Source organism: Dermacentor albipictus, chromosome 1 (assembly GCF_038994185.2).
Source record: "Dermacentor albipictus isolate Rhodes 1998 colony chromosome 1, USDA_Dalb.pri_finalv2, whole genome shotgun sequence".
NCBI classification, from domain to species: Eukaryota; Metazoa; Arthropoda; class Arachnida; order Ixodida; family Ixodidae; genus Dermacentor; species Dermacentor albipictus.
Window position 1 is genome coordinate 486,153,939 of NC_091821.1, and position 143,160 is coordinate 486,297,098.

The 143,160-nt window shown below is 46.0% G+C and overlaps 2 protein-coding genes and 1 long non-coding RNA gene across 3 annotated transcripts; all 3 read left to right on the top strand.

The window, feature by feature from the left end:
• Window positions 1–6,259: 6,259 nt before the first annotated feature.
• Window positions 6,260–65,126, top strand: LOC135911880 (uncharacterized). Its single transcript, XM_070531737.1, has 9 exons — window positions 6,260–6,291; window positions 6,873–7,037; window positions 8,265–8,557; window positions 26,084–26,233; window positions 29,904–29,964; window positions 30,545–30,709; window positions 31,752–32,055; window positions 63,459–63,538; window positions 64,774–65,126. The coding sequence occupies exons 1-9, from the start codon at window positions 6,280–6,282 to the stop codon at window positions 65,077–65,079; spliced, it is 1,536 nt and encodes a 511-aa protein (XP_070387838.1). The 5' UTR covers window positions 6,260–6,279; the 3' UTR covers window positions 65,080–65,126.
• LOC135912114 (uncharacterized) lies at window positions 38,875–42,262 on the top strand. Its single transcript, XR_010567564.1, has 2 exons — window positions 38,875–38,956; window positions 41,949–42,262. It is a non-coding gene; the product is annotated as an uncharacterized lncRNA (long non-coding RNA).
• A 44,554-nt stretch (window positions 65,127–109,680) lies between the features above and the next one.
• Window positions 109,681–135,770, top strand: LOC135912120 (cuticle protein 10.9-like). Its single transcript, XM_070538141.1, has 4 exons — window positions 109,681–109,713; window positions 132,462–132,539; window positions 133,243–133,386; window positions 135,127–135,770. The coding sequence occupies exons 2-4, from the start codon at window positions 132,522–132,524 to the stop codon at window positions 135,481–135,483; spliced, it is 519 nt and encodes a 172-aa protein (XP_070394242.1). The 5' UTR covers window positions 109,681–109,713; window positions 132,462–132,521; the 3' UTR covers window positions 135,484–135,770.
• Window positions 135,771–143,160: the final 7,390 nt, after the last annotated feature.

Genomic DNA, 143,160 nt, shown 5'->3' on the forward strand with positions numbered 1-143,160 from the left:
TAAACAGAAAACAGTTTTCGGCATAGGAGCTCTCATAAAATCACGTGCATTCTTTTCAGAACACGCATTATTATCTTTATACTTTGCGTTCATTCATGGTCATATCACCTATGGTATTGCTTCATGGGGAAACACCTATAACTGCCACCTCGCGTTTATTCAACACATACAAAACAAAGCTATTCGCATAGTCACCAACAGTTCCTTTTACTTAAATGCTCTCCCGCTCCTCCCGGCGAACGTTATACTACCTGTATCAGGCTTGTTTAAGTATCACCTCAGTATTCTCTTATTTTAAATTACTTAACAAACAGCTTCTTTATGAATTTGTGGAATTTACGAATTTACTCACTAATACCAATCACACTAGGTTTGTGCATAATTACAACATTTTATTACATAAATGTAACACAAACTATGGGAAAATGGCGTCCTCGTTTTCAGCATTAAAAATATTTAATGATCTACCCCATTCAATTAAACTAACGTCATCTTTAAATATATTAAAACATGAGTTCAAATGCTTTATTTCTTTTTGTAAATACTTTCATATGCTATAATATGTTCTCTGTATAATTATGCTTTTTAATATATGTACTTTTTTGTTTATTTTCTCTTACCAATATATTGCATTCCGCGCATTCTTTTGTTTTCCTTGTACTTTTTATCTTTGCTGCCTTAACCCACGTTTTGTAGACATCTTTTTTTTTTCCTTTTTTAGAACCGAGGGTCCCGTTGCAGTCATTGACGTTGGGACCCTCGTCTGCATAATATTTGTTGTGTACTCCTTGTTTTTTGAATGACGTATAGACTGAAACTGGAACTGAAACTTAAACCTATCCTGCTCTGTGCACATTAAAGCATAGGACACATTACGCTGTCTAAACCATGATCTTCCCAGCACGCCTGCAACTACCTGCAAGCTCGCCTACTAAACATTCGTGCTGCATTGGCTAGAATGTGCATCAGCCATCTGGCCTGCTCAGCAGGATAGTATTATAAAATCCGTCGAAGTATTCCAGAATCGAGCTGCCCACTTTATCGCCCGATACTATTACAGACTACCTACTATAATAAAAATAAAGCAAGCACTTTCACTTCCCTACCTAGAATCTCGTAGGCAAGTTTCTTTAATGTGCTTACTGCACAAAACAATACACAGTCACCATCAAACTACTCTTCCTCTTCTAAGACCACATCACTCCTCGAGCCGTTTAAGCAAGAGTGCATGCTTTCAGCGGCCATTTGACAGTACGCACGCGTTGAACAATACCGCTTTACTTCGTCATGTTAAAATTGAGAACAAGCTTCCTGATTCTACTGTAAACATACGTGACCCAATGATTTTCAGAAATGAGCTAATCTCATTCGTTTCCTAATAGACTTGTCGTAATTTGAGTGTTATCAAGTGAATGAATCGAACCTTCCTTCTTTACTGAAACCATTTTTCATTGTATAAGCTTTGTTTTCTGCTTATATTTTATTTTATATGAAGTATATTTCTGAAGTGCTATTCTTTTATGTATATGCACGACCACCCCTACACGTGTACGTCCTCATGTGCCTTGCTCGATGGTTCTTTCGTCGCCTTTAATATTTATTCAGGATGAACTTTCGCATGCAAAAGTTAAGACCGTTACTATGCTTCGTACTATTTACGTGTGGTTGTTTATTGCTGAAGCCACTCTCCCGCCCTTACGAAATGTTCCAGACCCTGGAATCTATGAGCTATATGTATAGACTAGGGGCCATTCAAAGGCGAACTCAGTTGTTTGAATAAGACCCACCAGGGTCACTAAACTTCACGGCGCGCTCAGTAAAGTCTGAGTCCGGCCTCTTAAAGGACGCCCCATTAGGTTTCCATAGTAAATTTTGGTTAGACCCTGAAAGTTCGGAGGCGCCGCCCATGGAATGTCTTGTCTCAAATAGAATTCAAATTTTGTCATTAATAAATGAGACAGGAGAAACGTTTAAGGTTCTGTTGTTATTCCGCAAGCAGGCGAGCGTCGCTTCTGACAGAGAGAGTTACTCTACAAGCAACCAGGTGTAGTAGAGTTGCGCGTAGGTCCACCTCCTTGCTTAGCGAGCTACCAAACCGATACGGCGAATCTGCGCTCCGTTACTGCGGGAGGCACGCTAGCGTATTTCCAGTCGACCATTCGCGATTTTCGGGCGATTTCACAACACTTGTGAGCAGCTTTCGCACCTAAGTGCAAATAGAGCGCGTCAGGAGAGCTCACTAAATAACATAGTCCACCTCACCCCCCCCCTTCCCCCTCCGAAGAAGAAAGAAAGAAAAACACTGCTCTTCTCAGCGCCCTCCTATCGAAGAAACTGGCGCATCTCGCAAGTAAATGATGGCAACCATGTTGTTGTGATCCCTCTCGTAGTGTAACATTACTGTGACATGATCTCCTCTCCCTGCTGCTTCTTCAAGCCGCTGTATATATATTGATGTCATCATCATCATCTTCAGCCTGGTTACGCCCACTGCAGGGCAAAGGCCTCTCCCATATTTCTCCAACAACCCCAGTCATGTACTAATTGTGGCCATGCCATCCCTGCAAGTTTCTTAATCTCATCCGCCCACCTAACTTTCTGCCGTCCCCTGCTACGCTTCCCTTCCCTTGGAATCCACTCCGTAACCCTTAATGACCATCGGTTATCTTCCCTCCTCATTACATGTCCTGCCCATACCCATTTCTTTTTCTTGATTTCGACTAAGATGTCATTAACTCGCGTTTGTTCCTTCACCCAATCTGCTCTTTTCTTATCCCTTAACGTTACACCTATCATTCTTCTTTCCATAGCTCGTTGCGTCGTCCTCAATTTGAGTCGAACCCTTTTCGTAAGCCTCCAGGTTTCTGCCCCGTAGGTGAGTACTGGTAAGACACAGCTATTATACACTTTTCTCTTGAGGGATAATGGCAACCTGCTGTTCATGATCTGAGAATGCCTGCCAAACGCACCCCAGCCCATTCTTATTCTTCTGAATATTTCTGTCTCATGATCCGGATCCGCAGTCACTACCTGCCCTAAGTAGATGTATTCCCTTGCGACTTCTAATGCCTCGCTGCCTATTGTAAACTGCTGTTCTCTTCCGAGACTGTTAAACATTACTTTAGTTTTCTGCAGATTAATTTTTAGACCCACTCTTCTGCTTTGCCTCTCCAGGTAAGTGAGCACGCATTGCAGTTGGTCCCCTGAGTTACTAAGCAAGGCAATATCATCAGCGAATCGCAGGTTACTAAGGTATTCTCCAATAACTTTTATCCCCATTTCTTCCCAATCCAGGTCTCTGAATACCTCCTGTAAACACGCTGTGAATAGCATTGGAGAGATCGTATCTCCCTGCCTGACGCCTTTCTTTATTGGGATTTTGTTGCTTTCTTTATGGAGGACTACGGTGGCTGTGGAGCCGCTATAGATATTTTTCAGTATTTTTACATACGGCTCGTCTACACCCTGATTCCGTAATGCCTCCATGACTGCTGAGGTTACGACAGAATCAAATGCTTTCTCGTAATCAATGAAAGGTATATATAAGGGTTGGTTATATATTGATGTGTCCACAATAAAATATTGGTTGAAAGTCAGCGCTTCGTCTGTCTCAATCACGTACCGATGTCCATCTCTGGTGCTCTTTTTTTTCAGACATGTACCAACCAGCCCAACATATTGCAGCTTATTTCTAGTGCATTCGGCGCCGTTACAACCTGCCCTCTTTTTAGCGCCCGCCTTTTGTGTATGAACGTTTTAGCAATGCATCGGGTAAGACACGCATGTATACAATTAGATTAAAGAATTCAACATTATCGCTGGACATTCTGCGGCTCTTCGGTGGATTGACATGATCAAAAGGATCGACAGGACGCAATGACAGGATGTGTCGGATCCACCAGTTAGGCGTCAGGTAAGCTTCTACACTGACTGCCTGTACGCTGCGAGTACAGAAAAAGCATCGCTAGACTGAAGGCTTTCCATGAAGGCTTTCCACGGGGATCAACGTATTGCTTCAAAGACGGTAGAATTCCTTTTCGAGCAGTTGTTGCCTAGCCTATCAAGGAAGAAACTGCAGCACCAGTCTGGACATCAAATTGTGTTGCTAGGAAACGGGAGCATTTCCGCAGGCGTAAAAGGTGTGTTGGAAAAAGGACCACAGTTCTGCTAACCACCATAGCTAGGCCACGTCGATCTTCTCCACTTGTTAAGAAAAACTGTTGCACGTGCGTACGTAGAAGACAGAGATAGATGTGCAGAGATAGATGTGACAGAACGATGTCCCTCTCTGTACGGAATTACGCAGTTAAACAGCAAATGGCACATAAACGTCCACACTGGAACAAACATACACCATAACTAGAGAATTCCTTTACAAAAACAAATATTTACAACCCTTCTTAACAAGGATTTGGAGCACCTGTTCGCTTTCTTTCTCTCGGAGATGCGTGGGAGACATCCCACTGATGGTGCAAAGACAACTGAGTTGGTCGCGGAGGGGATTTAATGTTTGGTATCATGGTGCGAACAGGGAGAAGAGGGTGCTTCTGTCTCTTGTGCATGATAGCGCACACTTTCCTTGCTACAAAACGCCGGTCAGAAGAAAAAAACGTAGTAGATAGCTTTCAAGTAAAATAACCGCCAAAGCTTCGCGTATCTTTCATACCAACATATGAATTTCCTGCCCAAATACATTAGGAACACTCTCGTTTATCTCATGAACATCTTTCTAGCCCTATTAAAACACGACATCCAGGCAAAGGATAAACGTTCGAAGATTCGATACTATGTCCCGTTATTTCGCAAGGAGCAAAAAAGAACGTGGTGCTTAACTTGTTATTTTAAATACAGTGTCAATCGTGAAAGGGTTATTAATGTAGTGATTTTTGTGCTTTTAGTAAAAAATAAAATAAACATAGATATGAAGCGATACTTAACACAGCACCGAGAAAGAATTATGGGAGGAATTAGTGAACACAGGTTATACGTACCTCAATAGCGTGTCAATGTATATCACATTCATTTACAAAAAGAACTGTGCAGTAGAATTAATTGCTATTATCTCTGCTCAGAAGAAGCTCTCTGGAAAATATTGAGAAAGGAGTAAAGGAATTCTTTTCGCTGTCTGATTTACAAAGCTGATATAAGTTTTTCCACGTTCATGTTGTGTAAACTAAATATTCATTGAATAATTGCTTTACGAAACTTATATTATTTTCCGTATTCTTTATGTGCTAACTAAAATTTGATCTACTGATTCGCTACTGCAACACTTGAATTGCTGTTGATTTTAGGTACTCAACGCACTGAGGTACAAGTGTATTACTCAACTATACTTGTAAACAGAAGTCAAATTGCGCACCTAATATTATGTTGTACGAGTGATTTGAAATAATAGTTTTAGTGTAACCCACCCGGGTAACGGCCAGAGCGCCAGCAGTAGCTGAAATAGAGATGCGTATACAAATGGTAGCACGACTGAGGACGGTAGATAAGCAGGTGATAGAGCTTTGGTAGAAACTTTCCTGACGATATATTTTATACCTATGAAGCTTCCCCGAAAATGGCGTAAATATTCACCTCAAACCCTATTCAGATAATATTTTCACAACTACCTTCAGGTGTGTGTAACTTCCAGCGGAACAGTTTTTCTTTTTTTTACAATCAATGTAGCAGAAAGCCGAGAGGGATAGTCATAGCCTAAGAATCACATACTCATAGGTCAATGAAAAGTACCTATTGCTCATTTAGCTATTGAATTGATAGCAGAGCCTCCGCGTTCCCATCAATTCCGGCAAAGAAAGTCATGAAGTTACAAAAACCTCGAAGGAACCCCAATGATAGCTCACAAATCTCTCTAAGGTAGCTGGCAAAGCAATTGTGTGCAATTTACTTTGCCGTTTCAGGTGACCGGCCGTAAGAAAAGCACAATTTGAACGTAATGTAACATTATTCCACTTTGTCCTTGGTGCTGGCGACCAACATAAAAAAAAAGAAGCTGCAGCAGGAAGCTCAGCGCAACTCGGCGTGCATAAAGTGTGCAAAACCTGTGGCGGCTTTCATCACGACTATGTCTCCTTGCCACTTCGCTGTCCGTAGCACAATTGTGAGAGAGAAGCTCTCAAAATTTCTTTCTTTCAATGCCCGTCATGGGAGAGGAGGATCGTTACGTAGCGTCAGGCGAGGTGTATAAAACACGAGGAGCGGCATTTTCGTAGCCACACTCGCAGTGTAACTACAGTGGTGTACGGAGAAGCAAGCGATCACCCATTTGTGGATATGATGTCTAAGGTAGCGGTGGAGTGACGGTTTCTTATGCTTCTCTAAAAAGAATATAACCTCTTTGTCAAACTTTGTTTCCAAGTAGAGATAACAGCATCAGGAAGCGTGGCGTAATACGGTTATATATTACAGGTTAAAAGGATTGCTTTAATTTCCACAGTTATACTTATAATATTGAATACCATATACAAGCTTGTAGCAGTGCGTGTCTGCGTGGGAAGCCATATTGTGTTGGAAAATCTAGTTGTCTTCATTAAAGTTTTTTTTAAAAGGAACAAAAGTACTTAGCTAGAGGGTAAGCGTATACTAAGCGTCTTCGGCAGAAATGAACTTAGACACATGCTGCAACTTGCCATGTTACTGCTATAGCTTTCAGAAATCATAACACTTTGGAAGTTTTCAAACACTATATTAAGTCAAGAGACAGGCTGAAGCTTTCGTTACGCCTATTGAACACGAAAGGGGTGAATGGCAACAGGCGTTCGTATTAAAGAATAAACAACTGCAATCGTGTGGTAGTCCAACCAACAGAACGCGCGATTGGTTATTGGTGTATGCAACGATACTGATGCTAATCTTATCCAATGCAGGCCCCTGTGTTTCTCGCCTTTGTCACCCTTGTTAGAGCTGGAAACATCTTTGGCGGTGGCCAGCAGTATGGGTTCCAAGGCGCAGGTTTTCAAGCCGGCAGTTTTCGAGGACCACTGTACGCTGCGGCTGCAACTCCTGGTGTCTCCGCTGCTGGTGCCTCTTACGTACGTCATTCGACCTTTGCTAGGCAGGACTCGTTACATCACGTGGAATTGCCAATTATTTTTACTCACGCTCTAAATATCGAGCCGCTGTTATTCGACTACGAATTTGGCCGCATGTATTTCGCTTCGGAATATTCATAACTTACTGTTGTGCAGAATGAACAATATGTTAATTGAAACGAAAACAGGGCAGAATTTATGCTACCACCAGTATTTACTATATTGTATTACGGAAAACGGCGATCACAACGACTTGTTATTTAAAACTATTGCACCTTTGCTGGATATGCATTGTCTCTATGGTGCATCGAACAAGCCTAGTAATTGAAGCACCCCTTGCACAAGGGAGTGAGTGAGTGAGTGAGTGAGTGAGTGAGTGAGTGAGTGAGTGAGTGAGTGAGTGAGTGAGTGAGTGAGTGAGTGAGTGAGTGAGTGAGTGAGTGAGTGAGTGAGTGAGTGAGTGAGTGAGTGAGTGAGTGAGTGAGTGAGTGAGTGAGTGAGTGAGTGAGTGAGTGAGTGAGTGAGTGAGTGAGTGAGTGAGTGAGTGAGTGAGTGAGTGAGTGAGTGAGTGAAAATTTTTATTGAGCCTTTCAAGAGTTTCGCGGTTACGAGTTCTCTGTCGTCTTCATCTTCTTGTTCTGGCGACTTGAGGCTACTCTTCAGCAAGGGTGGGCCCCTATTCCAAGGCTCCACTGAATCGTTCTGCATCGCTCGCGTGCTGCACTAGGGCCCTTTGGGCCGTGAGCTCGCTGCTGGTGAGCCGACTCTCCCATTCCTCCGCACTCGGGTGTTCGTGTTTGTGGAATGCTTTGTTGCGTTCGCACACCCAGGTGATGTGGTAGAGTGTAGGTGTGGCACCGCACCAAGGGCAGGTGGCCCTGTATTGTGTCGGAAACATCTTATTGAGCATGTGTAAGTTGGGGAAGGAGTTTGTTTGTAGTCTGTGCCAGCTGGTCGCTTGTAACAGTTTTCTCAACTAGATGAAATACAGGTTGTCTTTTTGTCTTTGTTGGCAAATTATTTACATATTGCTCAAGGAGCTCCAGTGTTATGATAAGAAAGAATCTGGTAACAATAATAAGTAGTAATAGTTCTATGAACACTGTCATTGGCCGCAAGGAAACACAAACGCGCCTTCATATTTTCCCAGTTTGATCTCATCAGCTTCATTGTAGTATATCGTACGATTCCTGTTTTTTTAATTCGTACTTCTTTTCAATCCATCAGCCTCCCCAACCGTACAGCTTCGGGTACCACACTGCGGATGAATTTGGCACCCAGATTTTCCACAAGGAACAAGGGGACGCAAGCAACGCAAAGACTGGCTCGAACGGTTACCGCGACGCAAGCGGCCTCTTCCGCACAGTGAACTACGTGGCCGATGCGAACGGATTCCGTGCCACTGTTGACACCAATGAGCCCGGCACCGCTCCGGGTGCCAGCGCAGACGCCGTGTTCAACGCTAACCCTGTGGCGGCACCTGCCGCAGCGGGCGGTCGCTACGCTGGAGCGGGTGGTCCGTGGGCTGGCTAGACACGTCACTAGTGGTATTTACGCACATGTCCAAATACTGGAAGCGTTCTTTGTGCCCAAAAGTCATGTAAATATGTTTTCTGGAATAAATGAGCCAGCCATAAGCGCTTTTTAAGATGTAATTCGACTATTGCATAAAAAGATGGTCGCCTGCACATTTTTCAGACACATGTGATATGCCAAACTTCTTGCGGCTATATGTAGCAATTATTGCGCGCTCCGAACCATAAAGGGGTGTAACACGCGTATTGGCCATGACTATGGCCACTACGTGCCACCTGGCCAATGCCGTTGCATGTGATGCGATTTTCGTAAATTAATTTGTGTGTGCAAGATTAATGAAAGTAAAGAAGATAACATAATCCTTTCGGGGCTATTTTGTCCCATAAGCGTAATTGCTAGCTACCTTGCTTGCATTTCCTTCTTTGAAAACTCTTGCTCACTGGCTATGGCGTTGGGCTGCTAAGCAGGAGGACGCGGGATCGAAACCCGGCCACGGCACCGGCAACCCCATGCGCATGGCATTCCCATGCGCATGGGGTAGCCGTGGACGAGTTTTCGGCTTATAGGCGACAGACGGACGGACGGAGGAATCGGCTAGCCATATGCAGCTACGCTGTGAAAACAATAGCAATGTAATGAAATGGGTGCCTAGTAAATACAATTTCATTTTTCATTTCAAGAGAAACTGTTTCACTCAAAGAAGCAAAATGTCGAGCACGCATGTGTTTCACGCTTTTGACATGGTTTCGTTTTGTTTGGAAAGGGTGCTCATTTTTAATCACACTGTAACTGCGCACGCGTTCAGAGATTAAGCGTAAAACCCATTCTACATCTGGTTGCGTTATAGACCAACCTATAAATATTGCTATGTAATGTCCTTTATTTTGGCTTTATACTAATAGTAAGATGCTATTATATGGTAGTGATGGTAAAGGACACAGTAGCGAAACTGCGAAGGACGAGACTAAGTGTTATTGGGCGAACCTCTACCCACAAAAATAGGTACAGACAAAGCACAAGGATAGCGACGAACGCAGTCGGCGATCGCTGAAATCTGATCTGTGGGTCAATCGAGTGAGCCTTTATACTTGAGTCATGGAAGATTCCAGATTATACGCTAGTGGCCACGTCTCTTTCAGAAAGTGTTACACAATTCGTGTCCCGCTTACAATCAGTTTACACGAGATTTGGTGACAGCGAATAGTGCCATGGATAACCTTCAATAATCTTCCGATATATGCAGGCGCGTCCTGCACCAAGCGATAACATTTGTTAGACTGTGAAACGTGGTCACCCGATAAGGACAAACAAGTACACGTGTCAACAGCCCCCCTCTTAAAAAAACAAATGAGAACACCGTCCCGACGCTACTAACACGAAAGCGAGAACTACCCATAACAAAGAAAAAACATCAACAAAGAAATAACTGATACCCCTGACACGCGGGCACTCTAAAGTCCTTTAGGTAAAGGGACTTCTACCGGAAAGGCGTTCAAGTGCAGTGACACACGACAAATGAGTATCTCCTTCACGGCAAAGTTCCTTTTCGGGAAAGGAGATTGCTCAACTACTTTTCGAGCGGAAAAGGAGTTACACTCGCACACAGCGTGCACAACTCGTCAATAGAAGAAAACCTGCCACACAACTACGGTGCCCATAGGTATTCTTTTTACCTTGCGAAAATGTTTTAATTGTTAGCGGTAATACAATTTGTCGAATAATGCAGATTTCCTCTAGCTATACTCTCAAGCGCTCGCATAACGTCGCTAGTGCCGCCATGCTGAATTCCGGCAGTGTCGTCGTCGTTTGCTGCGCGCATGTGGTGTGTTCACGTCGCCAGATGGAGACTGCACAATCAGCGCCCGCAGGAAATACCCAGAAGAAACCACAGTTGTTGGAATAACATATTGAATAAAACGCGTTACGCCTGCGCGCACAAAGGAAGGTACGACAGAAACGTGGGCATCATCAGAATAAACAGCACGCACAGCAAAACACCGGCTGCACATAGTTGCTGGACCAAGTTAAATGGCTGCTAACAACGCAAAAACGCGAATAAAATAAACGACTATAAGCATTATTAGCCATCAACAATAAAAAAAAAATTTTTTAGGTTCTACAGTAGCTAAGGGTAATTAAATACGCAGCCTTTTAAGAATGTTTTCTCTCTTGTGGCTTTAACAGCCAGCGCTATTTTTCTTGCGGCGTTCATCCGAGGAACTACCTAAAGAAGTTCAGTGCGGTGTCGTGTGTCATCGGCGCAACTCCTTTCTGCAAAGGGTCCTTCAGGGTAGCAAAAGGGGTTTACTGGAAAGGACTTTAGTTTTGCCCGTGTGTCAGGGGTATGAGAAACTAAGTCGCTAAATTCGTCAGCGATCGCACAAAGACTTAAGAAGCACCACGTGGATTACTTCTGGTTGGTTGTGGCGCCGATATGATGGCGAAATGTCGTCTGGCACGATTTCATAGTCAGGTGCGCCAATGCGTCGGGTGGTCTTGTAGGTGTAAAGTCCTCGTTGGTCATCGCAATCCAAACCGAAACACGGTGGCCGGGCTTGTACTCGACATAGCGTAGTCGATTCTCTGCTGGTACTTGATGCACAGGCGGGCGAGCTATCGGGTTTCGGCGCGCTAGAGATAGGCATAGACGTTGACCTTTTGTTGATCGGTAATCTACGGCAGCGTAGCGTCAAGAGTCGTCGTCGAGTTCCTTCCCTAAACCAGTTTGAACAGCATGATATGTGTTCTTTCTTGCACACCCGTGTTGTAGGAAAAGGTTAGGTACGGAAGGATGGCGTACGTCCCACCTATTTTGTTCGATTTCGACATACACCCCAAGCATGTCGGCGAAGGTGAGGTTCAGCCGCTCCGTAAGACCATCCGTTTGCTTTTGGTAGCCAGTTGTCCTCCTGTGGCTTGTCTGGTTGTATTGTAGAATGGATTGGGTGAGCTCTGCAGTGAATGCCATTCCTGTATCGATGAAGGACTTCTAGGGCACCATGTGGCAGAAAGATGTTATCGACAAAAAATTTAGCGGCTCCAGCAGCACTGCCTTTAGGCATAGCTTTTGTTTTGTCGTAGTGGGTGGTGTGGTGGTAACACCACATCGTAGACAATGTGGTGCTTCCTATGTTCCCGAAGGACAAGAAGCTTGCAGCGCAGTGGGTCATTGTGGTGAGTAGAGAGAATTTCGTGCCGACGAAATCAACTGTGCTGTGCTCGGCATATTTCCGCGACAGTGATTATCCTCGGAGCTTGACAACAAAGCGGGCAATCGGTATTCCAATTCTGGTGTTCCGGTGTCCACATCGATGCACTCGAGCAATGCTAACATTTGCAGCCATGAACGTCTGCTAACAAAGTTTTAGCGTAGCTGGATAGCCTTACGACCGTAGCGGAAACGCGCTGTGGCTAACGTTGCTAGGCTTGCCTAGCGACATTCGACGTACGGTTCCAGTTACCGTAAAGTTACCGTGTTTATTACATGGCGGTGCTAAAACTGCCTTATATCTCTATGTCAACACTAGCATGCAGCACGCATACCTATTCTTGATAGAGCCACAATGGCAAAGTCGTCAAACCATAGTCTGAATATTGCACATAAATTCCCCCTGGCCATCGCGATCTGGATGTGAATGATAAGCAACTCCCATGACTGTACGTCGCAGCACTGTATGCGCGCAGTGCAACGGGGTACTTGTGTTCGCGATCGTGTATCAACACGCTAAAAACCACCGAACTTTAGACCAACAGCGACAAGGTGCTTGACATCGCGGAGTTGCCCTCGTGTTTACAAGCTAATGCGAAGTTAGTGCTTCGGCATTCTTCCAGCAGCATGTTCCCAGCGACACTTTAGCGCGTTTTTTCTCCTGTAATCGCAACGTGCAGCTACATGAAAAAACATACATACCAGCTAATATTTTCAATGCGCGAGAAGGTGCACACCCCATTCTCGCTGTTGGCGCACTCAACATCGTCGTTGCCGCCACCGTTTTCTGTATGGGCTGTCAGTTCGGACATGTAAGGCGATAATACAAGCTGTCCGAGACAGCGAGAACATTCCCTCATGCTTACAACTCATCTGTGAAGCCAGATCAGAACAGCCTGCTACGCTCTAAAAGGACGGCGCCGACCGGTGATCTCTGTGAATGACGTCACAGCGGTCCCGTCCAATCACGGGCAACAGCGGCATTCGCGCGATGTTCTGAGGCGCTGGTGCGCGTTTTCAAAAACCAGCCGCTTGCGTTTGTTTCCGCCATTTTTAAACTAGATATTCTTGTTCAATTGACTCAATACTGTAGAATGCCGCAGGGAACTCTTTTTTTTTCGAAAAGTGTTTCAGCTTCCGTTTAATCAACAGCAGTACACACAACCGCTAACAGGGCGACTGACAAGGCATTGGCATGCCAACTGATTGACTCCGCATTTTGCCAGGACCAACACCTTTAAATATTCCTTGTTTCTACGCACAATAACCGAATGGAATTACTTGCCCATATCGCTTGTTATTAACGCTGAAAGCATCGAATGTGTTCACTGCTAAACATGAGGCAGGTGAAAAATGTTGTTTCCTTCCTCTTTATCTTGTTTTGGTACAGTGTTTTTGAAATTCTAATTTTTTATTTTCTTGAAATCTTGATATCGTAATTATTTTGGTATTTGTTGTTCTGTTACTCACGTGCCCTTGCATTTCCTTGTTGTTGTTGTCTTTTCCTTTACTTCTGCACCTCCTGCAAGGGGAACTACATGACCTGCAGTATTTTCTAAACAATATAAATAAAGCATGTAACCATCGCCCGATTTCCTTAACCAGCGTTCCCGGTGAATTGCTTGAACACATCATCGTTTCGAACCTACCCAGTCATTTGGCATCTCATAATTTATTTTTTTAAAGCAAGCATGGGTTCACAAATGGATTCTCATGCGGCACACAAGAGAATTTGCTAATGATCTATTCCGTAACGCTGATGATATGCATGACGACTGCATATTCATAGATTTTTCAAAGGCATTCGACTGTGTCGGCCAATGTCACCTTATGAGAAAATCTTAAAATGGCAGAAAGCTGAACTAGTTGGTAAGGATTCATTATGCAAAAAAGATCTGAGGCGTGCTGACAGGAAACAGGAGCTGAGAAGTGGATAACACGAACGCCGACTGTCAACTGAAGGGATCACTAAGTCGAAAAAAAAGAAGACACAAAACTCCCCTGCGCAAGCTCAGGAATGGTATCACCACGTGTCAGTCGGGTACATGTGCCGGTCTACCTGAGAAATAACTGTTAAGTCACTTAATCTCTTCCTCATGTAAAGTAATCGAAAGCTGACTCACGCATGCACTTCCACCTTTAGAGATATGCCAAGCCTCTACCATAAGACGCGTATAATTATTCTTCAGCCTTTACAATATCGCGCATTCATCTAACTCTGGCGTGAAGTTAAAATGTTCGCAATGTAGGGAAAAACTAGAGCGATGCGCCGGTGAACGGCCTTTTATGTTCCATTACCCTCTGATTGATACACCATCCCATTTGCCCAACGTAGAACTGGCCACAGCTAAGGGGATATTCATATACCACCCCCATACGACAGTCAGTAAAACTGTTGTTCTTCTTGTGCTGCACTGGACAAATATCTGTTGTTTTTTGGCATACCTATAATGGTAGAAGTGCATGCGTGAGTCAGCCTTCGATTACATTAAATAAGGAAGATATTAGTAAGATATTAGTGAGGAGCAGTTGCTGGAATTAGGCCATCTTTCGAATATCTATCTACCTTTCCACTACAGTGCTGACGACTACGTGGTTCCTGCTGTCACCGTCTTGCGCAGCCTCCTTCCGCGTGCAGCTGCACTCCTGTTTGAACGTGCTGCTAACTGCGCTTCCCCCTAGAGGCCACTGCGCCTACGTTGCCTGACCTTAGGGTGACAAAGATGATCTACGGGACTCACGACTGCGGCTCTCCTGCCTGCACGTGCTGCCACATAGCGCCTCCCCCTGAGCACCACTGCGCCTGCGCTTCCTGGCTTGAAAGGGGTATAAAAGGAACCACTGAGGCACTCGGTCCACTTGTGGGCAGCAGTCGCTGGAATTAGGACATCTTTTGAATATCTATCTACCTTTCCACTGTAGGTTGTTTTTTTTACGTTATTTTTTCCCATTTTGTGCTTCTGCCTGCGGCTGCTGCTCACTAGTGTTCTTTTGTTTATTGCCTGTGCTATATAACATGCCTTCAAATGCTGAACTGGCTACAAACATTGAGCAACTTGAATCGCTCCTTAATAGCAAACTTGTTAACTCTTTCATGAACTTGCTTCTAAAATTGCAAAACAGCTTGATGACCAGGGTCTTGCTAACCTTACATCTCTGGCTGACCGTGTGCGTCACAAGAGTGACCAGTACGATAAAGTGCAGACAACTGGCAATGAATTGATAAATTCAAACAAAGACTTGAGGGCTGAAAACGAAGCGCTCGCCAGGAGGATTGCAGCAATGGAACAATACAGCCGGCTGAATAACATTAAAATCAAAGGCATTCCCTGTACACAGGGCGAAGACTGCGCTGTGATTTTGAACACAATTGCAGAAGTTGTTGAATGCCCCATTTTATCGACAAACATAGACGCAGTTCATCGTGTCGCCAGCAAGATACCAGAGAAAAGCATCATCGCTCTTTCTGTTCGCGTGACAAGAAAAACGAATTCCTTCGGAATGCTCGGATAGCATGTTTGCGTGCCTCTCTGATAGGTCTGACAGGAAGTAATGATAACGCTATTTACGGCAGTGAACACCTGCCCATTGACGACAAACGACTATTCAGCAAAGCGCTGGCCATCAAAAAAGAAATGAAATGGCGTTACCTTCGGACCGAGAATCGCCATATCAAGGCGTGCATGACAGATGACAGCAGGGTCTTCAAAACAAGTGCCGAGTCAGATCTGCGCATCTTCACGTAGATATAAATCCCAACATTTGTCATTTTCATAATCCGTTCTTGACAACATTTCTCTATGACATTGCTGTCAAAAGTAGAAACAAAATCGTAGCTCGCTGGTTCTAACTACTCTTTACTACACATCAATGCGCAAAGTTTATCCAAAAACTGAGATAGCATTACTGCCTTTATTGTTTCAGTTGGTCATTCCTTTTCATTTTTGTGCATTTCCGAAACTTGGCTTGACACTTCTGATGGTAATTTATATGGTTTTCGCTCGTTCCATTCCGAATACTGCCACCGCAGTTCGGATCGGCATGGCGATTCGGCTATCTTCATATCATTGAAAATCGAGTACGAACGTACGCTTGACCTGTGTTTGAACGTATCTAAATGTGAATCACTGTGGATCGAAACTGAGCTGTCACCTTCTAGCAACCGCAATGGTCTAATAATTGGTTGCACTTATCGCTCCTCATCTTCATATATTCCTAATTTCTTGCTCAACCTATCCACAATTCTTCATAACGTTTCAGCTCAAACTCAACGGATTTTAATAGTTGGTGACATTAACATCAATTTACTGGATACTGATAATAGTTCAGTATTATCGTATAGCGATTGTTTTGTTGGATTCGGGCTTGAGTCTTTAATTACTTCTCCTACTAGATTTTACGCTTCTCGAACTAATACTCTTCTTGATCACGCCTTCAGCAATATCACACCATCTCCAAGTGCGAGTGTGATTGACATGGCTATCACAGATCATCTTTCCATTTTCGTTACCTTTGTTACAGAAAACCTTACTATGACACTAGTTACTTTACATCCAGGTTCGACCGGGACAACTTTGTTAATACAATAAATGGTACCAACTGGTCATCAATTAGTACTCATTTCGACTGTAGGCACTCGAAATGTTCATCTCATTATTTTTTAAAGCTGCGTTCGCTAGCACTACAATTGTCATATGAAAAAAAAATTACCGACGATTACGTTACTTCCTAATGTGAAATTTGAGCGCAGCAAATAAGCTGTTTCACCTTTTCGATGGATTGAGGCAAAGAAATCGAGCAACACATGTATGCGCTATCACAGAATTTTTTTTTATTTTTCACACGTATTCCTTTAACAAAGACTCCACTAACAGTTCTTGACAGTCATGAAGGAAGCTTTGTGGTCGGAGAAATAGACTGATATATGTTCGACTTGGTACACAAATGCTTGATTCTCAAAGACGAGATCTATACAAGTGCCTCGCGAGGTTGTCACAGCTGTGGGACGCGTTACGAGCGAGAGGAACGGGATGTTCTCCCGCATAAGTGTTAGGAAATTGCTGTTTGTCTTTATGTCAACATTAAAGTCCCCCACTACTAACATCGGTGTTAGTAGTGGGGGAGCAGCAGCAGCAGCAGCAGACGGAGGACTTCCATCGGTCGTCTCGCTCATGGCTCAGAAAGAACTGGCCGATAATTTCGCAGTGGTGAACGGCAGCGGCAATTTCGGCTCGGGCGGTGCACATATACAGATCCGCCGCCACCGATCTGGCTCTCTGATTGCCACCGCACAGGGCGAACGTCAGCGGCAATTTCGGCTCGGGCGGTGCACATACACAGATCTGCCGCCACCGATCTGGCTCTGTGATTGCCACCGCACAGGGGTTGCATTGGAGGAGGAGCGAAGAAAGGAATTAAGTTCGAGCCGGCGCTTTGACAACCGGAGACTCGCAGGAAGAGGGGGGAGGGGGGCGGCGTGTACACCCAGCGGCAAACGATGGGGGCAGAAGCGCGCGCAGCAAGCGGACAACACGATAAAGGGAGGAGGGAAGAGATAGCAGCGACTGACTGATGCCGCTGACGCCGATAGTGAGTCAACCCCAGCTGCGGAGTTGGTTTCAGGGACAACGCCGCCGATGCCGACACAAACAATATGATACCCTCGCTTCCGCAGCGCTAAGAACCAGGTCTAGCCGTGGGAAGGTGGTCACGTATTCGTCGACGTGCCGGGGCCTACGTGAAATAACCGGTGCGTCGGCAACTGAAGAGCACCCTATCCGCCACACAAGAAGAGGGGGGGGCACCCTTTCCTCCTCTTTCTGCATGGCGGCGACGGTGTTCTATGCAGTCACGTTATCTTGACTCTCTAGCGGCGTCAGCGGCATCCAGCGGTATCAGTCGGTCGCTGCTAGCGCTGGGGGGATGAAAGGGGGGCGGAGCTGGTTACGAGGCCGACGACAACGCCGACGACGACGCGAAACCCAGGAACGGACGCCAAAGAGCTGCGCTCTAAAAAAAAAAACAGCCTAAATGTCCACGTAATCCCTGGATAACAAAAGGTTTGTTAACGAGCATGCGTACAAAAGATCATCTTTACAGAAAGATAAAAAATAGCCGTTGAATGTGAATCTAGCACATCGCTATAAAAATAAAGTTCCAAGTGTTTTTGAATGTGTATGCGTGTATTCTTTTGTTTCCAAGTTGTTCTTCAGCCACTGTGTCTATCTTAGTGTTGATGCTTCTGATGATGTTAATGCTGAACATGAACCCTGCACTCTGTATTGCTTTTTTGTTGTTACCGACCATTGTATATGCAATGACTGCACCCCCCCCCTTATGTAATGCCCTAAGCCAAGGGCCTTTAAGGGTAAATAAATGATGATGATGATGGTGAAGAGGCTACTCAGAAAATCAAAACGGCTTTATTATGAGAAAGAATTCTGCAAAGCTAAATATATTCAAAAAAATAATGGCAACTTTTCAACGACTTCTTGAATGCATCCCAGGCTAGTAGAACCATTGATAAAATAACTTATAAATATGACACTTGCACTGCATCGTCTTGCATAGCTAACTTATTCAGTGATTACTTCCATGAAGTGTACAGCAATAGCCCGATAGCATCTTCCTATCCATGTAGCCGTTGCAGTTATACATTCTGTCTTTTTCCCGTCACAGCCGATGAGGTCTGTTCTGCTATATAAATCTAAAGAACACTTGCCCAGGTCTAGATAATGTCTCTGCCTATCACTTAAAACTTGTTGCCCCTTGCATTGCGGAAACACTAAGCAGCATAATTAATATAATTTTTAAATGCGGTGCCTTTCCTAGTTCGGTTAAGAAGGCAAACGTAATTCCTGTCTTGAAAAAAGGTGGTAAATCTCTGTTGTTTAAATATCGCCCAATCCATGTTTTGTCCTCCATTAGTAAACATATCGAGAAATTATTTCTGGAACGTATAAACAGTTACCTAACAAAGTTTAAGTTGTTAAAATCTTGCCAATTCGGTTTCCGTCCCGGCAGTTCGACGAGCTTAGCTCTTATTGCATTAACCGATTACATAAGGTGTTCTATTGACAATAGTTAATCTGTTGGCTCACTATATTTAGATTTTTCCAAAGCTTTTGACACTGTCAATCATGCCCTTTTATTTGACAAACTAGAATCTTTAGGTATAACATGTCCAGCTTTAACTTTTCTTAAAGATTAGTTACATGAGCCTGAGCAAACACTCTGTGTAAGGGGTGCTTATTCCGAGTCGAAAGTTGTTAATCGAGGGGTACCGCAGGGCACAATGCTGGGACCCTTGTTTTGCATTTACATTAACGACTTACCCGATCTTCTTGACCTTTGTAATGCTATTTTGAATGCTGATGATACCACTATTTCCATGTCTGATAACTCTTAAGCAACTTTACTCCTTAAACTGAACAATGAACTAGAGAAAGTTGTTGAATGGTATCAGGTAAATCATTTAATTTTAAACCCTCTCAAAACGCAGTTCATGCTATTTAAAGCAAGGCTGAAGATCGTGCTGTTTCCCCCCGAGTAACTCTCGACTGTCACCTTATTCCTGCAGCGGACTGTGTTTTGTTCTTTGGCATTACATTAGATTCTCACTTGAAATTTACTAATCATATTGCGTTTGTTTACCAGAAAACAGCTTTCGGCATAGGAGCTCTCATAAAATCATGTAAATTCTTTTCAGAACGCGCATTATTATCCTTATACTTTGCGTTCATTCATGGTCATATCACCTATGGTATTGCCTCATGGGGAAACACTTATAACTGCCACTTCTCGTTTATTCAACTCATACAGAACAAGGCTATTCGCATAGTCACCAACAGTTCCTTTTACTTAAATGCTCTACCGCTACTCCCGGCGAACTTTATACTACCTGTATCAGGCTTGTTTAAGTATCACCTCAGTATTCTATTTTTTTAAGTTACTTAACAAGCAGCTTCTTTACGAATTTGTGGAATTTACGAAATTACTCACTATTATCAATCACACTAGGTTTGTGCATATTTACAACATTTTATTACATAAATGTAACACGAGCTATGGGAAAATGGCGTCCTCGTTTTCAGCATTAAAAGTATTTAATGATCTACCCCATTCAAATAAACTAACGTCATGTTTAAATATATTAAAACATGAGTTAAGATTCTTTATTTCTTTTTGTAAATACTTTCATATGCTATAATATGTTCTCTGTATAATTATGCTTTTTGATATATGTAATTTTTCTCTTTCCATTGTATTGCATTCCGCGCACTTTTTTGTTTTCCTTGTACTTTTTATCTTTGCTGCTTTAACCCACGTTTTGTAGACATCTTTTTTTTTCCTTTTTTAGAACCGAGGGTCTTGTTGCAGTCATTGACTTTGGGACCCTCGTCTGCATACTATTTGTTGTGTACTCATTGTTTTTTGAATGACGTATAGACTGAAACTGGAACTGAAACTGAAACATATCCTGCTCTGTGCACATATAAAAGCCTAGGACACATTGCGCTGTCTAAAACGTGATCTTCCCAGCACGCCTGCAACTACCTGCAAGGTCGCCTACTAAACATTCGTGCTGCCTTGGCTAGAATGTGCATCAGCCATCTGGCCTGCACAGCAGGATAGTATTATAAAATCCGTCGAAGCATTCCAGAATCGAGCTGCACACTTAATCGCCCGATACTATTACAGACTACCTACTATAATAAAAAAAAGCAAGCACTTTCACTTCCCTACCTAGAATCTCGTAGGCAAGTTTCTTTAATGTGCTTACTGCACAAAATAATACATTCACCATCAAACTACTCTTCCTCTTCTAAGACCACATCACTCCTCGAGCCGTTTAAGCAAGAGTACATGCTTTCAGCGTCCATGTCACAGTACGCACGCGTTGAACAATACCGCTTTACCTCGCCATTTTAAAATTGAGAACAAGCTTCTTGATTCTACTGTAAGCATACGTGACCCAATGATTTTCAGAAATGAACTAACCTCATTCGTTTCCTAATAGACTTGTCGTAATTTGAGTGCTATATCAAGTGAATGAATCGCACCTCTCTTCTTTAATGAAACCATTTTTCATTGTATAAGCTTCGTTTTCTGCTTATATTTTATTTTATATGAAGTATATTTCTGAAGTGCTATTCTTTTATGTATATGCACGACCACCCCTACACGTGTACGTCCTCATGTGCCTTGTTCGATGGTCCTTTCGTCGCCTTTAATATTTATTCAGGATAAGCTTTCGTATGCAAAAGTTAAGAACGTTACTATGCTTCGTACTATTTACGTGTGGTTGTTTATTGCTGAAACCACTCTCCCGCCCTTACGAAATGTTCCAGACCTTGGAACCTATGAGCTATATGTATAGACTAGGGGCCATTCAAAGGCGACCTCAGTTTTTTGAATAAGACCCACCAGAGTGACTAAACTTCATGGCGCCCTCAGTAAAGCCTGGGTCCGGCCTCTTAAAGGACGCCCCATTAGGTTTCCATAGTAAATTTTGGTTAGACCCTGAAAGTTCGGAGGCGCCGCCCATGGAATGTCCTGTCTCAAATAGAATACACATTTTGTCATTACTAAATGAGACAGGAGAAACGTTTAAGGTTGTGTTGTTATTCCGCAAGCAGGCGAGTGTTGCTTCTGACAGAGAGAGAGTTACTCTATAAGCTACCAGGTGTAGTAGAGTTGCGCGTAGGTCCACCTCCTTGCTTAGCGAGCTACCAAAGCCATGCGGCGAATCTGCGCTCCGTTACTGCAGAAGACACGCTAGCGTATTTCCAGCCGACCATTCGCGATTTTCGGGCGATTTCACAACACTTGTGAGCAGCTTTCGCACCTAACTGCAAATAGAGCGTGTCAGGAGAGCTCACTAAATAACATAGTCCACTTCACCCCCCCCCCCCTCCCAAGAAGAACGAAAGAAAAACACTGCTCTTCTCAGCGCCCTCCTGTCGAAGGAACTGGCGCATCTCGCAAGTAAATGATGGCAACCATGTAGTTGTGATCCCTCTCGTAGTGTAACATTACTGTGACATGATCTCCTCTCCCTGCTGCTTCTTTAAGCCGCTGTATATATTGATGTGTCCACAATAAAATATTGGCTGAAAGTCAGCGCTTCGTCTGTATCAATCACGTCCCGATGTCCAACTCTGGTGCTCTTTTTTTTTTCAGACATGTACCAACCAGCCCAACATATAGCAGCTTATTTCTAGTGCATTCGGCACCGTTACAACCTGCCCTCTTTTTAGCGCCCGCATTTTGTGTATGAACCTTTTAGCAGTGGGTCGTGTAAGACACGCATGTATACAATTAGATTAAAGAATTCAACATTATCGCCGGACATTCTGCGGCTCTTCGGTGGATTGACATGATTAAAAGGATCGACAGGACGCAATGACAGGATGTGTCGGATCCACCAGTATGGCGTCAGGTAAGCTTCTACACTGACTGCCTGTACGCTGCGTGTACAGAAAAAGCATCGCTAGACTGAAGGCTTTACCTGAAGGCTTTCCACAGGGATCTACGTATTGCTTGAAAGACGGTGGAATTCCTTTTGGAGCAGTTGTTGCCTAGCCTATCAAGGAAGAAGCTGCAGCACCAGTCTGGACATCAAATTGTGTTGCTAGGAAACGGGAGCATTTCCGCAGGCGTAAAAGGTGTGTTGGAAAAAGGACCACAGTTCTGCTAACCACCATAACTAGGCCACGTCGATCTTCTCCGCTTGTTAACGAAAACAGTTGCACGTGCGTACGTAGAAGACAGAGATAGATGTGCTTAATAGGGCGTCGACCACCTATTTCCTGAGAAGCAAGGAGTCCTTGCGTCTCGCCAAACCTCCGTTATCATGCGGCTACGTGCTGCGAACCTCAAGCTACTACTAGCGGATGAGGAAGGCGGCTGTTATTCCACCCACTCTGGTCTACAACGAGAAGGCTGACGCTGCCATCGCACTCAGCTTCCAAGTCGCCAACTTCAAGCCTACCAAACTTAAGGCGGCTACTGCCATACTTTGTGTGGAGGCCGGACTTGACAAGCTAGCGTCTTCGGTTCGGTCGATGAAGGGTTGAAACGTGCGAGTCTTCTTCGCGGTGAAAACTCGCAAAGCAGAGGTTCCCTTCCGCGCCATCGCTTTGGAACATGACACTTCGCAGCACCTAGTGGAAAGGTACCTACAGCTGTTCCTCTCCGTCCTGGGTGTGGAAGGCCCTTGCCTTATAAAGAAGCCAAAAGAAGTGTCCGACTCTCTTCAGTACGAGCGTCCGTCACAAGTGAGCTGCTATTGTGTCGATGTAAAGTTCTTATATTATTCATTGCCGCTGGACTAGGTCGTACTAAGGTGAGCGATCGCATAGACCGCTATGGGTGTGTCAGTTTTGAGGGCTGGTGGGAAATCAGCAATATAAACTTTTTAAAAATTACTGTTGTTTTTGCTTTCCATTTTTAATAAATCACAAAGGTAAACTTTTTATTTCAAACTACGGCGTATGCGTACGCTGCTTTCTGGCCCCTATTCTTACTGGCGTTCTTTTATATAGTTGTGACAGATGTCACAAGGAATGCCTGCAACAGACAAGCGCTGTAAAAGTGTTCAGATTTGTGGATGACTTTTTTAGTTTTTTTTTCTACAAATCTAATACCTGTGACACTCAGCTTTCTTCCGGACAAAGTTTTGACGCGTTTCGTTCCTGCATGAAGATACAAGAATCAACTACTGAATTTCCCGATAATAACAATCATAGGTTCTTTCACCTTGAAATGTTTTTATCTGACCATGTGTGCTGGCAGTATGCCCTCCGCTCCAAGAAGAGCCTCCAACCCTACAGCGCTGCGCTCCCGAATCTTCTGAAGCGCGCGATTGCCATATCTTGTTTAGGGGCTGCCTGTGTCACGGCCGTGCCTTCACACGATACGCAGCTGTTTTAATTTCCAAGTGCTCAGGCTGCGAATGGCAGGCTACCGGGACAAATTAGTGTCCACCATGTCCGAACGTCCTTTAGCATACAAAACATCCAAGGTGTGGCAAGCCCAGCAATCAAAAAGAGGAAAGTTCGAATGCAAGAACCGCTGTCATTCCCTATTTGCAGTAAGTGCCTCGTAGTTTAAAAAAGGTAGCACATAAAGAGTGCATTGGAGTTGCTTTTTCGACAACAAAGGGAATTCTCCTGTAGGTGCCAAAAAGTGCATGGAGAGGATACGGGACCCACACGTGTGATAAGAAACACACAAAAAACCAGTTGATTGCTGTCACAATGTAGTACACGATATCCTCATCTCGTGCGGCCGTTGCTAATTCGGCCAAACTAGCCGCTGTTTTGATGACCGCCTCAGAGAGAGAGAGAGAGAGAGAGAGAGAGAAACGTTTATCAAACGAAACAGTGTCCCGAGCGAGGCGGGGTATCACCCTAAGGTGGGAGGGCTCCTTAGTTCAGGAACCCTCTGGCTTCGGCTGCCCTCCTGGCCCTGGCGACGCGTTGTCGTTGATCTTCCAGGTCCCCGAGTGTTCGCTTGGCCTCCCGCGTTTCGAATAGGTCGTTTGCTTCTATTGCTCGTTTTCTGTGCGTTTCTGGCTGCATTTTGCTGCCTTCCTGCCACGGGCATTCCAGGAGCAAGTGTGCCAGAGTGTCGGGTACGTTGCAAAGTGGGCAGAGGTAGCCGTGCAGCGTCGGTTAGAGGCGATGCATTATCGTTCCGTGCGTGTATGTATTACTTTGCAGGCGTCTAAGGATTAGGCTTTCTTCTCTGTCGAGTTTAGCGTGCGGTGGAGGGTACACTCGACTCTCGAGCCTGCAATGTTGCAATATGGCCGAATAGTTGGTGGGCACGGCCTCCGCCGCTTCTGTCACGGGACCGAGAGCGCGCGGGGCAAGGGGAGCCCGGCTGACGTGCTCGCGGGCAGCGGCTTGGGCCGCTTTGTTCCCCTGCTGTCCCTCGGGTCCGGATACCAACGTTACGCAGGTGTACGGGAGTGGAGTGCTTCGTCTCTTTATTATCTTGAGTGCATCGGCCGAGATGCGGCCCCTCAAGAAGTTTCTGCAGGTGGCCTGAGAGTCGGTGCATACAACCGCTGCGTCTGGGCATGTGGTGGTGGCGAGAGCGATTGCCGCTTCTTCTGCCGTTTCCGAGTTGCGTGCCTTGATGGTTGCCGATGCTAGCTCGGAGCCTTGGGAGTCGACGACGCTCAGAGCGTACGCGTTTCGATGCGGATACTTGGTCGCGTCGGTGTAGCGGGCTTTCAAGTCATGCTTGAAACTTGGTTTGATGGCGTTGGCTCTAGCCTGTCTTCTACTCTTGTTATATATGGGAAGCGTGTTGCGCGGGACACGTGTGATGCAAATGCACTCTAAAACGTCCGGTGGTATTCGCTCTTTCTTGTCCGTGCCTGCGACATACGTCTCGCTGTAGTTTAGGGTTCGGAGTACTGATTTCCCTGTGGGCGTGAGCTTGAGTTATTCCACCTGGATGTTCTTGTGCGCTTCTTCGAGATCTTGCGACGTGTTGTGGACGCCCATCTTAAGGAGACGTGATGTGGAGGCCATGGTGGAGAGTCCCAGGGCAACTTTGATTGCCTTCCTTATCATGATATTCAGCTTTTATATTTCAGCGTTCTTTAAAGCCACATACGGCGTGCTGTATGTGATGCGGCTTGTGAGGAGCGCTTGTATTATTCTTAGAGTGTCTTGCGCCTTGAGCCCGCTTCTTTGGCTTGAGATCATCTTTACTAGGTGAGTTACTTGCGAAAGGGTGCGTTCTAGTCTCTGTAGGCTGGCAGCTCCCGATCCGACTTTGTGGATATGCAGTCTAAGTATTCGCATGGTGTCGACTTTCGGGATTGTTGTCCCGCTGAGTTTGATGCTGGGGTCGGCCTCTTCGTAGTTGGGTGGTCGGCCTCTCGTTCTTGCTTTCAGGACGAGGTGTTCAGACTTCTCTGGGGCGCAGCGGAGGCCGCAGTTTCGGAGACAGCTTTCGATGGTGTCGACGGCTTCTTGTAAGCTACTTTCTTGCCTTCCAACGTTCGTAGCACTAGTCCAGAGCGTGATGTCATCAGCATATATCTCGTGACGGAGATCTGGTATGGTCTCGAGGAGTGGGGGTAGCTTGTTATAGCTACAATAAAAAGTATTAGCATTAAAGCACCTTAAAGAGTAGCGGAGAGTAAGCTGGTGGCTCTATAAATTTTCAAGTCTTTGGCGTAGCCTTTCTTATGGATTAGGATTATGTTAGTGTCCTTCCAAGATTCCGGTGCCCTCGAGGTCATGAAGCATTGCGTATACAGGGTGGCCATTTTCTCTAGAACAACCTGCCCGGGACCAGTTACCGAAGAGGAACACAGGCCCTTGAGGCTCCCTGAACCGGTTGCCCACCTCACCAGGCTCCTTGGACCAGTTGTCCAGCAGGAACACAGGCCCTTGGCGTCCATGAACAGCATAGTGGTGGATCTTGGGTTCGTTGGACCGGGCGTCCGGCCAGAACTAGTTGACCTTGAACTCCGAGCAGCACAGACCACCAGCACGCACCACGCGCCACGCGCCACGCACCACTCGAGCTCAACACTCCATCGTCGCCCTCGCGCGGAGAACACAGGATTGTTTTCGTTATCCGCGCTCTTCGATGCATATCATGAGAGAGTTTTATTATTGCAAGCTATAATGCCTGAGGCTATACATGGCTAAATGATGAGGGCGAATAAGGATGATGATATCAATGAAAAAAAATTTGGGAATTATATAAAGTTCAGGAAGGATCGATAATGTGGTCCCTGCTGCAAAACATTGCAATGACTAGGATCGTGAAATATATTAACAAAGGTGCCCAAGGGAAGCCTCAGCGTGAATACAACGTTTCAACAAGCAAACTTCTTTGTAAGTGCCATGACGCAGACAACTACCCACGCTAAAGATTCCTTTGCTCGTCTATTGTTCACTGTTGATTCGGAACGTTAAGGCGAACTTACTTTTCTTCGAGGTTATGACAAAAATTTTTTTAGGAACCCAGTGTAATCAGGTTTGTCATCCGCTATTTGACGAGAAAGAATAATTGTGTTTAGTGATTTGCCATGTTTGTACAATGTGGAGTTAGGCGGTTGTTTGGCCTTGCCTTTTCAAGCTGTCTCTTATCTTACGGCTGAACGGCCATAGAGTGAACACATATCGACGAATTCGCGATCCAAAGTGACCGTGGTCAGATCTAGCTGCAAGGCGATCTAAACTAATAATGGACGTGGGCAGGAAACGTGGCGTGGGCGCGAAATGATGGGGCGCGGCTTGCAATGCGCCGGAGCGAAATGAGGCATGCATCGCCAACAGCATGGCGTAGATTACAAATCGGTAAACTTATTAGAAGTAAAACATTTTCAAGGTGCTAGTCTAATGACTTCGAAGTTAGTGCCACAGTGGGCTTTACTCTCGTGCAGGATGACTTCGTAAAGTTGTTTGCCCTGTGCGAACGGCACTTCCCGTGAATCTCCAGGCTGTTCACTTCTTTCGCGAAGGGAAACTCTGAAGTAACGTAGAGCTTTTAGTTCTCAACCTTCACTTACACAAAAAACGGTGCATCGAGGTTATACGTGAGGGTTTCGGCCACATGTGCACGGAGTTTATATTTAGTGGTCTTCCCACCTTCCCCATGTTGCGCTGCTCGCCACAGGTGGCGCTGAGCAGCGTGGCACCGCTGCTACTCAGTGGCACAGCCTGTTCACTGGATTGAGTCAGTGAACAGGCGTAGAGGCAATACAGGTTTGTGTGCAATTCTTCCGCTGCTATTGCTATGTCATCAAAATTACTGATCATATTACCCTGCTTATCATTCCGTGCATACATCTTGGCTAGCCCTATGCCTAGTTTTCTTCTCACTGATTTCATGCTGAGTCTATTTTTAATGCTCCCTCAGTCGTTCCTGATATAGCTTTTGTTATAGCTTAATGAATCTTTCAACAGTTCTGTAGGAAACAATTTCCAGATTACATTTCACATAGTCCGAGTACATCTTTCTTCCGAAAGCAGAAATACATATAGGTTCTAAATATTTAAAGCTGCACTATCTGGGCAACACTACACGCTGCCACCGCAGCCGCCACCGAATCGCTAGCACACATGATCCACTCATAAAAAAATTTGCCTCTATGAACCAATCTGAACTGCTCCTAACGATGTCCCTCTCTGTACGGAATTACGCAGTTAAACAGCAAATGGCACATAAACGTCCACACTGGAACAAACATACACCATAACTAGAGAATTCCTTGACAAAAACAAATATTTCCAACCCTTCTTAACAAGGATTTGGAGCACCTGTTCGCTTTCTTTCTCTCGGATATGCGGGGGATACATCCCACTGATGGTGCAAAGACAGCTGAGTTGGTCGCGGAGGGGATTTAATGTTTAGTATCATGGTGCGAACAGGGAGAAGAGGGGGCTTCTGTCTCTTGTGCATGACAGCGCACACTTTCCTTGCTACAAAACCCGGGTCAGACAAAAAAAACGTAGTAGATAGCTTTCAAGTAAAATAGCCACCAAAGCTTCGCGTATCTTTCATACCAACATATGAATTTCCTGCCCAAATACATTAGGAAGACTCTCGTTTATCTAATGAACATCTTTCTAGCCCTATTAAAACACGACATCCAGGCAAAAGGATGAATGTTCGAAGATTCGATACTATGTCCCGTTATTTCGCAAGGAGCAAAAAAGAACGTGGTGCTTAACTTGTTATTTTAAATACAGTGTGAATCGTGAAAGGTTTATTAATCTAGTGATTCTTCTGCTTTTAGTAAAAAATAAAATAAACATAGATATAAAGCGATACATAACACAGCACCGAGAAAGAATTATGGGAGGAATTAGTGAACACAAGTTTTAATTATGTCAATAGCGTGTAAATGTATATCACATTCATTTAAATAAAAAACTGTACAGTAGAATTAATTGCTATTATCTCTGCTCAGAAGAAGCTCCCTGGAAAATATTGAGAAAGGAGTAAAGGAATTCTTTTCGCCGTCTGATTTACAAAGCTGATATAATTTTTCCACGTTCATGCTGTGTAAACTAAATATTCATTGAATAATCGCTCTACAATATTGATATTATTTTCCGTATTCTTTATGTGTTAACTAAAATTTGATCTACTGATTCGCTGCTGCAACACTTGAATTGCGGTTGATTTTAGGTACTCTACGCACTGAGGTACAAGTGTATTACTCAACTATACTTGTAAACAGAAGTCAAATTGCGCACTTCATATAATGCTGTACGAGTGATTTGAAATAATAGTTTTAGTGTAACCCACCCGGATAACGGCCTGAGCGCCAGCAGTAGCTGAAATAAATATTCGTAAACAAATGGTAGCACGACTGAGGACGGTAGATAAGCAGGCGATAGAGCTTTGGTAGAAACTTGCCTGGCGATATATTTTGTACCTATGAAGCTTCCCCGAAAATGGCGTAAATATTCACGTCAAATCCTAGTCAGATAATATTTTCACAACAACCATCAGGTGTGTGTAATTTCCAGCGGAATAGTTTTTTTTTTTTTGCATTCAGTGTAGCAGAAAGCCGAGAGGGATAGTCATAGCCTAAGAATCACATACTCATAGGTCAATGAAAAGTACCTATGGTCTCATTTAGCTCTACAAACAGAGTAGCCATAAATTGATAGCAGAGCCTGCGCGTTCCCATCAATTCCGGCAAAGAAAGTCATGAAGTTACAAAAACCACGAAGGAACCCCAATGATAGCCCACAAATCTCTCTAAGGTAGCTGGCAAAACAATTGTGTGCAATTTACTTTGCCGTTTCAGGTGACGGCCGTAAGAAAAGCACAATTTGAACGTAATGTCACACTATTCCACTTTGTGCTTGGTGCTGGCGACCAACATAAAAAAAAGAAGCTGCAGCAGGAAGCTCAGCGCAACTCGGCGTGCTTACAGTGTGCAACACCTGTGGCGGCTTTCTTCACGACTATGTCTCCTTGCCACTTCGCTGTCCGTAGCACAAGTGTGAGAGAGAAGCTCTCAAAATTTATTTCTTTCAACGCCCGTCACGGGAGAGGAGGATCGTTACGTAGCGTCAGGCGAGGTGTATAAAACACGAGGAGCGGCGTTTTCGTAGCCACACTCGCAGTGTAACTACAGTGGTGTACGGAGAAGCAAGCGATCACCCATTTGTGGATATGATGTCTAAGGTAGTGGTGGAGTGACGGTTTCTTATGCTTATCTAAAAAGAACATAACCTCTTTGTCAAACTTCGTTTCCAATAGAGATAACAGCATCAGGCAGCGTGGCGTAATACGGTTATATATAACAGGTTAAAAGGATTGCTTTAATTTCCACAGTTATACTTATAATATTGAATACCATATACAAGCTGGTAGCAGTGCGTGTCTGTGTGGAAAGCCATATTGTGTTGGAAAATCTGGTTGTCTTCATTAACGTTTTTTTTTTTAAAGGAACAAAAGTACTTAGCCAGAAGGTAAGCGTATACTAAGCGTCTTCGGCAGAAATGAACTTAGACACATGCTGCAACTTGCGATGTTACTGTTATAGCTTTCAGAAATCATAACACTTTAGAAGTTTTCAAACACTATTAGGTCAAGAGACAGGCTGAAGCTTTCGTTAGGCCTATTGAACACGAAAGGGGTGAACGGCAACAGGCGTTCGCATTAAAGAATAAACAACTGCAATCGTGCGGTAGTCCAACCAGCAGAACGCGCGATTGGTTATTGGTGTATGCAACGATACTGATGCTAATCTTATCCAATGCAGGCCCCTGTGTTCCTCGCCTTTGTCACCCTTGTTAGAGCTGGAAACATCTTTGGCGGTGGCCAGCAGTATGGGTTCCAAGGCGCAGGTTTTCAAGCCGGCAGTTTTCGAGGACCACTGTACGCTGCGGCTGCTACTCCTGGTGTCTCCGCTGCTGGTGCCTCTTACGTACGTCATTCGACCTTTGCTAGGCGGGACTCGTTACATCACTTGGAATTGCGAATTATTTTTACTCACGCTTGAAATATCGAGCCGCTGTTATTCGACTACGAATTTGGCCGCATGTATTTCGTTTCGGAATATTCATAACTTACTGCTGTGCAGAATGAACAATATGTTAATTGAAACGAAAACAGGGCAGAATTTATGCTACCGCCAGTATTTACTATATCGTATTACGGAAAACGGCGATCACAACGACTTGTTATTTAAAACTATTGCACCTTTGCTGGATATGCATTGTCTCTGTGGTGCATCGACCAAGCCTAGTAATTGAGGCACCCCTTGCACAAGGAAGTGAGTGAGTGAGTGAGTGAGTGAGTGAGTGAGTGAGTGAGTGAGTGAAAACTTTTATTGAGCGTTTTAAGAGTTTCGCGGTTACGAGGTCTCTGTCGTCTTCATCTTCTTGTTCTGGCGACTTGAGGCTCCTCTTCAGCAAGGGTGGGCCCCTATTCTAAGGCTCCACTGAATCTTTCTGCATCGCTCGCGTGCTGCACTAGGGTCCTTTGGGCCGTGAGCTCGCTGCTGGTGAGCCGACTCTCCCATTCCTCCGCACTCGGGTGTTCGTGTTTGTGGAATGCTTTGTTGAGTTCGCTCTCCCAGGCGATGTGGTAGAGTGTAGGTGTGGGACCGCACCAAGGGCAGGTGGCCCTGTATTGTGTCGGAAACATCTTATTGAGCATGTGTAAGTTGGGGAAGGAGTTTGTGTGTAGTCTGTGCCAGCTGGTCGCTTGTAACAGTTTTCTCAACTAGATGAAATACAGGTTGTCTTTGTTGGCAAATTATTTACATATTGCTCAAGGAGCTCCAGTGTTATGATAAGAAAGAATCTGGTAACAATAATAAGTAGTAATAGTTCTATGAACACTGTCATAGGCCGCAAGGAAACACAAACGCGCCTTCGTATTTTCGCAGTTTGATCTCATCAGCTTCATCGTAGTTTATCGTATGGTCTCTGTTTTTTAATTCGTACTTCTTTTCAATCTATCAGCCTCCCCAACCGTACAGCTTCGGGTACGACACTGCGGATGAATTTGGCACCCAGATTTTCCACAAGGAACAAGGGGACGCAAGCAACGCAAAGACTGGCTCGTACGGTTACCGCGACGCAAGCGGCCTCTTCCGCACAGTGAACTACGTGGCCGATGCGAACGGATTCCGTGCCACTGTGGACACCAATGAGCCCGGCACCGCTCCGGGTGCCAGCGCAGACGCCGTGTTCAACGCTAACCCTGTGGCGGCACCAGCCGGTGCCAGTGGTCGCTATGCTGGAGCGGGTGGTCCGTGGGCTGGCTAGACACGTCACTAGTGGTATTTACGCACATGTCTAAATACTGGAAGCATTCTTTGTGCCCAAAAGTCATGTAAACATGTTTTCTGGAATAAATGAGCCAGCTATAAGCGCTGTTCAAGATGTAATTCGACTATTGCATATTGTTACGTAAGAAGACGCAAATGAAAAAGCTATATACAAGTATATTTACAACGTAATACGCCACACTTGGCCAAGAGGCAACAGCCCGCGCTAGCCTCCAATCGTTGTCGTCGTCTTCGTACTGCTCGCCTCTTCGTCATCGGTAATACTATTCCGTAGCACTACCCCCGGCGGCAAAAGCGCCTTCCCGGAGCGACTAAAGGCCGGACTTGGAAACAGTGTAGTAGGCCTTGAGCCTACTGACGTGCACGACATCACTAGGTGCCACAGTAGATGACGAGGTTGAGCTCACAGGGGCAATTTCGTACGTCAGAGGCGTCACCTGGCGCAGCACGCGGTAGGGCCCGGTGTATCGCGAAAGGAGCTTCTCTGAAAGTCCGACGTGACGGGAGGGCGACCAGAGGAGCACGAGCGCACCAGGCGAAAACTGTACGTCACGGTGGCGGGCGTTGTACTGACGCTGCGGAGTGGTTTGCGAGTCCGTCAGTCGAGCACGGGCAAGCTGGCGTGCATGGTCGGCGAGAGCGATGGCGTCGCGCGCATACTCGCTTGTTGAGATCGAAGCAGGAGGAAGTGCCGTGTCAAGGGGCAAGGTCGGTTCGCGACCGTAGAGCAGATAAAAGGGAGAAAATCCGGCGGTGTCGTGCCGGGAAGAATTATAAGCGAATGTGACGTAAGGAAGGGCAATGTCCCAGTCGCGGTCGTCCTTGGAAACGTACTTTTACAGCATATCGGTAAGAGTACGGTTTAACCGCTCTGTCAGGCCATTGGTTTGAGGATGGTATGAGGTAGTCAGCTTGTGTTGAGTGGAGCAGGAACGTACAATGTCGGCGATAACTTTCGAGAGGAAGTTACGACCACGGTCAGTGAGCAGCTCTCGCGGGGCGCCATGAAGTAAGATAATGTCACGCAAGAGGAAGTCCGCGACGTCAGTGGCGCAACTGGTAGGGAGAGCCCGCGTGATAGCGTATCGGGTGGCGTAATCAGTTGCGACGGCTACCCATTTGTTCCCAGAGGATGACGTGGGAAAGGGACCGAGGAGGTCTAATCCAACACGAAAGAACGGTTCCACAGGGACAGTGATCGGCTGGAGATGACCGGCAGGTAGCACCTGAGGTGTTTTCCGACGCTGGCAGGTATCGCAGGCAGCAACATACTGTCGGACGGAGCGAGCGAGACCAGGCCAATAGAAGCGGCGGCGGACGCGGTCGTACGTGCGGGTTACGCCAAGATGTCCTGCAGTAGGTGCGTCATGCATCTCAAAGAGCACCGTCTGTCGTAGATGTTTTGGCAAGACAAGAAGAAGATCAGATCCGTCAGGAAGGAAGTTCCTTCGGTACAGAATGCCGCCCTGGAGGACATATCGGCGAACGGATGCGTCGGTAGGTGTAGAGCGCAGACGCTCGATGAGTACTCGCAGCGATAGGTCTCGGTACTGCTCATCGGCGATGTTAGCGAAGGCAGACACAGAGAAAATGCCGTCGGCGGTACTACTGTCGGCGTCGTCAGGCTCGTCTACTGGGTAGCGAGACAGGCAGTCAGCGTCCTTGTGTAGTCGGCCAGATTTGTAGGTGACAGAGAACGAATATTCTTGGAGGCGTAAGGCCCAGCGACCAAGTCTTCCTGAAGGGTCTTTCAATGAGCATAACCAACAAAGCGCGTGATGGTCTGTGATAACGGAAAAGGGTCGGCCATATAAGTATGGGCGGAACTTCGCAACCGCCCAAACTAGGGCCAGACACTCACGCTCAGTGATGGAATAGTTGCGCTCCGCGGGTGAGAGGAGCCTGCTGGCGTAAGCGAGAACACGGTCGTTGCCGCGCTGGCGTTGTGCCAGTACTGCGCCAATTCCGTGACCGCTGGCATCAGTACGAACTTCGGTAGGCGCAGAAGGATCGAAATGGGCCAGAACGGGAGGCGTTGTGAGAACGTCGATTAGATGCGAGAATGCAGAGGCCTCGTTATCGCCCCACTGGAAAGAGGCGTCTTTTTTCAAAAGCTCGGTTAGTGGTCGTGCGATGGGGGCGAAATTTTTCACGAAACGGCGGAAGTAGGAACAAAGGCCCATGAAGCTGCGCACATCCTTGACACACTTCGGAACAGGAAAGTGCGTAACAGCATGGATCTTGCCTGGGTCCGGTTGCACTCCGTTCGCGTCAACGAGATGCCCAAGGACGGTAATCTGGCGACGGCCGAATTGGCAATTCGATGCGTTCAGTTGCAGACGGGCGCGACGAAAAACGTCCAGGACTGCCGAGAGGCGCTCGAGGTGCGTAGCGAACGTTGGGGAGAATACTATGACGTCATCCAAGTAGCACAGGCATATGGACCATTTGAAACCGTGAAGAAGGGAGTCCATCATGCGTTCAAAAGTGGCAGGAGCGTTACATAGACCAAACGGCATCACTTTGAATTGATAAAGACCGTCCGGAGTTACAAAAGCAGTCTTCTCGCGGTCGAGATCGTCCACAGCAATCTGCCAGTAGCCGGAGCGGAGGTCAATAGAAGAGAAGTAACGAGCACCATGGAGGCAGTCAAGGGCGTCATCGATCCGAGGTAGGGGATACACGTCCTTTTTGGTAACCCTGTTAAGGTGCCGATAATCCACGCAAAAGCGCCATGAGCCATCCTTCTTTTTTACCAGTACAACCGGTGACGCCCATGGACTACATGACGGTTCTATGATGTTATTGGCAAGCATTTTGCGAACTTCAGCGTGAATAACTTGACGCTCAACCGGTGACACTCGATACGGGCGGCGATGAATAGGAGGGGCATCGCCGGTATTAATGCGATGTTTAACAGTTGTAGTTTGGGCCAAAGGACGATCGTGAAAGTCAAAAATATCGTTGTAGGAAAACAGAACGCGGTAGAGCTCACGAGCGTGCTCGGACGGCATGTCGGGCGCAATCATGTTCTGTAAGTCGGCGATGGTGCAAGTTGTCGACTGAGATGGTAGAGGAGGATCGACTGAATGGCTGTCTACCTCAATAGATGCTATTGAGTGATCGTCAAATGAGCAAAGCTGGGCCAGAGACATCCCGCGTGGCAGCACTTGTGTCGTCAAGCCAAAATTGACCACGGGCAGGCAGACGCAATTAGCCGTAATAGATAAAACGGTATCAGGTACCGTGATCCCGTGTGTAAGGAGGACATCTTGTATAGGAGCCGCGATATAGTGACCGTCGGGCACTGGTGGGGATGACACTAGGTCAACGTAAGTCAGTGCCGTAGGTGGCAAGCGAACAAAGTCGACGGAACTGAGGCGACTGGGGTGTGGTTCAGCGGGATCCAGAACAGGCAGGTCAAGGCGGAGAGTACTGGCGGAACAATCAATTAGAGCAGAATGTGCGGAGAGGAAGTCTAAGCCGAGGATGATGTCATGGGGACAGTGGGCGATGACCGTGAATAGCACGACTGCTGAGCGATCGGCGAAGGAGACGCGGGCGGCACACATATCAATTACGGGGGCTGTTCCGCCATCGGCGACACGGACAACAAGCGTCGTGCCGGGCGGGATTATTTTTTTCAGGCGGGCACGAAAGTCCGCGCTCATTACCGACAAATGCGCCCCAGTGTCTATAAGAGCAGATACAGGAACACCGTCGACTTGCACGTCAAGAAGGTTCAGATGAGTGGGCAACGTCAGTGGAGGATTTGGCGGCGTAGGGAGCAATGCAGCGTCACCTCGAGGCGCTGCATCATTCAGTTTTCCGGCTGGGAGCGGCGTCCGAAGGGAGTCGGCGAAAAGGAGCGACGGGGCTGGGGAGAGCGAGATTGACGTCCCTGGGGCGAAGGTGAACGAGAATAGGGGCGGTTCGGCGCAGGAGAGTCAGTGGCGGCATTATCGGGGCGTGCGGCATAAGGACGAGAAGGGCCACCCGAGGGGCTAGAATAGGCAGTATAAGCAGACCGGGTCGGGGAAGTCCAGCGACTTCGACAGTGCCGAGAAATGTGCCCGATGCGACGGCAGTGAAAACAAATGGGCTTGTCGTCAGCAGTGCGCCATTCAGCTGGGTTGCGGAAACGTGGTGGGTAAGACGATGCGGGACGGGGCGAAATCGAAGAAGCCGGATGGGTATCAGGGTGATGGGCCGAGCAGATGGTGTGAAGGCCCATGTTTTTGAACTCCTGGCGGACAACTGCCTGGATCAGGGAAACCGTGACTGCCGGTGCGTTGGTGGGGCTGGAGTCGAAGGCAGCCGGATAGGCGGCCTCAATCTCACGCCGAACGATCTTGGTAATATCGCCGGTGCTGTTGGGACGAGGAGCGTCGGCACAGGAAGAAGTCGCTGGGGTGTTGGGCAAACGGGCAAACTGCTGATCGATACGTCTGCTTTTAGCGAGTTCCAGACGGCGGCACTCTTTGATAACAGCATCCACCGTCGCGACGTTGTTGAACACGAGCAAGTTGAAGGCGTCATCGGCAATGCCTTTGAGGATGTGGGATACCTTGTCTGACTCAGGCATGTGTGCATCAACTTTGCGGCACAGAGCCAGGATGTCCTGAATGTACGTGACATAGGGCTCTGTTGACGTCTGCACACGGCCGGAAAGCGCCTTCTGCGCGGCAAGTTTGTGACCGTAGGGGTTGCCGAACAAGTCTCGGAGCTTTTGCTTGAACGAATCCCAACTGGTGAGCTCCTCTTCGTGCGTCCGAAACCAAACTCTAGGTGTGCCACCGAGGTAAAAGACTACGTTGGCGAGCATGATAGTAGGGTCCCACCGGTTATTGCGGCTGACGTGTTCGTACAGGCTGATCCAGTCGTCGACGTCGTCCCCATCTTTGCCCGAGAATACGCCAGGATCACGAGGAGCAGGGAGAGATATGTAGGTCGTCGAAGTGGCAGGAGGGGTCGGAGGCGGCTGAGTCGAATTGTCATCGCCGGGAGCCATGAAGCTAGGCTCGACGTACCGTCCACTGCGAAGCTCCGTGACGAGGCACAGGGAACGTCCACCTCCACCAGATATGTTACGTAAGAAGACGCAAATGAAAAAGCTATATACAAGTATATTTACAACGTAATACGCCGCACTTGGCCAAGAGGCAACAGCCCGCGCTAGCCTCCAATCGTTGTCGTCGTCTTCGTACTGCTCGCCTCTTCGTCATCGGTAATACTATTCCGTAGCAATATAAAGATGGTCGCCTGCACATTTTTGAGACACATGTGATATGCCAAACTTCTTGCGGCTATATGTAGCAATTATTGCGCACTCCGACCCATAAAGGGGCGTAACACGCGTATTGGCCATGGCTATGGCCACTACGTGCCACCTGGCCAATGCCGTTGCATGTGATGCGATTTTCGTAAATAATGTGTGTGTGGAAGCTTAATGAAAGTAAACAAGATAACATAATCCTTCCGGGGCTATTTTGTCCCATAAGCGTAATCGCTAGCTACCCTGCCTGCATTTCCTTCTTTGAAAACTCTTGCTCACTGGCTATGGCGTTGGGCTGCTAAGCAGGAGGACGCGGGATCGAAACCCGGCCACGGCACCGGCAACCCCATGCGCATGGCATTCCCATGCGCATGGGGTTGCGGTGGACGAGTTTTCGGCTTATAGGCGACAGACGGACGGACGGATGAATCGGCTTGCCATATGCAGCTACGCTGTGAAAATAATAGCAATGTAATGAAATGGGTGCGTAGTAAATACCATTAAGAGAAACTGTTTCACTCAAAGAAGCAAAACGTCGAGCACGCATGTGTTTCACGCTTTTGACATGGTTTCGTTCTGTTTGGAAAATGTGCTCATTTTTAATCACACTGTAACTGCGCACGCGTTCAGAGATTAGGCGAAAAACCCATTCTACATCTTGTTGCGTTATAGACCAACCTATAAATATTGCTATGTAATGTCCTTTATTTTGGCTTCATACTAATAGTAAGATGCTATTATATGGTAGTGATGGTAAAGGACACAGTGGCAAAACTGTCAAAGTCGCTAAATTCGTCAGCGATCGCAGAAAGACTTAAGAAACACCACGTGGATTACTCCTGGTCGGGTGTGGCGCCGATATGATGGCGAAATGTCGTCTGGCGCGATTTCATAGTCAGGTGCGCCAATGCGTCGGGTGATCTTGTAGGTGTAAAGTCCTCGTTGCTGTATCGCAATCCAAACCGAAACACGGTGGCCGTGCTTGTACTCGACATAGCGTAGTCGATTCTCTGCTGGTACTTTATGCACAGGCGGGCGAGCTATCGGGCTTCGGCGCGCTAGAGATAGGCATAGACGTTGACCTTTTGTTGATCGGTAATCTACGGCAGCGTAGCGTCGAGAGTCGTCGTCGGGTTCCTTCCCTAAACCAGCTTGAACAGCGTGATTGGTGTTCTTTCTTGCACACCCGTGTTGTAAGAAAAGGTTCCGTACGGAAGGATGGCGTACGTCCCACCTATTTTGTTCGATTTCGACATACACCGCAAGCATGTCGGCGAAGGTGAGGTTCAGCCGCTCCGTAAGACCATCCGTTTGCTTTTGGTAGCCAGTTGTCCTCCTGTGGCTTGTCTGGTTGTATTGCAGAATGGATTGGGTGAGCTCTGCAGTGAATGCCATTCCTTTATCGATGAAGGACTTCTACGGCACCATGTGGCAGAAAGATGTTATCGACAAAAAATTTAGCGGCTCCAGCAGCGCTGCCTTTAGGCATAGATTTTGTTTTGTCGTAGTGGGTGGTGTGGTGGAAACACCACATCGTAGACGATGTGGTGCTTCCTATGTTCCCGAAGGACAAGAAGCTTGCAGCGAAGTGGGTCATTGTGGTGAGTAGAGAGAATTTCGTGCCGACGAAATCAACTGTGCTGGGCTCGGCCTATTTCCGCGACAGTGATTATCCTCGGAGCTTGACAACAAAGCGGGCAATCGGTATTCCAATTCTGGTGTTCCGGTGTCCACATTGCAAACTCGAGCTATGCGAACATTTGCAGCCATAAACGTCTGCTAACACAGTTTTAGCGTAGCTGGATAGCCTTACGACCAAAGCGGAAACGCGCTGTTGCTAACATTGCTAGGCTTGCCTAGCGACATTCGACGTACGGTTCCAGTTACCGTAAAGTTACCGTGTTTATTACATGGCGGTGCTAAAACTGCCTAATATCTCTATGTCAACACTAGCATGCAGCACGCATACCGATTCTTGATAGAGCCACAATCGCAAAGTCGTCAAACCATAGACAGAATATTGCACATAAATTCCCCCTGGCCATCGCGATCTGGATGTGAATGATAAGCAACTCCCATGACTGTACGTCGCAGCACTGTATGCGCGCTGTGCAACGGGGTACTTATGTTCGCGATCGTGTATCAACACGCAAAAAACCACCGAACTTTAGTCCAACAGCGGCAAGGTGCTTGACATCGCGGAGTTGCCCTCGTGTTTCCAAGCTAATGCGAAGTTAGTGCTTCGGCATTCTTCCAGCAGCATGTTCCCAGCGACACTTTAGCGCGTTTTTTCTCCTGTAATCGCAACGTGCAGCTACATGAAAAAACGTACGTACCAGCTAATATTTTCAATGCGCGAGAAGGTGCACACCTCATTCTCGCTGTTGCCGCACTCAACATTGTCGTTGCCGCCACCGTTTTCTGTATGGGCTGTCAGTTCGGACATGTAAGGCGATAATACAAGCTGTCCGAGACAGCGAGAACATTCCCTCATGCTTACAACTCATCTGTGAAGACAGACCAGAACAGCCTGCTACGTTCTGAAACGACGGCGCCGACCGGTGATCTCTGTGAATGACGTCACAGCGGTCCCGTCCAATCACGGGCAACAGCGGCATTCGCGCGATGTTCTGAGGCTCTGGTGCGCGTTTTCTTACAAAAACCAGCCGCTTGCGTTTGTTTCCGCCATTTTAAACTAGATATTCTTGTTCAATCGACTCAATACTGTAGAATGCAGCAGGGAACTCTTTTTTTTTTCGAAAAGTGTTTCAGCTTCCCTTTAATCAACAGCAGTACACAGCCGTTAACAGGGCCACTGACAAGGCATTGGCATGCCAACTGATTGACTCCGCATTTTGCCAGGACCAACACCTTTAAATATTCCTTGTTTCTACGCACAATAACCGAATGGAATTACTTGCCCATATCGCTTGTTATTAACGCTGAAAGCATTGAATGTGTTCACTGCTAAACATGAGGCAGTTGAAAAATGTTGTTTCCTTCCTTTTTATCTTGTTTTGGTGCAATGTTTTTGAAATTGTAATTTTTAATTTTCTTGAAATCTTGATATTGTAATTAATTTTGGTATTTTTTGTTCTGTTACTCACGTGCCCTTGCATTTCCTTGTTGTTGTTGTCTTTTCCTTTACTTCTGCACCTCCTGCAAGGGGAACTACATGACCTGCAGTATTTTCTAAACAAAATAAATAAGCATGTAACCATCGCCCGATTTCCTTAAACAGCGTTCCCGGCGAATTGCTTGAACACATCATCGTTTCGAACCTACCCAGTCATTTGGCATCTCATAATTTATTTTTTTTTAAAACAAGCATGGGTTCACAAATGGATTCTCATGCGGCACACAAGAGAATTTGCTAATGATCTATTCCGTAAAGCTGATGATATGCATGACGACTGCATATTCATAGATTTTTCAAAGGCATTCGACTGTGTGGGCCTATGTCACCTTATGAGAAAATCTTAAAATGACAGAAAGCTGAACTAGTTGGTAAGGATTCATTATGCAAAAAAGATCTGAGGTGTGCAGACAGGACACAGGAGGTGAGAAGTGGATAACACGAACGCCGACTATCAACTGAAGGGATCACTAAGGCGAAAAAAAAGAAGACACAAAACTCATCTGCGCAAGCTCAGGAATGGTATCACCACGTGTCAGTCGGGTGCATGTGCCGGTCTACCTGAGAAATAACTGTTAAGTCACTTAATCTCTTCCTCATATAAAGTAATCGAAAACTGACTCACGCATGCACTTCCACCTTTATAGATATGCCATGCCTCTACCATAAGACGCGTATATTTATTCTTAAGCCTTTACAATATCGCGCATTCATCTAACTCTGGCGTGCAGTTAAAATCTTCGCAATGAAGGGAAAAACTAGGGCGATCCGCCGGTGAAAGGCATTTTATGTTCCATTACCCTCTGATTGATACACCATCCCATTTGCCCAACGTAGAACTGGCCACAGCTAAGGGGAATTTTATAAACCACACCCATACGACAGTCAGTAAAACTGTTGTTCTTGTGCTGCACTGGACAAATATCTGTTGTTTTTTGGCATACCTATAATGGTAGAAGTGCATGCGAGAGTCAGCCTTCGATTACATTAAATAAGGAAGATATTAGTAAGATATTAGTGAGGAGCAGTTGCTGGAATTAGGCCATCTTTTGAATATCTATCTACCTTTCCACTACAGTGCTGACGACTACGTGGTTCCTGCTGTCACCCTCTTGCGCAGCCTCCTTCCGCGTGCAGCTGCACTCCTGTTTGAACGTGCTGCCTAACTGCGCTTTCCCCTAGGAACCACTGCGCCTGCGTTGCCTGATCTTAGGGTGACAAAGAGGATCTACGGGACTCACGACTGCGGCTCTAAGGGGTATAAAAGGAACCACTGGGGCACTCGGTCCACTTGTGGGCAGCAGCCGCTGGAATTAGGACATCTTTTGAATATGTACTACATGGCTATTAAATCTACTATGGCTATAAAAGAAGACAACGTTTCACTGGCCCGCTCACTTGGCAGTGGTGGCGACAACAGAGCATCATCTAAGCGCCTGCTGCTTTTCTTGCTGCAGATCACCGATCAGCGCAGCTGCATCCGACGCCCTTTACCGGTACGGCTCCCACGCGCCGTATCCGAGCACTGTCATCACCAAGAGGCGTCACCACCAGGAGGCGTATCTGTGCAAGGATCTGCGGCATCTCGACGAGCAGCTGGCTATAAAAGAAGACAACGTTTCACTGGCCCGCTCACTTGGCAGTGGTGGCGACGACAGAGCATCATCTAAGCGCCTGCTGCTTTTCTTGCTGCAGGTTAGTACGGTACACACGTAACTTTTTTTTCTTTTTTTTTCTCTGCGTCAGTCGCCGCTACTGCCAAGTTGTCAAATTGTAGTGCTTACTTTGTTGGTTGTCTTGCGAAGCATGTCGAAAGATTTGGCTAAAATGAAGGACGATTTCGCTAGGCTAAAAGAAGAGCTAAAACAAGAACTAAAGACATTCAAGGAATCGATGGAAAGGGAACTTCGGAATGAAATCAGGGAATTACGCCTTGAACAACGTAATCTTACTCAGAGTCTTGAGTACGCTTATGCTGAAATCCGCGATATGAAGAAAGAAGTGCAGGACCAAAAATGAAAAAGCACAGAACAAGCAAGTGAAAATGATGTGCTTAAGGCTAAATGCTCCACTCTTGAAATGACTGCCTCAGACCTAGAAAAGGGAGTTGTTCATTCAAAGCAATACTCACGGAAAGCAAATCTTGAGATTTTTGGGGTCGTCGAGAGGGAGAGCGAAAACGTTGTGGCCATTTTGTCCGAGATTGGAAACGCCATCAAAGAACCTATCACTGAATCTGACATCGAGACATGTCATCGTGTTCCCACCTGGAAGCCTGCCATAACAAACATAGTGGTTCAATTTAAGTCAAGAACAAAGCGTGATGCTGCTCTCAGGAAAGCAAAGAAGACACGGCTCACTAACAAAGACATAGGACAAGGGGATGAAACACCGGTATATGTGAACGAACACCTTTGTCCAGCACAGAAAAAACTGCTAGGAACGGCAGTGAAAAGGAACCATAACTATAAATGGAAGTCAGTTTGGACAAGCAATGGTAAGATCTTTGCAAGGCGGGCTTATGACTCTGAAGTTACATATATATCTTGTGAAGGGGACCTTGCAAAGATAGGCCCGGTCCCTGAAGCTACTAGTGCTCCTTCATCTTTTGAAGCGGGCTCGGCCTAGGCGGGCCCTGAACCAAGTTCCGCTATTTGATACGTCGATACGTCATACACGGTCAAATTGGAATATTACGATTTCATTTTACCCTCTCGCGTTCAGCTTCCACACCAGCCTCTTAGTTCAATTTAACATATCAATGCTCGCTCCGCTAATAATAAAGAAGACCAGATAACAGAACTGCTCAACGAATTTAGTTTTCATTTTAGTATTATTATGCTAACCGAAACATGGTTCAATAGCGATAGTAACGCACTACGGTTAAATGGATACAGCAATTATTTCATTAACCGGCCGAACAGGCATGGTGGTGGTGTTGCCGCATATATTGAAACACAGCGCCATTGCGTTCCTGTTCCGGAGTTCTGCATTTCAACGAGTGATTATGAGATGTTAACCTTGAAATGCAACTTGGAAATAATAACGGTAGTATACCGGCCTCCGAATGGCATTATTTCAAGTTTCATAGACTTCTTTGAAACATTTTTAGACTACGTTAGCGCAAATAATTTTCGCCTCATCTGCGGAGGAGATTTCAATATAGATGTCACAGGGGATAGCACCTTAACCCAACGTTTTCTTATTGCCGTTCAGTCGACTGGTTTCATGAATTTAATCAACACACCTACACGTGTTACGCAGACTTCTTTATCCTGTATTGATCTCCTCATTACCAATATTGAAACTATCGTCAACCAAGCTGGTACCATTATCTCAGATATTAGTGATCGTTGTCCTTTGTATATGCTTTATTACACAGATCCGAAAAATTGCAAGCGTCCTGAAACGCCAATTTATGCTCAATATATATCAAATAGCGCTCTGGAAACATTCAAGTACAACATTAGTATTCACGATTGGTCCCACTTATACAGGATAAAAGACGCAGATATTGCGTACGCAAAGTTCATTTCTGAATTCATAACTATCTACTCTTCACATTTTCCTTTCAAAGAAATTAAACACTCAAAAAAAAATCAGAAAACCGTGGGTCACACCCGCGCATATTAAAATGATAAAGAACAAGAATAAGCTTTACCATGCTTTTCTACGTACTCGGTCGCCAGAAATTTTGATTAGGTTCAAAAGCGCACGAAACAAACTAAACGGTGAGCTTAGACACGCCAAGCGAACATACTATTAGCAAATATTTTCTGAACTTGCAAGGAAACAGCCCAGTGTAGTTTGGAAATTGATAAATGATGTTATGGGCCGCACCAGAAAGAACGCGTCAGTAGGAAGAATAAACCATAAAGGAAGTGAGCTATCGGGGATAGCACTTGCTGACCATTTCAATAGTCACTTCACGAACATTGGAATACCAGTAAATCAGATACCGAATTCAGAAACGCCGACGAACACATGCACCGACAGCATTTTCCTTGAGCCTACCGATGAAGTAGAGGTTTACAGGACATTCATGAACTTAAACAATGGCAAGGCCTTAGACATAGATCACCTTCAAATAAAACCAGTTAAGTATGTCATAGAATTCATAGCTCCTGTGATTGCTCATATTTTTAACCTGATTCTAGAAACTGGCGTCTATCCTGATGAAATGAAGAAAAGTAGGGTGACCGTCTTATTCAAGGGCGGTGACAGAAACGACACAAGCAATTATAGGCCAGTCTCTGTCATTCCTATCTTTTCGAAAGGATTAGAAAAGGTGATATTCACTCGTTTGTCTAAATTTTTCCATTGTAAGAATATTATATGTGACGCCGAATTCGGCTTCCGGAAAGGGCGATCAGCCGAAAGCGCCCTGCTTACCATTAAAGAAATCATCGTGCAAAATATTCAAGACAACCTTTTCACTCTCGGCCTGTTTATCGATTTTAGCAAGGCGTTTGACTGTCTCAAACATAATATTTTAATTTACAAGCTTTCACTTAGTGGAATCCGCGGAACACCTCTGGCTCTAATAAAGTCTTACTTAGAAAACAGGAAGCAGGCAGTATATATAGACAATCAACAATCCTTTTTTTTACCAGTGCAAAACGGTGTAACACAAGGCAGCGTGTTAGGGCCTTTGCTTTTTAATATATATATTAATGATATTGCGAGCATTGATTCAACCGTAAAATTTATCATATATGCGGACGACAGCAGCATATTAATTTCGGGTCCTAATGCAGACGATCTAATTATCAAATGTAATCAAATACTTGACAAATTACACCTCTGGTCCAATTTGAATTGCATTAGAATAAATCCAAAGAAGACGAAAGTAGTAATATTTAGAGCTAAAAATAAGATGGTCAAAACATGCCATGCTGTCAAATGCCAAGGCCAAGAAGTTAAAGTAGTGAACGAACACAAATTCTCGGGGTTACGTTTTCTTCAAACTTAAGTTGGGATAAACACATAGAAGATGTTTGTAGTAAACTAGCCGCAGTGACAGGAATTTTATCTCGTTGCCGACATCTTCTTCCAACACAGGCTAAAATCCAAATTTATCATGCACTGTTTGCTTCATATATTAACTACTGTGGTCTTGTATGGGCTACAACGACAAAGGGAAACGTTGCAAAGATAGGTGCACTTCAAAAGAGGATCGTGCGACATATTGCAAACCTTGATCACCAGTCTCCCACGCGAAGTGCTTTTATAAGCTACAATATAATTAGGGCGGAATATATGCATCCGTATCGCTTGCTCCGCTCCTTTTACTTTTCCACTGTAGCTTCCAAAGATTTTCTAATGAATCTAGCATCGCTAAGAAAAAGACATATTACATAATCCACACGTAATGATGACGTTTGGTTCCGACCGAAATTTCGAAATAATTATAAATTTCAGTCATTACAGCATAATCTTCCATTTATTCTAAATGAGCATAAATGTGTGATCAGTTACGGCGTAAAAGGACTGAGAATGTATGTTGTATCTAAAGAATGAATGGCTATGTATGTTTGCATTTTGTTTTGCAAGTACTGTTTCACATGAACATGTATGTATTCTATTTTCTTTATACTCTGGTGTTTTAAACTTCTTTTTGTTTGTATTGTCATATGTTCACAACTATAAAGTTATTACACACATTTTGAAATCATATGCTGTAGATTTGTTAATTAATTATCCTTATGCTACTGTATAATACATTGTTCTTCGCATTTCTTGATGTCATGGACACTACCTGTTGCTGTACATCAATACTGCCTTGTAGAGGGGGTCATGGGCCTAGTCAAGCTGTCGAGACAGCTTTTAGCTCTTGACCCTTTCCAGGACCTATTATTTCTGGAAAAATAAAAATTGAATTGAATTGAATCTATCTACCTTTCCACTGTAGGTTTTTTTTACGTTATTTCTTCCCATTTTGTGCTTCTGCCTGCGGCTGCTGCTCACTAGTGTTTCTTTGTTTATTGCCTGTGCTATATACCATGCCTTCAAATGCTGAACTGGCTAAAAAAATTGAGCAACTTGAATCGCTCCTTAATAACAAACTTGATAACTCTTTCATGAACTTGCTTCTAAAATTGAAAAACAGCTTGATGACCAGGGTCTTGCTAACCTTACATCTCTGGCTGACAGTGTGCGTCACAAGAGTGACCAGTACGATAAAGTGCAGACAACTGTCAATGAATCGCTAAATTCAAACAAAGATTTGAGGGCTGAAAACGAAGCGCTCGCCAGGAGGATTGCAGCAATGGAACAATACAGCCGGCTGAATAACATTGAAATCAAAGGCATCCCCTGTACACAGGGCGAAGACTGCGCTGTGATTTTGAACACAATTGCAGAAGTTGTTGAATGCCCCATTTCATCGACAAACATAGACGCAGTTCATCGTGTCGCCAGCAAGATAACAGAGAAAGGCATCATCGCTCTTTTTTGTTCGCGTGACAAGAAGAATGCTCGAAAAGCACGTTTGCGTGCGTCTCTGATAGGTCTCACAGGAAGTAATGATAACGCTATTTACGTCAGTGAACACCTGCCCATTGGCAGCAAACGACTATTCAGCAAAGCGCTGGCCATCAAAAAAGAAATGAAATGGCGTTACCTTTGGACCGAAAATTGCCATATCAAGGCGTGCAAGACAGATGACAGCAGAGTCTTCAGAACAAGTGCCGAGTCAGATCTGCGCATCTTCACGTAGATATAAATCCCAACATTTGTCATTTTCATAATCCGTTCTTGACAATATTTCTCTATGACATTGCTATCAACCGTAGTAACAAAATCGTAGCTCGCTGGTTCCAACTACTCTTTACTACACATCAATGCGCAAAGTTTATCCAAAAACCAACATAGCATTACTGCCCTTATTGTTTCACTTGGTCATTCCTTTACATTTTTGTGCATTTCCGAAACTTGGCTTGACACTTCTGATGGTAATTTATATGGTTTTCGGTCGTTCCATTCCGAATACTGTCACCGCAGTTAGGATCTGCATGGCGATTCGGCTATCTTCATATCAGCGAAAATCAAGTACGAACGTAAGCTTGACCTGTGTTTGAACGTATCTAAATGTGAATCAGTCTGGATCGAAACCAACCTGTCACCTTCTAGTAATCGCAATGATTTAATTATTGGTTGCACTTATCGCTCCTCACCTTCATCTATTCCTAATTTCTTGCACAACCTTTCCACAATTCTTCACAAAGTTTCAGCTGAAAATATACAGATTTTAATAGTTGGTGACTTTAACATCAATTTACTGGATACTGATAAGAGTTCAGTATTATCGTATAGCGATTGTTTTGTTGGATTCGGGCTTGAGTCTTTAATTACTTCTACTAGATTTTCCGCTTCTGGAACTAATACTCTTCTTGATCACGCCTTCAGCAATATCACACCATCTCCAAGTGCGAGTGTCATTGACATGGCTATCACAGATCATCTTCCCATTTTCGTTACCTTTGTTACAGAAAACCTTGCTATGACACTAGTTACTTTACATCCAGGTTCGACCGGGATGACTTTGTTAATACAATAAATGGTATCAACTGGTCATCAATTAGTACTCTAAGTGTTCCTGAAGAGGCACACGAAAAGTACTGCTCATTATTTTTGAACGCTGCGTTCGCTAGCACTACAACTGTCAAATGAAAAAGAAAAACAGCTTAAATGTCCACGTAATCCCTGCATAACAAGAGGTTTGTTAACCAGCATGCGTAAAAAAGATCATCTTTACAGAAAGACAAAAAAATAGCCGTTCAATGTGAATCTAGCACATCGCTATAAAAAATACAGTACCAAGTGTTTTTGAATGTGTATGCGTGTTTTCTTTTGTTTCCAAGTTGTTCTTCAGCCACTGTGTCTATCTTAGTGTTGATGCTTCTGATGATGTTAATGTTGAACATGAACCCTGCACTCTGTATTGCTTTTTTGTTGTTACCGACCATTGTATATGTAACGACTGCTCCCCCTCCCCCTTATGTAATGCCCTAAGCCGAGGGCCTTTAAAGGTAAATGAATGATGATGATGATGCTGAACAGGCTACTCAAAAAATCAAAGCGGCTTTATTATGAGAAAGAATTCTGCAAAGCTAAATATAATCCAAAAAAATAATGGCAACTTTTCAACGACTTCTTGAATGCATCGCAGGCTAGTAGAACCATTGATAAAATAACTTATAAACATGACACTTGCACTGCGTCGTCTTGCATAGCTAACTTATTCAGTGATTACTTCCATAAAGTGTACAGCAATAGCCTGATAGCATCTTCCTATCCATGTAACCGTTGCAGTCATACATTCTGTCTTTTTCCCGTAACAGCCGATGAGGTCTGTTCTGCTATACAAATCTAAAGAGCACTTGCCCAGGTCTAGATAATGTCTCTGCCTATCACCTAAAACTTGTTGCCCCTTGCATTGCGGAAACACTAAGCAGCATAATTAATATAATTTTTAAATGCGGTGCCTTTCCTAGTTCGGCTAAGAAGGCAAACGTAATTCCTGTCTTTAAAGAACGTGGTAAATCTCTGTTGTTTAATTATCGCCGCATCACTGTTTTGTCCTCCCTTAGTAAACATATTGACAAATTATTTCTGGAACGTATACACATTTACCTAACAAAGCTGAAGTTGTTAAAATCTTGCCAATTCCATTTCCGTCCCGGCAGTTCGAGGAGCTTAGCTCTTATTGCATTAACCGATTACATAGGGTGTTCTATAGACAGCGGTAAATCTGTTGCCTTAGTATTTTTACATTTTTCTATAGCTTTTGACACTGTCAATCATACCATCTTATTTGACAAACTAGAATCTTTAGGTATAACATGTCCAGCTTTACCTTTTCTTAAAGATTAGTTACATGAGCCTGAGCAAACACTCTGTGTAAGGGGTGCTTATTGCGAGTCGAAAGTTGTTAATCAAGGTGTTCCGCAGGGCTCAATACTGGGACCCTTGTTTTCCATTTACACTAACGACTTACCGGATGTTCTTACCTTTGTAATGCTATTTTGAATGCTGATGATACCACTATTTCCATGTCTGATAACTCTTTAGCAACCTTACTCCTTAAACTGGACAATGAACTAGAGAAAGTTATTGAATGGTGTGAGGTGAATTATTTAATTTTAAACCCTCTCAAAACTCAGTTCATGCTATTTAAAGCAAGGCTGAAGATTGTCCTGTTTCCCCCCGAGTAACTCTCCACTGTCACCTTATTCCTGCAGCGGACTGTGTTTTGTTCCTTGGCACAACATTAGATTCTCACTTGAAATTTACTAACCATATTGCGTTTGTTAAACAGAAAACAGCTTTCGGCATAGGAGCTCTCATGAAATCACGTGCATTCTTTTCAGAACACGCATTATTATCTTTATACTTTACGTTCAGTCATGGTCATATCACCTATGATATTGCTTCATGGGGAAACACGTGTAACTGCCACCTGTCGTCTATTCACCACATACTGAACAAGGCTAGTCGCATAGTCACCAACAGTTCCTTTTACTCAAATGCTCTCCCGCTACTCCCGGCGAAGTTTATACTACCTGTATCAGGCTTGTTTCACTATCATCTCAGTATTCTCTTTTTTAAGTTACTTAACAAACAGTTTCTTTACGAATTTGTGGAATTTACGAAATTACTCACTAATACCAATCACATTAGGTTTGTGCATAATTACAACATTTTATTACATAAATGTAATACAAACTATGGGAAAATGGCGTCCTCGTTTTCAGCATTAAAAATATGTAATGATCTACCCCATTCAATTAAACTAACGTCATATTTAAATATATTAAAACATGAGTTAAAATGCTTTATTTCTTTTTGTAAATACTTTCATATGCTATAATATGTTCTCTGTATAATTATGTTTTTGATATATGTATTTTTTGTTTGTTTTCTCTTACCAATGTATTGCATTACGCGCATTCATTTGTTTTCCTTGTACTTTTTTTATCTTTGCTGCTTTAACCCACGTTTTGTACACATATTTTTTTTTCCTTTTTTTAGAACCGAGGGTCCCGTTGCAGTCAATGACTTTGGGACCCTTGTCTGCGTACTATTTGTTATGTATTCATTGTTTTTTGAATGACGTATAGGCTGAAACTGGAACTGAAACTTAAACCTATCCTGCTCTGTGCTCATATAAAAGCATAGGACACATTACGCTGTCTAAAACGGGATCTTCCCAGCGCGCCTGCAACTACCTGCAAGCTCGCCTACTAAACATTCATGCTGCCTTGGCTAGAACGTGCATCAGCCATCTGGCCTGCTCAGCAGGATAGTATTATAAAATCTGCCGAAGCATTCCAGAATCGAGCTGCACACTTAATCGCCCATTACTAATACAGAATACCTACTATAATTAAAATAAAGCAAGCACTTTTACTTCCCTACGTAGAATCTCGCAGGCAGGTTTCTTTAATGTGCTTACTGCACAAAATAATACACAGTCACCATCAAACTACTCTTCCTCTTGTAAGACCACATCACTCCTCGAGCCGTTTAAGCAAGAGTACATGCTTTCAGCGTCCATGTGACAGTACGCACGCGTTGAAAAATACCGCTTTACCTCGTCATATTAAAATTGAGAACAAGCTTCCTGATTCTACTGTAAACATACGTGACCCAATGATTTTCAGAAATGAGCTAACCTCATTCGTTTCCTAATGAACTTGTCGTAATTTGAGTGCTATATCAAGTGAATGAATCGCACCTTCCTTCTTTACTGAAACCATTTTTCATTGTATAAGCTTTTTTTTTCTGCCTATATTTTATTTTATATGAAGTAGATTTCTGAAGTGCTATTCTTTTATGTATATTGTCACGTGGACGTGACGTCAAAGAACACAGTAGCAATACTGTGAAAGGTAAAAACTAGCTTTTATTGGGCGAACCTGTGCCTACAAAACAGGCTACACTTAAAGCACAACGAGAGCGGCGAACACAGTCGGCGATCGTCGTAAATCTGATCGGCGGGTCAAGCGCGTCGGCTTTTATACAGCAGTCATCGAATGTTCCAGACTAAACGTTGGGACCCGCATGCCTTCTACAAAGTTCTACACCATTCGTGGCAAGCGATGAAATCAGACAATACAAGGTTCGGCGACAACAGACAGCGGATAGAAGCATCGATAACTTTCCAGAGACTTCGGATACATGCAGGCGCGTCCCGCGCTGTGCGATACCATTTGTTAGGTGGCGAAACCTGGTCGCCCGATAAAGATAAGTACACGTGTCAATATGCACGACCACCGCTACAGGTGTACGTCCTCATGTGCCTTGTTCGATGGTCCTTTCGTCGCCTTTGATATTTATTCAAGATAAACTTTCGTATGCATAAGTTAAGAACGTTACTATGCTTCGTACTATTTACGTGTGCTTGTTTATTGCTGAAACGATTCTGCCGCCCTTACGAAATGTTCCAGACCATGGAACCTATGAGCTATATGTATAGACTAGGGTCCATTCAAAGGCGAACTCAGTTGTTTGAATAAGACCCACCAGGGTCACTAAACTTCACGGCGCGCTCAGAAAAGTCTGGGTCCGGCCTCTTAAAAGACCCCCCATTAGGTTTCCATAGTAAATTTTGGTTAGACCCTGAAAGTTCGGAGGCGCCGCCCATGGAATGTGTTGTCTCAAATAGAATTCAAATTGTGTCAATAAATAAATGAAACAGGAGAAACATTTAAGGATGTGTTGTTATTTCGCAAGCAGGCGAGCGTCGCTTCTGACAGATAGAGTTACTCTATAAGCTACCAGGTGTAATAGAGTTGCGCGTAGGTCCATCTCCTTGCTGAGCGAGCTACCAAAGCGATGCGGCGAATCTGCGCTCCGTTACTGCAAGAGTCACGCTAGCGTATTTCCAGTCGACCAGTCGCGATTTTCGGGTGATTTCACAACACTTGTGAGCAGCTTTCGCACCTAAGCGCAAACAGAGCGCGTCAGGAGAGCTCACTAAATAACATAGTCCACCTCACCCCCCCTCCCTCCTCCGAAGAAGAAAGAAAGAAAAACACTGCTCTTCTCAGCGCCCTCCTGTCGAAGGTACTGGCGCATCTCGCAAGTAAATGATGCAACCATGTAGTTGTGATCTCTCTCGTAGTGTAACATTACTGCGACACGATCTCCTCTCCCTGCTGCTTATTCAAACCACTGTATAAATATATACGCATATATATGTAAAATATATGTGTCCACAATAAAATATTGGTTGAAAGTCAGCGCTTCGTCTGTATCAATCACGTCCCGTTGTCCAACACTGCTGCTCTTTTTCTTCAGACATGTACCAACCAGCCCAACTCATTGCAGCTTATTTCTAGTGCATTCGGCACCGTTAGAACCTGCCCTCTTTTTAGCTCCCCGCTTTTGTGTATGAACCTTTTAGCAGTGCGTCGCGTAAGACACGCCTGTATACAATTAGAATAAAGAATTCGACATTATCGCCGGATATTCTGCGGCTCTTCGGTGGATTGACATGATCAAAAGGATCGACAGGACGCAATGACAGGATACATGTGTCGGATCCACCAGTCGCGCTTCAGGTAAGCTTCTACACTGACTGCCTGTACGCTGCGAGTACAGAAAAAGCATCGCTGGACTGAAGGCTTTCCATGAAGGCTTTCCACGGGGATCAACGTATTGCTTCAAAGACGGTGGAATTCCTTTTGGAGCAGTTATTGGCTAGCCTACCAAGGAAGAAGCTGCAGCACCAGTCTGGACATCAAATTGTGTTGCTAGGAAACGGGAGCATTTCCGCAGGCGTAAAAGGTGTGTTGGAAAAAGGACCACGGTTCTGCTAACCACCATAGCTAGACCACGTCGATCTTCTCCGCTTGTTAAGAAAAACTGTTGCACGTGCGTACGTAGAAGACAGAGACAGATGTGCTTAAGAGGGCGTCGACCACCTATTTCCTGAGAAGCAAGGAGTCCTTGCGTCTAGCCAAACCTCCGTTATCACGCGGCTACGTGCTGCGAACCTTAAGCTACTACTAGCGGATGAGGAAGGCGGCTTTTATTCCACCCACTGTGGTCTACAAGGAGAAGGCTGACGCTGCCATCGCACTCAACTTCCAAGTCGCCAACTTCAAGCCTACCAAACTTAAGGCGGCTACTGCCATACTTTGTGTGGAGGCCGGACTTGACAAGCTAGCGTCTTCGGTTCGGTCGATGAAGGGTTGAAACGTGCGAGTCTTCTTCTCGGTGAAAACTCGCAAAGCAGAGGTTCCCTTCCGCGCCATCGCTTTGGAACATGACACTTCGCAGCACCTAGTGGAAAGGTACCTACAGCTGTTCCTCTCCCTCCTGGGCGTGGAAGGCCCTTGCCTTATAAAGAAGCCAAAAGAAGTGTCCGACTCTCTTCAGTACGAGCGTTCATCACAAGTGAGCTGCTATTGTGCCGATGTAAAGTTCTTATATTATTAATTGCCGCTGGACTAGGTCGGTGCTAAGGTGAGCGATCGCATAGACCGCTATGGGTGTGTCAGTTTTGAGGTCTGGTGGGGAATCAGCATTATGAACTTTTTAAAAATTACTGTTGTTTTTGCTTTCCACTTTTAATAAATCACAAAGGTAAACTTTTTATTTCAAACTACGGCGTATGCGTACGCTGCTTTCTGGCCCCGATTCTTAATGGCGTTCTTTTATTTAGTTGTGACAGATGTCACAAGGAATGCCTGCAACAGACAAGCGCTCTAAAAGTGTTCAGATTTGAGGATGACTTTTTAGTTTTTTTTTCTACAAATCTAATACCTGCGACACTCAGCTTTCTTCCGGACAAAGTTTTGACGCGTTTCGTTCCTGCATGAAGATACAAGAATCAACTACTGAATTTCCCGATAATAACAAACATAGGTTCTTTCACGTTGAAACGTTTTTATCTGACCATGAGTGCTGGCAGTATGCCCTCCGCTCCAAGAAGAGCGACCAACCTTACAGCGCTGCGCTCTCGAATCTTCTGAAGCGCGCGATTGCCATATCTTCTTTAGGTGCTGCGTGTGTCACGGTCGTGCCTTCACACAATACGCAGTTGTTTTAATTTCTAAGTGCTCAGGCTGCGAATCTCAGGCTACCGGGACAAATTAGTGTCCACCATTTCCGAACGTCCTTTAGCAGACAAAGCATACAAGGTGTGGCAAACCCAGCAATCAAAAACAGGAAAGTTCGAATGCAAGAAGCGCTGTCATTCCCTATTTGCAGTAAGTGCCTCGTAGTCTTAAAAAGGTAGCACATAAAGAGGGCATTGGAGTTGCTTTTTCGACAACAAAGGGAATTCTCCTGTAGGTGCCAGAAAGTCCATAGTGAAGATACGGGACCCGCACGTGTGATAAGAAACACACAAAAAACCAGCTGATTGCTGTCACAACGTAGTACACGATATCCTCATCTCGTGCCGCCGTTGCTAATTCCGCCAAACTAGCCGTTGTTTTGGTGACCGCCTCAGAGAGAGAGAGAGAGAAATGTTTATTAAACGAAACAGTGTCCCGAGCGAGGCGGGGTATCACCCTAAGGTGGGAGGGCTCCTTAGTTCAGGAACCCTCTGGCTCCGGCTGCCCTCTTGGCCCTGGCGACGCGTTGGCGTTGGTCTTCCAAGTCTCCGAGGGTTCGCTTGGCCTCCCACGTTTCGAATAGGTCGTTTGCTTCTATTGCTCGTTTTGCGTGCGTTTCTGGTTGCATTTTGCTGCCTTCCTGCCACGGGCATTCCAGGAGCGAGTGTGCCAGAGTGTCGGTTACGTTGCAAAGTGGGCAGAGGTAGCCGTGGAGCGTCGGATAGAGGCGATGCATTATATCGTTCCGTGCGTGTATGTATTATTTGGCAGGCGTCTAAGGATTAGGCTTTCTTCTCTGTCGAGTTTAGCGTGCTGTGGAGGGTACACTCGACTCTCGAGCCTGCAATGTTGCAATATGGCTGAATAGTTGGTGGGTACGGCCTCCGCCGCTTCTGTCACGGGACCGAGAGCGGTCTACAAATCTAATACCTGTGACACTCAGCTTTCTTCCGGACAAAGTTTTGACGCGTTTCGTTCCTGCATGAAGATACAAGAATCAACTACTGAATTTCCCGATAATAACAAACATAGGTTCTTTCACGTTGAAATGTTTTTATCTGACCATGAGCGCTGGCAGTATGCCCTCCGCTCCAAGAACAGCGACCAACCTTACAGCGCTGCGCTCTCGAATTTTCTGAAGCGCGCGATTGCCATATCTTCTTTAGGCGCTGCGTGTGTCACGGTCGTGCCTTCACACAATGCCCAGTTGTTTTAATTTCCAAGTGCTCAGGCTGCGAATGGCAGGCTACCGGGACAAATTAGTGTCCACCATGTCCGAACGTCCTTTAGCATACAAAACATCCAAGGCGTGGCAAACCCAGCAATCAAAAAGAGGAAAGTTCGAATGCAAGAACCGCTGTCATTCCCTATTTGCAGTAAGTGCCTCGTAGTCTTAAAAAGGTAGCACATAAAGAGGGCATTGGAGTTGCTTTTTCGACATCAAAGGGAATTCTCCTGTAGGTGCCAAAAAGTGCATAGAGAAGATACGGGACCCGCACGTGTGATAAGAAACACACAAAAAACCAGTTAATTGCTGTCACAACGTAGTACACGATATCCTCATCTCGTGCGGCCGTTGCTAATTCGGCCAAACTGGCCGTTGTTTTGGTGACCGCCTCAGAGAGAGAGAGAGAGAGAGAAACGTTTATTAAACGAAACATTGTCCCGAGCGAGGCGGGGTATGACCCTAAGGTGGGAGGGCTCCTTAGTTCAGGAACCCTCTGGCTCCGGCTGCCCTCCTGGCCCTGGCGACGCGTTGTCGTTGGTCTTCCAGGTCCCCGAGGGTTCGCTTGGCCTCCCACGTTTCGAATAGGTCGTTTGCTTCTATTGCCTGTTTTGCGTGCGTTTCTGGTGGCATTTTGCTGCCTTCCTGCCACGGGCATTCCAGGAGCGAGTGTGCCAGAGTGTCGGGTACGTTGCAAAGTGGGCAGAGGTAGCCGTGGAGCGTCGGATAGAGGCGATGCATTATATCGTTCCGTGCGTGTATGTATTACTTTGCAGGCGTCTAAGGATTAGGCTAAGGATTAGACTCGACGCTCGAGCCTGTAATGTTGCAATATGGCCGAATAGTTGGTGGGTACGGCCTCTGCCGCTTCTGTCACGGGTACGAGAGCGCGCGGGGGAAGGGGAGCCCGGTTGACGTGCTCAGGGGCAGCGGCGTGGGCCGCTTCGTTCCCCTGCGGTCCCTCGTGTCTGGATACCAACGTTACGCAGGTGTACGGGAGTGGAGTGCTTCGTCTTTTTATTATCTTGAGTGCATCGGTCGAAATGCGCCCCTCAAGAAGTTTCTGCAGGCGGCCTGAGAGTCGGTGAATATACCCTATTGCAAAAACAAGCGTCTCCCAGCGTCTTCCAGTGTGAAACCAGCGCGCTTTTTGGCGCTGGGTCGCACTGGGTACGCTGGCACTCGCTGGGACTTGCTGGGACACCAGTGAGAACGCTGGATAAGAGCTGGGTCACACTGGAAGAGACGCTGGTTCCACTGCCATGACGCTGGGGCGCACTGGTTTGTGCTGTACAGGCGCTGGTTCTCGCTGCAGTTCGCTGGTTCGCACTGGAAACTGCGCAGGTTGTGTTTGTGCCACGCTGGTTCCAGTACGCATGGACGAGCGCTGCTGAATATTAAATACTTTATTCAATTTTATCGCTTGATACTAGTCTCTTGTCCTAAATAACGCTATATCTTGGGGTTATAAAACCCTATTTCGTGTCACCGCTTGGAATAAAGGTGCGTGAGCTGCCCTGTTTATTCATGCACATTTGAAGCTGAAAATCACTTTCGTTTTTTTATTTTCCCTTTTCACTGGGCGGATAGCTAAATTCTTGAACGAAACCACGTAAATGCAGAGGACGCCGCGTTTTTTTAGTAGTTCGCACGTAATGTATGACTGGGAGTTGTAGGCGTTGTGGCAGTGTTGTGGAGCACCCGCCGTGGTTGCTCAGTGGCTATGGTGTTGGCTGCTGAGCACGAGGTCGCGGGATCGAATCCCGTCCACGGCGGCCGCATTTCGATTTAGGTGCACGTTAAAGAACCCCAGGTGGTCGAAATTTCCGGAGTCCTCCACTACGGCGTGCCTCATAATCAGAAAGTGGTTTTGGCACGTAAAACCCCATAAGTTAATATTAAGTGTTGTGGAGTGGACATGAAGTGCAGAAGTCGTTCAGAAGCGCGCGAATGGACCCCGAGTTCGAGACCTATCGCTGACGGATATTATCGCACCAATAACAAAGCTGAAGTCCACGACGCTCAGAGCGTACGCGTTTCGATGCGGATACTTAGTCGCGTCGGTTAAGCTTGAAACTCGATTTAATGGCGTATGCTCTAGCCTGTCTTCTACCCTTGTTATATAAGGGAAGCGTGTTGCGCGGGACACCTGCGATGCAAATGCACTCTCGAGCGCCCGGTGGTATTCGCTCTTTCTTGTCCGTGCCTGCGACAAACGTTTCGCTGTAGTTTAGGTGTCGGAGTACTGATCTCCCTGTGGGCGTGAGCTTGAGTCGTTCCACCTGGATGTTCTTGTGCGCTTCTTCGAGCTCTTGCGACATGTTGTGGACGCCCATCTTAAGGAGACGTGATGTGGAGGCCATGGCGGAGAGTCCCAGGGCAACTTTGATTGCCTTCCTTATCATGATACTCAGCTTTTATATTTCAGCGTTCTTTAAAGCCACATACGGCGTGCTGTATGTGATGCGGCTTGTGAGGAGCGCTTGTATTATTCTTAGAGTGTCTTGCGCCTTCAGCCCGTTTCTTTGGCTTGAGATCCTCTTTACTAGGTGAGTTAGTTGCGAAAGGGTGCGTTCTAGTCTCGGTAGGCTGGCAGCTCCCGATCCGTCTTTGTGGATGTGGAGTCTAAGTATTCGCATGGTGTCGACTTTCGGGATTGTTGTCCCGTTGAGTTTGATGATGGGGTCGGGCTCTTCGTAGTCGGGTGGTCGGCCTCTCATTCTTGCTTTCAGGACGAGGTGTTCAGACTTCTCTGGGGCGCAGCGGAGGCCGCAGTTTCGGAGACAGCTTTCGATGGTGTCGACGGCTTCTTGTAAGCTACTTTCTTGCCTTCCAACGTTCGTAGCTCTGGTCCAGAGCGTGATGTCATCAGCAGATATTTCGTGACGGAGACCTGGTATGGTCTCGAGGAGTGGGGGTAGCTTGATTATAGCTACAATAAAGAGTATTAGCATGAAAGAACATTAAAGAGTAGCTGAGAGTAAGCTGATCGGTCTATAACTTTTCAAGTCTTTGGCGTAGCCTTTCCTATGGATTCGGATTATGTTAGTGGCGTTCCAAGATTCCGGTACCCTCGAGGTCATGAAGCATTGCGTATGCAGGGTGGCCATTTTTCCAAGAACAACCTGCTCGGGACCAGTTACCGAAGAGGAACACAGGCCCTTGAGGCTCCCTGAAGCGGGTGCCCACCTCACCAGGCTCATTGGACCAGTTGTCCAGTAGGAACATAGGCCCTTGGCGTCCATGAACAGCATTGTAATGGATCTTGGGTTCTTTGGGCCGGGCGTCCGGCCAGAACTGGTTGACTTTGAACTCCGAGCAGCACAGAACACCAGCACGCACCACGCGCCACGCACCACTCGAGCTCAAAACTTCATCGTTACCTTCGAGCGGAGAACACAGGATTGTTTTCGTTTTCCGCGCTCTTCGATGCATATCATGAGAGAGTTTTATTAGTGCAAGCTATAATGCCTGAGGCTATACATGGTTGAATGATGAGGGCGAATAAGGATGATTAAATCAATGAAAAAAAAATTTGGGAAATAAATAAAGTTCAGGAAGGATCGATAATATGGTCCCTGCGGCACAACATTGCAATGACTAGGATCGTGAAAGATATTAACAAAGGTGCCCAAGGGAAGCCTCAGCGTGAATACAACGTTTCAACAAGCAAACTTCTTTGTAAGTGCCATTACGCAGAGAACTACCTACGCTAAGGATTCCTTTGCTCGTCTATTGTTCACTGTTGATTCGGAACGTTAAGGCGAACTTACTTTTCTTCGAGATTATGACAAAAATTTTTTTAGGAACTCAGTGTAATCAGGTTTGTCATCCGCTATTTGACGAGAAAAAATAATTGTGTTTAGTGATTTGCCATGTTTGTACAATGTGGAGTTGGGCGGTTGTGTGGCCTTGCCTTTTCAAGCTGTCTCTTATCTTACGGCTGAACAGCGATAGAGTGAACACATATCGACGAATTCGCGATCCAAAGTGACCATGGTCAGATCTAGCTGCAAGGTGATCTAAACTAATTATGGACGTGGGCAGGAAACGTGGCGTGGGCGCGAAATGATGGGGCGCGGCTTACAATGCGCCGGAGCGAAATGAGGCATGCATCGTCAACAGCATTGCGTCAATTACAAATCGGTAAACTTATTAGAAGTAAAACATTTTTAAGGTGCTAGTCTAATGACTTCGAAGTTAGTGCCACAGTGGGCTTTACTCTCGTGCAGGATGACTTCGTAAAGTTGCTTGCCATGTGCGAACAAAACTTCCCGTGAATCTCCAGCGTGTTCACTTCTTTCGCGAAGAGAAACTATGAAGTAACGTACAGTTTTTCATTTTCAACCTTCACTTACACAAAAAAAGGTGAATAGAGGATATACGTGAGGGTTTCGGAGACATGTGCACGAAGTTAAAATTTCGTAGTCTACCCCCCTTCCCAATGCTGCGTTGCTCGCCACAGGTGGCGCTGAGCAGCGTGGCACTGCTGCTGCTCACTGGCACAGCCTGTTCACTGGATTGAGCCAGTGAACAGCTGTATAGGCAATACAGGTTCGTGTGGAATTCTTCCGCAGCTATTGCTATGTCATCAAAATAAGTGATCATATTACCCTGCTTACCTTTCCGTGCATACATCTTGGCTGGCCCTATGCCTAGTTTTCTTCTCACTAATTTCATGCTGAGCCTATTTTTAATGCTCCCTCAGTCGTTCCTGATACAGCTTTTGTTATAGCTTAATGAATCTTTCAACAGTTCTGTAGGAAACAAGTTCCAGATTACATTTCACATAGTCCGACTACATCTTTCTTCCGAAAGCAGAAATACATATAGGTTCTAAATATTTAAACCTGCACTATCTGGGCAACACTACACGCTGCCATCGCAGCCGCCGCCGTATCGCTAGCACACATGATCCACTCATAAAAAAATTTGCCTGTATGAACCAATCTGAACTGCTCCTAACGATGTACCTCTCTGTACGGAATTACGCAGTTAAACAGCAAATGGCACATAAACGTCCACACTGGAACAAACATACACCATTAATAGAGAATTCCTTTACAAAAACAAATATTTCCAACCCTTCTTGACAAGGATTTGGAGCACCTGTTCACTTTCTTTCTCTCGGAGATGCGTGGGAGACATCCCACTGATGGTGCACAGACAGCTGAGTTGGTCGCGGAGGCGTTTTAATGTTTGGTATCATGGTGCGAACAGGGAGAAGATGGTGCTTCTGTCTCTTGTGAATGACAGCGCACACTTGCTACAAAACGCCGGTCAGAAGAAAAAAACGTAGTAGATAGCTTTCAAGTAAAATAAGCACCAAACTTCGCGTATCTTTCATGCCAACATATGAATTTCCTGCCCAAATACATTAGGAACACTCTCGTTTATCTCAAGAACATCTTTCTAGCCCTATTAAAACACGACATCCAGGCAAAGGATAAACGTTCGAAGATTCGATACTATGTCCCGTTATTTCGCAAGGAGCAAAAAAGAACGTGGTGCTTAACTTGTTATTTTAAATACAGTGTCAATCGTGAAAGGTTTATTAATGTAGTGATTCTTCTGCGTTTAGTAAAAAATAAAATAATCATAGATATAAAGCGATACTTAACACAGCACCGAGAAAGAATTATGGGAGGAATTAGTGAACACAAGTTTTAAGTACCTCAATAGCATGTCAATGTATATCACATTCATTAAAAAAACTGTACAGTAGAAATAATTGCCATTATCTCTGCTCAGAAGAAGCTCTCTGGAAAATATTGAGAAAGGAGTAAAGGAATTCTTTTCGCACTCTAATTTACAAAGCATGATATAATTTTTCCACGTTCATGCTGTGTAAACTAAATATTCATTGAATAATTGCTTTACAAAGCTGATATTATATTCCGTCTTCTTTTTGGCGTTCACTAAAATTTGATCTACTGATTCACTACTGCAACACTTGAATTGCTGTTGATTTTAGGTACTCAACGCACTCAGGTACAAGTGTATTACTCAACCATACTTGTAAACAGAAGTCAAATTGCGCACTTCATATAATGCTGTACGAGTGATTTGAAATAATAGTTTTAGTTTAACCCACCCCGGTAACTGCCTGAGCGCCAGCAGTAGCGGAAATAAATATGCGTATACAAATGGTAGCACGACTGAGGACGGTAGATAAGCAGGCGATAGAGCTTTGGTAGAAACTTTCCTGACGATATATTTTATACCTATGAAGCTTCCCCGAAAATGGCGTAAATATTCACCTCAAATCCTATTCAGATTATATTTTCACAACAACCATCAGGTGTGTGTAATTTCCAGCGGAATAGTTTTTTTTTTCATTGCAATCAGTGTAGCAGAAAGCCGAGAGGGATAGTCATAGCCTAAGAATCACATACTCATAGGTCATTGAAAAGTACCTATGCTCTCATTTACTTGTACAAACAGAGTAGCCATAAATTGATAGCAGAGCCTGCGCGTTCCCATCAATTCCGGCAAAGAAAGTCATGAAGTTACAAAAACCACGAAGGAACCACAATGATAGCTCACAAATCTCCCTAAGGTAGCTGGCAAAACAATTGTGTGCTATTTACTTTGCCGTTTCAGGTGACGGGCCGTAAGAAAAGCACAATTTGAACGTAATGTCCACTTCCACTTTTCCACCAAGGACTATTCCACTTTGTCCTTGGTGCTGGCGACCAACATAAAAAAAAAGAAGCTGCAGCAGGAGGCTCAGCGCAACTCGGCGTGCCTAAAGTGTGCAACACCTGTGGCGGCTTTCTTCACGACTATGTCTCCTTGCCACTTCGCTGTCCGTAGCACAATTGTGAGAGAGAAGCTCTCAAAATTTCTTTCTTTCTATGCCCGTCACGGGAGAGGAGGATCGTTACGTAGCGTCAGGCGAGGTGTATAAAACACGAGGAGCGGCATTTTCGTAGCCACACTCGCAGTGTAACTACAGTGGTGTACGGAGAAGCAAGCGATCACCCATCTGTGGATATGATGTCTAAGGTAGTGGTGGAGTGACGGTTTCTTATGCTTATCTAAAAAGAACATAATCTCTTTGTCAAACTTCGTTTCAAGTAGAGATAACAGTATCAGGCAGCGTGGCGTAATACGGTTATATATTACAGGTTAAAAGAATTCCTTTAATTTCCACAGGTATACTTATAATATTGAATACCATATACAAGCTTGTAGCAGTGCGTGTCTGTGTAGAAAGCCGTATTGTGTTGGAAAATCTAGTTGTCGTCATTAACGTTTTTTTTTAAAGGAACAAAAGTACTTAGCCAGAAGGTAAGCGTATACTAAGCGTCTTCGGCACAAATGAACTTAGACACATGCTGCAACTTGCAATGTTACTGTTATAGCTTTCAGAAATCATAACGCTTTAGAAGTTTTCAAACACTATATTAAGTGAAGAGACAGGCTGAAGCTTTTGTTACGCCTATTGAACACGAAAGGGTTGAATGGCAACAGGCGTTCGTATTAAAGAATAAACAACTGCAATTGTGTGGTAGTCCAACCAACAGAACGCGCGATTGGTTATTGGTGTATGCAACGGTACTGATGCTAATCTTATCCAATGCAGACCCCTGTGTTCCTCGCCTTTGTCACCCTTGTTAGAGCTGGAAACATCTTTGGCGGTGGCCAGCAGTAAGGGTTCCAAGGCGCAGGTTTTCAAGCCGGCAGTTTTCGAGGACCACTGTACGCTGTGGCTGCTACTCCTGGTGTCTCCGCTGTTGGTGCCTCTTACGTACGTCATTCGACCTTTGCTAGGCGGGACTCGTTACATCACGTGGAATTGCCAATTATTTTTACTCACGCTCTAAATATCGAGCCGCTGTTATTCGACTACGAATTTGGCCGCATGTATTTCGTTTTGGAATATTCCTAACTTACTGCTGTGCAGAATGAACAATATGTTAATTGAAACGAAAACAGGGCAGAATTTATGCTACCGCCAGTATTTACTATATTGTATAACGGAAAACGGCGATCACAACGACTTGTTATTTAAAACTATTGCACCTTTGCTGGATATGCATTGTCTCTATGGTGCATCGACCAAGCCTAGTAATTGAGGCACCCCTTGCACAAGGAAGTGAGTGAGTGAGTGAGTGAGTGAGTGAGTGAGTGAGTGAGTGAGTGAGTGAGTGAGTGAGTGAGTGAGTGAGTGAGTGAGTGAGTGAGTGAGTGAGTGAGTGAGTGAGTGAGTGAGTGAGTGAGTGAGTGAGTGAGTGAGTGAGTGAGTGAGTGAGTGAGTGAGTGAGTGAGTGAGTGAGTGAGTGAGTGAGTGAGTGAGTGAGTGAGTGAGTGAGTGAGTGAGTGAGTGAGTGAGTGAAAACTTTTATTGAGCCTTTCAAGAGTTTCGCGGTTACGAGGTCTCTATCGTCTTCATCTTCTTGGCGCTGGCGACTTGAGACTTCTCTTCAGCAAGGGTGGGCCCCTATTCCACGGCTCCACTGAATCGTTCTGCATCGCTCGCGTGCTGCACTAGGGCCCTTTGGGCCATGAGCTCGCTGCTGGTGAGCCAACTCTGCCATTCATCCGCACTCGGGTGTTCATGTTTGTGGAATGCTTTGTTGCGTTCGCACTCCCAGGTGATGTGGTAGACTGTAGGTGTGGCACCGCACCAAGGGCAGGTGGCCCTGTATTGTGTCGGAAACATCTTATTGAGCATGTGTAAGTTGGGGAAGGAGTTTCTTTGTAGTCTGTGCCAGCTGGTCACTTGTAACAGTTTTCTCAACTAGATGAAATACAGGTTGTCTTTGTTAGCAAATTATTTACATATTGCTCAAGGAGCTCCAGTGTTATGATAAGAAAGAATCTGGTAACAATAATAAGTAGTAATAGTTCTATGAACACTGTCATATGCCGCAAGGAAACACAAACGCGCGTTCGTATTTTCGCAGTTTGATGTCATCAGCTTCATCGTAGTTTATCGTATGGTCTCTGTTTTTTAATTCGTACTTCTTTTCAATCCATCAGCCTCCCCAACCGTACAGCTTCGGGTACGACACTGCGGATGAATTTGGCACCCAGATTTTCCACAAGGAACAAGGGGACGCAAGCAACGCAAAGACTGGCTCGTACGGTTACCGCGACGCAAGCGGCCTCTTCCGCACAGTGAACTACGTGGCCGATGCGAACGGATTCCGTGCCACTGTGGACACCAATGAGCCCGGCACCGCTCCGGGTGCCAGCGCAGACGCCGTGTTCAACGCTAACCCTGTGGCGGCACCAGCCGGTGCCAGTGGTCGCTATGCTGGAGCGGGTGGTCCGTGGGCTGGCTAGACACGTCACAATTTGTATTTAGGCACATGTGTAAATACCGGAAGCGTTCTTTGTGCCCAAAAGTCATGTAAAAATGTTTTCTGGAATAAATGAGCAAGCCATAAGCGCTGTTCAAGATGTAAATCGACTATTGCATATAAAGATGGTCGGCTGCGCATTTTTCAGACACAAGTAATATGCCAAACTTCTTGCGGCTATATGTAGCAATCATTGCGCGCTCCGGCCCATAAAGGTGCGTAACACGCGTATTGGCCATGGCTATGGCCACTACGTGCCACATGGCCAATGGCATTGCATGTGATGCGATTTTCGTAAATTAATTTGTGTGTGCAAGCTTTATAAAAGCAATGAAGATAACATAAACCTTTGGGGGTTATCTTGTCCCATAACCGTAATCGTTATCAACCCTGCCTGCATTTCCGTCCTTGAAAACTCTTGCTCAGTGGCTATGGCGTTCGGCTGCTAAGCAGGAGGTCCCGGGATCGTATGCCGGCCACGGCGTTCGCATATCGATGGGGGCGAAATGCGAAAACTCCCGTGTACTTAGATTTAGGAGCACGGTAAAGAGCCCCAGGTGGTCGAAATTTCTGGACTCCCCCACTACGGCGTGCTTCATATTAGGAAAGAGATTTTGGCACGTAAACCCCATAATTTTCTTTTTTTTCAAAATTCTACGATTGCTGTTTTTCTACCGAGAATGGTATGCCACGCTGATAACGCGCATGCCGTTCGTAACCTGGAAGTACTGGGCTCGCGTCTTTAGAGAAACGAAATGCGTACAAGACAGACAGTTATTATCGTTCTCAGAAACGATAGCCCCGAAGTGGGAACGTTTTACCGGTGTATGATCTAGACTAGGCCGGAAGAAGTACAATCTCGGCCGGAAGAAGTAAAGAAAGCCTTGGTATCTATGCAAAGGGGGAAGCAAGCTGGGGAGGATCAGGTAACAGCAGATTTGTTAAAGGATGAGGGCAGATTGTTCTAGAAAAACTGGCCACCCTGTATACGCAATGCCTCATGACTTAGAGCGTACCGTAATCTTTTAATCTTGGAAGAACACTAACATAATTCTAATCCATAACAAAGGGGACGCGAAAGACCTCAAAAATAATAGACCGATCAGCTTGCTGTGCATTGCCTACAAAGTATTTACTAAGGTAATTGGAAATAGAATCAGGAACGCCTTAGATTTCCGTCAACCAAAGGACCAGGCAGGATTCTGTAAACGCTACTAAACAATAGACGATATTTACACTATCAATCAGGTGATAGAGAAATGTGCGGAATATTTCGAACCCTTATATACAGCTTTCATTGATTACGAGAAAGCGTTTCATTCAGTCGAAACCTCAGCAGTCATGGAGGCATTACGCAATCAGGGTGTAGACGAGCCGTGTGTATGTAAAAATACTGAAAGATATTTATAGCAGCTCCAAAGCCACAGTAGTCCTCCATAAAGAAAGCAGCAAAATCCTAATAAAGAAAGGTGTCAGGCAGAGAGATACGATCTCTCCAATGCTATTCACAGCGTGTTTACAGGAGGTATTCAGAGACCTGGATTGGGAAGAATTGGGGATAAGAGTTAATGGAGAATACCTTAGTAACTTGCGATTCGCTGATGATAGTGCCTTGCTTAGTAACTGAGGGAACCGATTGCAATACATGCTCACTGACTTTGAAAGGGAAAGCAGAAGAGTGGGTCTAAAAATTAATCTGCAGTAAACTAAAGTAATGGTCAACAGTCTCGGAAGAGAACAGCAACTTACAATAGGTAGCGAAACACTGGAAGTGGTAAGAGAATACATCTACTTAGGGCAGGTAGTGACGGCGGATCCGGATCATGAGACGGAAATAATCAGAAGAATAAGATTGGGCTGGGGTGCGTTTGGCAGGCATTTACAAATCATGAACAGCAGGTTGCCATTATCCCTCAAGAGAAAAGTGTATGATAGCTGTGTCTTACCGGTACTCACGTACGGGACAGAAACCTGGAGGCTTACGAAAAGGGTTCTACTTAAGTTGAGGACGATGCAACGAGCTATGGAAAGAAGAATGATGGGTGTAACGTTAAGGGATAAGAAAAGAGCAGATTGGGTGAGGGAACACACGCGAGTTATTAACATGTTAGTTGAAATCAAGAAAAACAAATGGCCATGGACAGGACATGTAATGAGGAGGTAAGATAACCGATGGTCATTAAGGGTTACGGACTGGATTCCAAGGGAACAGAAGCGTAGCAGGGGGCGGCAGAAAGTTGGATGGGGCGATGAGATAAGATGTTTGCAGGGACGACATGGCCACACTTAGTACATGACCGGGGCAGTCGGAGCAGCACGGGAGAGGCCTTTGCCCTGCAATGGGTGTTACCAGGCTGCTGCTGCTGCTGCTGATGATGATGATGATGACTCTCTGTCTGGAAGCGCAGCTCCCTTGAGATGAAGTTAACGTGGGCGTCCGTTTAAAATTTCGTCTGTGTTCACGGCCGTGCATTGCTTTCATACTCGGCAAACAGGATCGTTAGCGCGTGATTTAGGCACCGCGCTTGTCTGTTTGCCTTGTCGAAACCTGCAAAGTGGCCCTTTAGGCTCAGCGATCAACTGTAGATGCTCTTACTGTTGTTTGTGTGCACCTTCGCTGGAGAACCTTTCCGCATGGCGAAATGAGAAACCGCCTGGTAGATTAGCCGCCGTATCATGTCTGATGCTAGCGACAGGTTGATAAGAAACGTTATCGCGCAGAATAATATAAGTTTGTACGTTTGGTCTGGAGGACAAACTGTGCGTGCATAGGAATCGGTTTATTGATTAACGAAGGCACTCTGGGGCTATGACAAACACCATAGATAAATCCCCTAATGATTTTTAGGCTAAAATTTTGTGATTTGCGATATTTTGCTCCAATTTGTTCTTTACGAAAATTGTTTTGTACAGCATGTCCCAATGCAGTCTTTGACTACGGGACCTCCTCCAGTATGCTTTACAACTGCAACATCACTGAAAATTTATTTATAATATCTGATTATGATTTACGGTGCATTATTACCCTCATAAATCTATATACGCAGTGTTGCTGCACTTCGCCACCCTCTAAATGCTGCTGCCACGTGGCAGACAATCGAACCTGCGGCCTCGTTAATTTCTGTAATACACTGATGAAAGCTAGTTGAAATTTCAGCGAATGTGGCTGGATAGCGTTCCTTTTCCTTCAGAAATATACAATTCCGTCGGCATCATTTTTGTGAAAAAAATGTAACCCGAGAGCATCGCCCTTTTGCCAAATGGCCTTATACTTCACGAGAACACTAATTGCAGACATCGATAAGTGCATGCGGCGCATGCACTTATCGCCGACACTACTACTAAACTTGGTCCGTAATCACAAAAAAGAAGTACTCACACTAGAACTGTCTGTACCAGGTATGCCAGCCATCCATGATGTCGAAGACATCATTAGCAAAGGCTGCCGTTCTATGGTGAAAACTACTTAAGAACAAAGCTTTTCGGGAATTAGGCCCTTGTTTCTTTGTAATTTTCGGATTATTGAAAGCAAGCGAGGCAAGCATCTTGTAAGAACAGCACGTGACGTTGACGTAGCAGCGTGGCTGTTGACCCTAGCTTGGTTCCTTGCAGAGCGATACCACGCCTTCCGTTCAACTAAAGGCCAGGTGTGTACTCTCGAGCAAGGGAAATTTATTAGAGAAGTCGCCAAAAAAATGTCTGGTGCTTAGTGCACCGGTTCCACACACCAGCTTGAACATCGATCTCGCAGAGAGACTTTATACTGCGCTTGTCATTTGTAAGTAAAAGACAGAACTTGCACCCCATATACAATCCAGAGGGTGGACATTTGTGTAAGAGTGTAGAGTGCCCCAAATAATCTCAACACCTTTGATGTGGTCACTTCAAAAGGCGCGCCAAGTACATCATGGCGTCGGTGCTGAAAAAGGAGGCTGATCACATCGCCGAAAGGAGAAGTCAGAGACATGTCTTCGGTTTGGCTGACTGAAGTGAACGAGATTCCAGATATAGTCTAAGATGGCAGAGGGGTAAACCGCCAGCCGTTTTCCTAGGCACCCAGAAAACGTATGACATCTTGGTTCACTGGGGTTTGTCCACTACTGCCATACATGCTTCTGAGTCATCACTAAATTCCCCCTGCAATCGTCGGGGTAGCGCAAGCAAACAATGTGCACTCTTTGGGGTTGTAAGGGCTGCACAGTACCACCTGGTGGATCGGCGGCGATATATAATTAGGTTATAAGAACATCAGACTATTTGTTGGCTCTATTTATTATGATCAAATGTGTGTGAACCACAAAGGGGGGGGGGGTGGAGCTTAGGCGTTGTAAGCAGCCGTAGGCACACTAGCTAACAGCGGCGCAAACGGCAGCAGCAAGGACGCCGGTATATTTTGCAGGCCTTGTGCGAAGGCAGGCATGGTGCTTCCATTGATACCACACTGCGATTTCGAACGGCCGACGAATCCTAAAAGGCATTTTCCGGCATATGCCTATCAGAAATGTCGCCGCTTGCACGAGGAAGGCCACATTCATATTGTCACGTGGTGGTGACGTTAAGAACACAGTAGCAATACTGTGATAGAAAAAACTAACTTTTATTGGGCGAACCTGTGCCCACAAAACAGGCTACACTTATAGCACAACGATAGCGGCGAACACGGTCGGCGATCGTCGAAAATCTGATCAGCGGTTCAAGCGCGTCGGCTATTATACACAATCGTCGAATGTTCCAGACTAATCGTTGGGACCCGCGTGCCTTCCATAAAGATCTACATCATTCGCGTCAGGCGAATAAATCAGATAACACAAGGCACGGCAACAACAGACTGCGGATAGAAGCATCGATAACTTTCCAGAAACTTCGGATACATGCAAGTGCGTCCCGCGCTGTGCGATTAGATTTGTTAGGTAGTGAAACCTGGTCGCCCGATAAATATAAATACACGTGTCAATACCCCCCTCTTAAAAAGCATCGTCCCGATGCTACAAAGAGAGCGAAACACAAAGGGACACTTATTAAACATAAGTAACAAAACAACGAAAAGAAATAAAGTCCAAAGGTCAGTTACGCGAAGTCCCAAAGTTCATCAACGCTGGTGGTACGGCTTGAGCCGCACAACGTGGACAATTTCAGGTCGTGAGCGGCGCCGCTGTGACAGCGAAATGCCGTCTGGCACGACCTCGTAGTCCAGTGCACCAATACGTCGGATGATCTTGTACGGTACAAAATAGCGACGCAAAAGCTTCTCGCTCAGTCCTCGTCGGCGTATAGGGGTCCAAACCCAAACACGGTCACCGGGCTGGTACTCGACAAAGCGTCGTCGGAGGTTGTAGTGTCGGCTGTCGGTCCTCTGCTGGTTCTTGATCCGCAGGCGGGCGAGCTGTCGGGCTTCTTCGGCGCGCTGGAGATAGCTAGCGACGTCGAGATTTTCCTCGTCTGTGACGTGGGGCAGCATGGCGTCGAGCGTCGTCATCGGATTCCTGCCGTAAACCAGCTTAAACGGCGTGATCTGTGTTGTTTCTTGCACCGCCGTGCTGTAAGCGAATGTTACGTACGGCAGGACGGCATCCCACGTCTTGTGTTCGACGTCCACGTACATCGCTAGCATGTCGGCGAGGGTCTTATTCAGCCGCTCCGTAAGACTATTCGTCTGCGGGTGGTAGGCCGTTGTCCTCCTATGCCTTGTCTGACTGTAGTTCAGAATGGCTTGGGTGAGCTCCGCTGTAAAGGCCGTTCCTCTGTCGGTGATGAGGACTTCTGGGGCACCATGTCGCAGCAGGATGTTTTCGACAAAGAATTTCGCCACTTCGGCTGCGCTACCTTTCGGCAGTGCTTTAGTTTCAGCGAAGCGGGTGAGGTAGTCCGTCGCCACGACGATCCACTTATTTCCGGTTGTTGACGTCGGAAAGGGTCCCAACAAGTCCATCCCGATATGCTGGAATGGTCGGCAAGGAGGCTCGATTGGCTGTAGTAATCCGGCTAGCCTTGTCGGCGGTGTCTTGCGTCGCTGACAGTCTCGGCATGTTCTGACATAACGGGCGACGTCGGCGGTCAGGTGCGGCCGGGACGTGGTTCGAGAACCGAGAAGCCGCTTGAGGTGATCGTCGAAATTCCCGGCGAAGACGACGACGTCATCCAAGTAAACGAGACAGGTCTGCCACTTCAGTCCTGCTAATACTGTGTCCATGACGCGCTAGAACGTTGCAGGTGCCGAACACAGTCCGAATGGCATAACCTTCAACTCGTAGAGGCCGTCTGGCGTGATGAAGGCGATCTTTTCGCGATCCCTTTCGTCGACCTCTATTTGCCAGTAGCCAGACTTGAGGTCAATCGATGAGAAGTATTTAGCATTGCAGAGCCGATCCAATGCGTCGTCTATCCGTGGGAGGGGGTATACGTCTTTCTTCGTGATTTTGTTCAATCGACGATAATCGACGCAGAAACGTAGGGTTCCGTCCTTTTTCTTCACTAAAACAACTGGAGACGCCCACGGGCTTTTCGACGGCTGGATGATGTCATCACGCAGCATTTCGTCGACTTGGTGTCTTATAGCTTCGCGTTCTCGCGTCGAAACTCGGTAAGGGCTCTGGCGGAGTGGTCGTGCGCACTCTTCGGTTATTATGCGATGCTTTGCGACTGGGGTTTGTCGAATCCTCGATGACGTCGAAAAGCAGCCTTTGTATCGTCGGAGCAGACTTCTGAGCTGCTGTTGCTTCTTAATCACGGGGAGACTTGGATATATGTCGAAGTCTGGCTCGGGAACTACGGTCGTCGGGGTAGATGCAACAGAATCCGAGAGGACAAACGCATCGCTAGTTTCCTGAAATTCCTCGATGTGTGCGATCGTCGTGCCCTTGTTGATGTGCTTGAATTCCTGGCTGAAGTTTGTCAGCAACACTTTCGTGTTTCCTCAGTGCAGTCGAGCGATCCCTCTTGCGACGCAAATTTCACGGTGTAGCAGGAGACGTTGGTCGCCTTCGATGACACCTTCTATGTCAGCGGGTGTTTTGGTGCCGACCGAAATAACAATGCTGGAGCGAGGCGGGATGCTCACTTGATCTTGGAGCACGCTCAAGGCGTGGCGACTACGAGGGTTCTCCGACGGTATCGCATGGTCTTCCGATAGAGTTATTGACTTCGACTTCAGGTCGATGACTGCGCCGTGTTGGTTGAGGAAGTCCATGCCGAGAATGACGTCTCGTGAACACTGTTGGAGGATAACGAAGGTGACAGGAAAAGTCCGGTCGTGAATGGTAATTCTTGCCGTGCACATTCCAGTCGGCGTTATGAGGTGTCCTCCGGCGGTACGAATTTGAGGGCCTTCCCACGTAGTCTTAACTTTCTTCAATTGGGTGGCGATGTGTCCACTCATGACGGAGTAATCAGCCCCTGTGTCGACTAAGGCGGTGACTGCGTGGCCGTCGAGAAGGATGTCGAGGTCGGTGGCTCTTTGTCTTGCATTACAGTTCGGTCTTGGCGTCGGATCACGACTGCGTCGCGTTGACCTGTGGCTGGTATGTGACGTCGTCAGGTCGTCTTTCGTCGTCGCATTCTTTCCTTCCAGACTTCGTCGGGACGGCGGCGTGTCGTTATGTCGTCGAGGTAGTTTCTTCGGCGTCTTCGTCGGCGGCGGAGGATCTTCGACAGCTCGACGGACAGCAACCGCACCTCCATCGGTTGCTGTTTTTAGTTTTCCGGATATGGGCTCGCTGACCGGCCCCGGGCTGGGCCAGTGTATGGTCGGCGCTGCGGCGACAGGTAGCGGCCTGGTGATGGCGAACGGGACGGCCGTCGAGGGCTCCACTGAGTAGCGGCGAGGTAATCGGCGATGTCACGTGGGCGCTCGCCAAGCTGTGGACGCGGCGCGTTGACGGCGAAACCTCGCGGTCCCATCTCCCGGTACGGACATCGTCGGTAGACGTGACCCGCTTCTCCGCAGTGGTAGCAGAGCGGGCGGTGGTCAGGAGCACGCCAGATGTCCGTCTTCCTCGCGTAGGTGCGCTGGGCGACGGGTGGTCGTGCTGGCGGCGGCGGCGGCGGACGACGAAACTGTGGCGCTACAGGGCCCTGGCGCGGTCGCGGAGGGGGTCCTTGACGGCGTGCGACGGCGGCGTAGGTCATCGCTTGCGGCTCACGCTGCGGCGATTCAGGGGCTACTCCATGTTGTTGTTGGAGTTCCTCACGCACGGCGTCGGCAATCGAAGCCACTTGAGGCTGTAATGATGGGAACAGCTTTTGTAGCTCCTCCCGCACGACAGCTCGGATAGTCTCGCGTAGGTCGTCGGCGGCCAGTGACTGAACTCCGGCGTAGTTTGTCGAGGTCGTGCGGCGGTCGAATTGCCGGTTTCGCATCTCGAGTGTCTTCTCGATGCTGGTGGCCTCGTGAAGAAACTCGTCGACGGTCTTCGGTGGGGTTCGTACCATTCCGGCAAAAAGTTCCTCCTTCACACCACGCATCAGCAGGCGGACTTTCTTCTCCTCGGGCATTTCAGGGTCGGCGTGGCGGAAGAGACGGCTCATTTCTTCCGTGTAGATCGCGGTCGTCTCATTAGGTAGCTGCACCCGGGTTTCCAATAGCGCTTGGGTTCGTTCTCGGCGTACGACGCTTGCGAATGTGTGCAGGAAGCCGCTTCGGAAAAGTTCCCAGGTCGTTAGGGTGGCTTCTCGGTTCTCGAACCACGTCCCGGCCGCGTCTTCCAATGCGAAGAAGACATATCGCAGTTTGTCGTCGCTGTTCCAGTTGTTAAACGTAGCGACTCTCTCGTACGTCTCAAGCCTGCCTTCCGGGTCCTCGAAAGTTGAACCACGGAACGTCGGAGGCTCCCTTGGCTGCTGTAGCACGATGGGCGATGCCGGGGCTGCCATTGGGGTGGACTTGGTGGCAATCTTTCTGGTCGTCTCAGGCAAAAGTCCGTGCTCCGGGGGCAGTTGTTGAAGACGGCGGCTTGCTCGATGGTCCGGGACTGCGTTGGTGTTGTCTTTGCGTTCCGGGCTTGGATCACGGCTTGTCGGGGGCGTCCGGTACATGGACCAAAAGCACCTCCACCAGATGTCACGTGGTGGTGACGTTAAGAACACAGTAGCAATACTGTGATAGACAAAACTAACTTTTATTGGGCGAACCTGTGCCCACAAAACAGGCTACACTTATAGCACAACAATAGCGGCGAACACGGGCGGCGATCGTCGAAAATCTGATCAGCGGTTCAAGCGCGTCGGCTTTTATACACAATCGTAGAATGTTCCAGACTAATCGTTGGGACCCGCGTGCCTTCCATAAAGTTCTACATCATTCGCGTCAGGCGAATAAATCAGATAACACAAGGCTCGGCAACAACAGACTGCGGATAGAAGCATCGATAACTTTCCAGAAACTTCGGATACATGCAAGCGCGTCCCGCGCTGTGCGATTAGATTTGTTATGTGGTGAAACCTGGTCGCCCGATAAATATAAATACACGTGTCAATATCATAACCATTATCAATCACTTTATCATTTGGAAACGCAAAGCTGACTTCCATCGCCTGATGGGAGGAATGTTTTAAAAGAAAAACTCAGGCAGGAAGTACTTACGTCATTCATCAGCCGGTTCTGATGGCAGATAGAAAATAAAAAGTTGCGTTCCAAAGCCAAAGAAGAAAATGCCAGCAACAAACACGTGCTTTAGTAGAATCGGACCTCGAATGGAGTTAAGCAACACGACTTTTGTGACTTCAACCGCTAAATAAACGCCTTAAAATCTAGAAAATGTTACTGTTGTAAGGAAGTTTATTGGGCGAGTCCAACAAACGTGCGGTAGCTCGGAACAGTGAGCAGGGAGAACAAGATTGTGGTGTTCGAGCGCCGGTCTCGTGCCTTCCGCTCTTGATCACGATCGGTATGTCATTCTCTTCCTGTCTTCATTACACTGTAAACAGCTTTGTTCTTCCCAAAAGCAGGGCATTCATCTCTCTACTTGAAAATCGCTTTCTACTGGAATGCAGATGTTTGTAACTTTCAATAAACACTGCTGGCATCTAATATATTGCTACGGAATAGTATTTTGAATGACGAAGAGGCGAGCAGTAAGAAGACGATGACGACAATCGGGGGCAAGCAAGCGCTGATGCCTCTTGGCCAAGTGCGGCGTATTACGTTGTAAATGTACTTCTATATAGCTTTTCATCTGCGTCTTCTTGCGTAACATATCAGGTGGAGCTCGACGTTCCCTGTACCTCGTCACAGAGCTTCGCCGTGGACGGTACGTAGAGCCTTCCTTCATGGCTCCCGGCGGTGACAACTTGACTCAGCCGCATGCGACACTTTCTGCCACTTCGACGACCTACATCACTCTCCCTGCTCCTCGTGATCCTGGCGTATTCTCGGGCAAAGATGGGGAAGACGTCGAGGACTGGATCAGCCTGTACGAACACGTCAGCCACAGTAACCGGTGGGACCCTGCTATCATGCTCGCCAATGTAGTCTTTTACCTCGGTGGCACAGCTTGAGTTTGGTTTCGGACGCACGAAGATGAGCTCACCAGATGGGATCCGCTCAGGCAAAAGCTCCGAGACTTGTTCGGCAACCCCTACGGTCACCAACTTGCCGCGCAGAAGGCGCTTTCCGGCCTTGTCCAGACGCCAACAGAGCCCTATCTCACGTACTACATTCAGGACGTCTTGGCTCTGTGCCGCAAAGTTGACGCAGACATGACTTAGTCAGACAAGGTATCCCACATCCTTAAAAGCATTGCCGATGATGCCTTCAACTAGCTCGTATTCAACAACGTCGCGATGGTGGATGCAGTTATAAAAGAGTGCCGCCGCCTGGGACTCGCTAAAAGCCGACGTATCGGCCAGCAGTCTGCCCTTTTGCCGAAAACCCCAGCGACATCTTCTTGTGCCGACGCTCCTCGTCCTAACACTGGCAATATTACCAGGATCGTCCGGCGTAAGATTGAGGCCACCTATCCGGCTGCCTTCAATTGCAGCTCCACCAACGCACCTGCAGTCACGGTTTCCCTGATCGAGGCAGTGGTCCACCAAGAGTTTGAAAACATGGATCTTCACACCATCTACTTGGCCCATCGCCCTGATACCCACCCGGCTTTTTCGATTCCGCCCCGTTCCGCATCTTCTCACCCACCACGTTTCCGCAAACCATCTGAACGGTGCACTGATGACGACAAGCCCATTTGTTTTCACTGCCGTCGAATCGGGCACATTTCTCAGAATGTCGCAGTCGCTGGACTACCCCGACCCGGTCTCCGTATACTGCCTACTCTCGCCCCTCAGGTGGCCCTTATCGTCCCTATGCCGCACGCTCCAGTAATGCCGTGACTGATTCTCCTGCGCCGAATCACCCGTATTCTCGTTCACCTTCGCCCCAACGACGACAATCTCGCTCTCTCAAGCCCCGTGGCTCCTTTTCGCCGACTCCCTTCGGACGCCGGTCCAAGCCGGAAAACTAGATAATGCAGCTCTTTGAGGTGACGCTGCATTGCTCCCTACGCCGCCAAATCCTCTACTGACGTTGCCCACTCATCTGAACCTTCTTGACGTGAAAGTCGACGGTGTTTCTGTATCGGCTCTTAGAGACACTGGGGCGCATATGTCGGTAATGAGCGCTGACCTTCGTAACCGCCTGAAAAAAATTATCACGCGCGGCACGACGCCTGTTGTCCGTGTCGCCGATGGCGGAATAGCCCCCGTAATTGGTATGTGTGCCGCCCGCATCTCTCATCGCCGATCGCTCCACTATCGTGCTATCCACAATCATCGCCCACTGTCCCCAGGACAGGACATCATCCTCGGCTTAGACTTCCTCTCCGCACATTCTGCTCAAAACTATTGTTCCGCCAGTACTCTCCGCCTTGACCTGCCTGCTCTGGATCCCGCTGAACCACATCCCATTCTCCTCGGTTCCGTCAACTTCGTTCACTTGCCACCTTCGGCACTGACTTACGTTGACTTAGTGTCATCCCAACCAGTGCCCGACGGTCACTACATCGCGGGTCCTATGCAAGACGTCCTATTTACACACGGGATCACAGTACCTCATACCGTTTTATCCATTACGGCGAATTGTGTCTGCCTGCCAGGGGTCAATTTTGGCTTAACGACACAAGTGCTGCCACGCGGGATGTCTCTGGCGCAGCATTGCTCACTCGAGGATCACTCAATATTATCTAGTGCAGTAGACGACAATTCAGCCGATCCTCCTCTAACATCACAGTGGGCAACTTGTACCATCGCCGACTTAAAAAAAATTGATTTAGCCCGACATGCCGTCCGAGCACGCTCGTGAGCTCTACCGTGTTCTCTTTTCCTACCACGATATTTTTTTTTTCTTTAACGATCGTCCTTTGGCCCAATCTGCAGCTGTTAAGCATAGCATTAATACCGGCGATGCCCCTCCTATTCATCGCTGCCCGTATCGAGTGTCACCGGCTGAGCGTCAAGATAATCACGCAGAAGTTCGCAAAATGCTTGCCAAGAACATCATAGAACCATTATGTAGTCCATGGGCGTCACCTGTTGTACTAGTAAAAAAGAAGGATGGCTCATATAGCGCTTTTGCGTGGATTATCGGCACCTTAGCAGGGCTACCAAAAACGACGTGTATCCCCTACCTCGGATTGATGACGCCCTTAACTGCTTCCACGGTTCTCGTTACTTCTTCTCTATTGACCTTCGCTCCGGCTACCGGCAGATTGCCATGGATGATCTGGACAGCGAGAAGACTCCTTTTGTAACACCCAACGGTCTTTATGAATTCAAAGTGATGCCCTCGGTCTATGTAACGCTCCTGCCACTTTTGAACGCATGATGGACTCCCTTCTTCACGGTTTCAAATGGTCCACGTGCCTGTGCTACTTGGACGACGTTATAGTATTCTCCCCAGTGTTCGCTACGTACCTAGAGTGCCTCTCGGCAGTCCTGGACGTTTTTCGTCGAGCCGGTCTGCAACTGAACGCATCGGAGTGCCAATTCGGCCGTCGCCTGATTACCGTCCTTGGGCATCTCGTTGACGCGAACGGAGTACAACCGGACCCAGGCAAGATCCATGCGGTTACGCACTTCCCTGTTTCGAAGTGTGCCAAGGTTGTGCGCAGCTTCATCAGCCTTTGTTCGTACTTCCGCCATTTCGTGAAAAATTTCGCGGCCATTGCACGACCACTAACCGAGCTTTTGAAGAAAGACGCCCCTATCCAGTGGGGCGATAACGAGGCCTCTGCATTCTCGCATCTAATCGACCTGCTCACAACGCCTCTAGTTCTGGCCCATTTCGATCCTTGTGCGCCTACTGAAGACCGTACTGATACCAGCGGTCACGGAATTGGCGCACTACTGGCACAACGCCAGCGCGGCAACGACCGTGTTATCGCTTACGTCAACAGGCTCCTCTCACCCTCCGAGTGCAACTATTCCATGACTGAGCGCGAGTGTCTGGCCCTAGTTTGGGCGGTTACGAAGTTTCGCCCATACATATATGGCCGACCGTTTGCGTTGTCACAGACCATCACGCGCTTTGCTGGTTATGCTCACTGAAAGATCCTACAGAAAGACTTGGTCGCTGGGCCTTACGCCCTAAAAGAATATTCTTATACTGTCTCCAACCAATCTGGCCTACTACAAAAGGACGCTGACTGCCTGTCTCGTTACCCGGTAGACGAGCCTGATGACGCCGACAGTAGGACCACCAACGGCATTTTCTCTGTGTCTGCCTTCGCTAACATTGCCGATGAGCAGAACCGAGACCTATCGCTGCGAGTACTCATCGAGCATTCGCGCTCTGCACATACCGACGCATCCGTTCACCGATATCTCCTGCACGGCGGCATTCTGTACCGAAGGAACTTCCTCCCTGACGGATCTGATTTTCTTCTTGTCGTGCCATAAGATCAACGACAGATTGTGCTCTTCGATATTCATGACGCACCCACTGGAGGACATCTTGGGGTGACCCGCAAGTACGACCGCTTCCGCCGCCACTTCTATTGGCCTGGTCTCGCTCGCTCCGTCCCACGCTATGCTGCTGCCTGTGATACCTGCCAGCGTCGGAAAACACCTCAGGTGCTACCTGCCGGTCATCTCCAGCCGATGACCGTTCCTCTGGAACCGTTCTTTCGTGTTGGATTAGACCTCGTCGGTCCCTCTCTGGGACCGACGAGGTCTGTGGTGCGGTGGACGTCATCCTCTGGGAACAAATGGGTAACCGTCGCAACTGGCTACGCCACCCGATACGCTATCATGCGGGCTCTCCCTACCAGTTGCTCCACTGACATCTCGGACTTTCTCTTGCGTGACATTATCTTACTTCATGGCGCCCCGCGACAGCTGCTTACTTACCATTGTCGTAAGTTCCTCTCGAAAGTTATCGCCGACATTATGCGTTCCTGCTCCACTCAACGCAAGCTGACTACGTCATACCATCTTCAAACCAATGGCCTGACAGAGCGGTTGAACCGTACTCTTACCGATATGCTGTACAAGTACGTTTCCAAAGACCACCACGACTGGGACATTGTCCTTCCTTACGTCGCATTTGCTTATAATTCTTCCCGGCATAACATCGCCGAATTTTCTCCATTTTATCTACTCTACAGTCGCGAACCGAGTTTGCCCCTGGACACGGCACTTCCCCCTGCTGTGATCTCAAGAAGCGAGAGGACGCGCGACGCCATCGCCCTCGCCGACCATACACGCCAGCTTGCCTGTGCTCGACTGACGGACTTGCAAACCACTCAGCAGCGTCAGTACAACGCCCGCCACCGTGACATACAGTTTCCGCGTGCTGCGCTCGTGCTCCTGTTGTCGCCCTCTCACCACGTCGGACTTTCAGAAAAGCTCCTTTCGCGATGCACAGGGCCCTACCGCGCGCTGCGCCAGGTGACGCCTGTAACGTACGAAATTGCTCCTGTGAGCTCAACCTCGTCATCTACTCTGGCATCTAGTGATTTCGTGCACGTCAGTAGGCTCAAGGCCTACTGCACTGCTTCCGAGTCCGGCTTTTAGTCTCTCCGGGACGGCGCTTTTGCCGCCGGGGTAGCGCTATGGAATAGTAATTCCAATGACGAAGAGGTGAGCAGTAAGGAGACGACGACGACAATTGGAGGCCAGCGCGGGCTGTTGCATGCTGGCCAAGTGCGGCGTATTACGTTGATAATATACATGTATATAGCTTTTCATCTGCGTCTTCTTACGTAAGAATAGGAAGTCGTGATTCTTGAATTGAATTCATCAGTTCTAATCTGGATGCTGCTCCAAAAGACACTAACATATCAATAGTTCAATCACTAGCAACATTATACCAGTATGTTGGCTATCTTAAGGTAAGGTAACATTCAATATACGAGTGATATTTCTGGGTGAAGTGATGTTAGAATAAACTAGTACCGCTTCTCATGTTCAATTAGCTAACCATTTTCGCAGCATTACATTACGCAACGTCACAGTCAGGAAATGCGAGGTCATAATGTGAAATCAAAGAATGCGACAAATAGAAAGGACAAGACCCGAGTAATCTGCTATCATTTGTTGTTTAGAAAATGAAATGCTTCTCGTCCCCGTTTTCGGCGGCCTTCAAGTTAACCAAAAGCCGCAGCCATTATCTGCGCCCTCAAATGAAAACATAGGAAAAATTTGCTAGAAGAACATTAGATCGTCCGGGCAATGGTTTAGCGGTCTGTGGCCGCTAAACCATTGTACAAGACCGCATTGCATACGCTAGTTACTGCTTAAAGAAGTGAAAAAAAAATTGGCTGAAGGCTTAGCTTGGTTAAGCCTGGAAGATTGCGAAAGCAATACCCTTGGCTGCGCCTTGGTTCGGCTGATGGTGTGGACATGGTTGCCCTTTGTTAAACTTATGGCTATACATCATCCGACATAGCTCAAGGCAGCGCGCCGACCAGTGCGAGTAGCCGAGCTGTAGCCCAATTTATCCTCCAAGCGTGACGTCACACCAGCAGGCGCCCTCTCTCGGTAGCGCCGCAGCGACGGTGCGCAAGGCTTCGCCTCCACCAGCGATGCCGTGAGCTGGGGCCCCGTCTCTTGGTCTGGCGTGACATCGCACCAGCGAGCGCCCTCTCTTGGTAGCGCCGAAGCAGCGGCGCGCGAGGCTTCCCCTCCACCATCGATGCCGCGAGCTGGGGCCCCGTCTCTCGCTCTGACGTGACGTCACACCGTCACGTGACGCGCAGCTTTGTAAGGAGGCGCCACGATCACCGATGGGCCGAAAGTACGAGCAGTATTGCTTTCACAATAAAAAAAATATTGCTTCCGAGTTCTTTCTAATGTTTTTTCACAATGTTACTCAAGCTGAAACTGCTAGTTTCAGCTTGAAGTGTTGTTTGTCATTTGCCAACGCGACATTCAAGAGGCAGGTACAATGCACCAAAGGTTTATTGTGATCTTTGGGCGCTGAGACAGGTTTAGGGTTTCCTCTGGTGTTTGATTGCCAGCAGTCCGTGAGTTTCGCGGCACGGGTTCGCATCACCAAGAGAAATGGTGCCACGCTACATGGTGCATCCTTCAGGTGGTTTTCTTCTTGTAGCCCGGCAGCGTCCACATCTGCCAGTGCGCAGTGTGGCCTGGTGCGGTGTGGTTCAGTGTGGTGCGGTGGGCGTCTATTGCTTAATGTGCACCATACTCATATTAAGTTTGTGGCTTGTATCATCTCCAACCATACTGCTTGGCCGGCTGCCATTTCATGTTCACATCTACTCTACATTATGCAGGTCGCGGGTTCGAATCCCAGTCACGGCTACCGTATTTCGATGGTGGCGAAATGCCAAACCACCCGTCTACCTAGATTTAGGTGCACGTTAAAGAAACCCGGGTAGTCGAAATTTCCGGACTCCACTACGGCGTGCCTCACAATCAGAAAGTGGTTTCGGCAGGTAAAACTCCATAATTTAACTGTATTTAACTAGGTCACGCGGTCTATCCTCGAGCCAGTAAGCGAATGGCGCAATTGTCTTCGCAGGAAGCGCGTGCTACCAAATCATCTGTCTGCGGCCGCACCTCAATTTAGTAGGAGTGGTGTCCTCCTAACTACGGACGTTATGGAGAACAGTATTTGTAAAAACAAAGCATGGTAAACAGCATTTCTTTTTCCATCTGCGTTAAGTGACAAAAGGCAAATCTCTATACAAACATACCTTTTATTTATTTGAATGAAAATATTAACATGTGATTCATAAGATATATATTGCTCTTCCATATGCACTCGCTCATATTCGTTGATGGCAAATAAAATAATTGTAATGAGGGGATTAGAGTAACAGCACGCACCTACTAAATTACGGACCTTAATGAATTTTAGTCTTACGAATGAGGGGGGTGTCCCACTGGCTCGCCTTAACTTGTGGGTACCTTATCTTGCTGGTTATATTGTATTTACCCTAATGTCCATCACTAAAGCATATTATTGCAAATAGGAGTGTACAAACTGAATGGAGGAAAGCAGGAACAGAAAAGAGAGCACGCGAAATATCTTGACCCATGGATGCCTTTCTCCGCAACAATCGTGCATATTGCACATTGTTTGGAAATGCCTTTCGTGGCTGCGCATTTGCTTTTTATTCATGATCATAATCAGCCTATGATAGGTCCCCTGTCCTGCGCAAACTGATTCCAACTAGCGCCTATGAATTTCTTAATTTCATTACCCCACCTAGCCTACTGCAGTCCTCGACTGCATTTCCCTCCTCTTGGCACCCATTCTGTAACCCTAATGGTCCCCCGGTTATGTAACCTACGCATTACATGAGCTGCCCAGCTCCATTTCTTCTGTGGATGTCTATTAGAATACCGGGTAGCCCTGTTTGCTCTGTGATCCACACCGCTATCTTTCTGTGTCTTAACGTTACACCTGGCATTCTTCCTTGCATCGCTCTTTGCGCGGGGCTTAAGTACTTCTCGACATTCTTTGTAAGTCGCAAAGTTTCTGGCCCATATTTTACCCCCTGTAGAACGCGCTGATTGTAGACCTTTTTTTTATGATAATGATAAGCTTCCAGTGAGGATCTGACAGTGTCTGCCGTATACGCTTCAGCCCATTTTTATTCTTCTGTAAATTTCATTTTCATGATCAGGGTACCTTGTGAGTAATTGACCTAGGTAAACGTATCTCTTTACAGAATCTAGATGCTGACTGCCCATCCTGAATTCTTGTTTCCTCGCTAGGTTGTTGATCATTATCTTTGCTTTCTGTATATTAATCTTCTACCCCACTCTTACACTCTCTTTGTTAAGATCATCAGTCATTTGTTTTAATTCGTCGCAAGAGCTGTTGAACAGGACAATGTCACCTAAAAACCGAAGGTTGCTGAGGTATTCGCCTGTTTATTTTCACTTCTAAGAATTCCCTGTTTAATAGCTTGAGTACTTCTTCCGAGCACGCAGTGAATAGCAATGGAGTGATTGTGTTTCCTTTCCTGACCACTTCCTTTATAAGTATATGTCTGCTTTTCTTGTGGAGACTAAAGGTAGTTCTGGAATCTTTGTAGATATTTCCCAACATATCTGTTAAATATACTACGAATTACTACTATCATGGCTGCTGTGGGTACAGGCTCCGTACAGTCGAGTTTGTGGCTACTCTGAGGCCATCTGCCACAGCGAAGCCAGAGCTCGGGAAGTTGGCTCTGTACCTCGTCCCGTTCCCCGCGTATTACTTCACGCGCAGTGCCCTTCATGTTGGCCACGGTTTGGGTGGTTTTAACGCCACAGCGTTAAGGAGCTCGTGTCGCAGAAAAGCCGGTGTCGTCGGCGTTGGCCGTGAGCGATAAATCCCAGAAGGCGCTTCATAAATAAAAAACATCTTGCAAGATGGGCTGGTGGGAATCGAACCAGGGTCTCCGCAGTGTGAGACGGAGACGCTACCAATCAGCCACGAGTTCGTTCCTTCAAAACGAGACAAAATCGCCTCTAGTGAATGCGGTGTTGCCTTAGAAACGTGCCGTACAAAGTTATACTGCAGTGTATATCCGTAATTGTGACCACGTAACTTAAAGAAGTCGCAGTTTCACGAGTAGCGAAGTACGTTTCCGCTAAATTTCTTCTGCGCTCTGCGCACACGCTGAGCCATCTTGCGGCAAACACACAAGACCCCCTCCTCGCAATGTACGGCGCTGCCCCGACACGTGGCGCGCCACTCGCCCCATGACCGCGTCCGCCTTCATGGCGCGTCGGGGCCCGGCTATCCCTGCCGATCGCGACGTGTGGCTGGCATAGCGCGTTTGAGTAGGCGGTGCGAACGGGATGCGATAACGCTATCGCGTTCCACTCTTGAAGGTGAAGCTTAAGCGTCCTCTAATTTTTTCTTTGTTAATTAGCCCTTACCTTTTTTTTCGGATGCGTGTTCCGACAGAGCGATGGCGTTTGCTTCGAAATTACGGAGGTGCGAAAAAGAACAAGTGAAACCAGCGATACTGCTGCATAAGATATTGACAGCCACGATGGCCAGCCCGGGATATATTCGTACATGCTTCCTGGCAGGCCTTGCGAACTAGAACGGCGAAAGAAATCGATCGCAGCTGTGAGGGGAGTAAAGTAAGTCAGCTTCTGTCATCATATTTGTGAGAAGGGCTTCTTTTATAAATTGTTCTTCACGTGCGCTTTTCGGAGCTTGTGCAACGGCAGCGGTCATGGCCGGTTCAGCTGCTCAACTTTAAAATTCATTTGTCGTTATTGTGCTGATTTGATGACTGCTTTGTGTAGGCTTAGCATTTGGTATTATCAGTATAACACTGGGGTTTGTGATAAGCAAAGTTTTATGGAACGCAAACATATTTTATGATAGAGAGTGCTAATTCACATACGATAGTCGTTTCGACTACTGGCGTCAGAGGCGCAGTTTCAGATGGTTCGACTTTTTTTGCCACTTTACATTTTCGAAATCGCCGTGCACAAGCAAAGTACATGTGCAAGCAAATGAATTCGCAAGCGAAATCGCGCCTTACGAAAAAGGCGCAAAGAACCTCGATCATTGTATATGACGCAAAGCGAACATTTGCGTCATATAAATTCGGATCGCGTCGTTATTAAATCTCATTTTTCAGCTGCAGATGGCACCGAATTGGTTCCAATTAAACGAATGAATCAGGATATGCTCTAATCCTTTCGTCAATGGAGCAAAAAGCACAATAGAAAGTCATCCTAACAATCCCACGTGTTTTCCGCACGTTCAAAAAGTGCTGCAAGCGGTCTTTTTCGCACCTGATGAATAAAAAGGCGCGATAAATAAGGGCTCGTTTGTTTCCGCTAATTGCCGTCCGAAGCAGCTCCTAGTTGCGCCGATTACGTCGGCAAGTAGGTCCTCGTTCAGTGTTCAGCATTGAGCCACGACAGAACACCTTGAACTGCTTCAGAACCGCAAAAGCTTTCGTTTGGGGCCATAACAGATGACAACGAAGCGCCGTGGTTTCACAAGATCACCGGATCAAATTTCGCAATTTTCATAAAAGCGTGGTAACTGCTACACGGCCAACGATACGAATCGAGTTAGTTTAGCTCACTCGGCGTGGTGGGGCTGACGACAGCCTACGATACCGATCGTGAAGCTCAAACTCGATGGGCCGATCGCGATCGACTAAACACATATCGACGAAAGTGCGATTCAAAGTGACCGTGCAACTGTACCGGGGTAAAATCTAGATGTATGGCGATCTAAAGGTGCAATGGACGTGGGCAAGCACACCTGGCGTGAGCACCAATTGATGGGTGGTGGCTTACAACGCACCGGAGCGAAAGAGAATAAACATTTTTATTAGGTAAATGCAGCTTTAGAGAGGCGTCCTCATTACAGAATGCCTTGAGATCAGATTTAATTGTGCCGCTTTGCAACCCCCTACTATTGCCTGAGGGTCCCGGGGTCTGCGCAGAAATGGCATTGCTGAGAGAGAGAGCGTATGATAAATGAAAGGTAGGAAGGTTAACCACGACTAGGCTCGGTTGGCTACCCAACACTGGGGAAAGGGAAAAGGGGACGGAAAGATTAAAAGAAGAGAAAGTCCAGTGGGGATATCGTTCGGTCACTCAGTGCCGACCATAGATGCTGACTCAATCCAGTAGCTTTTAAATATCGCAGCAGCGCGTTTGTGGGCTTTTGTGCCTGCGATATGCGAGGCCATGGTCCCAAGATCTTGTTCAAGGTGAATGGTTTTCTATGAACTGGTTGAGAGCTGTGCAGATGTCATGTCTTTTATTTTCAAAAGAAGTGCTGTAGCACAGTAGATATTCTAGTTTCCTCGACACCGCAGACATTGCACTCAGCGCTATCAGCCATTTCAATCAAAAACGTGTATGCATTGGTGAATGCCACGCCCAAGCGTAAGTGACACAGCATTGTTTCCTCATTACGCGGAAGCCCTGGTAACCACTGCAGCTGCAAAGGTGGATCGAGGGAATGCAATCAATGTTGGGTGAATTCAGGTGTGTGCCACTTCTCCAATGTCATATGGTGCGCTAGCTTGCCTAAATGTTGGGCTGCGTCAGTCTGCGATAGAGCTACAGAAACAAGGGTTGCTCCTTCGTGTGCTTTCCTAGCAGCTTCATCAGCGAGATCGTTGCCGCAATTACCACAATGGCCAGGCAGCCACTGAAACCCAACGTCGTGTTCTTTCGCGACCATGCGATCGTGCATTTCTTGTATGTCCGAATTGTTCACAGGACCCGCGACGAAGAGATGACAGAAGACATTGTAAGGCGGCCTTCGAATCGGAGAATATTGCCCACCGATTAGCCGGTTGGTTGGTAATATATTCAAGGGCAGCTTGGAGGGCAACAAGCTCCAAACCGGTTGATGTTATCAAGTGATAAATATTGTATTGGGTGCTTAGTGATTGTGATGGTATAACCACTGCACCCGTGGAGCTGGTCTGAGTGGAAGAGCCATCCGTATATATGTGGATTCGGTCAAATTAGAAAGTGTGCAAACACTCCAGAGCTGCTTGCTGCAAGGCCAAGGCAGGCAACTCCGTCTTTTATCTTATCCCTGGAACCGTAAGACGCACTTGAGGTTGTTTTAAACACCATAAAGCTGAGGGTGAACGTGCTGAGGGTGTGAAGCCCGATGGTAGGGAGGCACGATGGATGTTGACCTCGTTGGAGAAGGACGCCTGTGGTCGTCGTTCTGGCAGGCAGGCAAGAGAGCTTGATTGCATGCGTGAAACATGACGAACATGGGCCCTAAGCATGTCGGTGCAGCTATAAGTCGTGATCGGATGGTCTATCTTGAGCCATTATAATAGTTCCTGCTTTTGAGGCGCTCCGCGGAAGGCCTAGGCAAACACGTGGTGCCTGTGCTTGCACGCTTTGAAGTTTTAGCAGTGGTACCAGGCGTCTGTGTTTTCATTCCTGTGGTGCCACACCATCTCGTAATGAACTATTAAAAAGGCTGAGGAGTGTCTTCGTGCTTCTTGACCTAGGTGGCACAAACCAGTATATGTTTTGCCGTCAGGCCCTGGTGAAGACAAACACCTACAGAGCGCCATAGCAGCTTCTAACTCTTCCATAGAGAATGCAGCGTTCACACTTGTATCTCGTGGACCGGGGATGTCGCCTGAAGTCATGTCAGAGACTAAAACTGTGCCGCCGGTGAGTTTCGCACAAAATTTATCCGCAAGACCTATCTCACGGTGGTTTTGATAGAGAGCATGGGCGTTGATAGGGCGTCGTTGCATGGTACTTGAGCAAAGACCCCGTAGAGTACGCCACACACGGGACCATGGCTTGCGGGGGACCAGTGACTCGCAAAAGCATTTTCATTTTTGATCCGCTAGCTTATCCATTCCGCGCTTTAGCTTCTTTTTTATTCGCCGAGATTCTCTGAGGTCAAGAATTGACTGCGTGCGCCTGTACCTCCTTTCAGCTCGGCCACGTAGTGCATGAAGCCTTTCCGACTCAATGTCATTCTCTGTACGCTTTGATGAATGTGAGCAGCAATGCGTGCAATCTTGCATTGCGTCTGCAATTATGTCTTTTATATGCGAGCGATATGATTCTTGCATGTGTCTTCTACACGATCTTGAAAGACTGACCAGTCGATTTAGCTAGGTACTACCCGTAATGGGGCGTATAGCCCATCGATCCTCACATAGGTCGGAGTATGACCACTTCCATGGGTTTCAATATCAGTGAACCACTGCACGCACGAAGTCAGGCAACGTGACACCAAAGTCAAGTCAAGGCCGCTGCTGTACGTTGTTCCTTGCAGAAATGTCGCGCTTCTGTCATTTAGAAGACACCGGTTGTGGTCTCATGCAAAGGATATTAGTGATCACCCCTCGAATTTATCCTGGAGCTACCCTATATATGGTGGTGAGCGTTGAAGTCGTCGGTTATTATCCAAGGACTGGGAGTAGCAGCCAATATATCTTCTAGTCTTTTGCTATGAAGCTCACTTGTTGGGGAAAGGTAGACGCTAATAAGAGTAAAAGACAGCCTCTTCTTTTTCGCAGTAACACAGACGTATTGGTTACCATCGTGCGGCGCTACGGGTTGGGATAAACAGGTAAGGTCCTTGCGAATGCAAACCAGAACCTTACTACTACGTACACACGTGGTTGAAACAAAAGGTTCGTATCCTGATAGTCTTATGGAGGCTTATAAGTTCGGTTCACAGATCACCAGTATAGGAAAGTGGTCGTCAAACACGAACTGTCAAAAATCCAAAATACATGACCTCAGGCCTCTCGATGGACGTCCTAGAGATTGACGTAGAACACGCGGCTGCGTTGGATTCTTTGCGCAAAGTCACGGAACTTGACGGGATGAAAGCCCGCTCTCGTATTCCTCTCGACAATCAAGTAAGTACTGGCGTAATGTACGATGTCAACGAGACCATTGTCGACTCTGACCTGTCGATTTTCATCAAGCCGGCTACCTAAAACACCATCATCACAAACGCGTTTCGTCTCGGCACGTCACGGAGTGTGAAGATCGTATTTAAGGACGAATCCCTGACATCGCATGTAAAAGTGGGCCACTTCCAACACTCAGTTCGCCCGTTTATACCAAAACCGCTACAGTGCTGGAAGTGCATGAAGCTTGGCCATGTGAGTAGGGTGTGCATTACTACTACCGTCTGTTCTCGCTGCACTCGTCTCCATACCACTAACACGTGCGAGGTCCATGTGCTGAAATGCGCAAACTGCAGCGGCCTTCACGATGCATTCTCGATAAAATGCCTTTTGATTCGAAAGGAATTGGCAATACTGAAGAAAATTGTTGGAGACCACTCCTCTCACAGAGAAGCAGCAAAATCTTGTAGGCGACGACGATCACGTCGCCGACGTCGATCAAGAATCTTCAAAGCCTCTGCAGAACGTCAGCCACGTACATTACATGCCACTCTTCCGCCCAGGCCAAACACAGTCAGCTCAAAGGTCAAAGGTGGATCGAACAGCACGGCTGCTGACGCTTGGCCTGCACTCCGGAAACTACATGCCCCTACTGAGCGAAACCAGAGTTCTCCAGCAAGTGACACTTCGTGTGTTCCTGATAAACTGACGGACCAAGATCAACAAATTGTCATGATCAGCTCACTGGTGAGTGCTATTCTTGTTCTTCTGGACAAGCTATAAACACCAAGAGCTCGAAGTGAGTTGCTAGTGCTGGATGCCATCAATCCGGTTCTAGCGAGCCTTCAGAAGTCCAGTGCTTGAGAAACTCTACAGCGGAACCATGCGTCATTCACATTGCGTAGAAAATTGTGTTGTGGCTATGAGGTGATTTCTGTTTTGGAGGGGGAATGTATTAACCTGTAGAGCTCGGAGGAATCGCTCCTGCTCTCTAGATAGTGACTTGTGTGGGGGTGCATATGTGCTGCGGGTTAGCTTGTAGTGTTGTGAGATGTCTTGGTATGAGAATAGAGGATGCATGCGCTCGGGTTCATATACCTCGGCGTCGGCTCGGTGGGTCAAATCTCGAGCCCCGTGGTGGGTGACCTCGTTGCCAGGAATGCCGTGATGAGCTGGCGCCAAGATGAATGTGAATGATCTCGTAGGCAGCTTTTATTGATGATCTCGAGCGTAATGGCATGAATTCTGCCGCAATCAAAGTTGCGGCACGCCTGTTGGGAGTCAGTCACTATGACTTCAACCTCTGTTTGGGAGAGCGTGAGGGCTATAGTTGCTTCCTCGGCTTGGAGAGGATTGTTTCAGGTGAGCGAAATGCTGAACCGATGTTCTCTGTTGACGACTAAGGCGGCTCTTGGGGCTGCGTGCCTGAGGTAAGGCCCCGGTGAGGTATGCATTGCCAACAGCGTCGCCTTTTCAGGGTGCTAGTTTAATGGTTTCGATGTTAGTGCCACAGTGGGCTTTAATCTCGTGATAGGATGACTTGGTATGGTTCTTTTCCCTGTTGCGAACAGCATTTCGCGTGAACGTCCAGGCTGTTCACTTCTTTCGCGAAGAGAACCTTTGAAGTAACGTAATGCTTTTCTTAATTTTCACCTTCATTTACACAAAAGACGGCGAATAGCGGATATACGTGAGGGTTTCGGCGGCATGTGCACGAAGTTTATACTTGGCGGTCTTCCCACCTTCCCAGTGTTGCTCCACTCGCTACAAGAGCCGCCGAGACGCGCGGCACCACTGCTGCTTAGTGGCGCCGCCTGTTCACTGGATGGAGCAAGAGAACGGGCCTAGAGGCAACTCAGGTTTGCATGGAATTCTTCCGCTGCTATTGCTACATCATCGAAATTATTGATAATATTACGCTTATTATCTTTGAGTGCATACATCTTGGCTTCTTCTCTCCCAAGTTTTCTTCTCACTGATTTCACGCTGAGACTATTTTTAATGCTTCCTGAGTCGGTCTTAATATAGCTTTTATTACATCTTTATAGATGTTTCAACACTGCTATAGGAATGATATGCCAGATTATTTTTCACATAGTCCAACTACATTTTTCTTCCGAAAGCAGTAATACATACAAGTTATAAATATATAAAGCTGCGCTTTCTGAGCCAAATCACATGCCGCTACTGCTGCTGCTGCTCCCGCTGCAGCTGCCACCGCCTCCGCCGAGGGCACCACCGCCGCCTTGCCACCGCGGCCACCGCCGAATAACTAGCACAGTTTATCCATTCATAAAAAAAATTGGCCTGTATAAACCGATCTGAACAGCGCCTAAGGACGTCCCTCTCTCTACGGAATTACGCAGTTAAACAGCAAATGGCGCAGAAACGTCCACATTGGAACAAACATGCACCATGAAGCAGACAATACCTTTGCGAAAACAAATATGTGCATGACTTCTGAAAAAGGATTTGGAGCACCTGTTCGGTTTCTTTTTCGCGGAATAACGTGGGACATATCCCACTGATGGTGTAAAGGCAGCTAAGCTGGTCACGGAGGCCATTTAGTATGTGGTACCATGGCGTACACTTTCGTTGCTACAAAACGCGTGTCAGAAGAAAAAACCTTGTCGATAGCTTTCAAGTAAATTAACCACCAAACCTTGCCTTATCTTTCATGCCAACGTGTGAATTTCCTGCCGAAATAATTCACGGACGATATCGTCTCTCCCCATCTACATCTTTCTAGCCCTATTACAATACGACATCCAGGCAACGGATAAACGTTCGAAGATTCGATACTATGTACAGTAATTTCGCAAGGAGCAAAATACAACGTGGTGCTTAACTTGTCATTTTAAATACAGTGTCAATTATGAAATGTTTCTTAATGTAGTGATTCTTCTAGTTTTTGCCAAAAATAAAATAAACATAGATATAAAGAGATACTTAACACAGCAGCGAGGAATTATCAGAGGAATAAATCAACACACGTCTGAAGTACCTCAGTAGCGTGTCAATGTATATCCAATTCATTTTTCCCAGAAACAACTCTACAATTCAATTCATTGCCATTATCCCTGCTCCGAAGTAGCTCTATACAAAATATTGCGAAAGGGTTTAAAGAATTGTTTTCGTAGTCTGGATTGCAAAGCTGATGTAATTTTCCCATGTTCATGTTGTGTTAACTAAATATTGATTTACTAATTGCTTTACAAAGCTGATATTACTTTTCCCTGTTCCTTTTGTGTTAACTAAAATTTGATCTACTGATTCGCTACTGACACACTTGAATTGCTGCTGATTCGACGTAGCCATTGCACTGATGTACCATTGTATTACTCAACTATACTTGTAAAGAGATGGTGAACTGCGCACTTTATATAATGCTGTAAGAGTGATTGGTATTTAAATTTTTACTGTAACCCACCCGTGTAACAGGCTGAGGGCCAACTGTCCGCTGAAATAAGTATGCGTAGAGAACTGGTAGCATCACTGAGTACAGAAGGCAAGCGGGTGGCAGAGCTTTGACAGAAATTTTACTGGTTTAGGATATTTCGCACACAGTCATGATGATATTTTTATACCTACGAAGCTTCCCCGAAAATGGCTTAAATATTCTTCTCGAAACCTATTCAGATAATATTTGCAGAACAACCATCAAGGGTGTGTAATTTCCAGCGGAAGCGTTCTTTTGTTTTGCAATCAGTCTATTATAAAGCCGAGATTAATAGTCATAGCATAAGAATCACATTCTCACAAGTAAATAAAAAGTACCTATAGTCTCATTTACTTGTATAAACAGAGTAGCCATAAATTTATAGCAGAGCCTGCGCGTTCCCATCAATTCCGGCAAAGAAAGTCATGAAGTTACAAAAACCACGAAGGAACCACAATGATAGCTCACAAATCTCCCTAAGGTAGCTGGCAAAACAATTGTGTGCTATTTACTTTGCCGTTTCAGGTGACGGGCCGTAAGAAAAGCACAATTTGAACGTAATGTAACACTATTCCACTTTGTCCTTGGTGCTGGCGACCAACATAAAAACAAACGAAGCTGCAGCAGGAAGCCGAGAGCATCTCGGCGTGCCTAAAGGGTGCAACACCTTTGGCGGCTTTCTTCACGACTATGTCTCCTTGCCACTTCACTGTCCGTAGCACAATTGTGAGAGAGAAGGTCACAAAATTTCTTTCTTTCAATGCCCGTCACGGGAGAGGAGGATGGCTACGTAGCGTCAGGCGAGCTGTATAAAACACGAGAAGCGGTATTTTTTGAGCCAGACTCGCAGCGTAAATATCGTGGTGTACGGAGTAGCAAGCGATTGCCCATCTGTAATTATGATGTCCAAGGTAGTGGTGGAGGGACGGCTCCTTATGCTCATCTAAAAAAAAGCGTGTTCGCTTGATGAGGCTTCGTTTCCAAGTGCAAATAACACTTTAAGGCAGCCCGACGTAATGTGGTTATATATTACAGGATAAAATCATTGTTTCATTGCCCACAGTTATACGTACAATATTCTCTTAAGAGCTGCCAGCAGTGCTTGTCTGTGTGTAAAACCATATTGTGTTGGAAAACCTACTTTTCTTCAATAACGTTGTTTTTTTTATCTCAAATACTCAGCTAGCAGTCATGCTTATATTTAGCTTCTTCGGCAGAAATCAACTTAGACACATCTTACAAGTTGTCGTCATGGTACTTTAAAAGTAGAAGTATCCAAGATTTCTAATTTTAAAGTTTTCAAGCGCAGTATTAGGTCACAAGTTAGGCTGATGCTTTCGTTACGTTTATTGAAAACGAAAAGGGCGAGCGGCAACAAGCGTTCGCATTAAATAATAGACAAATGCAATCGTGTTGCAGTCTAAAAACAAAACATGCAATTGGGTAGTGGCCTATGCGAGGATATTGATGTTAATGTTATGCAATGCAGGCCCCTGTGTTCCTCGCCTTTGTCACCCTTGTTAGAGCTGGAACATCTTTAGCGGTGGCCAGCAGTATGGTTTCGAAGGCGCAGGTTTTCAAGCCGGCGGTTTCCGAGGGCCGCTGTTCACTGCGGCTGCTACTCCTGGTGTCTCCGCTGCTGGTGCCTTCAACGTACGTTATTCAACCTTTGCTAGGCGGGACTCGTTGCATCACGTTGCATTGCCAATTGTTTTTACTCACGCTCTAAATATGTAGGAGCTGTTTTTCGACTACGAATTTGGCCGCATATATTTTGTATAGGAATATTCACAACTTACTGCTGTGCAGAGTGAACAATATGTTCATTGAAACAAAAACGGGGCAGAATTTATGCTACCGCCAGTAATTCCTATATTAGAAAACGCAAAACGGCGATAACAACGTACTTGTTATTTAAAGCTATTATACCTTTGCTGGATACGCGTTGCCTCTATGGTACATCGACCAAACCTAGTAATAGAGGCAGCACTTGCACAAGGAAGTAACAATTTTCTCAACTAGATGAAATGTAGGTTGTCTTTGTTGGCAAACTATTTACATATTGCTCAAGGAGCTCCAGTGTTATGATAAGAAACAATCTGGCAATAATAATATGTAGTAATATTTTTATGAACACTGTCATAGGCCGGAAGGAAACACAAACGCGCCTTCGTATTTCCGCAGTTTGATCTAATCAGCTCCATCGTAGTATATCGTTTGGTCCCTGGTTTTTAGTTCTTACTTGCTTCTTTTCAATCCATTAGCCTCCCCAACCGTACAGCTTCGGGTACGACACTGCGGATGAATTTGGCACCCAGATTTTCCACAAGGAACAAGGGGACGCAAGCAACGCAAAGACTGGCTCGTACGGTTACCGCGACGCAAGCGGCCTCTTCCGCACAGTGAACTACGTGGCCGATGCGAACGGATTCCGTGCCACTGTGGACACCAATGAGCCCGGCACCGCTCCGGGTGCCAGCGCAGACGCCGTGTTTAACGCTAACCCTGTGGCGGCACCTGCCGGAGCCGGTGGTCGATGCTGGAGCGGGTGGTGCGTGGGCTGGCTAGACATGCCACGAGTGGTATTTAGGCACCTGCCTAAATACTGGAAGCGCTCTTTGTGCCCAAAAGTCATGTAAATATGTATTCTGGAATAAATGAGCCAGGCATAAGCGCAATTCAATATATTGATCTACTAGTACATATAAGCATGGTTGGCGGCATTTGTTCAGGCACATTTGATATGCCAAACGTCTTGCGGGTATATGTACCAAGAATTGCGCGCTCCGACCCATTAAGGGGCGTAACATGCGCCATGGACTATGGCGCTACATGTGATGCGCTTTTCGTAAATGCCTTTTGCGTACTCTTAATAAAGGTAACCAAGATAAGATAACCCTTTGTGGCTTATCTTGTCCCACAACCGTAATCTTCATCTACCCTGCCTGCATTTGCTTGCTTCAAAACACTGCGATTGCACTTTTCTGTCGAGAATGCTATGCCGCGCTGATAACGCTCATACCATTCGTGACCTGGAAGTACTGGTCTCGCATCACTAAAGGAAGGAAATGCGTGCAAGTCAGATGACGCTTATCGTTGTCGAATACGATTATTCCCAAAATGTGAACTTTTTAAGGGTATATTATCTAGATTCTCTGGCTGAAAGTGCAGTTCCCTTGAGATGAAGACGACGTGGGCGTCTGTTTAAAATTTCAGCTGTGTTCACGGCCGTGCATTGCCTTGATACTCAGCAGAAAGGATCGTTAACGCGTGATTTACGCACCGCGCTTGTCAGTTTGCAGTGTGGAAACGTGCAGAGTGGCCCTTTAGGCTCAATGCGCAACTGCAGATTCTCTTACGGTTGTGTGTGTGTGCCGTCGCTGGAGCACTTCTCTTCATAGCATAATAAGAAACAGGCAGGTAGCTCTAATAATAATAATAATAATGTATGGGGTTTTACGTGCCAAAACCACTTTCTGATTATGAGGCACGCCGTAGTGGGGGACTCCGGAAATTTTGACCACCTGGGGTTCTTTAACGTGCACCTAAATCTAAGTACACGGGTGTTTTCGCATTTCGCCCCCATCGAAATGCGGCCGCCGTGGCCGGGATTCGATCCCGCGACCTCGTGATCAGCAGACAGGTAGCTCTGTCGCCACATCATGCCTGATGGTAGCTCCAGGTTAATAACACACATTATTGTGCAGAATAATATGAGTCTACGTTTTGTGTGGAGGACAGACTGGGCGTGCATATGAGTCCATTGATTCATTCACGAAGGAACTCTGGGGGGTATGAGAAACACGATAGTGAAAGTGTGTGATGAATTTTTTGCTAGGCACTAATCAATTGATTTGCTATGTTTGCTTCAATTTGTTCTTTATTATAATTGTTTTGTACAAGATGTCCCAATGCAGTCTTTGACTATGGGACATCCTTCTGCATACTTCATATCTGTAACACGACATAAAATTGAAAAATTAATTCTGATTCTAATTTGCGGGTAATTATTACCTACATAAATCTATATACGCGAATGTTGCTGCATTTCGCCACCCTCTAAATGCTGCTGCCACGTGGCAGGCAATCGAACCTGCGACCTCATTAGTTTCTGTATTGCACTGATGAAGGTTAGGAAAAATCAGCGAATGTGGCCGGAGAGGAATTCTGTTCCGTCAGAAATAAACAATTCCGTCAGTATCATTTTGAAAAATATATATATATAACTCGAGAGCATCGTCCTTTTCCCAAATGGCATTTAGGCTAAACTCCATGAGCTGTGTTTTCGTGCGCGAGAGCGACGAGCGACGGCTTCGAGCGACGGATGGGGCCGTCGCTGAACAGCTCGCTCAGTCTTGTTGCGCGATCGCTCGGTTCTGCAAATCTAGAATTCGTCACTCGTCGCCCGGAGGTGCTATGAGCGATTAGCCAATAGTAGGCAGCCGGAACGGGATGTACATTAGTAACGTACTACCATTTGGCGCACGTGCGTGCTTCTCAGTATACAAACGGAACGAGCAGAATGAGCGAACTACCGAATTTTTATATGTAAACGAAAAAAAAACATACTGCATGACCTTCAGAAGTACTTTATGCTGCTTGGTACAGCCAAAAAACAACCTAGATAATTATAGCAAGTGCCACGCCAGGTTTGGCGCTGACTCGATACCCTAATACCGGCAACACTGGAGAGCCGTCGCGCGAAGCGGTCACTCGCTTGGAGTTTGACTTCTGGGCACCAAGCGAACGCTGCAGTCATCTTCATGGCGTAGCTTGTCGCTGTCGCACAAAAAATCGCTTGCATGGGGTTTATACTTTATGCTTCACGAAAGTACTAATCGCAGACATTGATAGGTGCAGGCGGCCCGTGCTCGCACAGCTGGTCATCTCGTATGCATCTATGTAGACACTGCTAAACTTGGTCCGTATTCACACACAAAAAAGTACTCACTAGAACTGTTCGTACCAGGTATGCCAACCATCCATGAGGTCGAGCACATTATTAGCGAAAGCTCCCGTTCAATGGTGTACACTACTTAAAGAGACAGTTTTTTTCGTGAATTTGGCCCTTGTTTCCTTGTAATTTACAGATTATTAAATACAAGCGAGGCATGATTCTTGTAATAGCCACTTCTGACGTTCGGGTAACAGCGTGATTGACGCGTCCATGGTAGGTTGGTTCCTTGCTGAGCGGTACCACGCCCCCCTTTCGACTAAAGGCAGTGTGAATACTGTCAAGCAAAGGAAAAGTAATAGAAAAGGGTTAAAAAAATATACTGCTCTTTAGCGCACCGGTTCTGCCGCAAGCTTCAACATCGGTCTTACAGAGTTACTTTTTACTGCGCTTGTCATTTGTAATTACAGAGCAGAACGTTGGGGCTACGGTGCTCGTAATCTCCTTAATTCCGCTAATTGTTCAGCGTTATGGGCCGTTTGACGGTCGACGAGACACCATGTTTTCTTTAAGGTCACAGAATGTTTTCAGCGACACCTAAATATTCGTGGGCCTCCTGATCCGTGAGACGCGCCTGTTCCCGTTACTCTGCGATCACGTCTCTCCCCGCGACGTTGAACGTCCGCTACCCCACCTATATGTGCTGGAAAGTAGGAATATGTGCATGTTAAAATGTGCAGTCCCACAATAGGGCCTGCGTCGTAATAAGATTATGAATTTGGCGAGGCAATACCCTTGAGTTTGAAATAGATGAGTTCGAGAAAGACAGTTACATTTTTCATTCACGTGCTTTTCCAGTAGTCCTCGGCGGTGACTACAACGTGACAATATGTTGCGTGCACTAACTAGCAAAGCCCAATCTTTGCGCGACATTATTGTATGAATTTATTTCTATGTACACTCAAGGCAAACAGGCCCCCTATCATTCCACTAATTCGGCTGATGCGATCGTCGTTCGAAAGCCACGTTGAAGGTGCCTTAACTATTATACGTCCAGTAAGCGAAAAGGTACTACGCGGACTGCAGTATGAACACAGAACACGATATCGGGTACAAAGAGAACAAATGCGTGACAAAAACATTGAGAATAAATTACTTCATCTTTATAATTGTTATACAGTTCAGACAATTTTATCTTTGCGTCATTGCACTAACATAAGAAGAAATGTGGCTGTTTGAGTATTTCCCACCAGCCCACTCAGCAATGTTTTCTGCTGCGCCGAGTCCCGACAAACAGAAAAAAAGCAAAAAATATTAGTGCAAGAATGTAACGAACAATGCATGGTGTACGCGCTATCAGTCCACCAGTACCGCGGTCCTTATTTGCCAAGGTGAGAGGCAGAATTGTGGCGGAAGGGTTAGTCGCCCATGGCAGCATGACTCCAATGTGGTAGGCGTCAAAAGGCAGTGACGGCACCATTCACCGACTTCCGCATGTTGGACATGGGAAGCACGATTTACGGCCGTTCTCATATTTGCACGGTCACGCACTAAACACACACAGCGTTCTGGGGAGGACGCATTTGGCGGCACGCGCAACGTGCCCCGGTCACTCGTGCTTCCCTTCGGACGGCACATTTAGTACAACAAATGAGCGCAACAACCCGCCGTGGTTGCTCAGTGGCTATGGTGTTGGGCTGCTGAGCACGAGGTTGCGGGATCGAATCCACGCCATCGCGGCCGCATTTTGATGGAGGCGAAATGCGAAAACACCCGTGTACTTATTAGATCTAGGTGCACGTTAAAGAACCCCCGGTGGTCAAAATTTCTGGAGTGCTCTCCTATGGCGCGCCTCATAATCATAAAGTGGTTTTGGCGCGTAAAACCCGATAATATAAATGAGCGCAACATTCCACATCCTGCGTGCAATGCTAATAAAAAGAGAGACTAGTACCGTCCATACAGCTACCCTATATATTATAGGAAACGCGCAAGCATTCTTGAAGAAAAAACGAGACAGCACGTACAATAAATTGGCACAACATCGAGCTGTGAATAATGAAAAATTTTTCTTATTTTATTTTGTGATGAAAAACAGAAATCAAAGGCATGCGAATAGAGACAATGACTACGACGAAGGGAGCAATAACGGTTCAAAGGGAAGGAATGATGGTTTCTAGCTGGTGTGTGACATGGCTGGCCTCCCCGAGCTTCTCCTTCAAGCGCTCGAGGGAATGTCCATCCTGCTTGATTGTCAGCAGCAGCGCCTGAACAAGAAGGAACAGACGCATTTTCATAGCACTGCACCCGACAATAGCGCCGCGCCCAATGACTTTTATGAATGACTACTATGTCAGACCTACTGCGTTATGTCACCTCTAAGGTGCACTTCGCAAGCACTCTTATAGTGGTCAGTGGTGTGCCGCAGGGTGCTTGGATCTGTCCTTGGATCTTGTCTATTTGTAAATGGTGTCCAAAGCCATACCGACCTCACCATCCCTGCTTTATGCAAACAGCGTAAATATATTGAAACAACAAGCTACCTCCGTGATTGCATTCTACTTCAACGAGACATATCCACCTTTCCTACTTGGCGCTTGCAAAACAAATAGGTAATCAGCGCCCGAAAGACGAAAGTGATGTCACATACGCGGAAGACCGGCGAGCTTGGTTTCGCTGACCACCTGGTCAAAGCTAAACTCACTCGGAAGTACGAACCTACTGACGTTGGAACCATCTTTGATTCCAAGCTCAACTTCTCGCCCCATATAGAATGTTTCACTAAGCTCTCCATGGGCACAGCGAGTAGTATATCGACAGAGTGCAGAAATGCAGCTGTCGTGAGAACCGGAAAGAACTAAGACGCGACCTTATTAGAAGACTAACCCTTCAGACTGATTTTTGTTTTCTTTCGAACAGAGACCTCGCGCCTCTCTAGCCTCTACTTTTGCCGGCACCGCGTGCTTCCGTTGAGAGTTGGCCACAGGGGCCCCCGCCTGGAGAGACGGAGTCTATTTGCCCGGGAACGCGCTTTTGACGTCGGGGGATGGAGAAAGTAATGGCGACAGAACAAGAAGTACAGAAAACGGCGCAATGGCCAAAACTGTGAATGGCGGTGTTGTCGATAAAAGCAGGTTTGAGTCTGTAAATGGAAACGACTGTTGGCTCGTCACCGACGGTAATTGTGAAGTGTTTAAGATTGCGGTCCAAAACGAGATACGGTCCCATTATGAAGGCTCCAGCGACTGCCGAGTGGACTCGTTCCGGAAGAAAACATGGAATGTCGTGTCCGCGTGCATGAAGGTAAATTATGCTTCTGCGGGCTAGTGGCGAGGGTGGACGGGTCGAAGCGCGGTATACGAGTGCTGCTGCCGTCGGGGGAATGAGGGTGCGTCCCGGATTGTGGACTTAGGCTGGGCGAATTCGGCTGGAAGACTCAGCGTGGTACCATAAACGAGCAGGGGTTGGAAATTCTGCAAGCCTTCCTTAAATTCAGCCCGGAGATACAAAAGTACTACTGGAAGGAGATGAGCCCAGTTTGTCGATGTGCCATGTGCTATGAGTACCACTTCAAGTTGTCTGCGTAGGCCCTCGAGAAATCCGTCGGCTTGCGGGTAATATGTAGTCGTGACATGATATATGCCGAGGCGACAAATAAGTTGTCGGAAGAGCGAACTCTCGAACTGTCAGCATTTATCAGTTGTAGTCTTGGATGCAACGCCAAATCACGATATTAGTGAGCTTATAACAGCATTTTTTACAGTTTCTGCCGCGATTTCGGAAGTAGTGTGATTTCAGGCCATAGAGCAAAACGGTCGACCATCGTTAAGGCGAAGCGATTTCGTTGCGATAGAGGGAGAGGTTTGGTCATATCAGTGTGAACCTTCTAGAGATATTCAGTGGGAGGAGAAATGACTGTAGGGGACTTGTGGGGGTTGGTCTTAGCTCTTTCGCGAACCGGACAACAGCGTGCCCTTGGCCACACGTCAACATTTGTGCCTGGCCAGACGTAGCGCTCGACGACGATTCCTTGATAAGCTGTGAGCGAGAGAATGTAAATATTCAAAGATGTGGCGTCTGAGATGATGCGAAACGAAGGTCCGATAGCGACCAGTGGACACGTCACAAGTGAGGAGCGCGTCGCCCTTGCACCTAAAATGTCGCACGTGCAAGCTGCTTGGTGGTGCTCTTATGTGCTTAAGTATTTCGTAATTTTCGTGCGCGACGGCCAATTCTTTTTTGCATAACACTCGTCGTTGCAATGATTTCGGCTCAGCGGGGCGCATCTGCTGGAATATGTAATGCTCTTTTCATTTGTTGATATTGCACCGAAAGCTCGGATAGGTAACCCAGTTGTCTTATTTCACGAGGGAAGTCTGTCGTTCTTGATGAGCCGAAAGCATGTATGATGGGCATGTGGTTCGCAAACGTGGTGAAACAGCTGTGTTTGACAATGTAGCGGGAGCGTCTGACGAAAACGTAAGCTGCCAAAACCTCGGGGCCGAAAACACTGTACCTTCTCTCTGCTTCCGATAATTTTTTGAGAAGAAAGCAAGTAGATGCCCTTCACCGATAATTTATTAGGGAAGCCGTGCGCCGATGAGAATGCCATAAGCATCCATCGTGAGGTTAGTGGGGGCCTCGCGTGCTCGGTGAGCAAGCAAAGTCGTATTCGCCAGTCGCGTTTTGCTCTCCGTGAAGCGTTTGTCTGGCAGCTCTTACCACAGTAAAGTGATGTGGACTTGGTAGTATCGATGAGAGCTTCAGGTTTCACTGTAGCAGTACAAGACGACATAAAACATCTGTAAAAGGTCAACAAACCCAGGAACTGTCGTACCTCCGGCGTTGAAGCAGGGCGAGGAAAGTTGGTGATGGCCATTACTTTGGAAGGATGTGGTCTGATGTCTTCGTCGTTAAGGAGACGGTGAAGGAACTCGATAGAAGAAGCACCGAAGTCACACTTGGCGACGTTGATGATAAGGCCACGGGACTGAAGGCGAAGAAAGAGAAGCCGTAGTTGGTCAACGTGTTTCTGCAATGATATACTGGCCACGAGTATGACGTTGACGTAAATAAAAACGAACGGTGATCTGCGAACTACCAGACCAATGAAAGGTTGAGATGTCTGCACGGCATTCTTCAGCCTGAAAGGCATCCGTAGGAACTCGAAGAGGCCGAACGGCGCCGTGACACCCGTTTTTTGCTATGTCCATTGGAGCCATAGGAAATTGATGGTAGGCTTTGGCTAGGTCAATCTTGGACAAAATCTGCGGACCGTGGAGACCAGCAGTGAAGTCCTGGACTATGGGAAGAGGGTAGCAATCAGGAACTCTAGCAGCGTTCAGCGCGAGATAAACTCCGCAAGGGAGCCAATCACCGGTCTTTTTGGGCAACATGTGAATGGGGACGACCAAGAGCTGCTGTAGGGACGAGCAATGCCGATTTCTAACACATGATCGAGCTTGTTCCTGGCGATGCGTAGCTTCTCTTGTGCAAGCTCACGTGGAAATGCGTGCTATCGCGGTCATTTGGTGATCATGTGATGCTGAACACTGCTTTAGTCCAGTCAAGGGACCAGTTAGAAGACTGGTGTTCGTGAAGGAGGGCGGCAAATGACTCCGGTACCACACGTGTCACTGTGAAAGCTAATGGAGCGACTGGACAAGGTTTTCAAACTATGTTGGATCCGGTAGTGGAATCTAGGATCCTCTTGTTGGCCACGTCGACGAGAACGCCGAAATGACAAACTTGGTACATAGTATAGGATGGCTAACAGACGAAACAAGTAATAGCTATCGGAAAGTTCAACGCAGGCGGAGGTTGAGGGTGAGTGATTTGGGACAGAAAACCGGAATGGCTCCAACCATTCACAGCTTGGAATTGCAGAATGAGTGTGCAGCGCATTTCGTCCGCTTTAGCCGCCAACACGCTCACTTCAGCACATGTATCAACGAGACGTTTCAGTCCATTCATAGATTCACGGACGAAGAAAACGCAGCTATAGTTTTCTCTCGGGTCATTTATCGGATCTAGTACTCCTAGAGATCGTTTCCGGTCGGTGAAAAAGGTCGTGTGCCCCAGCATGCCGAAGCACCCAAACGTCGATTGTACCGGCATAGGAGTGGCAGCTGGTCAGCTGATTTCTTGCGACAAGAGCGGTGAGCCTGTGACAGTGACCGAGAGGGAAATGTGCGGCGAGCACGTGAATTGGTGGACACATCGCGAAGTGCAGCAGCGACGATATTCGAGAGGTGTGGAATATCCTTGTGACGGGTCGAAAACCGTTGTGCTGTGGGACAGAAAGATGGGAGCATGGTGAGCTGGTTTGTAAACGATGGCGAATTATGTGGATGAACCATGGCTTTATCGGTTTCGGTCAGGGTCACTCGGAAAGAAACGAGGTTCGGAGATTAGTCATGGCCAATTTTGTTTTCCAAGGACGCCAGAGCAGAAAGGCTACGGTGCGATGGTTCTAATAGCGCCATGTGGACGGGAACTGTCAGGCGTTGGAGTAACAAGAGCTTGAGAAGTGCCCCATCAAAGGTGGACATCTGTTGTCGAAGTGGATGCTGCATATGTCGAAGGAGCAGCGATTGCTGATTATCGCCGAGTTCTGTGGTGGATGTGAACGCTTCCTGGCGTCGTCTCTCGGAAATGACCGTACGCTCGAGGATAGCGACTTTGAGGGTGTCTTAGGGCTTCGGAGACTGAGGTGCGGTCAGGCAGTCACGCAGCCGGAGGGTTACGTCACTAGGAAGGGCGGCTAGTAGATGGGCGTAGCGCGTCTGCTGAGAGGTTACATGCGCGGTCTGGAAGCCGGCCTCCACCTGAAAGAACCAGGTGTAAGGATTTTTGAGACCCGCCGTGGTCACTGAGTGGCTGGATGGGCTTCGTGGCGGGCCAACGATGGTTCACGCTTACCAACCACTCCTTTTCGCCATCCAATTCCTTGGCCTGGTGTCGAATAGTCTTCTAGATTTAGCCCTCGGAAGCCCTGCTGATCCCATTACCTCACTGCCGAACAGCGGTGACTCCATGTACTGTCCTGCAACCATCCGATGCTTGGTGCGACGATCTTCACTGGTTCACGCCACTGCGCCTGCCGTGTGCGCAGATGTATCAATCAAGCACATGTCATCTGCCGTCGGTGACCTTCCTTCCGCCGTGGTATTCAATGGGGGTTCCTGTTCCGCTTCTGCTACTACGTCATCATTTCCGTCAAGACAACATGGATTGCCTCCCCAGCGCCACCCTGCTTTCAGTGCGCTTGGCGGCACGTCAACGATAGTTCATGCTTACCAACCGCTCTTTTTTGCCATGCAGGTAACTAATTGTTACTCCCTTTTTGCTAAGTGAACTAGTTCGAGAACGTTGCTCGTGCTGCCAAGCCCACGTTCAATTTGCGCCACTGTTTAAGACTGTTCTTGCCTACTGTTTCACTTGTTAGTAATGTCTGGTGATGTTGAATCGAACCCCGGCCTCCTTCATGCAGCTGACGCGGTAAACTCTGAACTACTCACCACTTTACGACAGCTTCAATCGGGGCAGTCAGCTGTTCTAAACCAACTTAAATCACTTCAAGTAACCTTGTGAGACCACGAAAAATTATTTCTTGAATTTAACTCTAGATTGGCCAAAATTGAAACTGAGTGCACAGCACTCGCTGCTGCCAAGGCTGACATCGACTCACTACGTTCAACAACTGCTGCTTGCATGGCCAATGTGGCTGTTCTGCCTGCCCCCACTGACGCTCCCAACAACAGATCTCGTAGTTGCAACCTTGTTTTTTCTGGGCTAAAAGATTGTCCAAATGAAACCTGGCGAGAGTCCGGAAAACTAATCATTGATCCCTGCATCGAGCACCTTCAGTCTCCTATTCAACCACGTGAAATTGAACGCGCTCATGGGCTCGGAACTTACCACCATGGCAGTTCCAGACTAGTAATTATTAAATTCGCTCACTTTATTAAAGATAAAGACCACATCCTTTGACTAGCTAAGAAATTCAGAGGAACAACTTTCGGCATTTGCGAAGCTTGTTGCCCCACTGTTCACCTAGCTCGTAATCGCCTCATTGAATTCGGAAAGACTAATATTATCCTGTTTAAATTACGTTACGACAAACTAGTTTCTGGTAACAAAACCTACATTTTTTACCAGCAAGCCGATAAGGTAGTTGAACGTAAAACTTAGCAATTACTTAAGTCGAAGCCTCATTCCACCCCTCCTAGTCCTTCTATTGCTTTTTTGTTCAGTAATATCCGTAGTATCATCCCAAAGCCTGATTCTTTATGTGGCCTCATCAGCTCATCTTCAACTAATGTTGTCTGCCTAACAGAAACATGACTTAATTCGTCTGTTCTATATTCTGAGATCCTGCCCCTCCTTCCCGACTTCTTGTGTTTCTTGTTTGTTTCTCTGCCCTAGGGCAAGCTTCTCAGGGCCTTGAAAATAAGGTTATCGGTCTGTCTGTCTGTCTGTCTGTCTGTCTGTCTGTCTGTCTGTCTGTCTGTCTGTCTGTCTGTTGTGGACGATGCACACTGGCGCCCCTACGAAGACGGCGAATGCTCTCTGGTTCTCGACCTGTCGGCTGAACTGGCGAGCGCTGCAGTTATCCTTTGTAAATATACTCTATCTATAGTCTCCAGATTTTAATCCTTTGGTCGCGTAACAATATAAAGCCTAATACGGCGTGGCCAGTCAGCAGCGATTTCAATCGCCTTGCATGTATACCAAGACTAGTCCTACTTCTGTTAGTGCGCGCACTAACGCAGGCACTTGAAGCGTGCAATAAAAACAATGGTAACGAGGGAAAGTATTCTGTAAAAGTCCACCTATTGGACATATCGGTTTCGTCTGCTGCTCAAGTGCTGGTTGGCTGGGGTGGGCTGCACGTGCACAGCAGCCAAGCGCCACAGCCAATCGGCACTGCAGCATCAGATGAAATGGACATGTCCAATAGGTCGACTCTTACAGAATACCTCCCAAAGAAGCCACAAAGCAATAAACTAAAATGTTCTTGCAAGTTTACCTGCTCTCTGGTTGATCTATCAATGTCATATTCTTTTTTAGAATCAGAGCAAAAGACTTAAGGAAATGTACACACTAAGAAAAAAAAGAGTATCTCTTACTCTTTTCGAAGAGTCTGGACTCGCCACGTATACGACACACTTTGTGGGAGCCACCCGAACTCTCTTTCGGCAGAGAGTACCGAGACTTTCTGTGCTCGATACAAAGTGGTTACGTGACTCCACACACAATAATCATGCCACTCTCTTGCAGTAGTCACCTAACCCTATCAAAAGAGTTACACGACTAGTGCTGAGGGAGTCCGTTAACTATTCTGCATGAGTCAGCCTACTCAAGATAAAGGGTCACATGACCACTGCGGAAGGATTCGGGTAACTATCCTTGATTAGTCTGATGACTCCAGCAGTGTGTGTGAAGTTACCCTTAGTGCGTGGAGCAGGACTCTTGTAAATAGAGTAAAATAACTAATCCATGTAAGTCGTTTGACTCTCGGATGGCAGTGTCGAGCCACTTTTCAAAATGTGTCACCAACTTTTGCTGTAAGTACACATGACTACGGCTAGTTCTCAAGATGACTACTGTGAAAAGACAACATATACGAAAGAAGCCATAGCAAGCTTGCCAAAAAGGACATGGCAGGTTAGCAACCAAAAGTCAAAAGTTCACCACCCTTTGCTGTCGTCTGGAAAATTCAAATGTACTAGTCGGCACAGAATCACCGTGAAAGCAAGACAGTTCTCATTACTGTTAAACTGGAATAAATAGCTAACCAAGCAAAACAGTCTTAAATATATGTAGCCTGCAGGTGCATATGCATGACACTGCAATGCAACTCAGAACCATAATGAGACCCCAAAATATTATGTAACTCATGTAGAAGTTCAATTCAGCGCTGCACAGATCTCTAATGTCAAAACATTTATAAGTTATACCTATTTCACTGTTCTTCGAGACATGTTTTTATTTAGAACTCAGGGTTTAACATTTTAAGCAAGTAAGCTACCGATAACAAATAAAAAAGCTGCACTTATGTACAAAGGAGACCCAGAGAATCAAGTGCAATAAAAACAATATTCCAACTTAGATTACATAATCTACGCGTTATACTATGCTTGCTGAAAACAACTGATTGGCAATTGATAATCCAATCTAACAGTAAAAACAGCTGTCTTACCTTATGGTACTCTTGTTGGCACTTTTCCCCCACAACTTGTGAGTGTTAGCGTCTGTTGAAAATTGATCTGAAAAATACCACAATAAAAGTTGTGCATCAATTTTATTCTCTCATACACATGCAACACTGTATAAAAGCTTCACAACAGATAATATTACAAAAATAAATACAGCAACGTTTATACTAATTGTTTATTTATGTTGACAAACATACTTTTTCAAGACGAAGTATAATAGCTGACACAGACAATTTCACAGATTGGAATCACCACTAATACAAAACTTGCCATAATGCAAACACGCTGACAACATATGTAGCACAGGTAGCTGTATTTTGTTACGCCAAAGATAGCACATGAATAATGAGGGCAAGGGCGGAAGAGAACACAAACTGTACTCAGCTGCATGGATGCAGTTATAACAATATACACGGTGCACCAAGATCCAAAAGAAAGGAAGAGGAAGATGTGAGGGAAGTTTCTTTTACTCATCACAAGTTATCCTGTAAGAGCAGATTATGCACTGGCTGTAATCTACCCTCAGCACATACGTAAATAGGAGACATCAGGTGCCACATTTACAAATCACTCATACAATTTTCTTGTGATTGTCCTTATTCCGATTTTCAACTTGAAAAGCATGACTGATTTACGTAAAGCCTCCCTACGGCTTGGCACATATAGAGAAAAAAGTGCTTCTATGAACACTGTAGGTCATGGAAGGATGACTGATACATACCTCTTTTAATTCTTTTAATTCTTTTGTCTTCGTCTTCACAATTATCTACCACAGTAGTCTTTTGTAGAGTGAAACACATCCAGATAATACACTGTGGGCAACAAAGTGTGAATACCTGTTCCTGATTTCTACCTTTCTCTGGTGTCCCTAAGGTAAGATTGGTGCAAAAAATTGTCTTCCCAATGTATGCGTTCCCACAAAACAACAGGAGCAGATGATAAGCCACATTAATGGTGCGTGAAATAAAACATCTGTTCTTAACTTACCACTGTCATTCCAATCTGGTGCGACTTTGTGCTTTGTTGTGTACTCTAGCACAGGTGCTACGCAGTTCACTTGGTGCCCAAAACAACTCTCACACCATAGCAGGATGTCAATTTCGTTTTCAATTTCTAAGCGAAACTCTGGTTTTGGGGGACAATTGCAAACTTATAGTTTTGCTTTGTGTCTTCATTATGTTGTAGAGCAGGGTAGAAAGCAAGAACAGGTATTTATAATTTGGGTTCCCTCTGTGCATTGCATGGATATGTTTCAATGAATGATAAAACTATTTGGTAGATAAACATGAAAGATAATTAAGATCGAAGTCTACCATATCAGTAACTGGGAATATTATGTGTAATTGAAATTTTTTGATTCCCAGTTATGAAGAAGCTAGTCTTGACAATATGTGCCAAGGCAACTAAGTCACTCATGCTCACAAAGGAAACAATAAAACAAGCAAGATTACAAGAAGTTCGAACTTGCAACCTAAAGTGAGACACCTCACATGACTGATTTATGTATTTACTGAGTATAAATTACATCTGGCGCATAATCTGCTTGTACAAGATGACGAACAATAAGTTACTGTAGCTTTCTCTCTGGGGCATTTGGCTCTTCTGAACACATGCACATTCTGCGGCGCAGCTCTGCGTGGATGTAGCTGGGCACAGCTGTTATTCAGCATCAATCTGTTTTTATGGTGCTGTACTATTATCACTGTAATTTATAAGTAGCAAATAGCCTAACTATTGGGTTGATCAGCTCCACTTTAAACAAAACCTACTGACAGATTTCCCTATTTATCGCTAACAAAGAGATGGGTACATCATTTCAGATTTCAAGAAACAGCGGTGGAACAGAACAAATGCTAAAGACAGAAAATTTACAATGACCAGTACCTTTTTTATCAAATGCCATGTACTAGCTCCTTCTGCAATAAATACGACTATTACCAAAAATTGTAGCCTGAAAAAATAATTCGGAAATATTTACAAAAGTGACAGAGATTAGAACTGCATGTTAATTTCAATTGTCTTCTTAAACAAGACCACGATAATTGAAGTTTCATTAATTTCAGCAAATTGCTGACATCCCAATATTGAAGCTAGTCAGTGCTGAAGGTATTGTTAGTTTGTAGGAGTCCTCAGACTGGCAGCTCTGAAATATTTGTCACCATACTTGTTGGAACATGCTTTGCTCTTTCAGATAATACTTTGCCAAAAAGCCTCCTGTAAACCTTGTGGGACAATCCTGTGTGGAAGAGAAATCCATTTGATCATTACTTTTTGGGTATGTGTATCTCAGAACTGGTGCTAGTCTGAGTTCTTACAAAGTAGACGTTATTGAGTACTGTAATTCTAATGCCTACCACTGCTATAAATTTCTGTTAATGAAAAATGTCGCACAGTCATGAAGCAGTTCTGTTCAATAATTAGTTGCAGTCACCGCTGAAACACTCAGTACAAAACACAAGATAAATATATGGAGTTAAAATATAAATGTCCAACAAAGTTATTATCAAGTCTACATTTCACAGAACTGTCTTTTTTCTGTTAGTGTGATAATACCAATTGTACATTCACAAACATTTTAGTATTTCACTTCTGGCAAGTGCAGGAAAATTCACCGTCTTTAACAGAAGCTCTTGGGAAGACAGCCCAGATTCGCTTCGACAAAAGGACTTGCCTTAAACTTTGCATCGCTATGTTGTAGGTCACTGTAGCATGGGGAACGTTTTGCTCATTGAATATTACCCGAAATATTTTTATTATTTGTACTAGAGGTTCAAAAAGAGAGGCAATTGTAGAGTTATTCATGCAGATTTCATATATTCCATTAGTTTTTGTTTATCTCCTTCTTGACTTATGCCCTACACAACGGCGAAATACATAGTGACATTTGCGGGCACTTTCTTGTGTATTAAACTTTCACAAAAAACAGTGTGCTGCAGCTAACTCAGCTCGCTGTAGACTGCAAGGTGCCGATATCTATTCAAACAGCATGTAAAGTGACTAGAAGTATGCAAGATAGTAGGCAGGCAGGTAGGCCTGCCTATTAATCTTGCATACCTCTCATTTACTCTGAAAAAAAATTATTGATAATAGTTCAATAATTTTTTGTCTCATAATAGCATGAGAATGACCTTGTGCACTTATAATTGTTCTATACAAATGAAATTTGGCATACATACTCTTCAAGATATGCAGAATACCGATATCTAATTGCAGTTGCAATCTGTAAAAGTTATTTAAAGTGGCCTAATATACTTTTACATAGTTCCAGTAATTGTACAAGCTGTTTGGATAGGTATCGCCACTTTGCGGTATACAACTAGCTAAATAAGATTCAGCATGAAACTATTTGCGAAACTTTTAACACACGAAAGTGCCCATAAAAATATGTTGCCACAATGTAGGAAATAACTAAACACCAGCTACACAAAAACCAATGGTAATTCAAATCTACATAATAATCCCTATGAGTGGCAGCACATTCAAATCTCTAGTACAAATAATTAAAGAAAGTTGTTTCGAGGAGCATTTCCCCTTAATAAGTGGGTGTCGGTGTTTCTACCAAAGGGTTAGAAAATGCCTTGAGGCATACCATAGGGAGTTTTATAAATAGCACATGCACGCATCTGCCTAAAAAGCCCCATGCCCTGCTTACATTCCTTAAATATTTTTCTGCATACTGTTGTATGTCACCGTTTGCATCCCTTAACACTGGCGGCGCAAAATAAAAAAAAAACAGCCTATTAATACACTGAATTTTTAGACTGTAAATTGGTTGCATGCGAATGGGGGTAGCCGACTTTAGCATGAGAATAAACAAATATTTGTTCTTGCATTAATGAAAGCAGTCAAAATGTTGTTACGTGTAGCTGACGTACGAGTCTATTTACAATATATTTACACGTAGACAAACGGTGGCAATGATGGCGACGCTATATCAAGCGGTGGCCACGTCGTCTTCCTTCTCCTCAGTGCAGCCACACTGTGGCGGCTGTTCCGTAGCATCACCCCCGGCAGAAGAAGCGCCATCCCGGTGCTTAATCTCCACATCCGCGGCTAAAGGTGTGTGATATGGCTTTAGTCTCGCCACGTGAACGATGTCACTTGCAGCCAACGATGACGCTGAGAGGGTGGCGAGGATGACTTCATACGTAACATCGGTAACTTGTCGCACCACACGGTATGGGCCAGTGTGGCGCGACAGCAGCTTTTCGGAAAGGCCCACACGTCGAATGGGGGACTACACAAGCACCAGAGAGCCCGGAGTAAACTGTAGGTCGCGATGGTGGCAATCATAGAGGCGTCTCTGATGCTCCTGCGAGGCCTCGAGACAGGTGCGGGCGAGCTGGCGCGCGTGGTCGGCGTGTGCGATCGCGTCGCGGGCGTATTCAGTGGTTGAACGTGTGGCCGAGGGCAACAAAGTGTCAAGGGCAACGCGGGTTCTCGGCCATATAGGAGATAGAATGGTGAATAGCCGGCGGTGTCGTGACGCGATGAATTATACGCGAACGCCACATATGATAAGTGAAGGTCCCAGTCGTGGTGCTCGGTCGCGACGTACTTGGATAGCATGTCGGTGATGGTCCTGTTGAGGCGCTCCGTGAGGCCGTTGGTCTGTGGGTGGTAGGACGTGCTGAACTTGTGCTTAGTCGAGAAGGAGCGGAGGATGTCCTCGACGACTGCCGACAGAAAGCTGCGGCCATGGTCAGTGAGTAATTGGTGCGGGGCACCGTGCACTAAAATGATGTCATAGAGCAGAAAGTCAGCAACGTCAGTCGCACAACTTGTCCGGAGGGCTCTGGTGATTGCGTACCGCGTAGCATAATCAGTAGCGACGGTGACCCATTTATTTCTGGAGCCCGAGAGAGAAAACGGTCCAAGAAGGTCTAGACCAACACGGAAAAAGTGTTTCGGTGGGATGCCAATCGGCTGAAGACATACAGCTGGGGGTGTGGAGGGCTTCTTCCGGCGCTGACAGGGCTCACAATTGGCAACGTAGCGCCGCACGGAGCGGGCGAAGCCTGGCCAAAAGAATCGACGGCGTACACTGTCGTGTGTGCGCGAGACGCCCAAGTGTCCAGCCACGGGAGCGTAGTGAAGTTGTTGGAGAACAGTCGAACGCAGGTGTGGTGGAATTACGAGCAGAAGGTCATGGCCGTGTGAATCGAGATTGCGGCGGTATAGTGTCCCTTCCTTACGGTGAAACATCCGGAGAGAGGCGTCGCCAGGCGTTGACTCCAGATGGTCGATGAGGGCTCGTAATGAAGGATCGCGGCGTAGCTCATTACCGATTTCGAGCAACTGGGACACAGAGAAAACGCAAGTGATAGTGTCCGCATCAGCCGGGTCGCCGACGGGGTAGCGGGACAAACAATCGGCATCCTGGTGCAAGCGTCCCGCCTTGTATACCACGGAGAAGGTATATTCGTGCAGGCGTAATGCCCAGCGAGTGAGTCGTCCCATGGGGTCCTTGAGCGAGGATAGCCAGCAGAGCGCGTGGTAATCAGTGATTACACAGAAGGGGCGTCCGTACAAGTATGGACGAAACTTGGCAACAGACCACACAAGAGTGACGCACTCACGCTTTGTGATGGAATAATTGCGCTCGGCGGGTGATAGAAGTCGGCTGGCATAGGCTATAACGCGATCATGTCCACGCTAGTGTTGTGCTAATACTGCTCCTATGCCGTGACCACTGGCGTCAGTTCGAACTTCCGTTGAAGCAGACGGGTCAAAATGGGCCAGAATTGGAGGCGTGGTAAGGAGAGTAGTGAGCTGCGAAAAAGATGCGGCATGGTCAGGTCCCCAAGGAAATAGAGCGTCTTTCTTCAAGAGGTCGGTAAGGGGACGAGCGATGGTCGCAAAATCCTTCACAAAGCGTCGGAAATATGAGCACAGCCCTACGAAACTACGAACGTCCTTGGTAGACTTCGGAACAGGAAAGTTCGTAACGGCGCGAATTTTGTCCGGGTGAGGTCACACGCCTCTGGCGTCCACGAGGTGTCCAAGGACGGTGAATTGGCGGCGAGCGAAGTGACATTTTGACGAGTTCAACTGGAGACCGGCGCGGCGGAACACGTCAAGAATCACTGAAAGGCGGTCTAGATGCGTGTACAATGTGGGTGAATAAACGATGACGTCGTCCAGATAGCACAAACAGGTGGACCACTTGAACCCCTGAAGAAAAGAGTCCATCATTCGTTCGAAGGTGGCGGGCGCGTTACAGAGACCGAAAGGCATCACCTTGAACTAATAAAGGCCGTCAGGGATAACAAATGCAGTCTTCTCTCTGTCCATTTCGTCGACGGATATCTGCCAGTATGCGGACCGTAAGTCGATAGAAGAAAAATAAGTGGCACCTTACAGGCAGTCTAGAGCGTCATCAATACGTGGCAAAGGGTACGCGTCCTTTTTTGTGATTTTATTCAGGTGGCGATAATCTACACAAAAACGCCACGTTCCATCCTTCTTTTTGACAAGTACGACGGGAGAAGCCCAGGGACTACAGGAAGGCTCGATAATGTCCATTGCAAGCATCTTTTTGACTTCCTGTTGGATAACAGCTCATTCTGACGCAGAAACACGATATGGACGTCAGTGAATAGGGTTCGCATCGCCAGTGTTTATGCGGTGGGTCACGACGGACGTTTGACCTAAGGGTCGATTGTCAAAGTAAAAAATGTCGCGATAGCCTTCAAGAACGCGGCAAAGGGCTGCAGCTTGAGCAGGTGTAAGGTCAGAGGAGACCATCTTCTTAATGTCGACGTCAGTACTGTGCGATGACGTCAAGGTATGGGCTGAGCTGTAACGATCTTCCACTGTGGATGACTCGACCTCATCATCCTGCAAAGCGCGAATTATAGCCAAGGAGATCCCCTGAGGCAGAACTTGCGCGGTTAGCGCGAAATTGACGAGTGGAAGGCAGGTGCGGTTGCCAGTAATTTTCGGCACAGTGTGCGGCACGATAACACCATGTGTAAGCATAACGGCCGGAATTGGTGCGGCCACGTAATTGCCGTCAGGTACACCTGGTGAGGACAACAAGACTACGTGTGTCGTAGAGTGAGGTGGTAGGTGAATAAAATCTATACAGCTCAGATGGCTGGGAGGCGGGTCGACAGGGTCGGCAAGAAGAGGCAAGTCAAGGCGAAGTGAGCCGGCCGAACAGTCAATGAGGGCAGAATGATGGGCGAGAAAATGCAGACCGAGAATGAGTTGATGAGGGCAATGCTCGATGACGGTGAAGAGAGTGACGGTGTGTCTCTCAGCAATGGTGAGTCGGGCAGAGCACATGCCAACAATAGCGACAGTCCCTCCGTCGGCGACTTGTACAAATCGGTTCGGGGCTGGCGTCAGAACTTTCTTGAGCCCACGGTGAAGAGCAGCACTCATAATGGACACATGCACCCCGGTGTCAATCAACGCGCACACAGGAATATTGTCGACGAGAACGTCCAAAAGATTTGTGTTCGTCGGTAAGGAGAAGCGAGGATTTTGAGCCGATGTCGTCTTTGCAGCTTCACCTCCAGAAGCTGCGCTGTCTAGTTTTCCGGTCGGGGGTCCGGCGAGTAGGTCGGAGAAGGAGCACGGCAAGACGGGGGCGAGCGAGATTGACGATGGGAGGGAGAATGCGAGCGGGAGTAGCGGGGTCGTGTCAAAGGCGTCACAGGGTCAGATGATTGGGTGGGCATAGAAGGGGCGAAGGAAAAGGACGCACTAGAGGGGCGAGGGTGGTAATTAGGAGAATAGCGTGTCGGGGAAGTCCAGCGGCTGCGGCAGTGGCGAGCGACATGTCCAATGCGTCGGCAGTTAAAACAGATTGGCTTGTCGTACACGGCTCGCCATTCGGAGGGGTTGCGCTATCCATAACAGTAAGAAGGGCGCGGTGGGGCCGTGCGTGGAGAGAGAGGTTCCGAGCATGCGGAACGAATGGAGTGCAGGCCGACGTTGGATAACTCTTGACGGACGATGGCCTGGATCAAAGAGATTGTCACCGGAGAATGATCAGGTGACGGAAATGAAGGGGCCGCCGATTGTGCCGCTTCGACCTCACGACGAATGATGCAGGTCAAGTTGTCACATCGCGACGGCTGGTAGAAGAGGGCGTCACAGGATGACGTAGCCGCTGTGTTGGGAAGTCGCGTGATGTGCTGGGATACCCGGCGGCTTTTAGCATGCTCAAGACGGCGGCACTCCTTGAGGATCGTATCGATGCTGGTGACGTTGGTAAACACCAGTAAATTGAAGGCGTCGTCAGCGATCCCTTTGAGGACGTGATTTACCTTATCGTCCTCACTCATGGTCGGGTCAGCCTTGGCACAAAGTGCCGCCTTCGAGGATGTAGGACACGTAGGACTCGGTCGACGTCTGGACACGTGTGGCTAGGGCTTTCTTGGCATAGACTTGACGACCGAAGGGATTGCCAAAAAGGTCGCCGAGCTTCTCTTTGAAGAGATCCCAGCTCGAGATCTCCTCTTCGTGAGTCTGGAACCATGCAAGTGGAGCTCCGTCGAGGTAGAAACGAACGTTCGCGAGCATAATAGTCGAATCCCACCTGTGACTGGTGCTGACACGTTCGTATAAGCGGAGCCAATCGTCAACATCAGGACTGCCGACTCCGTTGAAAACACCAGGATGCCGAGGTGGGGTAATGGCGACGTAGGTCGGGGCTGCAGGCGGAGACGGTTGCGTAGATGAAGTGCCGCCAGCAAAAGCCGAAGTCGTACTGTCACCGTTGCGACCGCTGCGAAGCTCCATGACGGGTACGGGGAACGTCCACCTCCACCAAAATAATGGTACGTGTAGCTGACGTACGAGTCTATTTACAATATATTTACACGTAGACAAACGGTGGCAATGATGGCGACGCTATATCAAGCGGTGGCCACGTCGTCTTCCGTCTCCTCACTACAGCCACACTGTGGCGGCTGTTCCGTAGCAATATAATATCGCCAATCTGGAAATTAATGCACAAAGAGCCTTGCTGATTGTTACATTAGTGTCCCAAACAAGAGCTTTTGATGTTTATAATTCCTAGTTTAATTCACTTTCCTCTAGTAACTGGACTCTGGCCTAGAATACTCAGTGTAGGAGACTAACCCAGGCCTGGAAGCCAATATTTAAATCTGAAACAGACATTCATCCCCCAACCACATGGCACTGCTACGTCATCAGAAGAAGCATGCATCTATGGACATATAGTCTGCAAAATTATTTTTACATGATCTGCAGCGTTACTCTTGCACTAACAAATTCTGAAAATTAGGAAATACATCGCTATTTAAAGCACTGCTGCAAACCTGTGTGTTTGAGAGATGCAATACTCAAAAGGTGTATTACAACCAACGTGCGCATGAAACCTATGCTGCCTTTGACATTCGTCAGTGTGGCAAATAAACACTGAGAAATGCCAAGGGTATCTTAGCTTTCATGTCTCAAACCTTGTATGCGAGTACCAGTATATTTGCAGTGAAAGGAAGTCACAGTATTACCAGACTTATGAGGGGAAGCCATTTTTCTCTAGTTCAATATTTTCTTTCTTGTGCTCCTATATCCTTGAGTTTTTCAAAAATAACGGGTGCTTGAAATAAGTCCTCTATATCGCTCTTAAATTTATCCTGCACGAGAGACCGTGTTATGTTACATTTCTTGAACGCATTGCAGTGCTGTAGATTATCAAAGGAAGAAAAAATGCCGTAAGTTCGCATTTCGGCCTTCGGTACAACAAGAATTAAGAACCTATCACTTCCATCCACAAGTACAAAATAAGTACGAGAAACGGCGCTTAAAAGCAGGTATACATTATAATAGCAGGAGTAGATGGTGAGAATTCTAAGAGAAAGGAACTATTAAAAACTAGGTACTAAAGACACATATGAATTGTAATAGCAGAAATATTTGCAAAGAATTTGAAGAGACAAATAGAATGTCTGTTCAGATCACTCCACCCCAACATTCATCAATGGTTCGATAAGTGATCACAGATGGTGAAGCTGTTTGGATAGGGGGTAGGTGAGGCACAGCTGTGAAATAGGTAGAACATGTTGAGGGGTCACCAAAGGTTGCACGCTGGTTGCACAGCAGGTTGCCTCGATCTCCGGACTCACTCGACACTGATGCGTTGAGCCTGGTTATACGTCGATCGCAAGAGGCCTGGCCTGAGCGTGCGGCGTGGCTTGGGTAAAATTTTGAGGCAACCTGAAAAACACAGATCCATATATTTAAGCATCAAAATATTTTGTACCATAGGGCAAATCTGAAGTTCACAATCTGCGCATAGGAGATGATGAAAACAGACAGAATTCACCAAACTCAAGGTATATAAATGTGCAAAAGTGTAAATGAATGTGAAGAGCTGCTTATAGGATGGAATCCTTCATTTTGTCTTTTGTCGATCAATAATAGTATCTTAACATAAAGTCAAGTGTACGTGACCCTCACTATTTGTGTAAGTAGGCTATTCCATGCCAGCTGTTCCTACCTGGCACACGACCACTTGGAATTTCTTTTTGAAAACTGAGGGCTCTTCAATATAGATCAAATCTCAATTTCGCGCAATACTTAAAGCAAAAAAATTTTTTACTGGCATAAACATTATGTCAAATTTTGTGTAACGCACCAAAGTATGCATCATAAAATGGCATAGCGAAAAATTTGGTTCCTTCATTAGGAGGGCCAAATTTTTAACGACAATGAAGATAGGCCTTATGCTAAAATCTTAACTGCTTATTAGCGACTGCTCAGTTTATTATGGCTGTTTAAATATGGACAAAATAGCTTATTAACTTTATTTTCACTGAAGTGACCTACAGCAAAAGCTGCAAATTTATGCAATCCATCTGTTTAGGACTTGTGCTGCGTGCAAGAATGGTATCAGAAAGATACATTATGCAGCAGTGCAGAGAGAGGAGGATGAACTTGGAAAAGAAGTCAGTTTTGGTATACGTTTATCAGCCTACTTACTATTGAGGCAGCCCTAGTAAATTTATGCCAAATACCATGTATGAGAATAAATTGTATTGTTTTCAAATTGGTAAAGCTTTATCAAAGTAGTTTTTATGTTAAGCAAGAAAACAATTATACAAGTGGTCTCTTGTAGTTTCAAAATTTGCATCGCATTTCGTCTAATACACATAGCCTCTTGGCGGCTAAGACAAAATGCATGGACTTGAGCATCCCTGCACAGATAGGAGGAAAACTAAACTGCTCCGAAGTTACTTTTTCCATTGCTGAGTGACTACAAGCCATTTCACTCAAAAAGACGTCGCTTAATTACAGGTACTTACCTTAACCTTGCTGTCGGCTGTCAGCTTGCTGGCATCATCACTAAGGCTGCCAACTCCCTAGTGGACGTAGTCGGGACATGGTGGCGGCAGGATGCAGTGGCAGAAGCCGCCAAAGGCTCCCAACTCCCTAGTGGACGTAGTCAGGACAGGGTGGTGGTAGGACGCAAGAGTAGGAGCCGCCAAATTCTACCTGCAACAAATTTGCACAAATGTTCTTAGTACTACCATGTCACGATTTACAATAAAAATTGAGCTGGCTGTGTAACACGGCTACCAACACAAATAAAGGTAAACAGTTAGGTCCTACGACACAACTAGAAGCCCGGCAAAAAATAAACGGTACTTATGTTTATGAAAATCTAAACAATGAAAAAAAAATGTGCAATCGATTTGTACCTGAGCTCATACCATCAAGTGATCTGCTAGTCAACTGCAAGCCTGCCAGCTTAAAATGTCATTGTAAATTTTTTTACATGCACTATTATAAGCTGCATGAATACAAGTTCAATATCTTTTAATATAAGTAAATCACCAAACTAATTCAAATAACGAATTACAGTGGTCATTAATGCAACAAAGTGCAAGCTCGGAATGAAGCTGGCCAAACTGGGCAGTGAAAAATAACAATGTGGTTCTCTACATCTTGTTTTCCTGGCTGTCGCTCTAGCACTGAAATATATAAGAATTTTTACATTCCTGATATTTCACCCTGCTAATTTTTATCCCATAATGCATAATACTTCAGCAAGAGGAATAATGCCTTCTTTTATCCATAAATAGTGATAGAACAAGAAAATTTATTGGAGCCAACGTTTTGAAAAGTCTCCTTCTCTTTGTCGAAATATTGGCTCCAGCGATCCGTGTTCTATGGCTCTTCATCAGTTCAAGTCTGTCTCCCTGTGTACCTCCATACTTTCAATGTTATATCGATGAAATTGTAATAAGGGATCATTAGTAAATGTAGCTGATGAGGAACTTGGGCTTGTTGGTAGATAATGACAGAGTAGCTGCGCAACATATAGATACGGACAAGGCAAGCTTGTGTGAGTTGTCTCCTCCAGCCATGTCTCCCCTTTGGGCGATTACTCTGTCTCAATATAAAACTGTGACCCTTTGTACAATATTAGTAAAATGCATCAAGACAGGAAAGTGGACACAAAAATTACAAATAGCATCATATGCTAATGAGATATGCGAAAGTGCCTGCTACGATTTGTCTCACCCATAACTTGCTGGATAAGATGGCGATTCTGGCTGCTGCCATTTGTTGAATACCTAAATTAAGATACATTTCAAGATTTAAAAAAAAAATACACAGGACAACAGCAGTAGCCGAGGACGTAACGCATTGTTTAGTACAAGAAGGTAAACTAATCTCTGATAAACGGCAGATGAAATTTCCTTCATTAAGTTAGTAGAAAAATACACCACACATCATTTCATTCAATACTGTCAGCGTTTCTTGGTACAAGAAAAAAAGGTATTTCTGCATGGAAGCAGCAAAGTAAGAAATGGCCTTCTACTTTCACAAAATATGCTGCAGCGACTAAGCCAACTACAGCTGTATATACTTCAAATTGTTGTATGCACATTACAATAGCCAAGACAGGATAAACTAGGGTTCATATGCCGCTCTCTGGAAGGTACAACTTTGCAATCAACACATTTCTGCTTGGCAACTATGCGCACTAACATAAAACTACAAATAAAAGGACCCTTTTTTTCATAAAACACCGGACTCAATATAAAATATCCAGTAGCAATATTACAATTTCACCACATAACACAGCCACGTTTTGTAAGAATAGTAGGATTTATCATATAAATGTTGCAGCATATTCATGCTTTTAAAAATTTGCACCCGTGAAAATAAAGATAACGTAAAAATAATGCATTATATATAGGCTTAGATTGTCAGCTAATGTGTTTTGTGTTTTCTACCTACATCCAAATGCACATAAAATTGGTTCTGTTTCAGCGCTTTCAAAGCGCTGTGTCTGTTCGCTTGTGCATGCAGCCGCTTTACCGCTCTTAAAATATTTGTGCTGCCACATTGCCTGACACTGCCATACAGCGCTGTAGCGCTTTTATTATTCGCGGTAATATACTTAAAGCGCTAGTAAATCTTCAGAATACACAAGCTGTCTTTTCGACTAGCTGTCTTCGCCAGCGAAAGTCGCAATGGTGCTAGTATTGTATCTACACTTCAAGTTAGGCAGTACTTGATATTCTACGGATTTTTCCATGCGACAGGCCACTCGCCACTAGAGTCGTTAAGAACGGTGTTTCTTCTGGCAGTACAGCTTTGCAATAATTTCAGATGCTCTCCTGAGGCTTCCGTCTGCCAGTAGTATTTTCGCATACATACGCGCACGCATGCCTAAGAAACGTCTGTGAACTGCCAAGAGAAACGTGGCGCAAAATGTAGCCATACCGGAAGGGCCGAGTACACGCCGTTTGTAAACTCGGAACAAAAGCTGATATGCTTACCTGAGACGTTAAGAGAAATATGGCACAGGTCACAGGTCCCCGCTGGTAGTGGTTCGTATGCATCTAGTCGTCTCTGTCAGTTGCGATCTCCTATATCACAACGAAAGATGCAGTGCAAACCGCAGCACTTCGGGCGCTTGTGACGGTCCGGCAAGCTGCACTTGCTCGATGTCGGCAAAGACGAAATCGGCGATACGCTGCTGCTGACGGTGGTCTCCTCGTCGCAATCACACACCATGGACAGAAGCTCCCACCGTAACTTGCCGCAACGCTTGGTTGCAGTCGCCCCTAACGCAGCGACTTCAGAACCACTCAACGACAACTTACTCGCGCGTGATGCAGCGCAACTTCAAAATGGCGTCATGCTATTGACGGCTTTGGTTTTGCATCATTTTGTATCTGCACAACTGAGCAAAAGAGTTGCGCTAGTTTCGGTTTTGTTTCCTTGCGTTGAACTAAAAACAGTTTTGCTCACTGATAACTTTACGTCCCTTAAGTAATGTTCACGAATGAATCAGCCATGAATTTAGCACGAGTGTTGAAATACCCGCTACGTTCACTTGGCAGAAGCAAAATTTGCTCGTCCGAGCGTGGTTGCGTTTGAAATATCTATCGGTGGGCTGTCGGAGCATGCTCGAAGTGTGAAGACGGGGTGTAATTGTCCTTAATTTGCTTACCTATAATGGTGCGGCTGCCCTTGATTTCAGTCGAGTGCAGTTTGCTCTGAAGCGCCATTTCAAGTTTCGGAGACGCTTTGAAGGGTGAGGCAGCAGAAGCGTTCTGTCCGCTCTGTTCGCGCCCTTCATCACGCCGACACTGTGACAGCGAGTGTTCGTGGTCATTGAGTGAGATCTGTTCATGTTTGCACGTGCGCGCGCGACCCCGTGCTTGCTAATTTACGGAGTACGCGATTGTTTACTACAGTTTATTCAGGCGACGAAACTACGAACCTTGGTTCGTGCAGTTGTCCGTGCAGTGGTTCATGCAGCATTGGGGGAAACTGCTACATTTTTGTTTTTACATTTCTATGGGGTTCAAAAGCAGTGCTGCGTACGCTAATATTTGTTTCTGGTGGCGGAACGCAACGCACTGCGGTAGCCCAGCGGCTTTGGCGTTGCGCTGCTGAGCTCGAGGTCACGGGTCAAATCACAACCGCAGCAGTCGCATTCCAATGGGGGCAGAATGCGAAAACGCGCGTATACTGTGCATTCCGTGCAGGTAAAATAACTCGAGCTGCTGAAAATATATCTGCAATTTTCCATTACCATGCACCTCATAACTAGATCTTGATCTTGGAACCTATATCCTCAACATTTAATTTTACGTAGCGCAATTACATTTACAATCGACACTGTTGAACGCGCCTACTGAACTGATCTCGTTGATGTGCTCTTTTTAATAGCCAATGCTTCTTTTTTAAAATTTACTTACGGTCAGAATCCAGTGTGACAAATCCGGGTCTTCCTTAGCATAGGAAGCCAGCTATCGCTTAAGCGCGTGAGATATTAACGAACATGTTCAAGGAAAATCGATATTTAGAGTTCGATGTAATTGCAGAACATGACAAGGACGAAAGAATGATACACCGCATTACAACCAGGACAGGAAACTGAGGGCCTGCCTAAAACAGAAGACGTTATCTGGTATTTCTTCTCCAGCATTTTAATCTTTCTCTCGCCAGACTGATCACGAATACAAAAGGAGTCGCGGTCTTCCACGATGACTCTTCGCGTGCTATTAAAATTCAAACTACCCATACACAAATGTTGACTCTTGTTTCGTGACTCTATCCGCGCGAAAATGGGTCTTCGTAAGAAAAAAGAGAGTCAAGTTGCCCTGACTCACTTTTTACTCTCTTTTTTATTAGAGTGTGCTTTTTATAGAGAACGCAAACATTAAAATACAATGTCGCCGGTCAAAACGTTATGCGGAAATTTTAACTCGTTTTGTGGCAAGGATACATATGACATGCGCACATAGTTGTCCTTTTGTCATTCTATTTACTGCGCTTCGTAAAGCTTTCGTTCGATGGATTGGTGTTGCAGTTCAAGAACGCGTGAAGCAATCAGATATAGAGTACTGCATTCCATATTGACCGCAAATAAGATGGGGACAGAGGGAGAGAACATATAAACAGCACGGGCGGTAACTTTCAACTGTTTTATTCACAGCAGCCCGTGTGCATATATAGGCAAAAATAACATGCGCAGATCGCTGCAAACAAGAATACACATCAGCTTAGCCTACACACGCTACACACGCTAAGAGCGAATACACACGCTAAGCTGATGTGTATTCTTGTTTGCTGCGACCTGCGCATGTTCTTTTTGCCTATATATGCCCACGGGCTGCTGTGAATAAAACAGTTGAAAGTTACAGCCCGTGCTGTTTATGTGTTCTCTCCCTCTGTCCCCGTCTTATTTGCGGTCAATATGATATGCAGTAAATACCAACTAGGCCAAAGTGAAGTTCTTCTGAAGGAAGAAGTCTTAAGCAACGTTCCCAGGAACGGAGAGAACGTGATAATGGCATTGGACATTAAAGGAGCCTTTGCCAACGTGAGCCATGATCCATCCTAGCGGGCCTGGACGACCTAAACTGCGGCAGGAGGGTTTTCGGCTACGTGAAAGCTTTCCTGTCCAACAGAACAGCCACGATAGGGCTAGGAGAACTCCGCTCGGAGAAGTTCCATACCCCCAACAAAGGAACCCCCCAGGGATCGGTCATTTCACCAACGCTATTTAACATAGCAATGATCGGCCTTGCGAAAAAACTCAAAGAGATCGAGGGCATACACCATGCCATGTACGCCGACGACATAACCATTTGGACCAACACGGCATCACTTAAAGAAAAAGAAGAAAGACTGCAAGAGGCTGCGACCAGCGTGCAGCACTGCGTGAGGGCAAGAGGGCTAGCCTGCTCCACCGAGAAATCTGAGCTGCTCAGAGTCTGGAGAGAGAAACAGAATCACACGGTCCCGACTAGCGACGAGCTCAAGCTTGGCGTCTACCTCGAGGGAAAACTAATACCGGAGAAAACGCTCATAAGAATTTTGGGCATGTGGATACAGTCGAATCAACGCTGCTCACACATTCTCGCTCTACTCAAGACATCAACTCTTCAAGTCGCTCGCATGATAACGCGCGTCTCCCACAGGCGCTCAGGCATGCGAGAGGAAGACACGCTAAAGCTGGTTAGGAGTCTGGTGATCTGCCGGGTTACCTACAGTCTCCCGTACTACAACCCAATCAAGAGTGAGGTTCAGCAGATAGACGCGATCACACGCAAATCATACAAAAGCGCGCTCCACCTACCACAATCCACATCCACGGAGAAGCTCTTGGCACTAGGAATTCATAACACATTCGAAGAACTCAGAGAGGCACAACATGTTGCTCAGCCGCGCAGACTTCAACAGACTCCGTCTGGCAGGGAACTTCTGCAGAAGTTGGGATGCAGCGAACAGATACAAGAAATTCAAAGAACCGCGACTATCCCGGACAATATACGAAAAACAATCAAGGTGGCTCCCATTCCCAAGAACATGGACCCCAACCTACACGAAGAACGCAGGAAGGCGAGAGCCGAATACATCCAAAAGTCCCTAGCTTCCCAGGCAACAACGGTATACGTGGACGCAGCCACATACACCAGAAGGGCGAGACAGACCAACCCCAACGCAGTAGCGGTGGTGATAAACTCGGATATGCAAGAAATCGTCAGCGCATCTCTACGGGACTGCACGGTAGCCGAGGCTGAAGAAGCGGCCGTCGCTCTAGCGGCAGCGGAGGGCTATCGGACTAGGCGGTCCTTAACAATACTAACCGACTCCCAAACAGCATGCCGAAACTATATGTTCGGCAGAATAGGTCACAGAGCGCTCCGCATACTCCGCTCAGAAGATACCCACACAAAAAAGCCAGAAAAGGAAGAAACAATTAGACACACGATAGTGTGGACGCCGGGTCACATGGACGTGGAAGGCAACCGTGAGGTCGACAGGGTAGCTCGAGGATGCACGGCATACCGAGCACCTTCCGCCAATGAGCTCGAGGAAACCGAGCCAGTCCCCAGAGAATGCTCGGCTATCCTGAATCACTATAAGGGCAGCAGGAAGCGGTACCCCTCGCCGCATAGGTCTCTCACTAGAGAGGACTCCGTAGCTTGGAGGCTGCTACAGACGGGTGCATATCCGAACTTAAACACCCTCAGCAAAATACAACCTACACAGTACAGTGACAAATGCCCATGGTGCCAGGACACACCCACGCTCTACCATATAACGTGGGCCTGCCAGAAAACAAATGCGGCACCAATAATACCAAACCCGAGTGCGGAGCAATAGGAAGGAATGCTCTCCAGCGACCGTCAGGACGTCCAACTAGGGCTGATCCGACGGGCCCAGCTTGCAGCGGCATCCAGTGGAGCCCTGGACGGCCATTGCCCACAAGATGGAAGACACCATCTGACTCCACGAAATTCATAGAATTTTCTAGAGCTAAATAAACGTTTTTCCTCCTCCTCCTCTTCTGAAGTACTACATTCGCCCATGATATTAGTTGAAGTATATGCACATGAGAAATCCATTCAAACAGCTAGTACACAGCAAGAAAACTAGAGTGATGGGGTCTAGACTTTATATAGGGTAATGATGGGTTGCGATTATTATTACTCCGCTTGAATTCACGTCAAAGCATCAAACAGAACAAAGCAAGCGTGAGCAAGAAACAAAAGGACCCCACAGCCCGCGCTCTATACCGTTACCTCCATGATAGAGTGTATAAGCGTGACTGAACGAGGACGTAGAAAGAAACAGATACACAGAGACAGCGCTTCTCTGTGTATCTGTTTCTTTCTACCTCCTCGTTCAGTCGTGCTTATACAATCTATCATGGATTCTAACCAAATATCCCGCCAACGTGTTTTACCCAAATATTATTATCTGTTGCTTTTATGCTTTCTTCTTTTGCTCCTATATTTTAAACTAATGAAAATGAAGTTTGGGTCTTTACGTGTCCCAGCCACAATAAGCAGCACATTCCGGATCAAATTTAACCACCTGGGGTTCTACGCCATGCACTGAAATATGAGTGCATTAAGGGTTTTTCATTTCTCTCCCATTTAAATGGGGCTGCCGTAGCCAAGACCAAATCCGCCACACAGAACTTATCAGTGCAACTCTATAGCCACAATGGTGGGTCCGCTGTATTTCACACATTTCAAATCAATTTTAATACTTTTCTCCTACCTCGTCATTGTGATTTGGTTTGAGGTACCTATTCGGTAGGTAATGCAAACTGTGTACGATGTCACTGTTTGTAATATTGCTGATCAGCTTATCAAAAAATGACAGAAAGAAAAAAGGTGAGCAACCTGTATCACTTGAGTATCTCAGGTGTCGTTCTAATAGAAGCGACACCGCAGTTATATTAACAAACATTTATGAGCGCCTCAAAATCATTGTGTATTTTGGCGCGTTTATTGCGTTGTCTGTCACTTTGCATGCATGCATGGTTTTATTTACGGCGTGGAGATAAACCATGGAAATGGTGTATAACGCTGTCCACATCTCGCTCGAATCTCTGTGTTTGGAAGTGACTAGCGAAGGCCGTACCTTTGAAGTATGAAAGTTAATAAAAAACGGGGACGTGTTCTGGAAACTATTACACTTCTAAAATCCTTGCCACCATGTTTCCTACTTTTAACTGAACGTAATATAAGTCCAGAGTTCCGGAGAGCTGTATTTCACTAGGCGTATACCTTTTTCTTTAATGATGGTGTCCTCCACCATGCGTCCCTCTATTGTTTGTAAGTGCATGATGTTCTTCATCGTGAACAGGATGTTAATTTACGTTGTTATCAAACGGGCCCACGTAAAACACATGATCTTTTGGTGCCCGCTGATATCATTTGGTTTGCCAGAATCGGTGGCAGTTATTATTGCTTGCAGGATACGTTAGAGCAGACTCTAAAACAGCCCTTTCTCTAAACAGGCAGAGAAGCATTCCGGAAATGAACTGCATTTGTCGACGTACTACAGCGTAGAGCATAATATTAGAACTTACTTGCAATAAACAATCGCAGAAGTGAGAAGTCTCGTGTTGCTACAGCATATTTACAAAACTGCTCAAACAAACGTCACAAGCGGTGGTAAAATTTTCAGGGTACCAAATGAGTTGCTTCAGCGAAGTCATTTGCCTTGCAGGCAGAGCAGAACTAGAACACAAGTTGAAGTATACCAGTCATCACTTATTGAGGTAAGATCAACAACGAGAGCTCGTTTGCAAGTGTGTATCCGTTTACGGGAAATAATCCTCGTTGAAATGTTACAGGATATTGAATCTGGGTCGTTTTTCTTAAAGCTTTTGCGTTCTTTGGTATCGGATGTGCAATGGCTGTTCAAGGCAGTGGTTATTCTACGCACCCTAAGTGAGAAAACAACGACGCCTTTTCAAGCGCGGCCTCCCTCGCCTCTAGGGTAATGATCACGAGCGCAATAGGAGCGCCGTCCTAAACGACTCTTGTCGTGACAGTGGTGACCTCTAGCGAATGTGGCGCAGTCGTCGCAGAAGAAGCCCCCTGTAAACTAAACTACGCAACGTTGTTTCCGAACAATGGCGTTAACAATGAACGTGAAATTTGCAAACTGCCTATCTCGAAAGCATTCTAATCACGGCGCTAGTTGGTGTACGCTCATGATTGTAGTGTGCTTAGTATAACACTGACAGAAGGACTAATGGACGAACACAAAGGAACAAAATGTGGACGTACGTGACGCTAACTACCAACTGATCTAGTAATATTAGAGAACATGCTTGTATATGAGGTGATGTGGTGGGGGACGAAATATAGATATGACAAGGTAGCGACATATGACGTGCAAGGGGCCCTGAGATGTATCATTGTGAGACTCAGGTAATAATTATTACCCTGGCAACACAAAATGGCTCCGTGATGGGTAGTCAGTAATTAAAAGTTCACTGACGCATTGTAATCTAAAAAAAGCGCACAATCACCGCACTACACCATTAGTAAACTATGACGCCCCAAAGCTTAGAGGAAAACAAGGCTTGACAAGAAAATAAACGCCACGTGCCAGCGGTGGAACAAAGTTGGTAGAAATAAGCAAAACAAACAGAAACACGGCTGTATGGATAAGATAGAAAATGTGGGTAACCCACAGTCGACTTCACATTGCCTGGAATATATGCAGGTAGGAAATGTAATGCGAACTAGGAAGTGGCGTTTAAGATTAACAGAATAAATGCAAAATAAATGAAAACCCAGTCAATGTGGCATGATGACATTATAATAATTGGCATACTAGGATGAAGTCATTCGCGGGGAAATAAGAGAACGTGTATGTTGTTCAACAATCCTTCGCTCTGGTACTGAAAATTGGCTGATGATAACGGTGACCATAGTCATCCCGGTAACGGCCACTGCTGAGTTAAAAATATTTTTGACCTAGGCGGGGATATTTGACAAATCCCCGATTAAGTCGCGGGCCCTTTCAATAAAGTTATTCTTCTTATTCTTTCAAATTCAATATTGGAGTACGAGCAATATGTGAAACGGTAGCGTTCGATATCATGGCCCATTTTTTTCTCTGATTCCGTTTTCCCGAATACATGGAAGCGAAAGTCGGAAAATGCAGAACGGAATTGCAGCATGTAACCATTTTTTTCAGAACTGCAAATGGGATGAAAGTTAGAAAAGAATAATACATGTTTCGGAATCTCTAGCAATGATCAGTACGTGAGGAATTCTTATTTTATTGGTTTATATACCGTTATTATTTGATTTTATGTGTGCAAACGAGGCGATATACGTAAAACAATCATTTTGGCTCCCGAGTGGACATGTCCGCGCGAGCCTCTCGCGCGCTTTAAACTGAAGCGCGAGAAATCCTGCGCCTTCTCCTTCTAACCTGCAAGCTGCGTTTCAAGCCATTGTACCACCGTGCAATTTCAAAGCCCATTTCATATTCGAATTTGCTGCTTTTTTATGGCAGCATGGGATAAGGACATCGTTCGGGCACTATGCCGTGTTATTCACATTTGTGCTGATGAAGTGTAGTCGAAGAAGATTGGTCTCAGGCTGCTGCCAACTTCTCAGGGAGAGGACTTGTCTTTATCAGGACAAACACAGTTTTTCTTCACAGCGTCTGTATAGATCCCTTAATCTATCACCAGAGAATAAAATTTTAGAAAGCGGGGAAAATGTAGCTTAAGACAGTGTAGACAAGAAAGAGCCTCCGTGGAATATTTGCCGGTTAAAATACGACCACAAGCTTCACAAAAAGCTCACAACAATGGTCACTTTCGACACCAAAATTGAAGAAAAGAAAAAAGGAACACTGCAGTTAGCGCTCCCAGAAAGTGACGTAGGGGCGCTCCGAGACAAGGCGGCGCCCTGGGTTACAGCCGCGGCGCGCTGAAAGATCTTGTAGGGACAGCGTGCGCTGCCCGATAATGGAAGCCTAGTGCTGGGACTTACGTCATCACCGCTAAACGCCAGGTTAGCGGTGATGACGCAATCACTGTTTGCCACTGTTTTGGTGTTCCTAATAAGGTAATTTCACATTTACCAGAACTACGGATTTGCCAAGATGGTTTCGGTGGCATATCCCACTCATTTATAATCAATTTACCCAAAGTGAAATTTCTTTGCAGTTGGCCTGAAATAGAAGTACAAGCGAGTGCGTTGAATAAGACGAGTGCCATGGAAACGGCAAAAAAGTGGATGCCGAGTTGTCATAGGGAGGGAACGGGGAGGGCAGCAGTTCTGCTACTTGTTTTAAGAAGCGCTGGGGGCAGGATGGGAAAATAAACAGTATTTGTAAAGAAGTGCTGTCGATTTGGTGAGCTTATTTTCTCAGAAAACATGAACGTAGGTGAGCCAATAGCTTTGTACAATTGAAAAACACGCAATAAAAAGTATTAATATCGGATAAAAGAGACTTTATTCCTGTAATATTATGTCCCTCACTTTCGGATCCATAATATGTGTAAACCAGACGATGCGGCGAATAATCGAGTGGTAGACGAAGCGTAACCGCCGATGATTTGCATCCTCTTGTTTGCCGTCTGTGGCTGGCAGCGTTTACTTCACGTGCACTTTTCGTAAAAAAAAGTGCTCGGGCGAAACTTGACAGTTGCAAAGCACACACAATAAATGAGAGTCATTTAACGACGCATATATATCATATACTTTTTCCTATTATTAGGCTTACCATTATCACGGTGAACGTGGCTTGAACCGGCGTATATGTATAAGATAACTTCGCCTGTAACAGTGTGAAAAAAAAAACGGTAGGTATATCTGCTTGAACTTAAATGTCGTCTGTTTGTTTTTAAAAGTTTTATTATGAAAATGTGTTATATTTCACGGGCACGGTATCTACGTCGATTAATTATGGTATCTACGTTGAGCATGATATATGTATTATTGCTGAAAAACAAAGTGTACATTTGAGACTGCAAGGTGAATGCCATAGAATGGTTTTGTTGGGAACATTTGAAGGAGGAATCGGCGAATTCGCTACATTTTAAGCTAATGATATACGCTTGGGGAAGCTGAAACTGAAACACTTGTGTGGCAGCTGAGGTTGAAAATATCTAGTAACACACCAATTGCGCTCGAAAATCATGCTGATGCACATTAAACTTTGTTGCAAGTTTGTGAAGGATCGCTGAAAATACAGTAATTGTCTGACTGAAACTTAGCGCACCCATCAGAAGGAACATCTCCTTGTTTATTTGTTCATTTACAGCGCTTTTTTGTTCGAATCTCACAACGTTTTCGCAGTTGTCTTTGAGAATTTATAGTGCCTCGTTCTCTTTTAAAGCTTCACACAGGCACCCAGGTGTGCACATAGTCATTCTTATTCTTCGTAGGTAATTTTATCTCTTTCTGCCTTGCGTATGTTTGTGCGCAGCATTGTTCTTTTTTATTTCTTTTTAAAGATTATTTCCAGTTTCGCCTGCTTGCACCATGATTTACGGTACTTTTATATAAACATTTGAGATCACAAGAGAAATTTTAAGAGTGATGACTTGTAACCCTGCACCAAACATATATGTACAATGCCGGATGTTTATCAATTTTACTATGCGGTTAGCCGTCGTGCTACAGCATCGAGAAGACTTTTTTATTAATGTTGAAGTGGCCGCGACTGGGATAGCTAAAGTGATTTGATTATGGAGTTTATGGATGTACCGAGCTTACCCCTCTGAACAGCAGGGTACGACCGCGCTGCCAGAGATAACATGCGCGCCTGGCATTAAACTGAAGGCACCTGAGCAGCGGCACGTATTGTCGCTGATAATGTCAGCGCGCCAGCAGAAAGCTCGGATGGTAGCTCTGGGCACGCGCTTGCGCATTCTCCTTAGTAGATCTGAGGTCTGTATACAGAAGGGATTGGTAACGCTAGGCCGACGTATTAGGTTGTGCGAGCATTAGGAATAAAATTAGGAGGCCATTTTCTTACTCTACGTTAAGTGTAACTGTCACGCACAGCTTTTATAGCTTATACATTTATTCTATCGCGCGGGTGCCGGAACCTTCTTACTTTCTCAGGTTGCAATGACATTCATGTTTGAGGCAACAATAACATGCATTTCATTCACGCGTTACTGCAAACTTTTTATCGGTGCTGGTATGCCAAAGTATTTACCCTAAAGTGACTTTGTCTGCTCAATAACGTCGGCAAGCGCTACCGAAAAATCCTCAGACAGGGCCGTAATCGACTGTCACGCGCCATGCACGTCTCTACGCGGCATTCTGCTTCCCACATGAATCAGAGCGCCAGTGTCTAGATTACGTGTCGTGAGAACTTTGCAACCGTTTTGTGAGCTACATTGCAGCTATTGGGTATCCGTGCTACGCGGCGACTTAATGTACCGCGAAAGAAAGTAGCAGTGCGCAAATTCACCGGAAAGGGCCTTCAGTCACGTCGTGTTGTTTTTCTTTGTTCCGCAATGCGAGCGAGCATTCTGTTCGAGCAACCGTGACCCTTACTTTGAAAGAAACCGTGCCTAAAGTGAAGAAATCGCGAGTGAAGACGAAATCCCTGGCAAGAGAGGGAAAAAGACACGATGTGTGTCGAGGACCAGTGATAGTCACGTGACCACGTGTGAGGCCAGCGGCGTCACCCGCATAGTCCGAGGTGGTGAGTAGGCGAACAATATAAAAGCACTTCTCTGGCGAGCTCCCGGACATCCAAACTTCTTGCCTTCCCGTGCAGCTTACGGACTTCGAGCCGCACACGTTTTCTTGGTGCTCCGGAAAAACGGATTTGTCAGCAATGGAGACCTTCGGCAAGGTACGGTTCTGTATCATTTACTATATGTGGCGTATTTTCTAAGTATGAGCAGGACTATTACCAGTACAATTAGTATAAAATGTTGCAAGTGGTTACGAGGAAGATTGATCACCAAGAATATTTCGAACATAATGTTCATGGTTGTCAGAAAAGATGCAGCAGCTGTGCAGTTGTCAGCTGTGCATTGTCTATTAGGTTTGCATTTATTGCGTAAGCGCTGGTTTTCCTGCAATGACAATGGACTCATAGGCGTGCCTAAGTTATCCACAATCTTCCTACGTCTGAAATTGGATGTGCGTGTAGTATTATTTCCACCCGTAACAACATACCACTGGTCATTGGTTTTAGGGATTGAAGTGTCAGAACTATGGACATTTCTGAAAATGTCGTTGGAAAAGCACCGAAGCGAAGCAACGCACGATGTATTTCTCTTTATGTGAAGTTTTGCACAAAAACAATCGGTCTTACGCGAAAATCAGATGTTGCCAAAAAAAAAACGAATGATTCAATAACTGTACGTGTTCGTAATATTCGATTTTCCCCAGAAAAGCTCCAATAACTGAGGAAACCAGCTGGAAAAGATAGTATAGCACAAGCTCGTTCAATCTGTTGCATGAATAACATGGCAGGCATAACATGCGGTTTTCGTACAAGGTGCTTCGACGTCGCGCAATCTTGAGCTCAATTGTTGTGCAAAATGCAGCTCGTCATGGCCTGCGCCTTCGCTGTTGTGGCAGCGGGCGGCCGCTTTGGTGCCCCCCAGGCCCTGCAGAGAGGCGGCTTCCGCGGAGGACCTCTGGTTGCCGCAGCGGCGACACCAGGCTTTGCAGCCGCTGACGGTTCCGGCGTAAGACCGCAAATATCATCTTGTCGGTTGGCGCCGATAGCAAACTTTAGCATCGCTCTTCTCGCTTCCTGCTTGCTGTGGAAGCGACATAACTCTGTCGGGTTTTTTCTCACTTCGGGTGCATTGTTTTGTGAGTGCCACCACTCTGGTTCGGGCATCTTTTACGTTCGGGCTCTGCGAGTCCAAAGTAACAGCCAGTGCGTCGCATAACCTGCTTATAAGGCAACCGGTAGGGTGCAGACCCAGCTTTTCTTTTCCTGTTGTCATTCTTTGTTTTTACATCTTCTTGGACGATCTCCAGTCAATAATATGCTAACTCTGGCCATCTGCCCCGAAAAATCGCCGCAAAAGAGGCATGAAAAAAGGAAATGCTTAGTAAATGAGCCGCTCTGGAAAATTGCAAAGATTGACCACCTGCAAGCAATAAATTTTATGCACTCACAGTTTGTAGGGCATGCTACGACGCAGCTCGATGATTACGACACCCTTATTCATTCGCTGTGCTCGATAAACCTACCAAACGCTACCCCCCCCCCCGCACACACACAGAATTCGTGTTCTTTAATGTATCGCTGTTCAACATGCATTGATACTCGTATGGCGTTCGGTAAATTGTTCGGTGACTAATGGCAGTACTAAAATAGAGTTGTGTTACTTAAACAACAGTCACACGTACAACGACTCCTTCAGGTGGCGTCTTAAAGAACACCAGGCAATGTGCTTTAAGCTCATTTATCGTAGTGAGCATCGCAGGGCTGTCGTGGGAACATGCTTTTATTTTCGCGCAATTTGTTAGGAATTCAAAAACAATTCTCGCATTTGGTTATCGCACGATTTCCCTCATTGCTCCTACGTTTTATACAATGTTCACTGCAAGATTTTGTTTTATTGATTACGACTCCTGTATTTAGTTGCTCGACCCGTGTTTATTCTTGTGAACCATGCAGCTTAAATTGACGGCACAGTGTTTGTCGGCCTCCAACACTCGTCGTGTAGCGTGCCCACAGTAGTCTCCAGCAGAGAACTTGCCGCTTAATTTCACTGCTGATGAAGCTGTTGCCGCCGCTGCATTGTAGCTTTATGTATATCTTGAATAAATGGATGATACAATTCGGATTACAAGGCATCAGCTGATCGTGGGAAAGAGTTTGTGGCTGCACTTATCGAGCACTTCTCGAGCACTTATCGAAGTAATGGCTCACTCACGTCAGAGATCTGCAGAGTAAATAGTATTGAAAATACTACAATCTGGAAAGTGACCTAAAGCCATTGCACCACTCAGGAAAGGGAGTATAAATAAATAATCCTATTTCAAAGTGTTCCCATGTACTAAAGCCTACGAAGTGCACATGCTCATTATTCAGTGTACAAGATTTTGGCACAGCCATATTGCAGTGTGCGTAAAGTTTAGGTGATTCCCATGAAGGATGACATCGAAGCAAAGTGTGGCACCTACGACCAAGTTTTATGTAGAGGAACCGCAAATACAAGTACATATGAAAGCAGCCGAATTCCCAACGAGCACTTGCGAAATAACGTGCTTCTCACTTTCTCGAGTTCGCATTTTATGTCCAGTGTTTACAGCCCACTTCTAACACACCAATTTGGGAACTTAATTCTGTTGTACTTCGCATGACGAAGCAATTTCTTAGGGTTCTTTTCAAGGTAACCTTGCGCGGGATTATATTTCCCCTGCGCGAGCCTTCATATGAACCTTTTCTCACACGCGCTCCATTTCAGCCTCCCCAGCCGTATAGTTTCTCCTACGACAACACCGACGAATTCGGAACGCAGCTTTTCCACAACGAGCAGGGTGATCGCAGCAACGCCAAAACCGGTTCCTACGGTTATCGGGATGCCAACGGCCTCTTCCGCACCGTGTCGTACGTGGCCGACGAAAACGGCTACCGTGCCACCGTGGACACCAACGAGCCCGGCACCGCCCCTGGGAACACCGCCGACGCCGTCTTCAATGCCAACCCCGTCGCCAACCCAGTGGCCGCAGCTGCCTCTGCACCTGTCCCTTCAGGCTTCGTGAGGCCCGGCTTCGGTGGGGCTGGCCGCTTTGGAGCAAAGGGCGCATCGTGGTCTGGCTGACCGCTATAGTCTTCATCAGTGAGCCAGTGGCACTTCCAGAACTGCCAGAATGTGATTATTAATACGAGCACTAGGTGAAGACAAACGACATTTTGACATCGTAGAGCCCCAACGCTACTGCCCGCCACGAGTCATGGTCTTCTTCTGTGATGCGCCCAAACTGTTCCAGTTGAAGATAGAATTGAGAGAGTTTCGCTACAGGATAAGAGTTATTGTCTTTCACGCTTGTTGTACAAATAATTGTGTTGTGCAGTTACGGAGACTTCAAAGGAGGAAATAAAATTGCTGGCGAACCATAAGCTACGATTCATTATGGGTTACTGTATAACTGAGCGACGCCGGGCTGACCTGCGGTATTTGAAATGAAACTGTATTTCTTTAATAGCCTAAGTAGAGCTAGAATGATCAAAAGAGCTCTGCAACTTTTCTCTTTTTTTATGTAGCAGAAAATTTCGTTTTGAAATGCACAGCGCTCTCTCAGAATCTTAACGCTAAACAGACGTGTTCAATTTAGTGAGCACATTATTCCTTATTATCATTTCACACTTTACCTTTACAAGGAACGTTTTATTAGTGAGTTTTCATGGAACGCAGGCAGCGTGTTCTTTCGATCAGCAAACAAACCATCCCTGAAAGGGCCCTTAAACAACTCTGAGCTCCACGGGGTGCTACCGGTTTCTCTTTCAGATCCACACCCCCCACCATGGGTGCTTCTTCCTCCTCGTCGCGTACTTCACTCGAAGACTCGACGTCTATGCGGACTGTCATGCCGGTGTTCTACTTTTGTGTGTGTGTGTTCGTGTGTGCGTTTCTTCTTTTTTTTGGGGGGGGGTGTTTGAAAACACGATTAACTTCCGCGCAGCCCGGCCGCAGCACGACCGCCGCTGCACGAGTAGCGCTAAACACGCTGCACGAGGTGAAATTTGTTCATTGCGGAAGACAGACAAGCGAGACAATAAAGAAAAGTGCGCGCGAGACCGCATAGCGCATACAGACTAGCGCCTCACGGAGGGGAACTGATGCGCTTCGTATTTGGACCAATGGGCAACGTTTACTCTGGAGATAGCGCGTGCGTGGCCCTTTGGCATGACGAAGTGAGAAAAAGGGAGCGCAAAAACGCGGAGAGAAACACGCGTTTGTTTTTGAGATTATGATCGGTGGTGTAGTGAACCTTGAAAGCTTGAGAAGCCGAAGTATTGTCGTCAGAGACGCATTCACTGGATTGTTTACAAAGTTAACGCGGAATTGCAGTAAACCGTTCGTCCCGTATCGCATTGCCCTTTCTAGGTTTTTTTTTTACACTATGGACCAGTAGAGTTAACAATTTACTTCCCTCCTGACTGCGTTTTTGTATTTAAAAATGGGAGTATTCTTTCCAATCTGTGTGAAGGTTGTTGGGGAGGATAGTCGAACTATTGTTGTACTGCATTAAAACTTCTTTCTGGGCGAGTTAGTGCATACTTGACATAAAAACTGTTGTAGCGCTAACACATGCTACCACAAAGTATAAAGTACAGGACACAAGCGCTTGTGTCCTGTCCTTTATACTTTGTGGTTGCATGTGTTTGCGCTGTAACAGCTTTTATGTCATTGTTGTACTGCCTTCACGAAGCTCTTTGCAGATATTCCTGAGAGTTATTCCTGAGCGCCCACCGGTTATGGTGCCAAGTGTGGTGCTCTGGTTAAAAGGTCACCTTGCCTTGAATCAGTGGAATCATATTCCTTCGTAGCGTAGGAAACAAAGACGACAAAGCGTCGCGATAGCTAGCTTGCTACGGCAGCTGGAGCTCTCGCTGAAGCGAGACAGGCGTACTGCTTGCATGCTCGCGTAAACAAACAAATTTGGGCGTGATGGGCACTAAAGTCAACCCGGCAATATTTTGGACAATGCGCCACCCCGGCATGTTTTAAGAAAGCATGGCATGCCTTTACCCGAGTGCGGGCTCAACTAGAAGGGACGGAGCTTGTGAGGGCTTGCGGAGTAAAATGGTGGTATATAATGGCGTGATATTGAGGAAGGTTCTAGATCACGTGGTTTGAAACTTCCCTATGGATGGTTTCTATTCACGTGATGTAAAAACTCAGTACGTCCTAAAGTCGGCGAGTGAGGTCATTTTACTACGTTTCTTCGAAGTGGTATTTAAACGATGTAATGGATCACACTTTACTTCAGCATGTGAGAGTAATTTTTTTGGTGCAAAGGAGTTTTCAAAACGCATCAGCGGCAGAAACCCCTATCTCGGCTGATTTTTGCCAACAGTGCGGCTTTAAGTGGGACGGCGGCAATGCCGTCTCCTGTCAATGCGCGCCATTCAATGCGCTTTGCCCACTCAACAAACCAGTTTCACAAGTCCGCCTTAACGCATAGCCTATGCAATGTAGTATCCATGTGACCAGTAAGGCCTTTCACAAGAGCAGAAGGTGGTTGAAAAAGACTACACTGCTCGTGGACGAAGCAGTCGAAATAATTACATCTATTGGAAGCCGAGCGATATGTCAGTGGTGATGTGGTGCCTAAAGGACTTTGTAAGGGAATGAAAGTGACACTATTATGGAAAGGCAAATGCAGCAAAATTAGGCATCGAGGCTTCATGGAAGCGCATCGCGCTACTATAGTAAGTTCTGTAGGTCAACTCAAAATGAAGCATCCCAAGAAAAGCTGTAACACTTCGCTGCGCAGACGCAGATTTGTTATCAGGTATTGATCAAACAGGGTAATCATTTATTTAGCAGCTATAATATGAAAAAGCACATTTAGGGCGACGTACTAAGAGAGTTTCAAGTCACGCAGAAAGTTTACACAGAACTCGTCACTCGGTCGCCAATCGCTAAAATCTTTTTGTACTTCTGACAACGGTGTGTTCTGATATTCCTTCCTAGGATTGCTGCTTACAAATTTCCTGCCCAAATGCCGTTAGGTTCGCGTTCATGCAGCGACGAAAAACACGTTGCTTCACAGTGCATACGTGTGAAATTAGTCACTAGTATGTACTGCTAAACATCTTCGCTTTCACACAGCATTTTAGAGACTTTCATAGGGACTGTCTTCGAGTTTAGCCTGTATTAATCTTTGGAAAATAATTTTGCTAGATAGCACTAAAGTCATCGCTTATCGCAAGAATTGCAGGCTATATTTCGGCAGCGGTGGCTCGTAATACAATGCACAGACACGACACATAAGACTAAGTCGTTACGTTAATGAATACACCGAAATACTGCGTGAGTAATGTAATGCCATTTTCATATAGATTACGAAGGCCTGCACTAAAGCAAGGATAAGTGGACCCTGTGTTCTCGGCGCATTCGTGTGGCAGGCATCTGCTATTTGCCTGGCGCGGCAAATTTTCCCATTCTGCATTAACGGTGCATTGCCCTACCCTGTATTCATAAGTATCCTGAAATTAAACTTGCAGCTTCTGTTCATTATGCGGGCCTCCAGTAATATCCGTGATGCCGATGACAGCTTTCGCACAGCGAGTTTCTACATGTTACGGGGAATAAACATTTCTGAGCGTGACTGTACTTGCCATTGATTTTACTGGCCCGGGAAAAGGGGTCTACTGTGAGATCACCATAACCTAGCGGCATAAAGCACAGATAAACATGGCGCCAAATAAACAATAAAAGCGGCTTGTCTGTTCTCGCGTATCGGTATTTGGCACTTGTTCACGTGTGCACTATTCGTCCAGATATATTCTACGTACGCATTCAGACGAAGCTCTCAGCTGTTCAATACTTCTTTTCTGCACTGCCGGGCACTTCGATTGCGAAGCCGCCTGTAACTTTGCATCAGCATTAGCACGTTCTTTAATATAAAGACAGTCGCATTGATAACACGCCTTGTGTAATTTGTCCTTTTTTGGTTAAACGAAACAGCAAGCACAATCCCCAAACATTTTTGAAAAAAATTTCATCTGCTCACATGATTCCACATTTTGCACTGGTTGATGAGGCTGGTGACCCTATCGCGAAAGCTGAATGAGCTCAGACTGTTAACAACTTTTTTACCAACGTGTTAACGAAAGAAGACTATTCGAACATTCCATCTGCACCTGATTATGACTTTGCCTACATTAGCACCATAGACGTTACTGTTACAGGCATTGTATCATTGATTAATAATTTAAGAAATACTTCATGTGGTGCCGATGGCAATACCTCAAAAATTCTGAAACATACCGAGGGTCACTCCAGCGTCAGACTATGTCTTATTCTTGGCCAATCTCTTTCTACAGGTCAGATACAATACGAGGGGGAAATCGGAAAGGTCATTCCAATTTTCAAATCTCGTGACCGAACTAACGTTGTTAACTGTCACCGAATATCACTGACATGCATATCTTGCAAACTTCTCGAAGATATCTTTCCATCTAACAGGGCACGACATTTAGAAAGCAAGGGTTTCTTCTCAAAACACCATGGGTTTAGGAAGGTACTATCATGTGAGACACAACTACTTGAGGTTGTTAACAAACTTCTTCTGGGAACGGACGAAAGTCTTCATATAGACTATTTATTCCTCGACGTTGCTAAAACATTCGATCGCGCTCCACGTTGTCGTCTAACCGAAAACTATCTTCCTTGCGCCTTGACTCGGTAACAATTTCGTGGATAAGAAACTTGTTATCATTTCGTAAACAGTTCCCTTCATGTGATAATAATTCACCTTCCCTAAATGATGTGTCGTTTGCCATACCCAGACGTAGTGTCATCGGCCCGTTATTGTTTTTCATCTTTATTAACTACTTTCCATTAAACAGTACCTCGACAATCATATTATTCGCCGACGACTGCATTGTTTATCGCAAAATCCGCTCTGTTAACAACCATATAGATCTCCAGGAACATCTTGACTACATGACTACCTGATGCTCATCATGGCGAATGCCCCTTACCACTGAGAAATGCCGATTAAGGGTATTTAGCCACAAACGCTTGAATTCTCTACGTATTATATACATAGAGGGAATTATATATATATATATATATATATATATATATATATATATATATATATATATATATATATATATATATATATATATATATACCTGCCCAGTCGCTCTTTAGTCGTCATGTAAGCCCCTCGGCAATCATTTTTTACCTAATCTCACATGGAATATCCACATAGACTCAATCGCCGCTCAAGCTACCCGCACATGAGATTATTTAAAGCGCAACCTCAGAGGCGTGCCCATTTCGACTTGGCAACTCGCCTGTATCTCGCCATTTGGTCTCGAACATTCCATTACATCTAGCATAGCACTCCATTTAGAAAGCACCCGCTATGGTTGCTCGGTCGCTATTATGTTGGGCTGCTGAGCACAAGATCGCGGGATCAAATCCAGGCCACGGCGGCCGCATTTCAATGGGGACGAAATGCGAAAACACCCGTTGTGCTTAGATTTAGGTGCACGTTAAAGAACCCCAGGTGGTCAAAATTCCCGAAGTCCTCCAATTCGGCGTGCCTCATAATCAAATCAGAAAGTGGTTTTGGCACGTGAAACCCAATAATTTCTTTTTACATTTAGAAACCAATAGTTTCTTTTTTTCAAAACCTAAAGAATACTTCATTCCTTCCCTTGAACGGATACAAACTCATGCCGCTCGTTTTATTGCACAAGAGTATTGCCGGAATTCCAGCATAATTAACGTTAAGGCATTGTTGTCCCTTCCGTCATTAGAATTTCGCAGAACAATCGCACTTATTTGCCTATTCCATAAACTTATTTATAGCCATCATCGTTTTACCCTACCTGTTACACATCCGAATCGCACATCACGCGTACTTCGTAATCTCAGTTTCAAACGGCTTTCGAGAAAGATCACCGCTATCAACGCATCAGCCTTGCCACGTGCAATCAACTGTCGGAATGGTATTCCCGATAGCATGGTGCACATCTCTGGCCCCGTTATCGCCACAAAAAAATGCAGCATTTTCTTTTGAAACGTTTGTTTTCGATTTCCCACTTTGCTTTTACTATTCTCTAACTATATCCAAAGGACAATATTCAAACTGCGTTGGCTTGCACCCAAATTTTTAGCCCCGTCACCTAACGCTCCCAAGTTTGAGTCCGTGAGGTACGTGAAAAAATTAATAAAGAAAGAAAAAGCCTGATGTCACAGTTGTTTTCTCACAGCTACCGCTGCGCTCTTTGCAAAGGTAGGGGCTTCAAATTCCATAACGTGCTTTCAGATTTACTTTTGTAACGGGCTCTAGCTGATACGAACTCCTGAGTAGAAGTGCAGGTCTTTCTTGATCTGGACGAAAAGCTATATGAAGTGTACGATACTGCTAGGGCATCCTGCTCGGGAACCATAGTCTACGAGCATCCTGCTCGCATATACCAGTCCACGACTACAGGGCTGGTTTGACACTATTTGCTACAAATTGACTAGAAATATATTGTGCGTAAGGGGACAACAGTTCCCTTGCTAAGTTAGACGGCGCGGAAAGCGTTCAATGTAGAAGCTTATGTAAAACAACAACACCATAAAAAGTCATTCTGTGTATCTGTCAGAAAACATGTTCAAAGTGAGTACCTAAGCTATATCAACACAAGCAACAAATGTATAAAAGTGTAATGAGGTTAGTAAATGAACGGCTTCCTCTCATCACCATTATGCAGCATCATTTTTGCCGACCGCGGTTCAGAAAGTGACAAAGCATGTAAAGCAAGAAATACAAATATCATCTTAGAGCTATCATGTGTTCTACACACGGTATGTCTGCAGCAGACAGAAGCTGACAATCACTTTGACAAGCGCTAAAAAGGACGAAGGCGAAAGCCTCCATGCTCACGACACGTTCAATAAATTACTTGACATTCTCTTTCAAATGCGTTGTTACTTCTTAATACTCGTTTTCTCCCACCAAAAGTCATGGCTTAAAATGCCCTAATTAATTATATCATAATTAATTGTTTCTTAAATAGGTCGCTCTCATTTAACACTAAAAGTCGTGGTTTCGACTCGCACTAAAGGTCATGTGTTCGAGATCTTTAATTAGCAGTATAATAATCGCCCGTGGCTCAATTAGCCTTACCACAAAGTTCGTGGGTGCTCCCATCAACGCTGGGACCATCAATTTTGCTGCCATCGCATGTCGGTCCAATGAGAGGTCGAGGGTTCGACTTCCACCAAAGGTCGTGGGTTCTAGGCTCACCTATGGTCGTGGGAATGAGTAGTACCATTGACGTTTGGTGCCACAACGCTGGATGGCCAACTTTTCGATAAGCCCGGACAGCGAATTTTTCAACCAATGGGTCACTTGTGGCTTTCTCCTGGTTCTTGAAGCTGTAGTCAGTGCTGCGGCTTTAAATATCATTGCATGTACCGAGATCGCCCTACAGCCGGTGGTACAACACATTGCTAGCAGCAGTAGAGCTACGGACTGGGGGAGGGTCATGGTGCCTGGAACACCTGCCGGCATCGATTATTTTTGTTCCACAGTCCCACGAGAACAGCCCAAGCTGGCATTTTCGAGTGAACTCATCGATATGGACGAAAAGGCTCAAAACGCCTTCTGTATCGGTAGTGTGCTCGCGCCGTACGAACTCCCTTTCCTTTTGGCCATTACCCTTCAATCCTTACCTTCCCTTTACCCTTTCAAGTACACGCTTGCAGGCCACAATATGTTTGGTAAGCGCAGCCTCCATGCCACTCTTTCAATAAGTT

Bases quoted from the DNA above. Each gene is read 5' to 3' on its own strand.
- LOC135912120 (XM_070538141.1), top strand. The intron at 133,387-135,126 runs GTAAGACCGCAA...GCTCCATTTCAG, and splicing joins CAGCCGCTGACGGTTCCGGC to CCTCCCCAGCCGTATAGTTT.
- LOC135911880 (XM_070531737.1), top strand. The intron at 7,038-8,264 runs GTACGTCATTCG...TCAATCCATCAG, and splicing joins CCGCTGCTGGTGCCTCTTAC to CCTCCCCAACCGTACAGCTT. The intron at 26,234-29,903 runs GTTCGTTGGACC...CCACACTCGCAG, and splicing joins AGCATAGTGGTGGATCTTGG to TGTAACTACAGTGGTGTACG.